General features: G+C 47.3%; 1 protein-coding gene, 2 long non-coding RNA genes and 5 other non-coding genes across 15 annotated transcripts; 7 read left to right on the forward strand and 1 right to left on the reverse strand.

Annotated features, from left to right (window-relative positions):
• Nucleotides 1-16,777: 16,777 nt before the first annotated feature.
• On the forward strand, nt 16,778-53,347 carry LOC140420374 (uncharacterized). Of its 6 annotated transcripts, none has more exons than XR_011946323.1 (4): nt 16,778-17,087; nt 35,810-36,817; nt 39,967-40,139; nt 49,125-53,347. XR_011946323.1 is itself a non-coding variant. In XM_072504383.1 (3 exons), the coding sequence occupies exon 3, from the start codon at nt 29,661-29,663 to the stop codon at nt 30,435-30,437; it is 777 nt and encodes a 258-aa protein (XP_072360484.1). In that variant the 5' UTR covers nt 16,778-17,087; nt 17,307-17,386; nt 29,303-29,660; the 3' UTR covers nt 30,438-30,600. The 6 variants fall into 6 exon arrangements, 2 of the variants coding, with proteins under 2 accessions (XP_072360484.1, XP_072360483.1); XR_011946325.1 differs by lacking the exon at nt 16,778-17,087 and adding an exon at nt 33,495-33,716; XR_011946326.1 differs by lacking the exon at nt 16,778-17,087 and adding an exon at nt 35,215-35,258.
• Nucleotides 53,348-54,999: 1,652 nt separating this feature from the next.
• On the forward strand, nt 55,000-91,755 carry LOC140420375 (uncharacterized). 3 transcript variants are annotated; one of them, XR_011946329.1, is made up of 3 exons: nt 55,000-55,545; nt 81,512-81,644; nt 90,366-91,755. It is a non-coding gene; the product is annotated as an uncharacterized lncRNA (long non-coding RNA). The 3 variants fall into 3 exon arrangements; XR_011946327.1 differs by lacking the exon at nt 55,000-55,545 and adding an exon at nt 77,131-77,248; XR_011946328.1 differs by lacking the exon at nt 55,000-55,545 and adding an exon at nt 77,276-77,519.
• Nucleotides 91,756-93,083: 1,328 nt separating this feature from the next.
• trnae-uuc (transfer RNA glutamic acid (anticodon UUC)) lies at nt 93,084-93,155 on the forward strand. Its single transcript has one exon. It is a non-coding gene; the product is annotated as a tRNA-Glu (tRNA).
• A 1,215-nt stretch (nt 93,156-94,370) lies between these two features.
• Nucleotides 94,371-94,442, forward strand: trnae-cuc (transfer RNA glutamic acid (anticodon CUC)). Its single transcript has one exon. It is a non-coding gene; the product is annotated as a tRNA-Glu (tRNA).
• A 2,496-nt stretch (nt 94,443-96,938) lies between these two features.
• On the forward strand, nt 96,939-97,010 carry trnae-cuc (transfer RNA glutamic acid (anticodon CUC)). Its single transcript has one exon. It is a non-coding gene; the product is annotated as a tRNA-Glu (tRNA).
• A 1,616-nt stretch (nt 97,011-98,626) lies between these two features.
• Nucleotides 98,627-98,698, forward strand: trnae-uuc (transfer RNA glutamic acid (anticodon UUC)). Its single transcript has one exon. It is a non-coding gene; the product is annotated as a tRNA-Glu (tRNA).
• Nucleotides 98,699-99,898: 1,200 nt separating this feature from the next.
• trnae-cuc (transfer RNA glutamic acid (anticodon CUC)) lies at nt 99,899-99,970 on the forward strand. The gene has a single exon. It is a non-coding gene; the product is annotated as a tRNA-Glu (tRNA).
• Nucleotides 99,971-104,739: 4,769 nt separating this feature from the next.
• LOC140420376 (uncharacterized) lies at nt 104,740-111,847 on the reverse strand. The gene is made up of 2 exons (XR_011946330.1): nt 111,695-111,847; nt 104,740-110,241 (listed from the first exon to the last, which is right to left on the reverse strand). It is a non-coding gene; the product is annotated as an uncharacterized lncRNA (long non-coding RNA).
• Between the last annotated feature and the right edge of the window lie 15,166 nt (nt 111,848-127,013).

The following is a 127,013-nucleotide window of genomic DNA, read 5'->3' on the forward strand; positions in this document are numbered from 1 at the left end:
TCAGTCATCCAACCTGCAGGCACACCAGCGGGTTCACACCGGGGAAAGGCCATTCATCTGCTCTGTGTGTGGGAATGGATTCACTCACTTAGCTACCCTCCAGACACACCAGCGAATTCACACCGGAGAGAGGCCATTCACGTGCTCTGTCTGTGGGAGGGGATTCGCACACTTACCCGCCCTGCATAGACACTGCCGAATTCACACGGGAGAGAGGCCTTTCATCTGCTCTGTGTGTGGGAAGGGATTCATTCAATCATCCAGCCTGGTCAGACACAATGTCACTCACACCAATGAGAGACCTTTTAAATGCTCTGACTGTGGGATGGATTTCAAAAGCTCTAAGGTACTAATGATCCACCAGCACATTCACACTGAGGAGAGACCGTTCAGCTGCTCTCACTGCACAAAGAGGTTTAGAAGGTCATCCACATTGCGGAGACACCAGCAGGTTCACACCGGGGATAGGCCATTCACCTGCAGCGACTGTGGGAAGGGATTTGGTTATTCATCGACCCTGCTGAGACACAAAGTCACTCACACCAATGAGAGACCCTTTAAATGCTCTGACTGTGGGAGTGCCTTCAAAGGTTCTGAGGATCTGTTGTCCCATCAGCGCATTCACACTGAGGAGAAACCATTCAGCTGCTCTCACTGCACAAAGAGGTTTAAAATGTCATCCACATTGCGGACACACCAGCGGGTTCACACTGGGGAGAGACCATTCACCTGTACCGTCTGTGGGAAGAGTTTTGGTGACTTATCGACCCTGCTGAGCCACAATGTCACTCACACCCATGAGAGACCCTTTAAATGCTCTGACTGTGGGATGGATTTCAAAAGCTCTAAGGTACTGATGATCCACCAGCGCATTCACACTGAGGAGAGACCGTTCGGCTGCTCTCACTGCACAAAGAGGTTTAAAACGTCATCCACACTGAGGAGACACCAGAGAGTTCATACCGGGGAGAGCCATTCACCTGTTTCGTGTGTGGGAAGGGATTCACTTGGTCATTCCATCTGCTGAGGCACCAGCAAGTTCACAAGTGATGACAGGGATTGTGATGTCTGCTGATATTGCTGCTGTTAATCACATCCAGAACTGAACCCTGTTCATTCTGAGAGTGGGTAAAGTGGGAGGGTCGGAGGGTTTCTTTCTGCTGGACTGGCCGGGCCCACATTTTTGTGCCCAGTGGGCTGATGCTCTTTGACACTGGGAGTGTTTGGAAACAAAAAGACCTTTATTGTTTGGGTGAACATTAGTATAGTTTTAGGTAGGCTTAATTTAATCTTTCTATGCCTGGAAGACAGCTGCAGTTAGATTTTAAAGGTTGTCTTTGTGGGGGGTTAGCTTCAATCCCAGCTGAGATATTATTGTGTTTCGAGAGCTTTCTCATCTGTCACGCGAGGGGGATATTAGGAAACTCGGTTCAGAAATGAGACCCCAATGTAGCAGGCAATTTAGGGGTTGAACAGACGGAGGGGAAAAAAACCTGCCTGCACAGTCAGAGGGATACACCCACACCTGGCCAAGCTACATTGTTGCAGTCAGACTTTTAAAAAAATTAAATACTTTTATTCTCCTCCTTTTTCACATTTTCTCCCGGATTTACACCCACCAACAACAAACAATAATCAACAACAAATATGTCAAACCCCATAACAATAACAACGATCCCATCCTCCCACCAACCCCCAAACATCACCCCGCATGTTTACATAAACAAATGACAAAAAGGAATCAGGGATTACCCATAGTCATCTTTAATATATACATCCCCCCCTCCCCCCAACCCATCCCCCCCCCCCCCCCCCCCAACTAATGTTCGATGTTATCCAGTTCTTGAAAGTGCATAATAAATAGTGCCCATGACTTGTAGAACCCCTCCGAGCTTCCCCTCAATTCGAACTTAACCTTCTCTAGGGTCACATATTCCAACAGGTCCCCCTGCCACGCCAGGGAACAGGGTGGAGAGGCTGCTCTCCATCCCAGCAGGATCCGCCTTCGGGTGATCAACGAGGCGAAGGCTATGATATCTGCCTCCGCACCCGTTTCCAACCCTGGCTGGCACCCCGAATATGGCCTCCCGGAGACCTGGGTCCAGTTTCACACGTATCACCTTGGAAGTTACCCTAAACACCTCCTTCCAGTACTCCTCTAGCTTTGGACAGGACCAAAACATATGAACGTGATTAGCGGGGCCCCCCCGCAACGTTCACACACATCTTCTACTCCTTCAAAAAATCGTCTCATCCTCGCCCTCGTGAGGTGTACTCTATATACCACCTTCAGCTGTATCAGCCCCAACCTCGCACATGAGGTGGAGGCATTCACTCTCCGGAGCACCTCACACCAGACCCCCTCCTCTATAACTTCTCCCAGCTCTTCCTCCCACTTTGCTTTGATTATTGCAGTCAGACTTAAACCCATTTGTGGGATGCCCCAGATCCATTGTTCTTTGGGACATTCCAGTCTGACTAGCAATTAGCCCATTGCAGAGTCTGATGGCCTCTTTGTCCATCAATGGGAGGTTTGTTGCATACCAACAGCACAACTCTGTTCTTTTGTATAAATGGGAGTGGGCCATCAAATCAGCCAAAATAACAGTTATAAGTTGAAGTGTGGAAACACCAGAAAACCTGTGTTTGAGGGGTTGGGTGGAGTTAGAGAGAGAGAGAGAAGGAATGGTGTTTTAAACAGCTACAGCCGGAGGTTTAGGAAATAGACTGAGAAAGCTTTTTCACAGTAACTTCATTGGAGTGTTGATGTAAGCCTACTTGTGACACTAATAAAGATGATTATTATTATGAAAGTTGCCACCGAGGCAGTCTTTGGTAAAGGGTCATGAACGAATGTCCATAACAGAATAAAAATTGTTTTGTTAAATGCAAGTATCGCCTTTGCCTGTTTGTGCAAGTGGAACGAGAGCTGCATGTTCATGTAAAGTTATGTTTAATGGGAACTAGTGCATTAAGTTTATGAAACTACATGTAATCTTTTAATATTAGGATTGAAGTTTAAAAGTTTAAATATAATTTTTGTTTTAATAAGGTTTGTTTACAAAATAACCAAGCCCTATTTATTTTATTATCACTCCTGGAACAAATCGATCTTTCCGCACTACCTTAAAACTTTAAAAGGTTCTGGTCCAATATTTTAGCCACTGGTGAGAACTGACCAGGCGTCCATAACAAATTGGGGCTCGTGGTTGGGATATTCTTATGCATAATTCCTTGTTTGGCTTGGGGTTATCGAACTTAAAGACCGTGGGTGTGTGTGGATCGATTGCCTCCTTTCCCGGTTTGAAATATTGAATAGGGAGTGACTGGAGATGGTCCTTGCAGTTGTTATAAGGTCTCCTGGGGGTGGAGGAAATCACTCGGGAAGATTTAAAAGGGAAATCGAAAGCAAAGCTTTTGAGTTTGGCAGAGGAACTGTAGTTAACTCTGCCAAAAGGGCCAAAGAAGGCAGAGATAATACAAACCATGGTTCAATATCTAAACTTACAGTATCATAGTCTAACCCATTAGAATTAGCTCAAATCAAATTAAAAATTAAAGAATTGGAAATGCTGTAAAAACTGAGAGAAATAGAGATGGCAAATGAAGCCAAAGAAAAAGAGTTTTTCAAAGGGAAATGGAAATGAATTGGAAATGGAAAGGAATAAGATTGAAATAGAAAGGGAAAGATTAGCAAAGGAAGAGAGAGAGAGATTGACCATGGGAGAAGGGCACGAACGGGAGAGAGAATGAGAACTGTAGAAACTGGCACTGGAAGGAGAGTGATAGAAATCAACCTTTTGAGTTAGCTAGAGATGATAGATAAAAGGTTTAAATAAGAGATCATTAAGAGTAATTGCCGAAATCATATTAACCATGAGAGTGAGAAAAGCTGACTAGCTGGGAATTGATCAGATAAGACCTAATTTTCAGAATTTGCAATCGAACAAACTGCTAGAGTCCACAAGCTCAAATAGCAGACAGACCCTTTGTGTTAAAGAACTGGGCTAAGATCCCAGTTCCATTTCCATGGTAATGCCAAGTCAGCCCATAGTGATACGTTCTGATGCGAATTGTGTTTCACTCGGACAATGTTATGGAAAATTACCCCAAATCATTTATCTCTTAAATTGACAGACAGACAGTGTGGTCGAATTGAGCGAATTATCAATTAGTTAAAGCCAATCACAGCTGTAAAGAGGGCAACACTTTAAGATAGTAATCTCCTTAAAAATCAATTGTTGGAATGAGAAAATTCATTCCGGAATCACTTTTACCTATTTTCTAAAACCTATTCTCTCTGCTTGTTTTGCAAAATCACCATTTTATTTTGTTTTAAATCACGCAGTCATTTTGTATTGTGCATCTTGATTTGGAGCTGAATTACCAAAAACTATTATTGTATTTTGAATTCAACGATCTGTATTTGCTAAAGACAATCTATCAGACTAGCTTGCTGCAGGGCGAGTTGGAACTTTCTGAATTTTGTACTGAAAATCGAGCTTAGCAGTAGACACTATAAGCTGACAAATAAAGTTTCAAATATCTTTAGCGAGAAACACAGTCTGGAATCTCTGTTATTGGGGACCTGAGAAGGGGTGACACATATCCAGGGTTCCGAATAGACGCAGGGATCCATCAATTGGCGAGCCAGCCAGGGGCCGACCTGGATTCTCTCAGAGAGCAATGATGAAAAATGTTGGAGACAAGGCAGGAGCTGAGAAAGAAATCCCCCCTAGTCAAAGGTTTAGGAGGGGCATGTTTAAATATATCCAAGGCTTTCTAAGAGTCGATGAGAACGACTTTGAAGCTTATTTTATATCCTTTGAGAAAGTAGCTAAACAATTGAATTGGCCAAAGATGACGTGGGTGGTGCTTGTTCAAATAAAGGTTGCAGGTAGAGCTAGTGATGTGTTTGTCTCACTGTCAGAGGAGGTATCTGGGCATTATGATGTGGTGAAGAAACCAATATTAAGTACCTATGAACTGGTGCCAGAAGCCTACAGACAGAAGTTTGGAAAACTAAGAAAAGAACCAGGTCAGACCCATATAGATTTGGAAAGAATTGAACAAGCTAATTTTGATAGGTGGACAAGAGCACTAAAAATAAACCAAACGGATGTGGCACTTTGGGAAATAATTATTTTGGAGGAATTTAAAGATTCACTTCCCGGAGTAGTGAGAACTCATATCGAAGAGCAGAGCTCAAACGGCTAGACAGGCCGCGGATATGGATGACGATTTTGAATTGGTTTGTAAAGCAAAGTTTAGTGTCGATATCAATTTCAATCTGCGAAGGATAGAAACTGGGTATATGAGAAGTTCACAGGGGTCCATGCAGAGGAGGTGTAGTTGGTGATTGAGGAGAAGGACCCTTGCACTCAACAAGAGGAGCAGCATCAAACAGGGTGGTACTGAAGCATTCTGGGAGAAATCAGTGCAATCACTGAAACTTGGAAGGGGATTGAGGAGGACCCACTGTCAAAGAACGGAATAGGCCCAAACATTACATTGCTGTAGTGTTTCCATCCCTCACTCCTCAAACCCAAAACAATAGGGAGAGAGACTGCACCAAACCTGCGAGAAACACTCTTCTGAGTGTGGATTTAAGAAGGCAGCTGATTGGTGAGGACGTTCTCGTGAATATTTTCCAATCTATTAAAGTAATTTAATATTTAACAGAGGGTTAGTCATGACAGTTGGTGGAGCTTGGCGTTCCACCTGCGAGACGTGGTCAATCATGGATGCTGACAACATCCCTGACAATTACATCTGGGGGAAGTGTATCCAGCTGCACTTGCTGACTGAACAAATGGATCGGTTTGAGCAGCAGCTGCAGGTAAGAAAGAGCAGCCAAATGGCGGGAAGCGTCATAGATAGAAGTAAAAGAGATGTGGTCACACCCAAGGTACAGGAAGATAGATGGGTGACCGTTAGACAGGGCAGACAGTCAATGCAGGAGTCCCCTGGCTGCCCCCTCTCCAACAAGTATGCCCTTTTGGATACTGATGAGGAGATGGCCCATCAGATGACAGCAGCAGCAATAGCCAGAGTGGTGGCACTACTGCTGGAGCGGGTTTGCTTCAACACAAGAAGTATAACAGGTAAGATGGATGAATTTACAGCCTGGATTAATGTGGGGAATTATGATATTGTTGCTATTATGAAGACATGATTAAAAGGACAGGACTGGCAGCTTAACGTTGTGGGATATCTATTTTTTAGACGAGACAGAGGGGGTAGTTGAAGGAGTGGGGGAGTTTCACTACTGGTCAGGGAACATCACAGCTGTGATGAAGGAGGACATCTTGGAGGGATTCTGCAGTGAGGCATTATGGGTTGAACTCACAAAGAGGAAGGATGGAATCACAATGTTGGGGTTGTACTATCGGCCTCCCAACAAACAGCGGGGTACAGAGGAACAGATATATAGTCAGATTCTGGAAGATGTGAAAGTAGCAGGGTTGTTGTGGTGGGTGATTTTATTTCCCCCATAATGACTTGGACTCCCAGGGGTTTGGATGCAGAGCAATTTGTAAGGTCTGTCCAGGAGGGTTTTTTGAAATGTTGATAGTCCAACCAGGCAGGGGACCTTACTGGATCTGGTATTGGGGAATGAGCCCGGCCAGGTGATAAAAGTTTCAGTAGCGGAACATATTGGGAATAGTGATCATAATTCCATAAGTTTTTGAACACGCATGGATAAGAACAAGAGTGGTCCTCGAGTGAGGGCGCAAAATTGGGGGAAAGCTAACTATACCAGAACTCAGCCAGAGCTGGAGAATGTGGATTGGGAGCAGCTGTTTGAGGGTAAATCCGCAATTGATATATGGGAATCTTTTAAAGACCAGTTGATTAGAGTGCAGGACAGGCATGACCCTGCAAAAATGAAGGACAGAAATGGCAGGATTAGGGAATCATGGATGACAGGGGAAATTGTGAGACTAGTCAAAAAGAAAAAGGAAGCATACATAAGGTCTAGGCCAGGTTTTTCAAACTCAGGGGCACGACCCACGGGTGGGAGTCGGGAGGGTCGCAAAGTGATTGGTTGCAGCGTTCCCGAAGGGGGAAGAAGTCCCGAATAACCGGGCCTGGCTTTTAAGAATGCCGCTGCTGGCAGTCCTCGTCTGGTTGCGGTGTTTGAGGGGCGGCGCAAGGCTGAGTTGTGTGCTGGTCACCGCACCTGGGTGGGGGGGGTGGGAACTGGGACCGGCGGATGTCCACGTAGGTGCATGATGCTGACAGTGGTGGCCCCAGCTTGGAGCTCCGCTTTGATGCTTGTCCTCTGCGTGCTGCTCGGCTTGTCCCCCGCCACCGATCGGCAGTATGTGACCTGCGGCTCTGTGGTCAACTATTCAACAGCCGACACAATGTCTGCTTGCACTCCCACAATGTGAAGTCCTGATTGGGCAGTGGTCAGCAGTCTGTGACTGGGGTGGATGCAGCTACTGGACAGTGGCAGCGAAGCTAGGCCAGGTTTGTCGGCAAGGAATACCAATCAAACCAGGCAAGTCAATACGGCTGACACATTGGGAATCGAACCTGGGATCCTGGAGCTGTGATGCAACAGTGCTAACCAGATATCTGATATAACGACTTCCTCTAATTGCCCCAATCTGTATAATTAGTGTTGACATTGTTACGACACCCTGGGTGAGAGCACGGTCAATTCCAGCCCCACAGACCCCGGAGTCCCAACATAAGTGAATTAACCAATAGTTTGTGTATTTTCCTGAGATCTTTGACCCTTGACTGCTCCAATCAATGACTTACAGGCACAAGATTGGAAGTAAAATATGAAAAACTTTATTTATAAGAAGAGATAAACATGTAATTGTAACAATGGAACAACGGTCTGCTAATCTAATTATTCCCCTCACACTATCCCACCCTCCACCCCCACACACATGGCAGGCACACAGTGGGGTAGGGAAGGGTTAGAAAAACAGGCATTAAACTGGGAATGAGAGATCGGTATCTTTGCTGAGGTTGTGATCTTTGCAGGTGGTGATCTCGGAACACGAGGTGTCGAAAACCACCGATTGGTTTGGATCTTTTAGTATCAGCCTTCAATGAGACCTCGGGCTGCAGGAATTCCTCTGGCGAGTCGCCTTTGCCAGATTGATTCTCAATATCACTGAGATAACATTAGAATTCTCTACCTGAGGGTTTACAGCTGGTTCTCCATCCACTCTGCCTTCCAACTGCTTGTCTGGTCTTTGTGCAGGGTTTCTAGCTGTGGTATGAAGAGAGAGAGAAGGGTCTGGTCTTCAGGACCTTTTAGGATTCTCAGGAGAGAAATATCAGACTGGGCTTTTCCCAGCCTTTCAAACAGAGGATTAAGCTTTCACAGGCTTGGCTGGAGAGACTGCTTGCAGCATTTCAATCAGAGGTTACTTTCACAGGCCTGGCTGGAGAATGTTTTAATCACCAGCCTTAGCTGATAGTGAGAGAGTCCAGACCTGGTCACTCCAGGGTTTTAGCAGAACTGAATTAAAATGGAGTCTGCGCTTCTTCATCGCAGAAACCTCAGAAGCACTCTACCAATCAAAATTGAGAACTGAATTAGTCCCGGAATCTCAGAAGCATTGGTTAGCTGCTAGCCAAGTCCATCAAAATGACATCACCGGACTATGCCACATAGTACACTGCACTAAGGGGGGAGTTCTCTTGGGCCAGTTCAAATAGCACCTTAGGCCAAGGCGGCGGCGGGGGGGGGGGGGGGGGTCAGTTTAAAACCAAAGTTTGCAGTTTCATAGCAGCCAGCAAGGCAGAAATTAAAAAGGAAAACAAGGGCAAGTAAGGATTCAAAAGAGGTTCCTCACAACATGGCTATAATGGGTATCGCTAAAACAGTACCTGTTAACATTTTGTTATTCATAATACATTCAACATATATGTGTTAATCCCCTGAGCTGGCATCCAGTCAACCTATGGTTGGCATTTTGTGATGGGTTAAATAGATGTTCATTTGTAACCCACAGTGGGACTATTCCCTTGATAATTTGTCTTAGATTTTCTCACACCTGTTCAAGCGCCCACGATCTAGAGATGCTACGGACATCATTCTTATTTGCATCATCCAAAATATCTTTTCCCTATCCCAATTAATTTATTAATGGCGACTGCATGATTTCCTAATAGAGGGGCCAAGTTTTAAATTACCCGGGTCATGCCTTGGTCGGTACCCAGTTGAGTTCAAGGAATCCCCTCTGTCAGTCCGATGGAGTGTTTTTATAATATCTTTAAAACAGAACACAAACATCTTCCAGGCATTAACACATTTACTTTTTCCTTGTTTTCCTTAAACATGTTTTATTTTCCATAGGTAGCTCGCTAAATTATGTGTCTGACTTCCTTTTCAATTTTAAAATGATCTCAGCAATGGTTTTGAGCTGTCTTCTTTAATTCTGCCAAATCTACTTCCTAAACAAACCACAGGGGTCCAGTGTGTTTGAGGTGGAATGGATTCATGTCTCAGTCTAAATGAAAGAGTTAACTCCCTCTCGTTCAAAGTGCTTCTTATTCCTCTAGTAAGTGTCCCTTTTAATGAGCTGGCAGCCCTACCTCTGATTTCCCCGATCAGGGCAACATTTACACAAATCAAGGTTAAGTTTGCCAAAACCAATAATAAAACAAACCCATAAACATTCAAATGAAGCAAAAACAACAACCATTTTCACAGCTGTAAATTTCAAACAGTTCATTCTCTTGTCGCTCGAGGACCTCAAAGACAGAACACTGCAAACTCACAATCCCTCACTGCAAATTTAGACACACACAGTTATCACTTTTCATAATTCCCTAGAAATATGGGACACATATTAAACAGGCAAGGAGTAAAACTGAGACGACACACGAGCCGACGATAGGGAGTTAACAAGTCATTAGATCGCTCACACAAACAGCACTTACACACACACAAGGAATCATTCACACAGGAAAGGATTTGTGTTCATTTTCTCTCTATTCTTTGTTGTCCTTTCCTAATTATCTTAACCTCACTAGTGACTGGGTGGGATTTAGGTTGTGGGAAACAGATTGTTACATTTTGTCAAAAATAAATACATTACCACCTGCAAAAATGCTTGTTCCTTGTCTGGGGGGATGTGACAAACAGGGGGCGGGATTCTCCCCTACCCGGCGGGGCGGGCAGTCCAGGTGGGATGGAGTGGCGGGAGCCAGTCCGGCGTCGGGCCGCCCCAAAGGTGTGGATTTCTCCGCACCTTTAGGGGCCACGCCCTCACCTTGAGGGGCTAGGCCCACGCCGGAGTGGTTGGCGCGCCGCCGGCCGGCGGGAAAGGCCTTTGGCGCCACGCCAGCCAGGGCCGGAGGGACTTCGCCGGCCGGCGGGAGTCCGCGCATGCGCGGGAGCGTCAGCGGCTGCTGATGTCATTCCAGCGCATGCGCAAGGGGGGGTCACCTAGGCGTCTACCATCGCGGAGACCTACATGGCCGACGCGTAGTAAAAAGGTTCCCCCACGACACAGGCTCACCCACCGATCAGTGGGCCCCGATCACGGGCCAGGCCACCATGGGGGCACCCCCCGGGGCCAGATCGCCCTGCGCCCCCCCCCCCCCCCCCAGGATCCTGGAGCCCGCCGGTCCCGCCGGTCAGAGAGGTGGTTTAATTCCCACCGGCGGGACTGGCATGACAGCAGCGGGATTTCGGCCCATCGCGGGCCGGAGAATCGGTGGCGGGGGGAGACCGTCGCGGCGCGATTCCTGCCCCCCGCCGAATTTCTGGCGCCGGAGAATTCAGCGGCCGGCGGGGGTCGAATTCATGCCGCCCCACAGCGATTCTCCGACCTGGCGGGGGGTTGGAGAATCCCGCCCAGGATATATTTCTCACACTGATTCCAAATTGCCCTGAATTATGCTTAAAATTTCCACATTTAACTGGTCTTGTTGAATTCCCACAAATCCACAATTAAACTTTATTTAAATTAAAATAGACATCTACAGAATCACAGACACAATTTTCTGGGTGATCTAAAACAAATCTGCTGAAATGGTTAATTTTCCTACAGAACCTAAAGGGACAGGGCGACTTGGCACGCAATGTGTGTCCCCTTTCACAATTTACGACTTCTTTTGTCCTATGTGCTTCAATTTAATTTCTGTTGTCTATTCTTTTCCCCTTCAATTTCCAATATTTGCTACTTAAGCAAAGTTGCAAGCGATATTTTGTGAAATGAGTTGTTAACGGACTCTCAACATGTTTTATCACCCAAATGTACTGGGGAGTTAAAATTGGATTGCTGCCAAACTCGTCTTATCTTTGTTTTGGAACAGACTGACCTAAACATGGGTTACTTACTTTCAAACCTATCTCTTGAATCCTAACGGTTTTAATTTTTTTTAAATCAGAGTTTCACATTAGATGAAGTTTAGTTTCCTATCCAAACAAATTGTAAACATTTTTTTTTAGAACTAAACACAATTAAAACCTCTTATTAGCATCTCAAATGGAACAGTAAATTCAAATGTTACATTTTTAACCATAACTGTTGCTAACTCGCCAGAACAAGGGAGGGGAGAATATATGACTGAATGTTTAGGGGAGCTTCTCCCTTGGTAATCGCAGGAGGAGCTGTACTTGTCCTTATCTACTTGCTCTGAATGGCCTTGGTTTAAAGTTTGTAAAAATGCTTTTTCACAGACAGAGTTTTCCTTTGAGACACAAGCCTGTATTTCATTTCCAGCTGTCCAGCTGAATTGTTTCATTTTATCGTTCAGTTTCCTGTGTCTTCAGGCAGGTAAAGTGACACCATTGCCATTCCTCAGCAAATTTGTGTTCCTTCAGGATTAGTCTTACCCTGTGGGTTTACTAAATGTCTCTCCTTTTCCTTCAATTCCCAATATCTATTGGTTCTGGCCACAGGGAGATGAGGCTCAGTATCCTCGGCCCAAGGGCGGTTGGTGATTGTGTTTTATCCACTGGGGCGGCCCCACCCTATCTGCCCAACTGTGTTGCTGCAAACTGCAGCCACCGGCTGGACTGGATTGTCTCATTCCTTTGTCTAATTATTCACTAAATATAGGCTGCTCAGAATTATTACCCCTTTTGTTCTCTATCCTTTTTTTTAGAAAATATTTTATTGAGGCATTTATAGTTTTAACATTTTAAACAGAGAGATCCAACACGCGCAAAAGCCCCACAATAACACACCCGACTTCCCCAGCCCAAACTCCTAACTACCCATACATTAGATTCCCTTCCCTTAGTCGGCACTTCCATGCCTCCACCACCCCCCCCTCCCCCTGCTGACAGTCAGTTTTCCTTAAAGAAGTCGATGAACGGCTGCCACCTCCGAGCGAACCCCTGTAGTGAACCCCTTAAGGCGAACTTGATCTTTTTTAGCCTGAGAAACCTTGCCATGTCACTGACCCAAACCCCGACTTTGGAGGCTCCGAGTCCCTCCATCCCAGCAAATTCCATCTCCGGGCCACCAGGGAGGCAAGGGCCAAAACGCCGGCTTCTCTCCCCCCCGCCCCCCCCCCCCGGATCTTCTGACACTCCAAATATTGCCATTTCTGGACTAGGAGTCACCCTCCCTTCCAGGACCTCTGACATGACATCTGAAAATCCCTGCCAGAATCCCCTCAGCCTCTTACACACCCAAAAGATATGTACATGGTTCGCAGGACTTCCCCCGCATTGCCCACATCTGTCCTCCACTTCCTCAAACAATCTACTCATCCGGACCACAGTGATATGAGCCCTGTGGACCACCTTGAACTGGATCAGGCTGAGCCTGGCACACGACGAGGATGCATTGACTCTCCTCAGGGCCTTCTCGCATAACCCGACTTCCAACTCCCCTCCCAGCACTTCCTCCCACTTCCTCTTCACCTCCCCAATTGGAACCCCTTCCCACGACATCAGTTCCTTGTATATTTCCGAGACCCTCCCCTTCCCAACTCCTGTTTTAGACACCACCTTATCCTGTAGTCCCCTTGGTGGGAGGTGAGGGAAACTCGGGACCTGCCTCCGAACAAAATCCCGTACCTGCAGGTACCGGAACCCGTTCCCACCCGGCAACTCAAACTCCTCCTCTAGTTTCTCCAGGCTCGGGAAACCCTCCTCAATGAAGAGATCCCCAAATCTCTCAATCTCTGCCCGCTGCCACCTTCTGAAGCCCCGTCCAACCCACCCCCCCCCCCCGGAGGAAACCGGTGATTATCACAGATCGGTGACCACACCGACACCCCCTCCAGTCTCATATGCTGCCTCCATTGCCCCCATACTCTCAGGGCTGCCACTAACACTGGGCTTGTGGAGTACAGAGCCGGCGAGAATGGCAGAGACGCCATTAACAAAGCCTTCAAGCTCGTGCCCTTACAATGTGCCACTTCCACCTGCTCCCTCAGCGACCCCTCCCACTACCCATCTCCTAAACATTGATATATTAGCTGCCCAGTAATAATTAATAAAGTTCAGGAGGGCCAAACCCCCCCTCCCCGCGCCCCCGCTCAAGAAGGACCTTCTTCACCCTCGGGGCTTTCCCGGCCCATATAAAACCCGAGATCGCCGCGTTCATCTTCCGAAAAAATGCCTTGGGGATGAAGATTGAGAGGCACTGAAAAACTAACAGCAATCTCGGGGGGACTGTCACCTTCACAGTCTGTATCCTCCCCGCCAATGACAGCGGGGGCACGTCCCACCTACGGAAGTCCCATTTCATTAGCTCAATCACCCTGCCCAAATTTAATTTATGAAGCTGACCCCAGTTCCTAGCCACCTGAATCCCCAGGTACCTAAAACTCCCTCAGTCTCCACTGCTGCCCCCTTGCCTGGATCACAAAAACCTCACTCTTGCCCATATTCAGTTTGTAACCTGAGAACTGGCCAAATTCCTCTAATATCCCCATAATTCTGACATTCCCCCCCCTTTTGCGCTGTGTTTCTGGGGTTGGGTTGGGTCACTGTTATACTGTGTTTGGGACCATTGGTTTGCTTTAGGTTTGTTTCTGTTCTTTGGTGGGGGGGTTGTTCTCTTCGATTGGGTCTGGCTGGGGTTGTTTTGTTTGCACCAGGATGGCTGGGGGGTGCTAGGATGCTAGGTGCCTTGGGCGAGGGCTTCCAGGCTAGCTGAGCGGGATAGTTCACAGAAGCGCAGTGGGGGGTGAGCAGGTGGTTAGTGAGGGGATGGGGGTTGGACTGTTGTTTAGGGGGTTTGCGAGGGGGGGGTGGAGGGGGGGGAATGAACTGGGGACGGGCTTCTAAAAAGTGATAGGAGGAGGATCGATGACGGTGGGTGCCCGAGAGCGGGCCTGAGGAGGTGCGGGACGCAGGCTGCTGTCTGGCCCAAGAGGGAATGCCGGTGGTATTAGTGAACATCTATGCCCCGAACTGGGATGACGTCGAATTTATGAGGCAGGTGCTGGGGAGGATCCCCGACCTGGACTCGAATCGGCTCATTTTCTGGATCCGAGACTGGATCGGTCGAGGTCCGGGAGGGTGTCTGCAGCAACGAAGGAGCTAAGGGGGTTCATTGAGAACATGGGGGGGGGGGGGGGGGGGGGATCCGTGGAGATTTGGGAGACTGAGGGCGAAGGAATTTTTATTCTTCTCCCATGTGCACAAGGTGTATTCCCGAATGGAGTTTTTTGTTTTGATAAGACGCTGCTGACAGGGATGGTGGTGGATGTTGAGTGCTCGGCAATAGTGGTGACAGACCATGCCCCGCACTGGGTGGACCTGCGGGTGAGCAAAGGTGGGGCCAGCGCCCGCAATGGAGGCTGGAAGTGAGGTCGTTGGCGGAGGAGGAGGAGGCGTGTGAGCGGGTGAGGAAGGCCATCCAGGGATATGTAGAGATAAAGGACACGGGTAAGGTCTCGGCAGGTAAGGTATGGGAGGCACTAAAGGCAGTGGTCAGGGGGGAGTTTATTTTGAATTGGGCACAGAGGGAGAAGGCGTAGCAGGCGAAGATAGAAAGGCTAGTGGAAGAAATGCTGCAGGTGGATAAGAGATATGTAGAGATATGTAAACTGGGGCTGTTTATCACAGGGCTAAATTGCTGGCTTTGAAAGCAGACCAAGGCAGGCCAACAGCACGGTTCAATTCCCGTAACAGCCTCCCCGAACAGGCGCCGGAATGTGGCGACTAGGGGCTTTTCACAGTAACTTCATTGAAGCCTACTTGTGACAATAAGTGATTTTCATTCATTTTCATTTCATGCCCCGGAGGCAGGGCTGCTAAAGGAGCGGCAGAGGCTGCAGATGGAGTTTGGGCTTCTATCTACGGGAAAGGTGGTGGGGCAGTTGAGAAGGGTGAGAGGGGCGGTGTATGAGCATGGGGAGAAGGCGAGCAGGATGCTAGCGCACCAGTTGAGGAAGCAGGAGGCTGCGAGCGAGATCGGGAAAATGAAGGACGTGGGAGGGAATATTGTCTTGGACCCGGCGGGGGTGAATGGGGTGTTTATGGACTTCTATAGCTGTTTGAGTCGGAACTCATAGAGGTGGTTTTTAGAGGGGTTGGAGTTCCCGAAGGTGGATGAGGAGCTGTTGGAGGCCCTGGGGGCCCCAATTGGACTGGTAGAAGCGGTGGAGGGGCTTGAAGCGATGCAATCGGGCAAGGCCCCGGGTCCGGACGGGTTATTAGAAATTCTCGGGAGTATGAAATGAATGAATGAAAATCACTTATTGTCACAAGTAGGCTTCAATGAAGTTACTGTGAAAAGCCCCTAGTCGCCACATTCCGGCGCCTGTTCGGGGAGGCTGTTATGGGAATTGAACTGTGCTGCTGGCCTGCCTTGGTCTGCTTTCAAAGCCAGCGATTTAGCCCTGTGCTAAACAGCCCCTGGTGTATTTGGACTGCTGCTAGTAAGGGACTTGAACAAGGCAAGGGAACTAGAAGTGCCCCCCCCCCCCCCCCCCCCCCGTCCCCCGACGTTGTCACAGACTTCGATCTCTCTCATTTGAAGCATAAAAATGACCCGGAACAATGTGAGTCATACAGACCGATCTCACTGCTAACTGTAGATGCCAAACTATTGGCTAAGATCTTGGCCTTGAGAATAGAGCATTGTGTCCCGGGGTGACAGGGGAGGACCAGACGGGGTTTGTGAAGGGGAGGCATCTGGCGGCCAAGATCAGGATGTTACTCAGTGTGATCATGGTACCTCCAGAAGGACGAAAGGTAGAGGTGGTGGTTGCCGTGGATGCCGAGAAGGCTTTTATCGAGCAGGACTGTTTGTGGGAGGTCCTGGGGCGGTTTGGATTTGGGCAGGGTTTTGTGGACTGGGTCTGGTTGTTATACCAGGCACCAGTGGCATTTATACAAACAAACCAGGTGAGTTCAGATTATTTCAGGCTGCACGGAGGGACTGCCCTGGCTATAGGACCATTGGCGATGGCACTGAGAGCGTCAGGGGTCTTGCAGGGGATAGTGGACATTATATAAGAGACCATCCTTTTAGCCAGACAAATAAATGTGCCAAGCTGAGGGAGCAAAGGATGTCAATGTCTTTAAGAGAGAGAGACCTGGGCCAAGCTTTCCAGAGTCTGCACCCTCCCTGGATTCACTTCCTTTCCCTTCAGTTGCTGCAAGTGACCAATTGAAGGTGAGAATGAGATAAGAAAGTGTTTTACTCCCAGATGTTGGAGACAGGAGGAAAGCTCTTTCTCGCTCGCGCTGATTGGCTGGAGGACCAGAGTCCTTCCGGTCGTAACTCTTTCCATTGGTCAATACCTCAGCAGGAAGGTCAGGGGGTGGGCTTTCCCTCACACATGCGCAACCGCTCTTCTCTCTTGGACATGCGCAGTCAAAGGCCGGGGGCAGATCGCCGACAGGCTTCTCGCTCTGGCCGGAGTTGTCAGCCGGTTGCCTGGAAACCTTGTCTCGGGGAGTGGGGCGGAGCTGCTGTATCCGCCCGCCGGGCCTCCGCACTGGGACCGTGAGACGTCACCGCGGATTCCTATGGGTGCACCGGAAGGTTGCTGACCGATGGGAAGAGTTGGTGAGCCGGAAGGACTCTCTTCCACCATCCAATCAGCTCCCCCGTTGTCTGAATGCGGAAGCTGGACAATGAGCAAAACTGGGGCCTCGCACAGACGGAAACCCCCTCCTCTCTCCAACATCTGTGAGTAAAACACTTTCTTTTCTCCCCCTTTCCATTTCGTTTCTCATTCTGACCTTCAATTGGTAACTTGCAGCAACTGAAGGGAAAGGAAGTGAATCCAGGGAGGGTGCAGACTCTGGAAAGCTTGGCCCAGGTCTCTCTCTCTCTCTCTCTCTCTCATAAAGACATTGACATCCTTTGCTCCCTCAGCTTGACACATATATTTGTTCACAATTACAGGGCTGGTTTCTCCAGGCGATTGCTGACATTTAAGAAGACAGTAGATTATTGTCGGACAGAGACATGTCTCATGTTATATGGTACAGATTAGATATATTATTTATAGTTCTCTAACAAAGTACATTTATTATTATTTCGAGCCTTGTAATATTGTACTGTCGCTACATTACATATTACCAGTCATCTCTTCCCTCAGAGGGTTATTAGTCTCTGGATTTCTCTTCCACAGGGACCAGTGGGGTGTGGGGGTCATTGAATATATTCATGTATGAGTTAGACAGATTTTTAATAAATTGTTATTTTTTAAAATCATGTTTTAAACAATGAACGCAACAGAGTAACAGAAAAAATGGTGGAAAATGGGCCCAAAGCGGAACAAGAGACATTGCCAATATAAATACAAGCAACACATTGCAGAATTAATTTGGAACAGGATATTTGAGGGACCAGAGCCTCGAGATGAAATGATGGATTAATTGAACAACCGATTAACAGGTTAAAATAGTGAATGGGGGAAGAAGGTAAGATTATATAAAAACGGAGGATAACAATTCAGTTTGTAAACCCAAAAATATTACAGACTAACAGCATAATCAAATTAAAATGAATGACACAACATAGATGACATAGAACTCCTGTAGTGCAAAAGGCCATTCACCCCTCAAGTCTGCACTGAGCCTCAGAAAGAGCATTTAACTGAAGCCCACTCCCCATCCTATCCTCGTAACCCGGTGCATTGATCATGGTCAACCCACCTAACCTACACATCTTGGACACTAAGGGGCAATTTAGCGTGACCAGTCCACTTTAGCTGCACATCTTTGGACAGTGGGAGGAAACTGGAGCACCCGGAGGAAACACACCCAGACACAAGAAGAATATGCAAACTCCACACAGACAGCCACCCAAGGCTGGAATTGAACCTGGGTCCCTGGAGCTGAGGTAGCAGTACTAACCACTGTGCCCTACTCCCAGCCTAAGTTAAATTGAATTCACTCATGGAAGCCCAGGAGGAGCAAGTCAGTCAAATTAGAGCCTATGTATTTGAGATGGGAGTCCCATACTTTACCCAATGCATCAGACTCAGAATGAATTACAGACATTAAAAATTGAATGGAAATGCATTCCATAATCAGCCTCTGCCAGTTTTGGATAGAGGGAGAACTGACTGGTCTGCTTCTGTATTGAGCCTGATGAATGTTGGCTCCATCCTAACCCAATCCCTAAGACGAGAGCCCAATTGATGAAGCCTAATTTTCAGGAGACCATACCCTCCCTTAGCTCCTGGTGATTGGAGCTTAACAAACTTGAGGCGATATTTCTTTTTGTTCCAGGTAGAGTCATAGATGTTTACAGCATGGAAACAGGCCCTTCGGCCCAGCTTGTCCATGCCGCCCAGTTTCTGTCACTAAGCTAGTCCCACTTGTCAGCATTTCCCTCTATACCCACCCTGCCCTTGTTACTGTCTAACTGCTTTTTAAATGACAAAATTGTACCTGCCTCTGGCAGCCATTCCAGATACTCACCACCCTCTGTGTGAAGAAATTTCCCCTCTGGTCTCTTTTGTATCTCTCTCCTCTCACCTTAAACCTATGCCCTCTAGTTCCAGACTCCTACCTTAGGGAAAAGATGTTGACTATATACCTATCTGTGCTCCTCATTATTTTATAGACTTCTATAAGGTCACACCTAAGCCTCCTACGCTCCAGGGAAAAATGTTCCAGCCTCTCCTTATAACTCAGACCATCAAGTCATGGCAGCATCCTGGTAAATCTCTTCTGCACTCTTTCTAGTTTAACAATATTCTTTCTATAATAGGGTGACCAGAACTGAACACAGTAGTCCCTGTGTGGTCTTACCAATGTCTTGTACAACTTCAACAAGACATCCCAACTACTGTATTCAATATTCTAACCAATAAAACCTAGCATACTGAATGCCTTCTTCACCACCCTGTCCACCTGCAACTCCACCTTCAAGGAGCTATAAACCTGTACACATAGATCTCTTTGTTCTGTAAGTCTCCCCAACTCCCTACCATTAACTGAGTAGGTCCTGCCCTGATTTGATAAATTTCCCTAACGACTCTGGTCGACAGCAGTATAGGCAGCATCTGCAGAGGGTAGGACAGTCTGGGCAACACATTCATTTTAATGAAGGCGATTCTCCCTCGCCATGAAATCGGAAGAGCCGACCACCGGGCAAGGTCCCACCTAATAGCCACCATCAGCTGTGGAAAGTTGGCCCCATATAGCTGTCTGAAAGAGGGGGACATTGACATTCCCAGGTTTTTAAATGGCATGGTGTGGGGGGGGACATCTGAAGGGGAAGTTAGCACGAGGAGGGGGCTTACCCCTCAACCCCTCCCCACCGACATGGGCTCGAACTCAGTAAAATTGATCTCGATACGAGAGAAGCCACTAAACCTATCCACTACTCCAATAAAGGCCGGGACTGAAACACTGGAGTTCGATACAAACAGCAGCCTGTCATGTGCACACTCAGAGTGATCTTGTGCTGCCTCACCACACCCTCAAGTCCCGATATCTGAGGATCCGATCTAATATCCTCCGGCAAGGGCTCAATGGCCAACGCAAACAGCAAGGGGGACAGAGGGCAGTCCTGTCTAGTCCCTCTCTGAAGCTCAAAATGTGACATCCTTATACCATTGGTAAGCACTGCCGCTGCCGGTATGTGATATAACAATTGAATCCACTCATTATAATCCTCACCCAACCCGAAGCCTCGCAGCGGATACACCAGATAATTCCACTCAACTCGAGCAAAAGCTTTCTCTGCATCGAAGAAGATCAGCAGCCCATCCAATGCACATTTCTGCAAAGCCTGAATCACATTCAGCAACCTTCCAACATTGTTACTGGAAAATCTTCCCCGTATAAACCCAGTCTGGTCCTCCCACACGATTGTCGGAAGGATGTCCTCCAGCCTTATCGGCAAAATATAAGATCGCAGTTTCAAGTCAACATTCAAAAGAGAGATTGGGCGATAAGAGGTCCACTCCTCTGGGTCCTTGTCCACCTTCAGAATCAAAGAGATATTAGCCTCACGAAGAGACGGTGGCAGCATCCCAGAGTCAAAAGAGTGACAATACATATCTACCAACAGGTCCAACAACAAATCCTCAAACCCCCGATAAAACTCACACCCACAGACATCTGGTCCCGGGACTTTACCTGACTGCAGCTCCTTCATGGCCTTTGACACTCTGCCCTAGAAAGGGGAGCATTAAGAGCCTCACGCTGGCTTTCTGAGGCCTCCTGAAGCTTCAGGGAAGAGAAAAAATGTTCCACACCCACCAACACATCACCAGACTGCTCACACTTGTATAATCCTGCAAAGAATTCCTGAAATCCAAGTTTGTCTTCATGACCCATTTCCCTCTCCCAAGCCGAACAGAGGTAACTTTTCTTTGTCAAACAGGCTAAGTATTTGCTCAGCTTATTCCCCAAACTCGTACAACTTCTGCCTCGCAAACGTCCAACTTTTTTGCTGAGACAATCGGGAGCCCAAAGCCGCTCCTGCCGTGTTAACCCAAAGCCGCCCTTGCCGTGTTAACCTCCTTCAACAATAGCTGACTCGGGCCCTCCATATGATTTATTTGCTTTCGCCAAACAAAACTCCAGATGCCGCTAGTTCTCCAGCATCCTGCACCTTTTACTAGCAGGGTAAGAAATGATCAGCCCCCCGAGTATAAACTTTACACGTCTCCCACAAAATGGAGGGGGAAATACCAGGGGTCAAGTTAACCGAAAGGAAGAACTCAAACTATTCCGTAAAGTGTGTAGTAAATGAAATGTCTCTTATCAGGGAGGCTCCAAACCTCCACATTCTCGACCTGGGGGTGAGCCCTCGAGCAGAAACTCCAGACAAACGGGGGAAGGTCTGCGATTACGATGCTCCCTGTGGTGCAAGTGGACACCAGGTGTGGGATCGTCCTCGGCACAAACAAATTGTTGATTCTAGCATGACATTGATGTGGGGCTGGAAAGAAGGTAAAATCTCCGCCCCTCGGGTGCAAAGTTCTCCAAACATCCACATAACCCACCTCCTCACAAGCCGAGGCCAACACCCTAGCTTGCAGCGTGGGGGGGGGGGGGGGTCTTGGTAACCGGGAGCTTATCTACCAGCGGATTTAAGGGACAGTTGAAGTCACCAACCACAAAAGAGTTAGTTGAAGCTAACTCTGCAAAATCCACAAAATCCTTTATAATGAACTCCGGGGAGTAATTCGGGGATCCCTAAACGTTCATTATTAAAACAACATCTCCATGCACCGAACCTCGAATGATCACATATCTACCTCCTTTGTCCTTGGTGCAGGTTTCAACCTTAAATGTGATATTTTTATTAATAAGGATCGCCACACCCCTGCTACTTGATGAAGGAGGTGAAAAGTCCTGCCCCACCCAATCCCGCCTCAATTTGAAGTGTTTGTCGTCCCCCCCCCCCAAGTCCAAGGAATCCACCGAAGACCCTGGCGAAGGAGGGCGCCGGACTCGTTTTGCCACTGGCCGGACACCATTTGCACAAGGCGCTGGATCGGGCGGTGTGTAACGAGACGGAGACCGGTGCTTCCGTGATGAACGCTGTAACGGTTGTACATCCAAGGCCCGTGGACCCGATGATTCCCCCTCTGATGAGTCCTGTGTCTCCATCTCGGAGTCAGAGTCTGCTGCCTCCATCATCTCGGCGTCTCTATCTCCACGCAGTTCTGTAACGACCTGCGCAGGCTTTGAGTGAGGCACCAGAGGAAGATTGTGAGGGCTACTTTCCATTGTCTCTGGTCTCTGTGGCTGTGGAAATGAGCTCTGGTGGTGGGAAATCTTTGGAAGGGATAGTCTTCTGGACCGAACGTGGTCTACATGTTTGCGCTGGAGACGACCCTGGGCTTGCACCTGTTAAGATATTGGGCCCATTTGGCGAAAGATTACGCCAGGGACCCACTGGGCACCATCAGCAAAATTCCGAATGAACACTGGGTCACCGGGTGCAAACTGCCGAATCGGCCGATGCCGAGAAAATCCCTGTCCCTGTCATTCTTGTGTGCGGCGTACTTTTGCGCCAATGTCCAGGAAAACCATACTAAGGTGGGTGCAAAGTCTCCGGTCCATTAGGATTTCTGCGGGAGCTACCCCAGTCACCGCATGGGGGGTGGTCCTATACGAAAACAAAAAGCGAGCCAGTCTCGTGTCCATTGACTCGGAAGACTGCTTCTTTAGGCCTCGTTTGAATGTCTGCACTGCTTGCTCCACCAACCCATTTGAAGCTGGGTGGTAAGGGGCAGTGCGGGTATGGAGTATGCCGTTCATCTTCATGAACCTCGCAAACTCCTCACTTGTGAATGGAGTGCCGTTATCCGTGACCACCTTGGGGAGGCCATGCATACTGAAATACCATCGCATCTTCTCAATTGTTGCGCAGGACGTTGTGCCCAGCATCTTGTGCACCTCTAGCCATTTAGACTGGGCGTCGATTAATAGAAGGAACATGGATCCTTGAAAAGGGCCGGCGAAATCCGCATGCAAGCGCGCCCAAGGCTGCCCTGGCCATTCCCAGTGATGTAGAGGCGCGGCCGGCGGAAGCTTCTGATGCTCCTGGCAAATGGAGCAGTTTTGGGCCACCTTCTCAATGTCGGTGTCGAGGCCTGGTCACCAGACATAACTCCGGGCCAACATTTTCATTTTGGTCACACCTGGATGCCCATTGTGCAAGTAAGTCTCTTAGTATCAGCTCCTGTCTTTTTCCGGGACAATCACACGCGTCCCCCACAAGAGGATGCCGTCTTCCACGCTGAATTCTGACAGCTTGGACGAAAATGCCTGCAACTCGCCTGGGAGCTGTCTATGCTGCCGACAATACAGGACTCAGGACTATGTGCCAAACCTTTGACAGGACTGGCTCTGTCTGGGCCCACTCGCAGATCTGTGATGCCGTGACAGGCAAGGTGTCCATAAAATTTAGGGTTGCAACCACCTCACCGGTAGTGGGGGTCGACATGGGGCTGGTCGATAAAGGCAATCGGCTCAGTGCGGCGGCATTCTTTATCTGCGTTCCTGGTTTGTGCTCCAGAGAATACTCGTATGCAGTGAGCAACAAAGCCCAGCGCTGGATCCGTGCGGAAGCAATGGGCGGTATTGGCTTATCCTCTCTGAAAAGTCCCAGCAGAGGCTTATGATCAGTCACGATAGTGAAGTGGCGGCCATGCACATACTGGTGGAAACATTTCACCATAAAGACCACTGCCAGGCCCTCCTTCTTGATCTGCGCGTACTTTTTTTCCGCTGCAGTCAATGTGCGGGAGGCAAAAGCTATCGGCCGCTCGGCCCCGTTCTCCATCTTGTGGGGTAGGACGGCCCCAATACCATACGGGGATGCATCACATGTGACGAGCAAAGGCTTTCCAGGATCATAGTGGGTTAGTAACCCAGACGACGACAATTGTTGCTTTACCCGCCGGAAAGCGGTTTCTTGCGGCTGACCCCAAACCCAGGTGTGATTTTCCTTTAGCAGAAGGTGCAACGGGGCCAGCGTAGTTGCCAGATTGGGGAGCAACTTCCCGTAATAGTTTACGAGGCCGAGAAAACAATGAAGATGCAAAGTGTCAGTCGGGGCGGGGGCCTGTTGAATAGTGCGCACCTCTGCAACGGGGTGCAAACCTTCGCGGTCCACCCGATAACCCAGGTCGACTACTTCCTTCGCCTGAAAGACGCACTTTGTGCGACGTAAACGGACTCCAGCCTCCGAAAAACATCTTGAGGACAGCCTCCAGAATTTTCAAATGTTTCTGCTCCCACGTCTCTGTAATCAAAACGTCGTTTAAGTAGACAGCGACACGCGGTAAACCTCTCAAAATGCACTCCATAACGCGTTGAAAAATAGCGCAGGCAGAGGATACTCCAAAGGGCAAACGTGTATATTCATACAGGCCCCGGTGTATATTAATTGTTACATATGGTCGGGAGGCAGGGTCCAGCTCCAACTGTAGATAGGCGTGACTCATGTCTAATTTTGTGAATGAGAGTCCGCCTGCAAGCTTCGCGTCGAGATCCTCTATGCGAGGCATTGGATATTGGTCGAGTCGGGAAGCCGTATTCACTAAGATTATAGTCGCCGCACAAGCGAACTGTGGCACCTGGCTTCATTACAGGTACAATTGGTGCTGCCCAATCAGCGAAACGGATGGGCCTGATAATACCCAAAGTCTCCAAACAAGTGAGCTCCCCTTCTACCTTCTCGAGCAAGGCGTAAAGCACCGGGCGGGCCCGGAAATAGTGCAGCGTGGCTCCTGGTTCAACTTGGATATGGGCTATGGCCCTTTTTATTTTCCCCAACCCGGGCTGGAATACATCTGGGTATCGTCTTAGCACCTCAGTCAACCCTCCAGAAACTGTTTGGAGGATGTGCTGCCACTGCAAGAGCAAATGGCGCAACCAGTCCTGACCAACAGGCTGGGCCCATGGCCGCGCACCACGATAAGTGGGAGACGCCCCTCCTGGCGTCCATAAACAACAGGGGTCATCGTAGTTCCTGCGCTGTCCAATGGTTCCCCCGTGTAGGTGGCCAACCTGGCCTGTGTGTCAGTTAATGTAAGGGTCTGTATACCCTGCTTCATGCGGTCGAATGTCCTCTGGGCGATCACGGAGACCGCTGTGCCAGTGTCCAACTCCATCTCAAGCGGGTGACCATTGACCCTTACTGTCACCTTAAAGGGGCCACATGGGGAGCTGCCACACAATGCAGCTGCAGGCAGTCGTCCTCCGTCTCCACATCCTCAGGAGTAGTCGCCGCAGGTTCATCCACATAGAAGGTACGGCCCCTGGGCTGGTCCCAGTTTCGGTCAGAGAGACGGCGCCTCTGGCGCCCCCAGACCGGCGTCCGATGTCTGACATGGACATGGCTCCTCATCCATTGGTTCTGGAGAAGGCTCCCTTCGGGGAGGAATGTCCAACAGCCACTGGCGTCGATCCGGACGTCGCCTCGCCCAAGGTACCGCAGGAGTTCTGGGGGACGTTTTTGGACGGAAGGGGTGGTTGCGCCCCAAGACATGCACCTCCATTCCCTGTAGCTCTTGCACTCCTCATTCTGCGCTCTCTCGTGACAATACTATTTGAATGGCATGTTGAAAAGTCAATGTTGGCTCAGCTATCAACTTTCTCTGGGTGGCCGCATTGTTAATACCGCAAGCCAAACGGTCTCGTAACATTTCTGACAAGGTCTCACCATAGTCACAGTACTCCGCAATCTTGCGTAGCCTTGGATAGAATGTCGGCAAGGGATTTTCCTGGGGTCCTCTCAGCGGTATTAAACCGATAACGTTGGACTATCGTGGACGGGGTTGGGTTAAAATGTTGCCCCACGGCAACCGTTCCTAGACTATCTCGCGGAGAGTTAGAGGAAGGTTGGTCAGCAGCAGCAGCAACCTTTTTTTTGGGGGGGGACGTCCTGGGAGGGGGGGACTGCCTGGGAGGGTGGATGAGCAAGAGATAACATGAAGGGTTGGGGAAACTGGCATGTACGGGTGAGGGCCAGTGTACAAAGCTGTGTAAATATATCATTTTGCCATGTATACATCTTGCTCTGTGCGATTTCTCGTTTTTTTTTGTTACGGGGGGGGGGGGGGGGGGGGGGGGGGGAGGAAGGGAGAAAAGTTGTGTTAAAAAACTTTAATAAATATATTAAAAAAAAAAAAAAAATGTTGCCCACTAAGTTCACAAGTTCATCAAACGTTTTGGTGTCTGCCGCAGGTGGGTACGTAAGTCTCCTAATCACCCCAAACATATGCGGGCCGCAGGCGGTGAGCAATATGACCACCTGGCGCTCGTTTTCGGTGATATTGGAAGCCCGGAAATAGTAATGCATCCGTTGTGCATACTGGTTCCAGCTTTCCAGCGCAGCATCAAAAACATCCAAACGTCCATACATGGTGTAATAGAAAATAACTTCCAACCTGTATCCAACAAAAATCCAGGGAGGTGGCTTCAGCAGTGTAGACAGCTATTCACTTTAACCCTCATTGCCAGTTTTGCGAGGGCCACGAAGAATCCAGCACAAGTTTTAAGGATACAAAGAAATAACATTTATTTACAATAATATATATATACACAATAGCAGCAACTTTGCTTGCTGCTCACTCCTTCCTGGCTGGTTCCAAACTAGCCAGCTTTATTTATACAGGGAATCTGCTAATGATTTCTCCGGCCCCCTCATTGGGGAAGCTCATACTCCCACAGGATTATGGGATTGTCATTAGTCTCCAGCCAATGGTAAACAGGCAGGTTATAACAAAAGCTATGTCAATTTTCTCCTTAAGAAAGGAGAGGATCTTTTTCCTTCTGATAGGGTGATGGATGCCCCATACATTCCCTGAGAAAATTTGCAGATTAACTGCTACCATTAGCTAGACGACAGAGAGAACAGGAACAGATTTTCACACCACAATCGGGCGTGCCCTATTACCCCCTCCTCCAACTCACTTTCCACCACAGGCACCAAAGTTTCCCCAAACTACTCCTTTCACAGATAAAAGCCCCGTCTGTACCAGAGTAGGATAAAGTTAGCAACACATAAACCCTCCCAAAATAACAAAAATACAAAAGAATCACCACCACAATAGATCCAAGGGGACATTCCTCAATAAGACTGAGGACCCGAAGGATTAACCCCACGGCCAGACTGTCGTTACCCTCAGGATACCTTCTCCAAAATGAGAAGAAAAGAAGGGCCAACAAGGGATTGGGGATCGAATGTCCCTCCCGCATTTTAGACCCAGCCGTGAAGACCTCAACACCCACCCTTCGGCAATGGCGCCACTCGGTTCTGCCATGATTAATGCTCGGATCTTCACAGAGTGCATATGACAGGGGCGAGGCTGAGCAGGTTCTTTGGGGTGGAGGACAGTTGTGGGAGGTGCTCGGGGGGGCCCAGCAAATCACGTCCATATGTTCTGGGCGTGCCCGGTGCTGGATGGGTTCTGGAGGGGCATTGCGAGGACTGTTCTAAGGTGGTGAACACCCGGGTTAAGCCGAACTGGGGGTTAGCACTATTTGGGGTATCGGATGAGCCGGGAGTGCAGGAGGCGAAAGAGGCCGGTATTCTAGCCTTTGCGTCCCTGGTAGCCCAGCGGAGGATTCTGCTGCAGTGGAAGGATGCGAGCCCCCCAAGCGTGGAAGCCTGGGTCAGCAACATGGCAGGATTCATTAAATTGGAGAGGGTAACATTTGCCTTGAGAGGGTCGGTGCAGGGGTTCTTCAGGAGGTGGCAACCGTTCCTAGACTTTCTCGGAGGTGGTCAGCAGCAGCAGCAACCCGGGAGGGTGTACTTTGTGTTTACTACTGTGTTTATTATTGCTTAATGGGGGGTTTGTATCTTGGGGGAATTCGCGATGTAGTTGTAAGATGTTTACTTATGTGTTCTTTGTTTTTCTTTTCTCTGTAAGGGGAAGGAAGTGACCCGTGTTGAAAATATGTTAAAAATTTGAATAAAAATATATTTTTATAAAAAATGATTACCGCTCGGATAATAGAAGAAAGATGATGGATAATCAGCACACGGCACATCTACCATAACTGAGATAAGATAATCCGAGTCCCTGCAACACTCGAGGAGAAGAAGACATTCAATCGGCTCTCACAGAATAACAACTCCCTTCAACAGGATAAAAGATAACAATTTCAGACAACAACACCATGATAGGGAAAGAGTTCAGATTAGAGCCTGAGTTAGTCTGAGCTGCAAATCATCGCTCCTATCCTTGCCCTTCAAGGATTTAGCGAAGACCAAGACAGTAGTCGGATTATCGAAAGACTTGATCTCGTAATGTGCCACGGTCAACACCCTTCTTGATGTGGAGATGCCGGCGTTGGACCTATAAAGCGACATAATTCACTCCCGCGGCCTTGAGTTCCCTTCAGATTTCATTGAAGCCTCGATGCTTCGTTTGTGTGGCTGCCGAAAAATCCTCACTTCCTCATGGAGCCAGGTCCCACCTCACCTTGCCCGTCTCCAGGACCCTCTGGTGATCTTTCAAGTTGTGGAAGTGAATGATTACAGGCCTGGGATGAAAACTATCCCTCAGACTCAAAGACAGGATCCGAGGCCCTTTCTAATTTGAAACACCCAGGCTTCACATCCAGCTTGAGAAAATGTGGCAGCCGGTCCTCGAAGAACCCAATGGGAGCCTTACCCTCCACACCTTCTGGCAGGCCGACGACTCGGATATTCTTTCTCTGACCCTCGGTTCTCCAAGTTTTCCAGGAGTCCACCACATCACTCAGCCGGTTTTCCAAGGATTTAATTCTTGCCTCCCCGAGGAGGCATCTTGCTCAACATTCAGGATTCCCTCCTCAGGATCGTCGATCCTTTCCTTGGTGTTTTACAGCTCGGCCTCCTGAGCTCACAGATATTAAGCCAGCACACTCAGCCTCTGGTCAATAACACTGAGAATGTTGCTGACATAGACCAGCCAATGATCCTACAGAATAAATGAGCATGCTTGATGGGCCGAATGGCTGACTGCAGCTCCTATTTGTTATGATCTCTGTGACCAGGACAGGAAGCAGTGAGCATGGATCTGTCAATCAGCCTGAATCAGCACCTTCAGGAGAATTGGGAGGGTGAATATTAGAAGAAGAAGAAAAGAAGAAAATTGTTTTATTGTCCCAAGTAGGCTTCAATGAAGTTACTGTGAAAAACCCCTAGTCACCACATTCCAGCGCCTGTTCGGGGAGGCTGTTACGGGAATTGAACCGTTCTGCTGGCCTGCCTTGGTCTGCTTTCAAAGCCAGTGATTTAGCCCTGTGGTAAATAGCCCCTGCAACAGATACAGCAGAGTGAGAATGGAGGGAGAGTGTGTGGGATGGAGATTTACAGCTTTTGGGGAATGAGAGAGGAAAGAATGTTCTCTAGGAACTAGAATTGTCTGTTCTGAATTTCTATCCTGTACTGACAGTGATGTCTTTTGTAAATTGTTTTTACAGGATATTAGAAGAGGAGGAATTACAGACAGAAATCTCAAAAGTCACGTCTCGATCTGACTGAGTCTCTCAATTCCTTGGAGCTGAATATCACCGGACTTTGAATCTGGAAGGAGAAATGTTTGTCTGTTCTGTCGGCTTCAAAAGATTTTAACCATCAGTGTGACTGGAAAAGCACTGAGACACACACACCCGAGTGAGTGTGTTCCAGAGCACTGAATGTGGAAAGAGCTTTAACCAGTTACGCAGCCTGAAAAAACATCACACCATTCACAGCGGGGAGAGTCCGTACACGTGTTCTTTGTGTGGACGAGGCTTCAACTTATTGTCAAACCTGGAGAGACTAAAGGAGACCCAAAACATGGCGAAACGGTGGAAATGTGGGGACTGTGGGAAGGGATTCAGATTCCCATCTCAGCTAGAAGCTCATCGACGCATTCACACTGGGGAGAGGCCGTTCACTTGCTCTCAGTGTGAGAAGGGATTCACTGATTCATCGAACCTGCGGACGCATCAGCAGGTTCACACTGGGGAGAGGCCGCTCACCTCTCAGTGTGAGAAGGGATTCACTATTTCTTCGAGCCTGCGGACACACCAGCTAGTTCACACTGGGGAGAGGCTGCTCACTTGCTCTCAGTGTGTGAAAGGATTCATTACTTTAAAGAGCCTGCAGAAACATCAGCGACTTCACACTGGGGAGAGGCCATTCACCTGCTCTCAGTGTGAGAAGGGATTCACTACTTCATCGAACCTGCAGATACATCAGCGAGTTCACACTGGGGAAAAGCCGTTCACATGCTCTCAGTGTGAGAAGGGATTCGCTACTTCATCGAACCTGCGGAAACACCAGCGAATTCACACTGGGGAGAGGCCGTTCACCTGCTCTCAGTGTGAGAAGGGATTCACTACTTCATCGAACCTGCAGATACACCAGCGCGTTCACACTGGGGAGAGGCCGTTCACCTGCTCTCAGTGTGGGAAGGGATTCACTCAGTTATCCAACCTGCGGAGACACCAGCGAGTTCACAGGGGAGACGGCGTTAACCTGTTCTTAGTGAGAGAAGGGATTCAGATATCCATACGCCCTGCAGGAACACCAGCGAGTTCACACCTAGAAGAAGCCATTCACCTGCTCTGAGCAGGGGAGACATTCAATGATCCGTCCCAACTACGGAGACACTAGTGAGTTAATTCTGGGGAGAGACCATTCATCTGCTCTCAATGTGGGGTGGGGGTTGTGATTCATCACACTTGTTGTGACTCCAACAAGTTCACAATAAATTACAGATGTTGGCTCCGTTGTGATTGTTTCTGCTCTCACTGACATCCAGGGCTGCATTTTGTTCATTCTGACATCTGGTGAATGGTGATGATTGGAGGGTTTCTTTCTGCTGGACTGGCCGGTCTAACACCTCTGCCTCCGGTGGGCTGACCATTTTTGAGCCTCGTTGCGATTACCTGGTTCCATGTGTGACGAGGAGCACAGAATGAAAAGGTGTCTGCATGTTGGAAGATATTTAGTTCCCAAAGCAGCCACATTGCCATGAAGATGGGCTACGGTGGTTACATGGTTCTTTTGCCTAATTTATCTGGGTGTTTCTCGCAGAGGGAAACTGTCATGGTCTGAGGGGCAAGTTGTGGTAGATTGGGAAATTACAATAAACATCACTGAAAGTGGCAACGCAGGTGGATAAGGAGCTAAGAAGGCAGACGGCATGCTTGTCTTCATTGGTCGGGCATTGAGTATAAAAATTGGCAAGTCATGCTGCAGCTGTACAGAACCTTAGTTAGGCCACACGTGGAATATTGCTGACAATTCTGGTCACCATATTACCAAAAGGATATGTCACCCAAGTCACATCCAAGGCTGGAATCGAACCTGTGTCTCTGGCATTGTGAGCAGCTGTACCACTGTGCAGCCGAACTGTATTGCTTGATTAGAGATGGGTGTGCGGGAGAAACTTTATTTCGGAGCGAGTTGTCAGGACTTCTAACTTCCTGCCTATGAGGTTGGTGGAAGCTGCGATGATTATTGATTTCAAAATGAAATAGCTTGGGAGCATGAAGGAACTAAACTTACAAGGGAACATGGATATAGAGGTACAATTGTACTGACTGGTTTGCTCAGCAGATTCGGTATGGTTTCAAATTAATGAATAGACTCCTTCTGTGCTATAATCACTCTATGACTGGAAAAATAAAACATAGATACACAACTACATCACAAAACTAGAAATAATAACAAATATATTTTATTACAGAACCATCAATGATAGATCTAATCTGTACCATATAACAACAGTAGAAATTTCTCTCTCTGATATTAATTTACTGCCCCCTCAAATGTCAGCCATCTCCTGGGGAAACCAGCCCTTTAATTGTGAACATTAGGAAAGAGTCAGCACCTTCAGGGGAGGAGAACTGGGCGTGGGAGGGTGGGGATAGGGTAGATGGGATAAGGGTGAGGGTGGGGAACTGGGAGAGTATCTGCGTTTCTGTTGTTTTAGAAATAAACCTGTTCAAAGTACGACTCAGCTTTCGATCGATTCTTCCTCTGCAGACATTATTTTGAATGATGTGGAGATGCCGGCGTTGGACTGGGGTGAGCACAGTAGGAAGTCTTACAACACCAGGTTAAAGTCCAACAGGTTTGTTTCGAATCACTAGCTTTCGGAGCACACCTCCTTCATCAGGCAAGTCACCTGATGAAACGATTGGAAACAAACGTGTTGGACTTTAACCTGCTATTGTAAGGTACTATTTTGAATAACATGGTAGCAGAGGATCAACACTAAACTTTGGTGCTGGATAGGGCTTTGGCTTCATCATTAACAGCAAAATACAAGGTTATGAGGAAAGTATTTTCGGAATTCGTTGAGAATGATTTGGATACTGAAAACTGATTGGATATTCCATTACCGTTTTGGATAAGTCGTATAAAAAAGATGAGTTGTTGGAAGCATATGAAGCATTGTTAACCTTTGATAGATTTCAGGAAATAGGTGGTCATCCATGGATAAATATATTACGGACTTTGATAAGTCATGTAAGAGATGAAGGGGTTTCATCTTGAAATCCCAGGGTCTGTATTCTCAATTAAGTTGCTCGGTTGTGGAGGCATTTTTCATGCCGATTGCATTTTGTTGCTGATGTGAATTTCAATTCCATGGGAGAGACTCTCTCCTCGTCATGCTGCTCTGTAAAAGCACGTGTTGTGGAAATTACTCATTTCCAAGTACTTTCGTGTTAAATACAGAAAACTCACAACAAAGCAAAGGATCAGGGGAGACTGGATGAACAGATGAAGGAGAAGAGAAGGACAAGAGTGGTGAGAATGTGGAGCTCGCTGCCACACAGAGTGGTTGGTGCTGTTCCCATGAGTTTGCTGCCCTTGTCCTTCATGACAGTCAAGGTTATGGGTTTAGAAGGTGATGTCGAAGGAGCCCTGGTGAGCTCATAAATCATTGAATTTACAGTGCAGAAGGAAGCCATTCAGCCCATCGAGTCTGCACTGGCTTTGGAAAGAACATCTCACTTAAGCCCACGCTTCCACCCTGTCCCCGTAAACCCACCTAACCTTTTTGGACACTAAGGGCAATTTACTTTGGCCAATCCACCTAACCTGCACATCTTTGGACTCTGGGAGGAAACCAGAGCACGCAGAGGAAATCCACGCACACACGGGGAGGATGTGCAGACTCCGCACAAACAATACCCAAGCCTGGAATCGAACCTGGGACCCTGGAGCTGTGGAACAACTGTGCTAACCACTGTGCTACCGTGCTGCCCCTATTACTGTGCTAACGTCCTGCCCCTATTATTGTGCTAATGCCCTGCCCTATCACTGTGGTACCGTGAAATATCTTGTAGATGGTACACACAATGCTACCATTGTGCTCTGGAGGTCAAGGGAGTCACTGTTTCGGGTGGTGGACGGGGTACTCAACAAGCTGGTGCTTTGTCCTGTATAAAACATGTGGAGATGCCGGCGTTGGACTGGGGTGGGCATAGTAAGAAGTCTCACAGCACCAAGATAAAGTCCAACAGCTTTATTTAAAATCACAAGATTTCTGAGCACTGCTCACTTCACCTGATGAAGGAGCAGTGCGCCGAAAACTTTTGATTTCCAATAAACCTGTTGGACTTTAACCTGGTGTTGTGAGACTTCTTACTGTATAAAACAAACTCCATAATTTAAATAAGACTGATAAAAAATAATTGTTGCCGGAAAGGACTGTGACCGAGAAAATATAACCAATTCAGTCCACTTGAAAAAGATCTGCTCTTCAAAGATATATCAGAAGACATCACATTTGATGTTTGTAGTTGAATTTATTACCTCAGCAACTCACTGAGACACCAGACTGACAAAGGCATTGATTGGACAATAGCTGGAAACAATGATCTGAAACGTTCTGTGAGTGAAACTTCTCTCTTTAGCCTGGAATGGACTATGTCAGAGTTAAAGGCAATACCAGGTTAAATTACATTGAATATACAGCACAGAAACAGGCCATTCAGCCCAACCAATCTCTGCTAGTATTTCTACTTCACTTCATCCTCCTCCCATGCTTTCCCATCTGACTCTATCAGTGTGTCCGTCTGTTTATTTCTCCTTCATGTGTTCATCCAGCTTCCTCTTCAATGTATCAATGTTATTCACCTCCACTCACTGGTAGTGGGTTCCACATTCTCATTACTGTCTGGAAAGACGTTTCTCCTGAATTAAGTTTTGCTCTTACCCCTACAAGTGGGAAACATCCACTGTATTTATCATAAGCTTTGATAATTTTAATGACCTCAATTAGCCCATCAGTCTTGTATTTTGAGGAGAGAAAAGTGACCAAGCCTACTCATTGTGAACATTGAGAAATGAAGACTCACTGAGAATGGGTGGGCTGGGTTGTATGAATTAGATAGTTAATCAGACTGTTCATGAACAGGTACTTGGTGTTTGGGAGTAGTCGGGGAGTTCAAGTGGCCGTCCTCAATAAAACATTAATTTTCATTTGGACAGCACATTTAAAAAAAACATAGAGTACCCAATTATATTTTTTCCAATTAAGGGGCAATTGAATGTGGCCAATCCACCTAACCCTCACATCTTTGGATTATGGGGGTGAAACCCATGCAAACACGGGGAGAATGTGCAAACTCCACATCGACAGTGACCCAGGGCCGGGATCAAACCCAGGTCCTCAGCACCGTTGGCAGCAGTGCTAACCACTGCACCACCGTGCTGCCCTCTTTGATAGCACATTTGACTTAATAAAATACGTCAAGGATATTCCAGGAAAATTGTAAAAGAAAGTTTCATGAAGGTTGTCCAAGACCGTGATGTGACACAAATTCTACATCTCATTCCCCAGATATTCTCTCCTTCCTATTGATTTCAACACTAATTCATCCCATTATCTCCTCCTGCTTTCCCCCAAAATCTCCTCCCCTGAAGGCGCTGACTCTCTAGTTCAGTGTCACACTAATCTATTGTGCCCTCCCCTCCCCTCCCCCTCCTCCCCCCCAAAAAATATTTCACCCAGGCGTCGAAATCTTTACACCTTAAATTAACAAGCTGTTTTGCTAAGGGGGCGCCACAATCAACTCCACTGACTACCCATATGTACTGTGTGTCAGGGTGGGGTCATTCGTGCGCCCCCCCCCCCCCCCCCCCCCCCCATTTCAACCTATTCCAAGGAGTTTGGAGACTGGACTCAGGATGAGTAATGGCGGTCATAGCCCCCATAATCCCCTGCGGTGGTGAAACCGCTCCATTCGCCGGGCGGGCGGCCCGGACTGCGCATGAATTTGGGAGCGATGGGAAGCTGCACATGTGCAGGAAGATCCCACCTCCTGACCTTTCTGCTGAGGTGTTGACCAATGGGAGCAGTTGGAAGACCGGAAGGACTCTGGTTCTGAAGGAAAAGGAAGTGAATCCAGGGAGGGTGCAGACTCTGCAAAGGTTGGCCCAGGTCTCTAAGTATATTCCCGGATTGTGTGAAAATTGGTGGTGGTAAATAGTGAGGAGGATAGTCTTTGGTTACAGGAGGATAATAATCTTTATTATTGACAAAAGTAACCCTGCAGCGTCCATCTAATTCAGTTAGAAATTATTGATCATCTCTGCTTGAGGACGTTCATAGGCAGAAAATTCCAGCTCATGATCAATCACTACCTCCTATATCTTAACCAACTGGAACAATCCTATACATTAAACACAATTTTAGTCCTGTTACATATTTCCGTTAGGCTGGCAGTCCGCTTGAAGATTTCCAGGTCTCTTTGTCCTGGACAGGAAGCAGTGAGCATGGATCTGTCAATCAGCCTGAATCAGCACCTTCAGGAGAATTGGGAGGGTGAATATTAGATACAGCAGAGTGAGAATGGAGGGTGTGTGTGGGATGGCGATTTACAGGTTTGGGGAAATGAGAGAGGACCATAGAAACCAGAAATGTCTGTTCTGAATCTCTATCCTATACTGACAATGATGTATTTTGTAAACTCCTCTTACAGGATATCAGAAGAGGAAGAATTACAGACAGAAATCTCAAACCAAACCTCGCGTCTCGATTTGACAGATTCACTCAATTCACTGGGACTTGAATATCATCGGCCTTTGAATCGAGAAGGAAAAAGTTTAGTCTATTCTTTCTGCTTCAGATGGTTTTAACCATCAGTGTGACTGGAAACTCACTGAGACATACATACCTGAATGAGAGTGTTCCAGAGCACTGACTGAAAAGAGCTTTAACCAGTTACACAGCCTGAAAAAAACAGCGGGGAGATCTGTGTGAGCCTTCAACTGATTGTCCAACCTGGAGAGACACAAGGACACCCCCACCCTGGAGAAACCATGGAAATGTGGGGACTGTGGGAAGGGATTCAGATTCCCATCAGCACTGGAAACTCATCGACGCATTCACACTGGGGAGAGGCCGTTCACCTGCTCTCAGTGTGAGAAGGGATTCGCTAAGTTATCTAATCTGAAGAAGCACCAGCCAGTCCATGTCGGGGAGAGGCCAGTCACCTGCTCCACGTGTGGGAGGGGTTCAGTACTTCTTCCAGACTGCTGACACACCAACAAGTTCACACTAGGGAGAGACCGTTCAGCTGCTCCCACTGCACAAAGATGTTTTGAATCTCATCCCATCTGCTGACACACCAGCTCCTGCATACCGGAGAGAGGCCGTTCACCTGCTCTCAGTGTGGAAAGGGATTCACTCAAATAAGCAACCTACAGGCACACCGAGTTCACACTGGGGAGAGGCCGTTCACCTGCTCTGACTGTGGGAAGGGATTCACTCGGTTATCCCACCTGCAGAGACACCAGCGAATTCACACTGGAGAGGGGCCGTTCATTTGCTCTGACTGTGAAAAGAGATTCACTCAGCTACCCAATCTGCAGGCACACCAGCGAGTTCACACTGGGGAGAGGCCATTCACCTGCACCGTGTGTGAGAAGGGATTCACTCGGTCAACACTTCTGCTGAGACACCAGCAAGTGTGAGGTTATCCACTTTGGTAGGAATAACAGCAAAAGAGATTACTATTTAAATGATAAAATATTAAAACATGCTGCTGTGCAGAGAGACCTGGGTGTGCTAGTACATGAGTCGCAAAAAGTTGGCTTACAGGTGCAACAGGTGATTAAGAAGGCAAATGGAATTTTGTCCTTCATTGCTAGAGGGATGGAGTTTAAGACTAGGGAGGTTCTGCTGCAATTGTGTAAGGTGTTCGTGAGGCCACACCTGGAGTATTGTGTTCAGTTTTGGTCTCCTTACTTGAGAAAGGACGTACTGGCACTGGAGTGCGTGCAGAGGAGATTCACTAGGTTAATCCCAGAGCAGAAGGGGTTGGATTACGAGGAGAGGTTGAGTAGACAGGGACAGTACTCGTTGGAATTTAGAAGGATGAGGGGGGGATCTTATAGAAACATATAAGATTATGAAGGGAATGGATAGGATAGATGCGGGCAGGTTGTTTCCACTGGCGGGTGAAAGCAGAACTAGGGGGAATAGCCTCAAAATAAGGGGAAGTAGATTTAGGACTGAGTTTAGGAGGAACTTCTTCACCCAAAGGGTTGTGAACCTATGGAATTCCTTGCCCAGTGAAGTAGTAGAGGCTCCTTCATTAAATGTTTTTAAGATAAAGATAGATAGTTTTTTTAAGAATAAAGGGATTAAGGGTTATGGTGTTTGGGCCGGAAAGTGGAGCTGAGTCCACAAAAGATCAGCCATGATCTCATTGAATGGTGGAGCAGGCTCGAGGGGCCAGATGGCCTACTCCTGCTCCTAGTTCTTATGTTATTGTACAGATTTTAGTGAGTTTAGATTTGTTGATCAGCACCTTCAGGAAAATTGGGAGAGAAAGTAAGTGAATACAGTCTGTATATTACACACATTTTCCATCCAGTAATATCGACATCTATCTGTCTGGCAGCCTGCATGAATATTTTCAGGTCTCTGTGTCCAGGACAGGAAGCAGTGAGCGTGAATCTGTCAATCAGCCTGAATCCCTCCCCTCCCCCCTTCCCGTGGTTCGCCTTACTTTCCTCTTAGGTTTAGCTGTGTCGTGTGTGTGTGTGTCTTCCCCCCCCCCCCAGTCTATCTCTCCCTTTCATGCTTTGGCCACTTTCCCCTGATTCTTGGCTACCTGGCTATTCTTCCTCTTGTTCGTTGGCCTCAAACAGGTCCCGGAACAATTGGGTGAATGGCTCCCACGTTCTGTGGAAGCTGTCGTCTGACCCTCGGATGGCGAATTTGATTTTCTCCATTTGGAGAGATTCCGAGAGGTCGGACAGCCAGTCTGCAGCTTTGGGTGGTGCTGCTGACCACCAGCCGAACAGGATTCTCCGGCGGGCGATCAGGGAGGCAAAGGCAAGGGCGTCCGCCCTCCTCCCCAGGAATAGACCTGGCTGGTCTGATACCCCAAAAACCACCACTTTCGGGCATGGCTCCACCCTCACCCCCATCACTTTGGACAATGCGTCGAAGAAGGCTGTCCAGTACCCTGCAAGCCTGGGTAAAGACCAGAACATGTGGGCTTGGTTGGCCGGGCCTCCTTGACACCGTTCACATCTATCCTCCACCTCCGGGAAGGACCTACTCATACGGGCTCTTGTTAAGTGGGCTCTATGTACCACTTTTAGCTGTGTCAGGCTGAGCCGTGCGCACGTGGAGGTGGAGTTGACTCTATGCAGTGCTTCGCTCCAGAGACCCCGCCCTATCTCAGTCCCGTCCTCCTCCCATTTCTTTCTTGTTGCGTCCAGTACGGTGTCGGCCCTTTCTATCAGTCGGTCATACATGTCACTACAGTTTCCTTTACCTAGTATGCTTGCGTCTAGTAGTTCTTCCAGTAATGTCTGTCGTGGCGGTTGTGGTACATCCTTGTCTTCTTTCGTTGGAAGGTTTTGAGCTGTAGATACCTTAGTTAGTTCCCCCTGGCTAGCTGGAATTTCTCTGTCAGTTCGTCCAGTGTTGCGATCCTGCCGTCCATGCATAGGTCCCTGACTGTCAGTCTCCCTCCGTCCTGCCCCCACCTTTTGAAGGTGGCGTCAGTCAGCACTGGTGTGAACCTATAGTTGTTGCAGATGGGAGCTTTGTCCGACATTCTGGACAGGCCAAATTGCTGCCGTTGTTGGTTCCAGGATTGGAGGGTGGCTATCACCACCAGACTGCTGGAGTGTTTTTTGGGTGGGGTTGGGGGTGCTGCCGTGGCGAAGGCCCGGAGGGAGGTCCCCCTGCAGGAGGCCTCTTCCGCGCGCACCAACTCGGCTTCTGGCTTCTTGATCCATCTCTTTATTCGCTCGGTCGTCGCCGCCGCCCAGTGGGAGAATTGTAGGTTTGGGAGGGCTAGCCCCCCCTGGATTTTGTTTTTTGTAGGACCTTCCTTGGGATCCGAGCATTTTTCCCCCCCCATACGAACGCCATGATTAATTTGTCCAGCGCTTTGAAAAAGGCCTTGGGGATGTAGATCGGAATGGATCTAAGTAGGAAGAGGTACCTGGGCAGGACATTCATTTTGATCGTCTGGACCCTCCCCGCGAGGGAGAGTGGGAGTGTGTTCCATCTTTGCAGGTCCTTTTTTACTTCCTCTGTCAGACTGGTGAGGTTCCATTTGTGGATCCCTTTCCAGTCATGGGCTATTTGGATCCCCAGGTAGCGGAATTTGTGTTAGACTTGTTTAAACGGCAGTCCCGTTAGTGCTGCCCCACTTACTTGTGGGTGTACGGGGAAGATCTCGCTTTTGCTTATGTTGAGTTTGTAGCCCGAGAAGGCGCGAAACTCTTTCAGGAGCGCGATGATTCCGTCCATGCTGCTCTGTGGGTCCAAAATGTAGAGGAGCAGGTCATCTGCATAGAGTGAGACTCTGTGCTCTCTGCCTCCCCTTCGGATCCCCTCCAGCTTTTTGCTGCTCTGAGCGCGATTGCTAGTGTTCGATCGCTAGAGAGAACAGCAGCGGGGACAGTGGGCATCCTTGTCTGGTGCCCCTGTGCAGCTGGAAGTATCGGGAGTTGGTATTGTTGGTCCGTACGCTCGCCATAGGAGCGTTGTCGTCCCAGCCTCCCCGAACAGGCGCCGGAATGTGGCGACTAGGGGCTTTTCACAGTAACTTCATTTGAAGCCTACTTGTGACAATAAGCGATTTTCACTTTTTTCATTATTTTATAGGAGCTTTACCTAGGAGGTGAACCCTGTTCCATGCCCGAACCGCTCCAGTACCTCTGAGGTATTTCCATTCGACTCTGTCGAAGGCCTTTTCTGCGTCTAGGGAGACGATTACCTCTGGTGTTCTCTCCCCGGAGAGGGTCATTATCACGTTCAACAGGCGTCTGATGTTCGAGGTAAGCTGTCTACCTTTGACAAAGCCCGTCTGGTCCTCTGCGACCACCTCAGGTACACAGTCTTCTAGCCTTTTGGCTAGGATTTTGGCCAGTATTTTGGCATCCGCGTTCAGCATTGAGATGGGTCTGTATGACCCACATTCCGTTGGGGCTTTGTCTTTCTTAGGTATCAGCGAGATTGAGGCCTGTGCTAGCGCGGGTGGCAGTGTGCCTTAGCCAGCGAGTCTGTAAATATCGCCCGCAGGTGCGGGGCCAGTGCTGTCGCAGATTTTTGTAGAAGTCCGCCGGGAACCCGTCTGGTCCCGGTGCCTTCCCCGCCGCATGGAGCTAATGCTGTCCATGATCTCTCCCAGTACTAGTGGTGCTTCCAGGCCCCGTTTTTCCCACGTGCTTGGCGGATTTGGTGCACTGCTTTCCTGGTGGAGAGCAGGTCAAAGTTCCTTTGTAGCTCTTTCCTCTCCGCTAGGAGCTCTACGGTCGGGGCCTCGGAGTATTTACGGTCTACCTCCAGTATGGAGTCGACCAGCTGCTGCCTAGCCGCCCTTTCCTCCCTAACTCTCTCAAACACCTTATTAATCTGTTCCGGAGCCGCCACCAACTCCTCCATCCTGTCCCGCACCTGAACCTTCTCAGCTGATGCACCACTTTCCCTGTGCACAATAGGTCAAACCTCGCCTGTAACTCCTTTCTCTTTGCCAGGAGCCCTGGGTCCAGGTCCCCCACCTACCTCCCATCCACCTCCAAAATCTCTTCCATCAGTTGTTGGCATTCCTCCCTCTCCTTCCTATCCACCTTGGCCTGAAACAGGATCACCTCCCCCCTTACGACCACTTTCAGAGCCTCCCAAACCACCAATGAAATGCCGAGCAGAACCTGAGTTGACACCTTGAACCACAATGTCTGAAGAATGGATCTGTGGTTAGAAGAAAGATGTCATTCGACAGTTCGAAGTAGAGTAAATTTGACCTGTCTGGGACACGGGTCAGAAGGAGAATAAGAACCAAGCATCAAAGATTCCGTTTCAGCGACGACCGAGGATCAACCGGGACAAATGGGTGAGGCTCAGAGAATAGAACAGACCTCCGAGAGGAATGTGGCCAATTCAGTTCAAAGGGGTAATATCTACTTATGTCTGAAGCTCTGACATCACCTCGGTCAGAGTTTCCCCGGTGAGGGGAGCGGCCCCACCCGACGACCCAGCCCCCGCCACCTTCCTTCCTGCAGGACTCACAGCAGCACTCGCCGGCGGACCTTCGCTCACCCCCTTCTTTCCAGCACCTTTCCTCTGGGACTTCGTCAGCCTCCTTATGACTTCCCACAACAACTCATCTAAAAGCTGTCCCAAAACCAGACATAAACGTCCAAAAGTCCGAGACTCTCGCAGGAGCCACCTAACGAGTGACATCCACCGACATGTTGTCACCGGAAGTCCCCGGAATGAACAATATCAATATGACACCAGCATCTCCATATTAACGACAGGCCATTCATCTGCTCTGTCTGTGGACAGAGCTTCACTCAGTCAGGCAGCCTGCTGGCACTGGGGAGAGGACATTGAAAAATGTTCCAGGAGTGGGAAGGAATTCAGCCAATCCTCCAGCCTGTTGACACACCAGCGAGTTCAAGCTGGGGAGCTGCTGTTTCCGTGTTCTCTGTGCGGATAGAGAGTCATTCACCCATCCCACTTCCTGACACACCAGCGACTTCATGTTTGACTGCAGGGGTTGGACTCTGCTGAGGGGAATATTCACTCTATCTGAGCCCCTCAGAATTACACACAACTCAATTCAATCTCCCTTCAGCCTCCTCTGTTCCAATGAGAACAACCCCAGCCTCTCCAATCTTTCCTCATCGTTAAAATTCTCCATCCCGTAAAACATCATCATAAATCCCCTCTGCAGCCTCTCTCGAGTGATCACATCCTTCCTGTAATGTGGTGACCAGAAATGTCCACAGTGCTCCGGCTGTGGTCTAACTGGTGTTTGATCCAGTTCCAGCACAATCTCCCTGCTCTTATATTCTTGGCCCTCGGCTACCAAAGGAAACTATCCCACCAGCCTTCCTTTTTTAAAATATAAACGTAGAGTAACCAATTAATAAATTCCAAGTAAAGGGCAATTTATTGTGGCCAATCCATCTACCCTGCGCATCTTTGGGTTGTGGGGGCAAAACCCATGCAAACAAGGGTGAATTTCATTTTTCATTTTCATTTCATTTCATGTGCAAACTCCACACGGACAGTGACCCAGAGCCGGGATCAAACCTGGAACATCGGTGCCGTGAGGCAACAATGCTAACCACTGTGCCATTGGGCTGCCCCCACCTGCCTTCCTCAGCATTGAGGAGAGAGAGAGAGGCAGCAGAGGGAAAGGCACCAAAGAGAAGAGAGGAGCACCAGAGACTGAGACAGGAGAGGGAGAACAGTGAGACAGAAGGCAAGAGAGGCACCAGAGAGAGGAGCACCAGGGACTGAGGGAGGCAGGAGAGAGAGGGGAGAGGAGAGAGCGAGAGTGGGAGAGACCCTAGTCAGTAACAAAAATAAGTAATGAAATTGAGTTCAGACACATCTTCATGAACTGACACCACTTTGTTCACAGATTAACAGAGTAATCACTGTACTTGAATCAATGTTATTCACTTTTGGAATTGAATGAATTAAGGGTCAGATTAACTATCACAATAACCCAGTATCAGATAGGTCTGTTTAATACAGAACAGGGTTAAACCCAGTGTCCAATATTACAGGTCTCTGTGGCTGTTGGAAGCCTGGTTTCACTGTACAGCTGACAAACCCACACCTTCAGTTAACTCGTCTACCCAGGGTCTGTTTATAAACCCTCATCACAACCTATTACCTGGTTAGCTATTTATATATGGTCATCATGGTCGGGCAGCTAACACACAGCTCAACCTGAAACTATGGTTCTTTCTACTGATTCCAGCTCTGACAAGGGATCAGAGCATCTCCAGCCCTCAGCTCTGTTACTGGGCTGTCATTGACATGAGGAACAGAGAGACAGCAAGTTGCCTGAGGCTTAAATGGGAAGTTGAAACTTGTGACTCAAGACCAACTGCGTAAGATCTCTGAAAAGATCAATAACTTCAAAAGATAAATTCTAAACCCAGTGAACAAACTAAAGAATCATAAGACAAAAACTTCAAGTTTATGACTTTTACTGCAACAAACAAACGAAAAATAACAATGCCTGAACACTATTTTTATAGGGAACGTATCCCATAAACTATAAATAGAACGTTGCCCTTTTACTTTTAACACAATCAAAAATCACACTCCATGGTTTTGTCGCTGAAGTTGTCACTCAATTCTCCTGGAACCAGCCCAATGTGATTCTTCTTTCCTGTGTTTACTTCCATTCGATTCCTTTGCCTGACTGGCAATCCTTAACTCCAGAAGTATCTTTTGCAGCGATGGTTCTACTAATGATATTCAGGTCCTGATTAATAATAATAATCTATATTGTCACAAGTCGGCTTACATTAACGCTACAATGAAATTACCGTGAAAAGCCCCTAGTCGCTACATTCTGGCACCTGTTCGGGTACACTGAGGGAGAATTCAGAATGTCCAAATTACCTAACAGCGTGCCTTTCGGGACTTGTGGGAGGAAACCGGAGCACCCGGAAGAAACACATGTAGACACGAGGAGAACATGTAGACTCTGCAGTGACCCAAGCCGGGAATCGAACTTGGCACCCTGGAACTGTGAATCAACAGTGCTAACCACCGTGCCACCATGCTGCCCATAACCAAGTGACTCTTCCAAATCCTGAAGTCTTTTTTTCGGTAAATAATCATCTAATCATAGAATCATAGAATTTACAGTGCAGAAGGAGGCCATTCGGCCCATCGAGTCTGCACCGGCTCTTGGAAAGAGCACCCCACCCAAGGTCCACACCTCCACCCTATCCCCACAGCCCAGCAACCCCACCCAACACTAAGGGCAACCTTGGACACTATGGGCAATTTAGCATGGCCAATCCACCTAACCCGCACATCTTTGGACTGTGGGAGGAAACCGGAGCACCCGGAGGAAACCCATGCACACACGGGGAGGATGTGCAGACTCCGCACAGACAGTGACCCAAGCCGGAATCGAACCTGGGACCCTGGAGCTGTGAAGCATTTGTGCTATCCACAATGCTACCGTGCTGCCCACCTGTAAACCTGTAAACCTAATGGAAATTAAGAACAGACAATTCTAGTTCCTATGAAACATTCGTTCCTCTCTCATTCCTCAAAAGCTGTAAATCGCCATCCAACACACTCTCTCCATTCTCACTCTGCTGTATGTAATATTCATCCTCCCAATTCTCTAAAGGTGCTGATTCAGTCTGACTGGCAGATCCATTCTCACTGCTTCCCGTCCTGGACAGGCCTGAAAATCTCCATGCAGACTGCCAGACAGAAATATGTCGATATTACTGAACTCAAAATGTGTGCAACATAGACTGGATTCACTTCCTTTCTCTTCAGTTGCTGCAAGTCACCAACGTCCCCCCCAGAATGAGACAAGAAATGGAAAGATAAAGCGGACTTGGAGCAGCTGCTCCCTATTGTGGGGCATTCGAGAACGAGAAGAGGTAGCAAATTCAAAACAGAGTTGAAGAGAAGCTGCTTCTCCCAAGGGCTGTGGATCTGTGGAATTCACGACCCCAGAATGCGGTGGAGCTGGGACAGGAGTAAATGTAGGGAGGAGTTAGACAGATTTTAAATCGGGTTTAGGGTTATGGAGAAATCTCAGGATGGTAGAGATAAGGCCAGGATGAAATCAGCCATCATCGAATGGCAGAGCAGACTCGATGGGCCAAATGGCCTAATTCTGCTCCTATATCTTATGATCTTATGAAAGGGGGATACATTGATTTGCTCCCAGATGTTGCCCAGAGGAGGAAGTTTAGTCTGAAACTCATTGTCCAACCTCCACAGTGTGACATCACAAAGGAGCTCGTCCTCCAAATCAGCCAATAGGAATAAATCCGCTCCGCACTGACGTCATTGCGTTAGAGCACACACGCCCAGCGCGCGGACACGGGAGCCCCGCCCCCACCTTTTGTTCCCCTCCCCCAACACTTCCTCGATACAGTTTCCAGGCAACCGACTGACAGCTCCGGCTATCGATGATTTCCTCTCCCCTGGCCCGGGACTGCGCATGTCTGAGCGACAGGGGCAGCTGTGCATATACATGTGAGCTCACATCCGCAGACCTTACTGCTGAGTTGTGACCAATGGGATGATTGGAGGACCGGAAGGACTCTGCTCCTCCGCCAATCAGAACTCCCCCATTGTCTCATTGCGGAAGCTGTAAACCTGTAAACCTAATGGAAATTAAGAACAGACAATTCTAGTTCCTATGAAACATTCGTTCCTCTCTCATTCCTCAAAAGCTGTAAATCGCCATCCAACACACTCTCTCCATTCTCACTCTGCTGTATGTAATATTCATCCTCCCAATTCTCTAAAGGTGCTGATTCAGTCTGACTGGCAGATCCATTCTCACTGCTTCCCGTCCTGGACAGGCCTGAAAATCTCCATGCAGACTGCCAGACAGAAATATGTCGATATTACTGAACTCAAAATGTGTGCAACATAGACTGGATTCACTTCCTTTCTCTTCAGTTGCTGCAAGTCACCAACATCCCCCCCAGAATGAGACAAGAAATGGAAAGATAAAGTAGACTTGGAGCGGCTGCTGCCTCTTGTGGGGCATTCAAGAACGAGAGGTAATAGTCTTTGGATAAGAGGTAGCAAATTCAAAACAGAGTTGAGGAGAAACTGCTTCTCCCACGTGCTGTGAATCTGTGGAATTCACTACCCCAGAGTGCGGTGGAGCTGGGACAGTGAGTACATTTAGGGAGGAGTTAGACTTTTAATCGGTTGAAGGGTTCTGAAGAACTCTCAGGACAGTGGAGATAAGGCCAGGATGAGATAAGCGATGATCAAATGGCGGAGCGGACTCGATGGGCCAAATGGCATAATTCTGCTCCTATATCTTATGATCTTCTGAAAGGGGAGACATTGATTTGCTCCCAGATGTTGCCCAGAGGAGGAAGTTTTAGTCTGAAACTCATTGTCCAACCTCCACATTGTGACATCACAAAGATGCTCGTCCTTTAAATCAACCAATAGGAATAAATCCATTCCGCAGTGACGTCACTGCATTTGAGTGCACTCGCCCCGCGCGCGGATACAGGAGCCCCGCCCCCGTCCATTTTTCTCCCCTCCCCGACCCATCCTGGAGACAAGGTTTCCAAGCAACTGGCTGACAGTTCCGGCTATCGATGACTGCCTCTCTCCCCACCCGGGACTGCGCATGGTCTCAGGGAGAGGGGACTCTGCGCATGTGCAGAGGGAGCTCACCTCCGGTGACACTGCTGAGTTGTGACCAATAGGAAGATTGGAGGACCGGAAGGACTCTGCTCCTCCGCCAATCAGAGCTCCCCCATTGTCTCAATGCGGAAGCTGGACATGGAGGTTTCTGCCGAGCAAAGCTGTTGTTCCTCCAACCCTGAATGAACTTGAGCTGCTCACAGACTCCTGTCCAACATCTGTGAGTAAAACACTTAATTTTCTCAGTCTGACCTTCAATTGGTGACTTGCAATAACTAGAGAAAGGAAGTGAATCCAGGGAGGGTGCAGGCTCTGCAAATGTTCGCCCAGGTTTCGCTATCTCTTAAAAACATTGACATCCTTTGCTCCCTCAGCTTGACATATTTATTTGTCTGGCTAAAAGGATCGTCTCTTTCCTAATGTTCACAATTAAAGGGCTGCTTTCCCCAGGAGATGGCTGACATTTAAGGGGACAGTAAACAGGACATAATTCCTTCCCTATCAGTTTATTTCCATCATCAGCAAACTGACGGAAGGAGTCATCAACAGTGCAATCAAGTCGCACTTTACTGAGCAATAACCTGTTCGTAGACGTTCAGTTTGGGTTCCGCCAGGGTCACTCAGCTCCTGACCTCATTACAGCTTTCAAACATGGACGAAAGAGCTGAATGCCAGAGGTGAGGTGAGAGTGACTGCCCTTGGCATCAAGGCAGCATTTGACCGAGTATGACATCAAGGAGACCCAGCTAAAATGGAGTCAATGGGAATTGGGGAAAACTCTCCGTCGGTTAGAGTCATACCTGGCACAAAGGAAGATGGTTGTGGTGGTTGGAGGTCAATCATCTCAGTTCCAGGAGTTCCTCAGGGCAGTATCCCAAACCCAACCATCTTTAGCTGCTTCATCAATGACCTCCCTTCCATCATAAGGTGAGAAGTGGGGATGTTTGCGAATGACTGCACAATGTTCAGCACCATTCGCGACGACTCAGATAATGAAGCAGTTCATGTCCAAATGCAGTAAGACCGGGACAGTATCCAGATGTGGGCTGATAAGTGGCAAGTTACATTTGTGCTATACAAATGCCAGGCAATGACCATCTCCCACAAAGGAGGATCTAACCAACACCCCTTGACATTCAGTGGCAATACCATCGCTGAATCCCCTACAACCAAGATCCTGAGGGTTACCATTGATCAGAAACTGAACTGGACCAGTCATATTAATACGGTAGCCACCAGGGCAGGTCAAAGACTACAGCGAGTAACGCACCTCCTGACCCCCAAAGCCTGTCCACCATATACAAGGCACAAGTCAGGTGTGTAATAGGATAATTACCACTTGCCTCGTTGAGTGTAGCTCCAACAACACTCAAGATGCTGCTCTACACCATCCAGAACAAAGCAGCCTGCTTGACTGCTCTCCCTTCCACAAATATTCAAACCCTCCAACACCGACGAACAGTGACAGCCGTGTGTACCATTTACAATGTGCACTGCAGTAACTCACCAAGGTTCCTCCGACAGCACCTTCCAAACCCATGACCACTACTATCTCGAAGGACAAGAGCAGCAGATACCTGGGAACCCCACCACCTGGAGGTTCACCTCCAAGTCACTCACCAGCTGGACTTGGAAATATATCGCCCTTCCTTCATTGTTGCTGGGGCGACATCCTGGAACTCCTTCCCTGACAGCACAGGGGATGTACCTACAACTCAGGGACTGCAGCGGTTCAAGAAGGCAACTCATCACCACCTTCTGAAGGGCAACTAGGGATGGGCAATAAATGCTGGCTGAACTGCGACGCTCACATCCCGTAAATGTATTTTTAAAATTGTTATATTGCGCAGAGATATATGGAATGTATTATATATATTATTGATGGTTCTGTAATAAAATACATGTATGATTATTTCTAGTTTTGTAAATAGTTTTGTAAAATACCTACATTATATATTTCCAGTCATACAGTCATTGCAGCACTGACAGAATCCATTTGGGAACTCAAGTCAATGCTGACTCTCTGTACAGCAATCCAGTCAGTCCCGTTGCCCCTCGATATCCCTGTTCCCCTGAAAGCTTATTTTCTTCATATTTTATTTTGAATTATTGATCATCTCGACTTCCACAACCCTTGTGGGCAGTGGCCTTCAGTAGGGACCACTCCGTGACTCAATAAAATTCTTCCTCAGAATCACCCCATCTCTAATCAGTAAATATACTTAGATGGAGAGTCTCTACTTTTGTACAGGTTGTAGTGAGTTTAGATTTGTTGATCAGCATCAATCAGCACCTTGATGAGAATTGGGAGGGAAAGGAAGTGAATCCAGTCCGTATATTACACATTTTTTTGTCCAGTAACATAGACACATATCTGTCTGGCAGCCTCTGTGTCCAGGACAGGAAGCAATGAGCATGGATCTGTCAATCAGCCTGATTCAGTGCCTTCAGGAGAATTGGGAGGGTGGATATTAGATACAGCAGAGTGAGAATAGAGGGAGATTGTGTGGAATGGAGATTTGGAGCATTTGAGGGAAAGAGAGAGAGCAAACAATGTTCGATAGAAACTAGAATTGTCTGTTCTAAATTTCTATCTTGTACTGACAGTGATGGTTTTTGTAAAATCTTTTTTGCAGAAAGTTCGAACGAGAGGAATTTGAGGTGGATATCTCAAACTAAATATCACGTCAAGAACTGACTGAGTCATTCAATTATTGGGAACCGAAAATCATCGACCTTTGAATCTAGAAGGAGAAATGTTTGCCTATTCTGTCTGCTTCAAGAGATTTTAAACATCGGTGTGTTTGGAAAAACACTGAGACACACACACACACACACACACCCTGTGAGACTGTTACAGAGCACTGACTGTGGAAAGAGCTTCAACCACCAGTTACATGGTCTGAAAAAATACTACACCATTCATATCAGGGAGAGACTGTACACATGTTCTGTGTGTGGACGAGGCTTCAACTGATCGTCCAACGTGGTAAGACGCAAGATCATCCGGGCTATGGAGAAACCATGGAAATGTGAGGACTGTGGGAAGGGATTCACTAAATTATCCAGCCTGCAGACACACCAGCGAATTCACACCGGGGAGAGGCCATTCATCTGCACTGTGTGTGAAAAGGGATTCACCCAGTCATCCAACCTACAGACACACCAGCGCGTTCACACCGGGAAGAGACCATTCACCTGCACCGTGTGTGGGAAGGGATTCACTCAGTCATCCAGCCTGCTGAGCCACAATGTCATTCACACCAATAAGAGACCCTTTAAATGCTCTGACTGTGGGAGCAGCTTCAAACGTGCTGTAGGTTTGATGATCCACCAGCGCATTCACACTGAGGAGAGACCATTCATCTGCACTGTGTGTGAGAAGGGATTCACCCAGTTATCCAACCTGCAGACACACCAGCGAGTTCACACTGGGGAGAGGCCATTTACCTGCACCGTGTGTGGGAAAGGATTCACTCAGTCAAATAGCCTGCTGAATCACAATGTCACTCACACCAATGAGAGACCCTATAAATGCTCTGACTGTGGGAGCAGCTTCAAACGTACTGTAGGTTTGATGATCCACCAACGCACTCACACTGAGGAGAGACCATTCAACTGCTCTCACTGCACAAAGAGGTTTCGAAAGTCATCCACACTGCGGGAACACCAGCGAGTTCACACTTGATTCACCTGCTCTGATTGTGGGAAGAGATTTAGTGATTCATCTGCCCTGTTGACACACCAGTGAGTCCACACTGGAAAGAAGCCATTCACCTGCTCTCACTGTGGGGAGGGATTCACTCAGTCGTCCAACATGCTGAGACACCAAAGGGTTCACAAGTAATGTCGGGTTGGATTCTGCTGTTATTCCTGCTGTTCATCACATCCAGGACTGAACCTGGAGTGGGTGGAGTGGTTTGTCTCCTCGTCAACTCCTGGTGCTCGGATGTGGCGACCCTGGTGAACTACTGCTCCCGGACCTGGAATGCCCGACTGTGAAGTACTGTCCATACTACCTCCCACGGAGTTCACCTCTGCCATCATCACGGCGGTCTACATCCCACCCCAGGCGGAAGTGAAGAAGGCGCTTGATGAATTCTAACCGCTATAAATAACAATGTAACCGAATACCCGGAGGCATTGTTCATCGTGGCCGGGGACATCAACCAGGCCAACCTCAAGAGTGTACTGCCAAAATTCCACCAACACATCTCCTATCCCGACAGCGGCCCCAACATCCTTGACCACTGCAACACAAACATCAAGGGCGCCTGATGATCCATCTCCTGACCGCACTTCGGAAAATCGGACCACAAGATGGCGCTCCCTCTCCCGGCACACAAGCAGAAACTTAAGCAGAGAATCCGGTTAAGAAGGTCGTGCAATGCTGGTCTGAGGCAACAGAAGAGCTCCTGTGCGACTGCTTGGAGTCAGTGGACTGGTCCATATTCAAGAACTCAGCAGTCAACCTAAACGAGTATGCCAGCACCATCACAGACTTCATCAGCAAGTGGTAGAAGATTGTGTGTCAAAGAAGGTAGTACGTACGTTACCCAACCAGAAACCATGGTTTAATTGGGAGATTCACTCCCTACTGAAGGCCACGTCTGAGGCATTCAAGACAGGTGGCTCAACCTGTAAATCTAGGTACGACCTCTGCAAAGCCAACAGGGACGCCAAGAGACAATATCACGTGAAGCTAGAGTCACAGACTAACGACATGGACTCACATTGGTTATGGCAAGGCTCAAACAACATAATGGGCTACAAAGTAAAGCCGAGTAGAATCTTAAGCAATAGCGCACCCCTCCCCGACAAACACAATGCATTCGATGCTTGTTTCGAGCAGGAAACCAACAAACCGATGTCAACTGCCTCAGCAGTCTTGGACACACCAATACCCACCGTCACAGCCTCCCAAGTCAGATTGGCGTTCTTGAAAGTGAACCCTCAGAAAGCGATGGGTCCTGACGAGATCCCAGATCGCGCACCCAGATCCTGCACTGACCCACTGGCAGGCGTGTTTGCGGACATCCTCAGCCTCTCCCTACTCCGTTCCGAGGTTCCCACCTGCTTCAAGTAGACCACCATCATACCAGGGCCAAAGAAGAACCAGGTAACGTGCCTCAATGACTGCAATCCAGTGGCCTTGACAGCGATCATTATGGTGTGCTTCGAGAGGTCGGCCATGACTCACATCCAACTCCAGACTCCCAGAGTGCCTTGATCCACTGCAATTTGCATACCACCGCAACGGTCCACAGCAGACGCCTTCTCCCTGGCCCTACACTCATCCCTGCAGCATCTCGACAACAAGGACTCCTACGTCAGACTCCTATTCATTAACTACAGCTGTGCCTTCAACACTATAATCCCAGCCAAGATCACATCAGAACTCCAAGACCTAGGACGTGGCTCCTCCCTCTGTAACTGGATCCTCGAATTCCTGATACATAGACCACAATCAGTAAGGATAAACAACAACAACTCCACGATAGTCCTCAATACCAGGGTTCCACAAAGTTACGCACTTAGCTCCTATACTCCCTGTACACACACGACTGTGGCAAAATTTGGCTCCCGCTCCCATCTATGAGTTTGCTGATGACACGACCGTAGTGGGTCGGATCTCAAACAACAATGGGTCAGCGTACAGGAGGGAGATAGAGAATCTAGTGGCATGGTGTAATGGACAAAGACCGGGTCCCAAACACACACACCGACTGGAGACACAGCAGGAGATGAAATGGTTAATGTGGCCAGGGGATTGAGACACCATTGTGACATCATCAAGACATTGACACACACTCCAGAGAGAAACTGACTTTAAAACAATCCGGATAGAATTAAACACACTGGACATGGGCAAAGTGGGAGTGAAATTAAAGCGATAATGGGACAATGAAGGGCTTCGGAGAAATAATACTGAGTAAGAACTGTCCACAAAGAGAGAGCTGGAGAATCTTGTACATCCATGCTTGATCTGTTGCTTGAAGCATCTGTCCTAATGTACCAGTAACTGAGAACTCACGGTGCTCCTTCAGGAGAAGAAAAGATGGAGTAGATGTTACCCCAGGCGGAGCCAGAAAAGAAATGGGAAATAATGAAGAGACATTGAGTGATGGGTCAGAAAGACTCCTCCCCCCCCCCCCCCCCCCCCCTCTAGGTGTGCACTGTAAGATTCCTGGGCGACTCTCTACTTCAGGTTTTTTTGCTAATTAGTGAACATTAAATTAAATTCTATGATTGGCTGTGGATTTATTTTGAATTTGATTGTTACACTTCTCCAGTTTTTATTCCTGTTGTGATTACGCTCTGGGTAAGGATGGTTGACAGGTGACAGGATGGGAAATTGTGGTTTGGGTCTTCACTGACCAAATGTTTTATTGATCTGAAATGTGTAAAAGGGACTAAACTCCAGCAGAAATCGAGCAGAGCTGAGAACAGACAACTTGCTGTGGGAGAGGCCAATGTTCTGGCCTTTGCTTCTCTGGTGGCCCAGAGACGAATCCTACTAGGATGGAGGGACGCGGAACCCCCAAAGTTGGGGTTATGGGTTAGTGACATGACGGGGATTCTCAGACTCGAGAAAATCAAGTTCGCCTTGAGGGGATAGCGACAGTGGTTTACCGTTCATTGACTTCAAGAAAAATTAAGCTGTCAGTGGGGGGGGGGCTTTGAGTAAGGTTAGGAACACCAGTGGAAAGGGGGGCTGGGGAAGGAGGTCCTGTTTTTGTAAGCCATGTTGGCTGGGGTTTGTTACTGGATGGGTGTGTTGTTTATCTTGTTTTGTTCCTTTTGATACCTGATGGTTAAAATTGTTACAATTATAAATGCCTTAATAAAATATTTTCAAACAAAACCTACGGTTTTGCTTCCTACTGATGCCAGCTCCTTTCCAGGGGTCACAGCATCTCCAGCCCTTAGCTCTGTTGCTGGGCTGTCAGTGACATGAGCAATAGAGAGACAGCACGTTGTCTAAGGCTTAAATGGGAAGTTGAAACTTGTGGCACTAACCAACTGTGCAAGATCTCTGTAAAGATCAGTAATTCAAAAAAATAAATTGCAAACCCAGACTAGGAGCTTTTCACAGTAAATTCATTTGAAGCCTACTTGTGACAATAAGTGATTTTCATTTCATTTCATTTCAAATTAAAGAGTCATAAGACAAAAACTTCAAGTTTTATGACTTTTCCTGCAACATACAAACTAGAAACAACAATGCCTAAGCACTATTTTTATAGGGAATGTATCCCATAAACTACAAATAGAACGTTGCCTTTTTACTTTTAATACTATCAAAAATCACACTCCATGGTGACGTTGCTGAAGTTGTCACTCAATTCTCCTGGAACCCGTCCAATGTGACTCTTCGTTCCTGTGTTTACTTCCATTCTATTCCTTTGCATGACTGGCAATCCTTAACCCCAGAAGTGTCTTTTGCAGTGATGGTTCTCCTGATGATATTCAGATGCTGATATAATAATAATCTTTATTGTCACAAGTAGGCTTACATTAATACAGCAATGAAATTACTGTGAAAAGCCCCTAGTCGCCACATTCCGGCACCTGTTCGGGTACAGAGGGAGAATTCAGAATGTCCAAATTACCTAACAGCACACCTTTCGGGACTTTTGGGAGGAAACCGGAGCAGCTGGAGAAAACCCACACAGACAGGAGGAGAACGTGCAGACTCCGCACAGACAGTGACCCAAGCCAGGAATCGAACCTGGCACCCTGGTGCTGTAAAGCAACAGTGCTCAGTAATGTGCTACCATGCCGCCCATAACCAAGTGACTCTTCCAAATCCTGAAGTCTTTTTTTCTGCAAATCGACTAATATCCTGGAAAAGGTATTCACAATGGAAATTAAGAAGACAATTCTAGTTCCTATGAAACATTCTTTTCTCAAAAGCTGTAAATTTCCATCCAACACACTCTCCATTCTCACTCTGCTGTATGTAATATTCATCCTCTCAATTCTCTAAAAGTGCTGATTCAGGCTGACTGACAGCTCACTGCTTCCAGTCTTGGAGAGGCCTGAAAATCTCCATGCAGACTGCCAGACAGAAATATGTCTATATTACTGAACTCAAAATGTGTGCAACATACAGACTGGATTCACTTCCTTTCTCTTCAGTTGCTGCAAGTCACCAACGTCCCCCCCAGAATGAGACAAGAAATGGAAAGATAAAGTGGACTTGGAGCAGCTGCTCCCTATTGTGGGGCATTCTCGAACGAGAAGAGGTAGCAAATTCAAAACAGAGTTGAAGAGAAGCTTCTCCCAAGGGCTGTGGATCTGTGGAATTCACGACCCCAGAATGCGGTGGAGCTGGGACAGGAGTAAATGTAGGGAGGAGTTAGACAGATTTTAAATCGGGTTTAGGGTTATGGAGAAATCTCAGGATGGCAGAGATAAGGCCAGGGTGAGATCAGCCATCATCGAATGGCAGAGCAGACTCGATGGGCCAAATGGCCTAATTCTGCTCCTATATCTTATGAAAGGGGGATACATTGATTTGCTCCCAGATGTTGCCCAGAGGAGGAAGTTTAGTCTGAAACTCATTGTCCAACCTCCACAGTGTGACATCACAAAGGAGCTCGTCCTCCAAATCAGCCAATAGGAATAAATCCGCTCCGCACTGACGTCATTGCGTTAGAGCACACACGCCCAGCGCGCGGACACGGGAGCCCCGCCCCCACCTTTTGTTCCCCTCCCCCAACACTTCCTCGATACAGTTTCCAGGCAACCGACTGACAGCTCCGGCTATCGATGATTTCCTCTCCCCTGGCCCGGGACTGCGCATGTCTGAGCGACAGGGGCAGCTGTGCACATACACGTGAGCTCACATCCGCAGACCTTACTGCTGAGTTGTGACCAATGGGATGATTGGAGGACCGGAAGGACTCTGCTCCTCCGCCAATCAGAACTCCCCCATTGTCTCATTGCGGAAGCTGGACATGGAGGTTTCTGCCGAGCAAAGCTGTTGTTCCTCCAACCCTGAATGAGCTTGAGCTTCACACAGACTCAATCATCTTCCTATCTCCAACATCTGTGAGTAAAACACTTTCTTTTCTCCCCCTTTCCATTTATTTACTTATTCTGACCTTCAATTGGTGACTTGCAGCAACTGAAGGGAAAGGAAGTAAATCCAGGGAGGGTGCATACTCTGCAAAGCTTGGCCCAGGTCTCTCTCTTTTAAGGACATTGACATCCTTTGCTCCCTCAGCTTGACACATTTATTTGTCTGGCTAAAAGGATGGTCTCGTTCCTAATGTTCACAATTAAAGGGCTGCTTTCCCCAGGAGATGGCTGACATTTCATAGAATTTACAGATTATCATAGAATTTACAGTGCAGAAGGAGGCCATTCGGCCCATCTTGTCTGCACCGGCTCTTGGAAAGAGCACCTTACCCAAGGTCAACATCTCCACCCTATCCCTATAACCCAGTAAACCCACCCAACACTAAGGGCAATTTTGGACACTAAGGGCAATTTAGCATGGCCAATCCACCTAACCTGCATATCTTTGGACTGTGGGAGGAAACCGGAGCACACGGAGGAAACCCACGCACACACGGGGAGGATGTGCAGACTCCGCACAGACAGTGACCCAAGCCGGAATCGAACCTGGGACCCTGGAGCTGTGAAGCAATTGTGCTATCCACAATGCTACCGTGCTGCCTTTAAGGGGACAGTAAACAGGACATATTCAACCCAGCCAATTACTTCCCTATCAGTTTATTTCCATCATCAGCAAACTGATGGAAGAAGTCATCAACAGTGTAATCAAACAGCACTTCACTGAGCAATAACCTGTTCGCAGACGCTCAGTTTGGGTTCCGCCTGGGTCACTCAGGCCCTGACCTAATTACGGCCTTGGTTCAAACATGGACGAAAGAGCTGCATGCCAGAGGTGAGGTGAGAGTGACTGTCCTTGACATCAATCCAGCATTTGACCGACTATGGCATCAAGGCGCTTTAGCTAAACTGGAGTTAATGGGAATCAGGGGGAAACCTCCGCTGGTTGGAGTCATACCTGGCATAAAGGAAGATGGTTGTGGTGATTGGAAGTCAATCATCTCAGCTCCAGGGCATCACTGCAGGAATTCCTCAGGGCAGTTTCCTCAGCCCAACCAACTTCACCTGCTTCATTACTGACCACCCTTCTATCAAAAGGTGAGAAGTGGAGATGTTTATGGATGACTGCACAATGTTCAACACCATTTGCGATTCCTCAGATATTGAAGCAGCCCATGTCGAAATGCAGCATGACCTGGACAGTATCCAGGTGTAGGCTGATAAGTGGCAAGTTACATTTGTGGTACACAAGTGCCAGGCAATGACCATCTCCTACAAAGGAGGATCTAACCACCGCCCCTTGACATTTAGTGTCATTCACATCACTGAATCCCCCACAACCAACATCCTGAGGGTTACCATTGATCAGAAATTGAACTGCACTAGCCATATTAATACGGTGGCCACCAGGGCAGGTCAAAGACTACAGCAAGTAACGCACCTCCTCACCCCCAAATCCTGTCCACCATATACAAGGAACAAGTCAGGCGTGTAATAGAATAATCACCACTTGCCTGGTTGAGTGCAGCTCCAACAACACTCAAGATGCTGCTCTACACCATCCAGAACAAAGCAGCCTGCTCTCCCTTCCACAAATATTCAAACCCTCCAACACCGACAAACAGTGGCAGCCGTGTATACCATTTACAATGTGCACTGCAGTAACTCACCAAGGTTCCTCAGACAGCACCTTCCAAACCCACGACCACTACTATCTAGAAGGACAAGAGCAGCAGATACCTGGGAACCCCACCACCTGGAGGTTCACCTCCAAGTCACCCACCAGCCGGACTTGGAAATATATCGCCCTTCCTTCATTGTTGCTGGGGACGATATCCTGGAACTTCTTCCCTGACAGCACAGGGGATGTACCTACAACTCAAGGACTGCAGCGGTTCAAGAAGGCAACTCATCACCACCTTCGGAAGGGCAACTAGGGATGGGCAATAAATGCTGGCCTCATCATCGACGTCCACACCCTGTAAATGATTTTTTAAAAATGTTATATCGGACAGAGATGTATCTAGTGTTATATGGAATGTATTAAATATATTATTGATGGTTCTCATAAAATACATATATTATTATTTCTAGTTTTATAGTAATATAATACTGTACCTACATTATATATTTCCAGTCATTGCAGCACTGACAGAATCCATTTGGGAACTCAAGTCAATGCTGACTCTCTGTACAGCAATCCAGTCAGTCCCATTCCCCCTCGATATCCCTGTTCACCTGAAAGCTTATTTTCTTCATATTATATTTTGAATTATTGATCATCTCGACTTCCACAACCCTTGTGGGCAGTGGGTTCCTGCTCATGCCCACTCCATGACTAAATAAAATTCTTCCTCAGGATCACCCCATTTCTAATCAGTAAATATACTTAGATGGAGAGTCTCTACTCTTGTGCAGGTTGTCGTGTGTTTAGATTTGTTCATCAGCATCAATCAGCACCTTCAGGAGAATTGGGAGTGGAAGGAAGTGAATCCAATCCGTATATTACACACATTTATTGTCCAGTAACATAGACACATATCTGTCTGGCAGCCTCTGTGTCCAGGACAGGAAGCAGTGAGCATGGATCTGTCAATCAGCCTGATTCAGTGCCTTCATGAGAATTGGGAGGGTGAATATTAGATACAGCAGAGTGAGAATGGAGGGAGAGTGTGTGGAATGGAGATTTGGAGCATTTGAGGGAAAGAGAGAGAGCAAACAATGTTCGATAGAAACTAGAATTGTCTGTTCTGAATTTCTATCCTGTACTGACAGTGATGACTTTTGTCAAATCTTCTTGCAGGAAGTTAGAATAAGAGGGGCTTGAGGCCGATATCTCAAACTAAATATCACGTCAAGAACTGTCTAAGTCACACAATACTTGGGAACCGAATATCATCGGTCTTGAATCTGGAATGAGAAATGTTTGTCTATTCTGTCTGCTTCAAAAGATTTTAAACATCAGTGTGTCTGGAAAAGCCACCGAGACACACACACCCGAGTGAGAGTGTTCCAGAGCACTGACTGTGCAAAGAGCTTTAACCAGTTACACAGCCTGATAAAACATCACACCATTCACATCAGGGAGTGACTGTACACGTGTTCTGTGTGTGGACGAAGCTTCAACTGATCGTCCAACGTGGTGAGACGCAAGATCACCCGGACCATGGAGAAACCATGGAAATGTGAGGACTGTGGGAAGGGATTCAAAGGCCCATTCGGGCTGGAAAGGCATCAACGCAGTCACACTGGAGAGAAGGCGTTCACCTGCTCTGTATGTGGGAAGGGATTCACAGCCCCACATGAGCTGGAAAGGCATCAACGGAGTCACACTGGAGAGAAGCCATTCACCTGTTCCCAGTGTGGAAAAGGATTCACTGACATTGGCAACCTGCGGAGACACGAACGAGTTCACACTGGAGAGAGGCCATTCACCTGCTCTGACTGTGGGAAGGAATTCACTCGGTTATCCCACCTGCAGAGACACCATCGAGTTCACACTGGGGAGAGTCCATTCACCTGCTCTGTGTGTGGGAAGGGATTCACTCAGTTACCCAACCTGCTGGTCCATCGTCGAGTTCACACTGGGGAAAGGCCATTCACCTGCACTGTGTGTGATAAGGGATTCACTCGGTTCGCCCATCTGCAGACACACCAGCGAGTTCACACTGGGGAGAGGCCATTCACCTGCACTGTGTGTGGGAAGGGATTCAGTCAATTATCCAGCCTGCTGAGCCACAATGTCACTCACACCAATGAGAGACCCTTTAAATGCTCTGACTGTGGGAGTGGGTTTAAAAGCTCTCAGGTACTGATGATCCACCAGCGCATTCACACTGAGGAGAGACCGTTCAGCTGCTCTCACTGTACAAAGAGGTTTAGAACCACATCAAACCTGATGAAACACAAGCGAGGTCACACCTAACCATGAAGCAGAATACCTGGAGGCCTTGTTCATTGTGGCCATGGACTTTAACCAGGCCAGCTTCAAGAGTGTACTGCCAAAATTCCACCAACACATCTCCTGTCCCAACAGGGACCCCAACATCCTTGACCACTGCCACACAAACATCAAGGGCGCCTCTCGATCCATCCCCCAACCGCACTTCGGAAAATCGGACCACAAGACGGTGCTCCTTCTTCCGGCATACAAGCAGAAACATAACGGGAGAATCCAATTAAGAAGGTCGTGCAATGCTGGTCTGCGGCAACGGAAGAGCTCCTGCGTGTCTGCTTGGAGTCAGTGGACTGGTCCATATTCAAGAACTCAGCAGCCAACCTAAACAGGTATGCCAGCACCATCACAGACTTCATCAGCAAGTGGGTAGAAGATTGCGTGAAGAAGGTAGTACGTTTGTTACCCAACCAGAAACTATGGTTATTCGGGAGATTCGGAAGGCCACATCTGAGGAGTTCAAGACAGGTGACGCTGACCTATACAAGAAATCTAGGTGCGACCTCTGCAAAGCGAACAGGGACATCAAAAGACAATACCAGACTAATTCAATGCATTCTATGTTCCCTTCAGCAGGAAACCAACAAACATTTGTCAACTGACCCAGCAGCCTTGGACACACCCATACCCAGCGTCACAGCCTCCCAAGTCAGATTGGCCTTCTTGAAAGTGAACCCTCGGTAAGCGGTGGGTCCTGACAGGAGCCCTGGGCGTGCACCCAGGTCCTGCACGGACCAATTGGCGGATGTGTTTCCGGACATCCTCAATCTCTCCCTACTCCGTTCCGAGGTTCCCACTTGCTTCAAAAAGACCACCATCCATACCGGTGCCAAAGGAGAACCAGGCAATGTGCCTCAACGCCTACCATCCGGTGTCCTTGACATCGATCATTATGATGTGCGTCGAGAGTTTGGCCATGAGACACATCAACTTCATACTCCCAGAGTGCCTTGATCCACTGTAATTCGCATACCACCGCAACCGGTCCACCGCAGACGCCATGGCCCTACCTGTCCACCGCAGATGCCACCGCCATCTCCCTGGCCCTACACTCATTCCTGGAGCATCTCGACAACAAGGACTCCTATGTCACACTCCTATTCATTAACTACAGCTCCGCCTTCAACACCATAATCCCAGGCAAGCTCATATCAAAACTCCAAAACCTAGGACTTAGCTCCTCCCCCTGCAATGGGATCATCAACTTCTTGACCCACAGACGACAATCAATAAGGATAAACGACAATGCCTCCTCCACGGTAGTCCTCAATACCGGGGCTCCACAAGGCTGCTTACTTAGCTCCCTATATGCAAAATTTGGCTCAACCTCCACCTCGTGTTTGCTGATGACACGACCGTAGTGGGTCGGATCTCAACCAACAATGGGTCAGTGTACAGGAGGGAGATAGAGAACCTAGTGGCATGGTGTAATGACAATAATGTCAGCAAAACTAAGGAGCTGGTCATTTACTTCAGGAAGCAAAGTATCGTACACACCCCTGTCTGCATTAATGGGGCCGAGGTGGAGATGGTTGACAGCTTCAAATTCCTCGGTGTGCACATCACCAACAATCTGTCCTGGTCCACCCACGTCGATACTACGACCAAGAAAGCACAAGAGCGCCTATACTTCCTCAGGAAACTAAGGAAATTCAACATGTCCACATTGAATCTTACCTTTTATTACAGAGATACCATAGAAAGCATCCTATCTGGCTGCAGCACAGCTTGGTATGGCAACTGCTCGGCCCAAGACCATAAGAAACTGCAGAGTCGTGAACGCAGCCCAGTCCATCACACAAACCTGCCTCCCATCCATTGACCTGTCATGGCTGATATGTTCCCAGTGCCCCATTCTATCCCTGCAGCACTGCAGTTTAGTTCCCTCAAATGCCGATCCAATTTCTGTTTGAAATCTTCCATTGACTTCATTTCCACACAACACCTCCCCCTCACAGGCAGCGAGTTCCAGGTCATTACCATTCACCGCATCAAAATATTCCCCGCCCCTCCAACTCGATTTTCAAATTTACTGATGACACCACCATAGTGGGTCGGATCTCAAACAATGACGAGACAGAGTACAGGAATGAGATAGAGAATCTGGTGAACTGGTGTGACGACCATAATCTCTCCCTCAATGTCAACAAAACGAAGGAGATTGTCATCGACTTCAGGAAGCGTAGTGGAGAACATGCCCCTGTCTACATCAATGGGAACGAAGTAGAAAGGGTCAAGAGCTTCAAGTTTTTAGGTGTGCAGATCACCAACAACCTGTCCTGGTCCCCCCCATGCCGACACTATAGTTAAGAAAGTCCACCAACGACTCTATTTTCTCAGAAGACTAAGGAAATTTGGCATGTCAGCTATGACTCTCAACAACTTTTACAGATGCATCATAGAAAGCATTCTTTCTGATTGTATCACAGCTTGGTATTGAACCTGCTCTGCCCAAGACCGCAGGAAACTACAAAAGGTCGTGAATGTAGCCCAATCCATCACACAAAATAGCCTCCCATCCGTTGACTCTGCCTATAATTCCCGCTGTCTCGAAAGGCAGCCAGCATAATTAAGGACCCCACACACCCCGGACATATTCTCTTCCACCTTCTTCCGTCAGGAAAAAGATACAAAAGTTTGAGGTCACGTACCAACCGACTCAAGAACAGCTTCTTCCATACTGCCATCAGACTTTTGAATGGACCTAGCTCGTATTAAGTTGATCTTTTCTCTACACCCGAGCTATGACTGTAACATTATATTCTGCAATCTCTCCTTCCTTTCCCATGTACGGTATGCATTGTCTGTATAGCATGCAAGAAACAATACTTTTTACTGTATACCAATACATGTGACAATAATAAATCAAATCAAATAAACCTGTCATATTCTTGTCCACCTCTCTAAAATCTCCCCTCGACCTCCTTTGCTCCAAGGTGAACAATCCCAGCCTGACATAAACAAACAAACAGGATATGTTAATACCTGAGATCGAACGGGAATGTTTAATTTCTGTTTGAAAGATACTGGGAATATTGTCCTGGACAATAAATGATTGGAATGTTTACCTTGGGTGTGGGTGAATGGAATATATCAATCTGGTATCCTCCGACGTTCTAGTGAAAGTCTGGAATGTGCAGACGGGATGAAAAAGTTGATCACTATCTCTTGGAAATATTGACATGCTTTTAAAAAAAATTTAGAGGACCCAATTATTTTTTTCCACTAAAGGGGCAATTTAGCGTGGCCAATCCACCTGCCCAGCACTTCTTTTGGGTTGTGGGGGTGAGACCGACGCAGACACAGGGAGAACGTGCAAACTCCTCACAGACAGTGACCTGGGGCCGGGACCGAACCCGGGTCCTCGGCGTCGTGAGGTAGCAATGCTGACCACCGTGCCACCCAGATATATTTACACCCTGGCCCATGAACTTTATTTTAAAGAAATCCACATTTGAAAGCCCAGATACTACACGAAATATCACCACCATAACAGGGCAGGTAAGACCAACAGACACTCACTTTGATCTTTTCATCAGAGCATCTGAGAGTTAAGAATATGTGACATGATTTTGGGGATACCGGTGTGGATGTGCAGATGTGATTTCTTACATGTGAAAAATAACAAGCCTAAATTCATGACGAAATGGACTGAAGACCGGGTCCCAAACACACACAGCTACTGGAGACACAGCAGGAGATGAAATGGTTAATGTGGCCAGGATATTGAGACACCATTGTGACATCATCAAGACATTGACACACTCCAGAGAGAAACTGACTTTAAAACAATCAGGATCGAATTAAACACACTGGACATGGGCAAAGTGGGAGTGAAATTAAAGTGATAATGGGACAATGAAGGGCTTGGGAGAAATAATACTGAGTAAGAACTATCCACAAGTTGGATAAGAGTAATTAGAGAGCTAGAGAATCTTTTACATCCATGCTTGATCTGTTCCTTGAAGCATCTGTCCTAATGTGCCAGTGACCTAGAACTCACGGTGCTCCTTCAGGAGAAGAAAAGATCGAGTAGATGTTACTCCAGGTGGAGCCAGAACAGAACGGGAAAATAACTGAATGAAATTGAGTGAGGGGTCGGAGAGAGTTTTCCTCCCCCTCTAGGTGTGGACTGTAAAAATCCTGGAGGACCCCCTACTTCAGGTTTTCTTGCTAATTAATGAACGTTAAATTAAATTCTATGACTGGCTGTGGATTTATTTTTATTTGATTGTTACACTTCTCCTGTTTTTATTCCTGTTGCGATTACGCTCTGGGTAAGGATGGTTGACAGGTGACAGGATGGGAAATTGTGGTTTGGGTCTTCACTGACCAAATGTTTTATTGATCCGAAAGGTGTAAAAGGGACCAAACTCCAGCAGAAATCGAGCAGAGCTGAGAACAGACGACATGCTGTGTGGGAACAGGGAGATAAACAGCTCCCAGAGGACAGAGAAAACAAGAGTGCCTGGAATCCTGGACAACACCTGGGTGTCAAGGCCACCATGTTTTCACTGCTTGGCATGGGAATGCTGACTCCCTGTACTGGGGACGGAGCGTGGGGAAGACAATTGTTTGAGAGTTTGACGTGGCTTGGGCGGGTACAGATGGTTCAATGACAGGTTTGTAATTGGTCCATGTGCAAGGAATCTTTTTAAAATCCTTGTCTGTTCTATGTGTCCCTTTATTTTACTGTCTTGCTCACTGCTGCACTATTGCAGTTTCTGGGTTTGAACTACAGACTTTGGAAACACCCCGCTGCAAGCTGTTAGTTGAACTGGCCAAAGGGATTCCCCTCTGTGCTGTGTGGTAGGGTCCCGTGATGTCATTTTGATGGACTTGACTAGCAGTCAATCAGCTCAGATTTACCCCATTCTTCATTGTGATTGGTGGAACCCTTCAGAAACCTCTGAAGGGAAGGCTAGGAGAAGAAGCAATCTCCATTTTAATTCACTTCTATTTACACCTGGAAGGCAGCACACTGCAAGTCTGGACTCTCTCTATTACCCCTCTGCCTGGAGATTTAAAATGCTTCCAGCCAGCCTGTGAAAGCGAAAGTAGATCTCTCTCAGCTGAGGGCTTGTGGCCAAATATCTTCCTCTTTCTGTACAACCTGGGAGCTGTTGGCAAGTTGTCATTTCCGTTCTGATTAAGCAACTGTGAGGCCAGAGCTCTGAGTTTTCTCTCACCTGTTGGACTCCTCCTGAGGGTTCAGGATAAAGAGAGGAGCCATTGAACATCCATTTAAAACTCTCATGTTGAGAACTTCAGTGAGGCTGGTTGTCCGTCTGGTGGTCCATCAATGACCCTGACTCCACCACTCCCTGGAGAAGAGAGATTCACAGACTCATAGACCTCAGGGGAAAGAAATATCCTCATCTGCGTCTTCAATGGGAAATCCTTTTTAAATGTAGTTCTAGTCTCTGCCACAAGGGGAAACATCCTCTCCACATTCTCTCTGTCAGTTCCACTCAAGATTTCACATGTTTCAATAAGATCATCTCTCATTTTTCTAAACTGCAATGGATACAGTCCCAACCTGTCCAACCCTTCCTCAGAGGGTTACCTCCCCATTCCAGGAACCGATGGAGTCAACTTTCTCTGAACTGCTTCTAATGCATTTCATTTTGAAATAAGGAGACCCAAACTATACACAGTGCTCTAAATATGGTCTCACCAAGGCCCTGTACAACTGCAGCAAAACATCCCAACTTTTATATTCCAGTCCCTTTGCAACAAATGACAATATTCAATTTGCCTTCCTAATCACTTGCTGTACCTGCAAACTAATTTACTATGGTTCCTGTACCAGGACACTGTCATGTGAGGGTACCTTTAAGACATGGATGTTTAAGCAATGTACCTTTAAGAAAACAGTGATGTCAGAATGGGTGGGGCTGAGCTTAGGTCAAACACTTTGCAGGTTTTTAGTTTCAGTTTAAAAAGCAGCGTGTGTGTGTCGGTGTGTTTCCAGTGAGCTGCAAGTTTTGAAAAGAGCTGGGTGTGTGTCTGTGTTTTGCAGTGAGCTGGATCTCTACCATGAAAGACTATCTCTGGATCATTTGGGTGATTTAAAGTAAAGCCTTTAACCTGATGTGATACTGTTTCAAGGTGTTAAGTCTCTTGGAAGTTTGAAGGAACATTTTAAGGAGTTATTTACTGTTGCAATATTTTCTGAGTTATCTTTGAAGTAAGGGGTGTTAAGAGATCCAAAGTTTATTTAAGATGTTAAGTTGAGTTCATGGAATAAACAGTGTTTTGTGTTTAAAAACCCACGTGTCCATAATTGTAATCCCACATCTAAGGAAAAAGCCATGTGCTCGGAAAAGCAAGAAATCCATTAAAGGGAGAGGTTGGTTGAACTCCATGATACATTTTGGGGTTCTGAAAACGCCCAGATCTCGCTGTACCTCATGCTTCAGCAATCTCTCACCATTTAAATAATGTTCTGTATTATTTAACCCTTTCTGCCAAAGTGGACACATTCACATTTTCCCAAGTTATGGTCCGTCTGTCAATTTGTTCCCACTCACTTAACCTATTTCTTGTCTATTATTATTTGTCATTTGCAGACTCCTTAAGTTCACTTCACAAATTACTTTCCTACCAAGCTTTGTGCCATCATCAAATTTAGCCCCCATACATTCAATCCCATCACCCAACTCATTCATATAGTTTGTAAAATAGTTGAGGGCCCAGCACTGATCCTTGTGACATTCCACTTGTTGCATCTTACCAACCCAAACGTAACCCATTTATACCTACTCTCTGCTTCCTGTTAGCTAACCAACCTTCTAACCATGCTGATATGTTGCTCCTCCCGCCCACCCCACCATCCTGAGCTCTTATTATGTGCAATAACCTTTGATGTGGCACCCTGGGGAATACCTTCTGGAAACCTAGAGAAACAGGTTCCCCTATATTGACATTCCTTGTTATTTCCTGAAAAAGACTCCATAAATTAGTCAATCCCAATTGACTCTCTGAACCATATTTTCAAACATTGTGTCAAAAACTAAAATCTCCTCTCCCCCTCTGGCTCCTTTACAATTAGCTTAAGAGAGACTCACTTTCAGTTAAAGAGCCTGTCAACCTCTTTCACCCACTTTCCCCAAAGTGAATGAATTTAAGCAGAAAAATACCACCAAAAATCAAACATTTTCAATGAAACAAGTTTATTCATGAAATAGAACATGGTTGTAAATAATATCGGAACATTACTTGCGGATCAAAGACAACCAGAGTAAAAGAGTAACCATGAAAGGATTTTCACAATATTCGGGACCCAAATGTTTCTCTTCGGTTCCTCTGTAGCTTGTTCCTCTGACTCCCCACTTTGAACACAGGAGCACAAAACCCTGGGTTCGAGACACCATCAGCCCTGATCATCCCCATCACCTGATTTCCCAGTCAGTCCTCCAGCAGCTTCCTGTCTATTAGTGTGACACCCATGGCAGATTCCCAACTGGGGCACAGGCCCCGTTCTTCTCAGCTAAATTCAGCCCTCAGCTCAGTTGCCTCGCTGTCATTGACACGATCAATAACGAGACAGAAAGGTGCCAGAGGCTTAAATAGGTAGACAGAACTTGTAGATTAAAATCTCTGTAAAGATCAGTAACTTCAAAACAAAAATCAAATCCCCAGTCAACAAATTAAAGGATCACATGACATGACTTGAGGTTTTATAACTTTTACTGGAACAAACAAACTCGAAGCAACATTAACTAAATATTATTTTTGTAGGAAACCTACACCATAAAAGTATCAGTCCAAAGTGATTCCTGAGGGTTCCGTTCTTTTCTTTTCCCAATCTGGCAGCCTTTAACTCCAGAACTGTCTTTCACAGTGAAAGATTGGCGAGCTACCAGAAAACCGAGACTAGCATAAATAGGTCATTATTTGGTTGGCAAGATGTAACGAGTGGTGTGTCACAGGGATCAGTGCTGGGGAGTCAATCTTTTACAATTTATATCAATGACTTGGATGATGGGTCTGAAGTTAATGATTGTTGAGTTTGCTGTTGATGCAGGCAAAAAGGAAAAGGAGGTGGTGTTGCACTGATAATAAGGGACGGCATCAGTACATTAATAAGGGAGGATCTCAGATCAGGAATACAAAATGTGAAATCTGTTTGGGTGGAGCTAAGGAACAGCATGGGACGGGTTTGGTGCCAGAGGCACAGTGCTGCCTACACACCCCAAGGAGGTTGTACAGTTTTTTACAGCACTGTTGGCCTGTCCGGACGGTGTTTCTCACGGAGGTTACTGCCTCTGCCACCTGTGCCTAGGTATGATGAATGGTGGCAGCTGGCAGCTTCCTTCCCGGGCCGCGGTACTGGGTTGCCCGCCTCTCCTCCACGACATCCAGCAGGGTCTCAAGCTCGGTGTCCATAAAGCGGGGTGCCACTCTCCTCACTGCCATCTTGTTGGCTGGGATGGTGTGTGGGGAGTGAAGTGTGTTTATGCAGCTTGTCAGCCTCCTGAGTGTCAATCGTGAATCCGGCAAATCCGGCACCGTTTCTCATTGGAATGGATTGAGTTCCATGTGGTGCCGGTCCTGGCCCCTCAACAGTCGTTGAATTGGACCAGGTGCAGCATCAGTTTTGCTATCGTAGAACTCGCGAATCCTGTCCTAGCATCAACACTTAGTCTCAGGAATGGAAAATTTAGCCAAAGAAGTCTCCCAAAATTAGAGATCCAAGGAACGAGGGAGAATGAGGAACAAAGGATTACTAAGAGGCTGCATTGGAGAAATTAATGGGATTGAATATTGATAAGTCCGGGAGACCTGATATTCTACATCTCAGAGTGTTGAAAGAGGTTGCTATCAAGATCACAGATACATTGATGATCATCTTCCACAATTCTATAGATTCTGGAATGGTTCCTGCAGATTTAAGGTAGCAAATGTCACCCTATTGTTCAGGAAGGGAGGGAGAGAAAAAATGGTGAACTACAGACCTGTTAGCCTGACATCAGTATTGGGAAAATACCAGAATCTATTATAAAGCATGTGATAAATGGACACCTGGATAATAATAATTAACCTGGATTTATGATATGGAGATGCCAGTGTTGAACTGGGGTGGGCACAGTAAGAAGTCTTACAACACCAGATGAAGGAGCTGCGCTCCGAAAGCTAGTGACTCAAAACAAACCTGTTGGACTTTAACCTGGTGTTGTAAGACTTCTTAACATGGATTTAGGAATAGGTAATCATGTTTGACAAACCTTTTGGAGTTTTTGAGGATGTTATTAACAGAATTGATAAAGGGGAGTCCGTGGATGTGGCACACTTGGATTTTCAGAAGGTTTATGATAAACACCCCACAGGAGGTTAGTCAGCAAAATGAAAACACATGGGATGGGAGGTAATATACTGGCATGGATTGAGGATTGGCCAACAGGCAGAAAACAGAGAGGAGGAATAAATGGGTCATTCTCACCTTAGCAGTTGGGACGAGTGGGTTACTGCAAAGATCAGTACTTGGGCCCCAGCTGTTCATAGTTTAGACAATGATTTGGATGTGAGGACTAAATGTAATATTTCCAAGTTCGTAGATGACACAAAACTGGGTGGGAATGTGTGTTGTGAGGAAGATGTAAAGTCTGGTATTGTCTCTTGGCATCCCTGTTGGCTTTGCAGAGGTCGTACCTAGATTTTTTTGCATAGGTCAGGATCGCTTCTCTTGAACTCCTCACACCCTGTCTTCAGTCGGGAGTGAATCTCCCGATTAAACCACTCTTTCTGGTTGGGTAACGTACGTACTACCTTCTTTGACACACAATCTTCTACACACTTACTGATGAAGTCTGTGGTGGCGCTGGCATACTTGTTTAGGTTGGCTGCTGTGTTCTTGAATATGGACCAGTCACTGACTCCAAGCGGTCGAGTAGGAGCTCTTCTGTTACCTCAGACCAGCACTGCACGACCTTCTTAAATGGATTTGCCCGCTCAAGTTTCTGCTTGTATGCCGGGAGAAGGAGCACCGTCTTGTGGTCCGATTTTCCGAAGTGCGGTCAAGGGATGGATCATCAGGCGCCCTTGATGTTTGTGTAGCAGTGGTCAAGGATGTTGGGGCCCCTGTCAGGACAGGAGATGTGTTGGTGGAATTTTGGCAATACACTCTTGAGGTTAGCCTGGTTGTCCCCGGCCACGATGAACAAGGCCTCTGGGTATTCTGTTTCATTTTTATTTATAGTGGTTACAATTCATCAAGCGCATTCTTCACTTCCGCCTGGGGTGGGATGTAGACCGCCGTGATGATGGCAGAAGTGAACTCCATGGAAGGCAGTATGGACGGCAGTTCACAGTCGGGTATTCCAGGCCGGGGAGCAGTAGTTCGTCAGGGTCGCCACGTCCTAGCACCAGGAGTTGATGAGAAGACAAATCCCTCCACCCACTCCAGGTTCAGTCCTGGATGTGATTTTTTTTTTTTTTTTTTTTATTAAATATTTTATTGAAAATTTTTGGTCAACCAACACAGTACATTGTGCATCCTTTACACAATATTATAACAACACAAATAACAATGACCTATTTTATAAACAAAAAATGAATAAATAATAAATAACAAAAATGAAAACTAACCCTAATTGGCAACTGCCTTATCACAAGTAACACTCTCCAAAAATATAATTTAACAGTCCAATATATAATTATCTGTAGCAACGACCTATACATATTATACAGTATATATTAACAACCCTGAGAGTCCTTCTGGTTCCTCCTCCCCCCCCCCCCCCCCCCCGATCCTGGGCTGCTGCTGCTGCCTTCTTTTTCCCATTCCGTCTATCTTTCTGCGAGGTATTCGACGAACAGTTGCCACCGCCTGGTGAACCCTTGAGCCGACCCCCTTAGGACGAACTTAATCCGCTCTAGCTTTATAAACTCCGCCATGTCATTTATCCAGGTCTCCACCCCCGGGGGCTTGGCTTCTTTCCACATTAGCAATATCCTGCGCCGGGCTACTAGGGACGCAAAGGCCAAAACATCGGCCTCTCTCGCCTCCTGCACTCCCGGCTCTTGTGCAACCTCAAATATAGCCAACCCCCAGCTTGTTTCGACCCGGACTCCTACTACTTTTGAAAGCACCTTTGTCACCCCCATCCAAAACCCCTGTAGTGCCGGGCATGACCAAAACATATGGGTATGATTCGCTGGGCTTCTCGAGCACCTTGCACACCTATCCTCCACCCCAAAAAATTTACTGAGCCGTGCTCCAGTCATATGTGCCCTGTGTAATACCTTAAACTGAATCAGGCTTAGCCTGGCACACGAGGACGACGAGTTTACCCTGCTTAGGGCATCTGCCCACAGCCCCTCCTCGATCTCCTCCCCCAGCTCTTCTTCCCATTTCCCTTTTAGTTCATCTACCATAGTCTCCCCTTCGTCCCTCATTTCCCTATATATATCTGACACCTTACCATCCCCCACCCATGTCTTTGAGATCACTCTGTCCTGCACCTCTTGTGTCGGGAGCTGCGGGAATTCCCTCACCTGTTGCCTCGCAAAAGCCCTCAGTTGCATATACCTGAATGCATTCCCTTGGGGCAACCCATATTTCTCGGTCAGCGCTCCCAGACTCGCGAACTTCCCATCCACAAACAGATCTTTCAGTTGCGTTATTCCTGCTCTTTGCCACATTCCATATCCCCCATCGATTCCCCCGGGGCAAACCTATGGTTGTTTCTTATCGGGGACCCCCCCAAGGCTCCAGTCTTTCCCCTATGCCGTCTCCACTGTCCCCAAATCTTTAGTGTAGCCACCACCACCGGGCTTGTGGTGTAGTTCCTCGGTGAGAACGGCAATGGGGCTGTCACCATAGCCTGTAGGCTAGTCCCCCTACAGGACGCCCTCTCTAATCTCTTCCACGCCGCTCCCTCCTCCTCTCCCATCCACTTACTCACCATTGAAATATTAGCGGCCCAATAATACTCACTTAGGCTCGGTAGTGCCAGCCCCCCACTATCCCTGCTACGCTGTAAGAATCCCTTCCTCACTCTCGGGGTCTTCCCGGCCCACACAAAACCCATGATGCTCTTTTCAATCCTTTTAAAAAAAGCCTTTGTGATCACCACCGGGAGGCACTGAAACACAAAGAGGAATCTCGGGAGGACCACCATCTTAACCGCCTGCACCCTCCCTGCCATTGACAGGGATACCATATCCCATCTCTTGAAATCCTCCTCCATCTGTTCCACCAACCGCGTTAAATTTAACCTATGCAATGTGCCCCAATTCTTAGCTATCTGGATCCCCAGGTAACGAAAGTCCCTTGTTACCTTCCTCAACGGTAGGTCCTCTATTTCTCTACTCTGCTCCCCTGGATGCACCACAAACAACTCACTTTTCCCCATGTTCAATTTATACCCTGAAAAATCCCCAAACTCCCCAAGTATCCGCATTATTTCTGGCATCCCCTCCGCCGGGTCCGCCACGTATAGTAGCAAATCGTCCGCATACAAAGATACCCGGTGCTCTTCTCCTCCCCTAAGTACTCCCCTCCACTTCTTGGAACCCCTCAACGCTATCGCCAGGGGCTCAATCGCCAGTGCAAACAATAATGGGGACAGAGGGCATCCCTGCCTTGTCCCTCTATGGAGCCGAAAATATGCAGATCCCCGTCCATTCGTGACCACGCTCGCCACTGGGGCCCTATAAAACAGCTGCACCCATCTAACATACCCCTCTCCAAAACCAAATCTCCTCAACACCTCCCACAAATAATCCCACTCCACTCTATCAAATGCTTTCTCGGCATCCATCGCCACTACTATCTCCGTTTCTCCCTCTGGTGGGGCCATCATCATTACCCCGAACAACCTCCGTATATTTGTGTTCAGCTGTCTCCCCTTCACAAACCCAGTTTGGTCCTCGTGGACCACCCCCGGGACACATTCCTCTATTCTCATTGCCATTACCTTGGCCAGGACCTTGGCATCTACATTTAGGAGGGAAATAGGTCTATAGGACCCGCATTGTAGCGGGTCCTTTTCCTTCTTTAAGAGAAGCGATATCGTTGCTTCAGACATAGTCGGGGGCAGTTGTCCCCTTTCCTTTGCCTCATTAAAGGTCCTCGTCAGTACCGGGGCGAGCAAGTCCACATATTTTCTATAGAATTCGACTGGGAATCCATCCGGTCCCGGGGCCTTTCCCGCCTGCATGCTCCTAATTAGTCCTGGATGTGATTAACAGCAGGAATAACAGCAGAATCTAACCGTCATCACTTGTGAACCCTTTGATGTCTGAGCATGTTGGATGACTCCCTGCCCACAGTTACAGCAGGTGAATGGCCTCTTTCCAGTGTGGACTCGCTGGTGTGTCAACAGGGCAGATGAATCACACAATCTCCTACCACAATCAGAGCAGGTGAATCAAGTGTGAACTCGCTGGTATCTCCGCAATGTGGATGATGTTTGAAATCTCTTTGTGCAGTGAGAGCAGCTGAACAGTCTCTCCTCAGTGTGAATGCACTGCTGTTCCATCAGTACCTGAGAGCTTTTAAACCCACTCCTACAGTCAGAGCATTTAAAGGGTCTCTCATTGGTGTGAGTGACAATGTGGCTCAGCCAGTGATGACCGAGTGAATCTTTTCCCAGTCGGAGAGGTGAACGCGCTTTCCCCGGTGTGAGCTCGCTCGTGTTTCATCAGGTTGGATGAGGTTCTAAAGCTCTTTGTGCAGTGTGGATGCGCTGGTGGGACATCAGTAGCTGGGAGCTTTTGAAATCCCTCCTGCAGTCAGAGCATTTAAAGGGCCTGCTCTTGGTGTGAGTGACATAGTGGCTCAGCAGGTTGGATAATTGAGTGAATCCCTTATCACACACAGAGCAGATGAACGGCTTCTCCCCGGTGTGAACTCGCTGGTGTGCCTGCAGGTTTGATAACTGAGTGAATCCCTTATCACACATAGTGCAGGTGAATGGCCTCTCCCCGGTGTGAACTCGCTGATGTCTCTGCAGGTGGGCTAACCGAGTGAATCCCTTTTCACACTGAGAGCAGGTGAAAGGCCTCTCTCCAGTGTGAACTTGCTGGTGTCTCTGCAGGCTGGATAACTGAGTGAATTCCTTCCCACAGTCAGAGCAGGTGAAAGGCCTCTCCCCAGTGTGAACTCGTTCGTGTCTCCGCAAGTTGCCAATGTCAGTGAATCCCTTTTCACACTGAGAGCAGGGGAAAGGCCTCTCTCCAGTGTGACTGCGTTGATGCCTTTCCAGCTCGTGCGGGGCTATGAATCCCTTCCCACACATAGAGCAGGTGAACGGCCTCTCTCCAGTGTGACTGCGTTGATGCCTTTCCAGCCCGTACACGCCTTTGAACCCCTTCCCACAATCCTCACATTTCCATGGTTTCTCCATGGTCCGGGTGCTCTTGCGTCTCACCGCGTTGGACGATCTGTTGAAGCCTCGTCCACACACAGAACACCTATACAGTCTCTCCCTGCTGTGAATGGTGTAGTATTTTTTCAGGCTGTGTCAGTGGTTAAAGCTCTTTCCACAGTCAGTGCTATGTAACAGTCTCACACTGGTGTGTGTGTGTGTCTCAGTGCTTTTCCAGACACACGGATGTTTAAAATCTCTTGAAGCAGACAGAATAGATAAACATTTCGCCTTCTAGATTCAAAGGTCGATGATATTCGGTTCCCAAGAATTGAGTGACTCAGTCAGTTCTTGATGTGATATTTAGTTTGAGATATCGGCCTCAAATTCCTCTCGTTCGAACTTCCTGCAAACAGATTTTATAATAGTAATCATTGTTAGTACAGGATAGAAACTCAGAACAGACAATTCTAATTTCCAGCGAACATTCTTTCCTCTCTCTTTCCCTGAAATGCTCTAAATCTCAATCCCACACTCTCCCTCCATTCTCACTCTGCTGTATCTAATATTCACCCTCCCAATTCTCCTGAGGGCACTGAATCAGGCTGATTGACAGGTCCATGCTCATTGCTTCCTGTCCTGGACACAGAGGCTGCCAGACAGATATATGTCTATGTTACTGGACGATAAATGTGTGTAATGTACGGACTGGATTCACTTCCTTCCCCTCCCAATTCTTCTGAAGGTGCTGATTGATGCTGATCAACAAATCTAAACTCATTACAACCCGTACAAGAGTAGAGACTCTCCATCTAAGTATATTTACTGATTAGAGATGGGATGATTCGGAGGAAGAATTTTATTTAGTCATGGAGTGGTCATGGAGCAGGAACCCACTGCCCACAAGGGTTGTGGAAGTCGAGATGATCAATAATTCAAAATAAAATATGAAGAAAATAAACTTGCAGGGGAACAGCAGGGGCTGTTTAGCACAGGGCTAAATCGCTGGCTTTGAAAGCAGTCCAGCAGCACGGTTCAATTCCCGTAACAGCCTCCCCGAACAGGCGCCGGAATGTGGTGACTAGGGACTTTTCACAGTAACTTCATTTGAAGCCTACTTGTGACAATAAGCGATTTTCATTTCATTTAGGGGCTGTTTAGCACAGGGCTAAATCGTTGGCTTTGAAAGCAGACCAAGGCAGGCCAGCAGCACGGTTCAATTCCTGTAACAGCCTCCCCGAACAGGCGCCGGAATGTGGCGACTAGGGGCTTTTCACAGTAACTTCATTTGAAGCCTACTTGTGACAATAAGCGATTTTCATTTCATTTCATTTTTCAACAGGGATATTGAGGGGGAATGGCACTGACTGGATTACTGTACAGAGAGTCAGCATTGACTTGAGTTCCCAAATGGATTCTGTCAGTGCTGCAATGACTGTATGACTGGAAATATATAATGTAGGTACAGTACTATTTACAAAACTAGAAATAATAATACATGTATTTTATCACAGAACCATCAATAATAGATCTAATATATTCCATATAACACTAGATAGATCTCTGTCTGATATAAAATGTTAAAAATTCATTTATGAGACGTGAGAGTCGCGGTTCAGCCAGCATTTATTGCCCATCCCTAGTTGCCCTTCAGAAGCTGGTGATGAGTTGCCTTCTTGAACTGCTGCAGTCCTTGAGTTGTAGGTACATCCCCTGTGCTTCAGGGAAGGAGTTCCAGGATGTCGTCGCAGCAACAATGAAGGAAGGGCAATATATTTCCACGTCCGTCTGGTGAGTGACTTGGAGGTGAACCTCCAGGTGGTGGGGTACCCAGGTATCTGCTGCTCTTGTCCTTCTAGATAGTAGTGGTCGTGGGTTTGGAAGGTGTTGTCTGAGGAACCTTGGTGAGTTACTGCATTGCACATTGTAGATGGTATACACGGGTGCCACTGTTCTTCGGTGGTGGAGGGTTTGAATATTCGTGGAATGGGGAGCAGTCAAGCAGGCTGCTTTGTTCTGGATGGTGTAGAGCAGCATCTTGAGTGTTGTTGGAGCTACACTCAACCAGGCAAGTGGTAATTATCCTAATACACGCCAGACTTGTGCCTTGTATATGGTGGACAGGCTTTGGGGGTCAGGAGGTGCGTTACTCACTGTAATCTTTGGCCTGCCCTGGTGGCCACCATATTAATATGGCTAGTCCAGTTCAGTTTCTGATCAATAGTATCCCTCAGGATGTTGGTTGTGGAGGATTCAGCGATACTAATGCCACTAAATGTCAAGGGGCGGTGGTTAGATCCTCCTTTGTGGGAGATGGTCATTGCCTGACACTTGTGTAGCACAAATGTAACTTCCACTTATCAGCCCACATCTGGATACTGTCCACGTCATGATGCATTTGGACATGGACTGCTTCATTATCTGAGGAGTCACGAATGGTGCTGAACATTGTGCAGTCATCCACAAACATCCCCACTTCTCACCTTATCATGAAAGGGAGGTCATTGATGAAGCAGCAAAAGATGGTTGGGCCAAGGACTGCACCCTGAGGAACTCCTGGAGCTGAGATGATTGACCTCCAACCACCACAACCATCTTCCCTTGTGCCAGGTATGACTCCAACCAGCGGAAAGTTTTCCCCGATTCCCATTGACTGCAGTTTAGCGGGGGCTCCTTGATGCCATACTCGGTCAAACGCTGCCTTGATACCAAGGGCAGTCACTCTCACCTCAACTCTGGCGTTCAGCTCTTTTTGTCCATGTTTGAACCAAGGCTGTAATGAGGTCAGGTGCTGAGTGGACCCAAACTGAGCGTCCACGAGCAAGTTTTGCTGAGTAAGTCACACTTGATAGCGCTGTTAATGAGTCCTTTCATCACTTTGCTGATGGTGGAGAGTATTCCAACAGGGAAGTAATTGGTTGGGTTTGATTTGTTCTGTTTACTGTTCCCTTTCATGTCAGCCATCTCCTGGGGAAACTAGCCCTTTAAATGTGAACATTAGGAAAGAGACCATCATTTTAGACAGACAAATAAATGTGTCAAGCTGAGGGTGCAAAGGCTGTCAATGTCTTTCAGACAGAGAGAGACCTGGGCCAACCTTTCCAGAGTCTGTACCCTCCCTGGGTTAATTTTCTTTCCCTTTTGTTGCTGCAAGTCACCAGTTGAAGGTCAGAATGAGACAATAAATGGAAAGAGGGAGAAAAGAAAGTGTTTTACTCACAGATGTTGGAGACAGGAGTCTGTGTGCAGCTCAAGCTCATTCAGGGTTGGGGGAACAACAGTTTTGCTCGGCAGAAACCTCCATGTCCAGCTTCCGCATTGAGACAATGGGGGAGCTCTGATTGGTGGAAGAGCAGAGTCCTTCCGGTCCTCCAATCTTCCTATTGGTCAACACCTCAGCAGGAAGGTCAGCGGAAGTGATCTCGCCTGCACATGCGCAGATTCCCCTTCCCTCAGACATGCGCAGTCCCGGGTCAGGGGATGGGGAGACCACCGACGGCCGGAACTGTCAGCCGGTTGCCTGGGAACCTTGTCTCGAGGATAAGTGGGGGATGGGGAACAATGGATGGGGCGGGGCTCCCGCGTCTGCGCGCTGGCAAGTGACGTCACCGCAGAGCGGACTCATTCCTATTGGTTGATTTAGAGGACGAGTTCGTTTGGGATGTCACAATGTGGAGGTTGGACAATGAGTTTCAGACTAAAACTTCCTCCTCTGGGCAACATCTGGGAGCAAATCAATGCCTTTCATAAGATATAGGAGCAGAATGAGGCCATTTGGCCCATCGAGTATAACCCTTCAACCCGATTAAAAATCTGTCTAACTCCTCCCTAAATTTACTCACTGTCCCAGCTCCACCGCACTCTGGGGTAGTGAATTGCACAGATTCACAGCCCTTTGGGAGAAGCAGTTTCTCCTCAACTCTTTAGAATTTGCTACCTCTTTTTAAAAATAATCTTCTTTGTCACAAGTAGGCTTACATTAACACTGCAATGAAGTTACTCTGAAAAGCCCCAACGCTCCACATTTTGGCTCCTGTTCGGGCACACGGAGAATTCAGAATGTCCAAATTATCTGTCAGCCCGTCTTTCGGGGCTTGTGGGAGGAAACCGAAGCACCCGGTGGAATCATAGAATTTACAGTGCAGAAGGAGGGCATTCAGCCCATCGAGTCTGCACCAACCCCTGGAAAGAGCACCCCACCCCAGCCCATGCCTCCACCCCATCCCCGTAACCCAGTAAACCCACCTAATCTTTTTGGATACTAAGGGCAATTTATCATGGCCAATCTACCTTTTATCATGGCCAATCCATATAACCTGCACATCTTTGGACTGTGGGAGGAAACCAGGGCACCCGTACAAAACCTATAAAGACACGGGGAGAACATACAGACTCAACACAGCCAGTGACCCAAGCCGGAACCGAACCTGGGACCCTGGAGATGTGAAGCTACTGTGCTCACCACTGTGCTACCATGCTGCCCATTTTATCCTAAGACTATTACCTCTCGTTCTAGAATGCCTGAAAGACATGCTGTTAGGTGAATTGAACATTCTGAATTCTCCTTCTGTGTACCCTAACGGGCGCCAGAATGTGGTGACACAGGGAGTTTCACAGTAACTTCATTGCCGTGTGTTTTTTTAAATTTAAAGTACGCAATTCATTTTTTCCAATTCAGGGGCAATTTAGCATGACCAATCCACCTAGGCTGCACATCTTTGGGTTGTGGGGGCGAAACCCACGCAAAAACAGGGAGAATGTGCAAACTCCGCATGGACAGTGACCCAGATCCGGGATCGAACCTGGTACCTCGGCGCCATGAGGCGACAGTGCTAACCACTGCGCCATCGTGCTGCCCCATTGCGGTGTTAATGTAAGCCTACTTGTGACAAAAATAAAGATTATTATTATTATTAAGTAGGAGTAGCCTCTCCAAGGCAGCCTTCAGGACGCGCGACAATGCAGAATCGCCAAGCAGAAACTTATAGCCAAGTTCCACACATGGGTACGGCCTTGACCGGGACCTTGGATTCATGTCACATTACATTCAGCCCCCCCCCCCCCAACCATCTGGCCTGGGCTTGCAAAATTCTGGCTTGAGACAATTTGCACCTCTTTAACCTGTGATTATCCCTCTCTCCAGTCACTCCGTCTGGACCTGTAAATACTTAATTACCTGCAAAGACTCGCATTCAAAAGTATTGTCTTGTATCATTGACTTTCTCTATGTATATGTTTCTGGAACCCACCTCTTCATTCACCTGAGGAAGGAGCTGTGCTCCGAAAGCTAGTGATTTGAAACAAACCTGTTGGACTTTAACCTGTAAGACTGTGGGCTTGTCAGCTGTACAGTGAAACCAGGCATCCAACAGCCACAGAGTCCTCTAATATTGGACACTGGGTTATCCCTGTTCTGTAAAAAACAGACCTATCTGATACTGGGGGTGATATAGTTAACCTGACCCTTAATTCATTCAATTCCAAAAGTGAATAACATTGATTCAAGTATAGTGATTACTCTGTTAATCTGTCAACAAAGTGGTGTCAGTTCATGCAGATCGCAGTCTGAACTCAATTTAATTACTTATTTTTGTTACTGACTAGTATAGTGTCCAATCTAAAAGGACGGTAGCACAGTGGTTAGCACAGTTGCTTCTCAGCTCCAGGGTCGCAAGTTCAATTCCCGGCTTGGGTCACTCTCTGTGAGGAGTCTGCACTTTCTCCCCGTGTCTGTGTGGGTTTCCACCGGGTACTCCGGTTTCCTCCCACAGTGCAAAGATGTGCAGGTTAGGTGGATTGGTCATGATAAATTGCCCTTAGTGTCCAAAAAAGATTAGCTGGGGTTACGGGGGTAGGGTGGAGGGCTTAAGTAGGGTGCTCTATCCAAGAGCCGGTGTAGACTCGATGGGCCAAATGGCCTCCTTCTGCACTGTAAATTCCATGATTCCTCTATGACACAGCTCAGAATAGGGATGTTTGGTTTGTGTTTCCTGTCTGCAAAACCTCTCTGCTCATCGCCTGGGAAAGGTGATTACAAAGGACATAGCTGTAAGTAAAGGGTAGAAATCCAGAACTGACAATTCTAGTCATCAGAGAACATACTTTTCCCTCTCAAACTATAAATCACTGTTCCCCACACACTCCCTATTGATTATAGATCGAATACATCCTCCTATCACATTACCATGGGCACCTCACCAGTAGAGAGACAGGAAGGTGCTGGAGGATGGACTGGAAATAGGGCTCCACCAATCAGGGCACAAGGTATGGGACAATGTGTGTGTGTGTGTGTGTGGCGGGGGGGGGGGGGGGGGCTTTGGTATCGTGACCCACAGGGTTCAGTTCTCATGTCCAAAGCAGGGAGTCATGGTACAGAGGAACCAAAGAGAAACAATTTGGATCCTGAACATTGTGAACATCCTTTACTCTGGTTGTCTTTGATCCTCAAGTCATTTTGTCTTTCTCACCTTGTTTGTTTCATTAATTAACATTTGTTATAAAAATGTTGATTTTTGAGACTTTTCATGATTAGATTGATGCACTTTCGGGAAAGTGAGTGAGAGGGGTTGACAGGCTCTTTTTAAAAATAAATTTAGAGTACCGAATTATGTTTTATCCAATTAAGGGGCAATTTAGCAGAGCCAATCCACCTACCCTGCACATCTTTGGGTTGTGGGGGTGAGACCCATGCAGACACGGGGAGAATGTGCAAACTCCACACAGACAGTGACCTGGGGCTGAGATCGAATCCGGGTCCTCAGCGCCATGAGGCAGCAGTGCTAACCACTGCATTACCATGCCGTCCCTGACAGACTCTTTTAACAGAAAGTGAGTCCCTCCAAGGTAATTGGTAAAGGAGCCTGAGGGACAGATGAGATTATATTTTTGACACAGCGATGTTAGACAATGGGCTTCCGGGAGTCAATACAGCCTTTATCCACCTTTCCCAAATTCGGGAATGATTCACAGTGATAACCCTTATTGGTGACAGCGGTTAGATTTTATTCAGTGGAAACAAGAGCTCACACATGCTAATGTCTGAGCAGTAGTGTGAAAGTGTACAAACTCAGCAATAGCATGATGGGAAAAATAGCCAACTTATGTAACCATGTATAAGAAAGCTGTGTCAGCTATTACCAAGATCAGACCCTGACAAACTAGACAAAGCTAAGAATCCACATAATCATATCATACAAGGCCAGAAGAGGGAAAATAGTGCCTGACCTTAGTAAAACCTGATAACAAAGTCACGATCTAGGAATGTCCTAATAACACAACCTCCTCATGACCGAGGACCATCTGCGTCAAGGCATCATGAGTGCAGAGGTGAAAGCAAAATAGGACCACGTCTTAAACCCTCTAAAGACAAAATACTGCAAATAAGCCAAGTCAGGGTCTTTCCATGACAACATGTTTGTTCAGAAGTTATGACTGTATTGATTCCTTACTACTGATTACATTTTTGAACAAGGTCTGTTTTTGTAAAATGATACTGCTTTTGTATAAATTGAACGTTTTCTCCATGTCTTTGCGAGCTTGAGGAAGAATCAGCAGTTTTGCCTTAACTGCTCTCTCACTTCAAACTGTAGCCATACTGCATGCAGACTTTGGTCAATAAAGACTAAGTTATTTTTAAGAAAACAGAGTTGTAAAGTTGTTTTCTCCACAGTCTCGAAGTAGGAAAGATTTCCAATTCAACATTGGCGCTGCGAGCCCTCACCAATACCCTGCGTGACTTCCGTGGGGGACCTAACAAGTGATCGAGCAGCGACCCGGAGAGCGGAGACGGACGGCGCAACAAGGTAAGCTTTAACCTTGGTCTCTCTCTCTCTCTCGGATCGGTGCTGTGACCCCTCGTCCCTGACGGAGAACGCTGACAGGTGACGGTGTTCGAATCTAAATTTGACTGTGAGTAAAGTTCTTAGGGTCTGGGACCCGGTTGTCGTTCGTAGCCTAAGGTCAGGGACCCCCTGCTCTTGTTTCCCCCCCCCCCCCCAGGACAGGGATACAGAGGCTTGGCTAGGGTCAGGGACCAGATTTTGATTTTTGACTTTTAAATTTGCAAGGCAGTTTTTCCCCATTTTTTTTCTCTTTTAATTTTTTTTCCACTCCTTAAAAGTCATGGGCCAGAGCCTGGACAAAACGGAGGACAATTCTCCCTTGCTTTTTATGTGCACTACGTTCCCTGATCAGGAGCGCAATTTACGTCTCTTGTCTTCAGCTTTAAATAAGAAATTCGGAACTGAAGTTTGGCCACTAGGTGGTACCTGGAATTTAGAAAACTGCACCGCTGCAGAGACAGCCATTTGGTCTCGGAATGCCGGAGCCAAATGGAAGAAATTAATCACCAGATGGCAAAAAGAATCAGACAGATGAAACAAACTGTCCTTATTAATGAGTTAGAGGGACAATGCCCGTAGGAGAGGGATTGCTGATTATATAGACGGAGAAACCAAAGACTGGGAAACGTTGAAATTCGAATGTGGACTATGGTACAGGAAAGATCCTAAGAAACAAGGGGTGGATAATACTGCATCGGGTGATAAGCAGGAGGATCCTCCCACTACCTCTGGCATGCGTTGTTTCCCTATTCGGTTGATACAGAGGAGGAGGAGGAGGAGGAATTAAACCCCACGATGCCCCTATATCCGCCTCTTCCCACCTCCACGGTGCGGCAGCCCCGTTCTCACCCTCCCCCTTGTAACAACCTTGCTGCCGATAATCTCCCTGCTGCTATTTCTCCCGTAGCAACACGCACTCGCTCAAAAGCACCAACCCCCTTCCTCGATCAGCCCGTCACCTCTGTTAGTCAGGCTTTCCAAGAATTAACTATCCGCACAGCACCGGTAGAGGAGCCTTTTCCACCACCGCCTCCCCCTGCAAATTTTCCAATCCGACATCTCGTTAACCCTCGAGCGACTGATGATGACGACCAATTTATTGAGACATGGTAGACTTTTAAACCTCAGGAACTCTGTTTGATCATGGCTCACTGTCCGTCACATAAGACGGACCCAGAGGGCTTTACTGAATATCTGAGGAGAACTGCGACCGTGTATGGTGCTACCCCTAGGGATCAGTATTCCCTTATATTTTCGTCCCTTCCCCCAGATTTAGGTGAGAAATGGAAACGGGAATTAGGGGATCATGGGACCACATGGGATGCGTTTAAGACCAACAATCCATCAGATGAGGCGCAACTCACTTTAATGTTCCCAGCACTTAAGCGTGCTCTCCGTAAACCTGTAGATATCTCCAAAATTCTTGATTGTACACCCACTCCTAAGGAGGAGGGTCCTGAATTTTTTGACCGCTTTTGTGGAATTTACACTCTTTATTCTGGTGATGAGACTTTTAATGCGGGCTTGAAATCTCCCCAGTTCAATGCGCTGCTTATGCAGGTCGTGCTTGACCGCATAGCGACCAGTATTAAAACTAATAATATGGATTGGTCCGATAGCTCCAAATCCCACATGCGACGTGCTATCTCTTATTACTGGAGCAATGGCCGTGACAGAGAAGTTTTCAGAAGGGACCCTCCTACACCCAAAATAAAGTCGGAGTTTGTCCAGCGACCCCCTCGCAAGAACCCCCCACCATATGAACGTCACCATGGCCCTCCACGGCCTTGTCCTCCAACCCGAGACAGTGTCAATTGCTTTAATTGCAGACGGACGGGTCACTACGCTAGGGATTGCCCTGCTCCACGCAGAGACAGGGCACCCCCTCCACGGCGGTATGCTCCCTTCACTGACTCCCACCCCTATTGATTGGCCCGCTCCAATTTCACGGTTCTCTCTGGCGACCACTCTGAGGAACCCACAGCTACAATTCACATTGAGGGTATTCCCGTCCCCTTCCTCATTGATACAGGGGCAACTGCTTCTACGTTGAATTTGACGTTAGTTAAACAATATTGTTTTCCTCTCTCAGACGATTATGTGGAACTTTCTGGTTTTATGGGTGAGGGGTCTATATACCAACTCACGAAACCCCTTCTGGTTCAATTTAATGACCGTCAATGTTGTATTCCCTTCACTGTCACGCGTACCCTCGGTGTTAATCTTGCTGGCCGTGATCTGTTATGTCCCTTACAAGTTGAGTTTGTTTGCCTTGATGACGGCGTCACGATCTCCACGGCTCCACAAGTCCAGCCTCGAAATTTACCCCTTTTTTTCACTCCCGAATGGTGGTCCGTTGATTTTGATCCCTCCAATTTTTCGCCTCCCTTGCATGTTCCTCATCCACACGTGACCCTTTGCTATGACCACACGGGGTGCTCGCCCGATTTGGAGACCGTATACCAGGACTCCCTTGGGTCCACGGTGGCGGTTACTTTCATTGCTCATGCTGAGGGAAAAGAGGGCTCTGCATTTCTTGTTGAAGTGCCCCTCGTATTCTGGAAACAGTCTGGACTAGTGGCACCTCACGTTACCCTCACTGTCAATGCAGGCTACAGTGCCAGGTCACTGGGCTTTCTGGTTGCTACCCTCCAAGGAAAATGTGATCCTTTTTATACTGGACGACAGACCTTCCCTGAAGGCACGTTACAGTATTTTTCACAGCCCTTTTGTGTTGATGGTACATTGAACCACCATCGGACCAACCGTTCCCCATCCCCAGAGATTCCTGCAGACTTATGGGCTGCGTCCAATCATGAAGTGGGTCTTACTAATGTGCCTCCAGTTCTCATTAAGGTTAAGTCCGGTGTGCCCCTGCCCTCCATTTCTCAGTACCCTATTCGCCCTGACGCTGAGGAAGGAATCTCCAGCATGATACAGTCCTTCCTTCAACAGGGAATTTTGGTTCCGTGCCAATCGCCCTGTAACACTCCTATTCTTCCAGTTCATAAGGTTGGGCGGCCGTCTGAATGGCGTTTGGTCCAGGACCTCCGCTGTATCAATCAAATCGTTGAACCCTTGCATCCCCTGGTCACTAACCCGGCTACAACCCTCAGTAATATCCCGCCTGAGGCAGCTGTCTTTACCCTTGTGGACTTACAACACGCCTTTTTTGCGATACCCCTTGCCGCTGAATCCCAGTATTTGTTTGCCTTCACATTCAAAGGGCACCAGTACACTTGGACTAGGCTACCGCAAGGTTTCATTCATTCACCGACACTCTTCTCACAGGCACTGCACTCCCAATTAGCTACTTTGACACCCCCGGGGGGATCTACTATTATACAGTATGTCGATGACTTACTCCTTGCTAGCCCTGACTTTGCTTCTAACGAACGTGACTCCATTTATCTGCTCACCCGTCTGCATTCCTGGGGATATGTAATACCACCTAATAAAGTACACAAAGGACAGAGGCAGGTTAAATTTCTGGGCGTTCTGATAAGCGCTACTGAACGTTCCCTTACGCAGGATCGTATTACTCCCATTTTGCAAACCACACTTCCTACCTCGCCAAAGCAGATGAGAGCCTTTTTAGGTTTAGTGAACTTTTGCAGACAATGGATTCCGAATGTTACTGCTCATACCAAGGAGCTTACTCCTTATTCCTCCCAGAATTCACCCCTTAAGTTTGAACTACCCGATTTAGCACAGCAATCTTTTGTTACTCTCAAGAATGCGCTGGCTTCCGCCCCGGCTCCAGGAAGACCTCTTTATGACAGGCCCTTCCAGTTGTATGTTAATGTCCTGGACCTATGTGCCACGGGTGTCTTGACACAGGAACATGGTGACCAACACCGTCCGGTTTCCTATTATTCTACTAAATTGGATCCAGTAGCTTGTGGTTTGCCCCCCTGCACTCAAATTCTCACTGCTGTACATGTGTTAGCTCAGGCAGCCTCTAATTTAACCCTTCATCAGCCCGTGCATGTGTATACCTCACACTCTGTTGTGGCTCTCCTTACATCTCAGCAGACCCAGCATCTGACACAGGCCCACTTGAGCCGATATGAGGTCTCACTATTACAGAACCCATATCTGTCTTTCCATTACTGTTCCACTTTAAATCCCGCAGCATTCCTCGACCATCCCCCTGATGTACTTGTTGATCCACCACATGATTGTTTGCTTAGGAATCACTTCCTTACCGCACCTCGTCCCGATTTAACTGACCACCCTCTTGATAATCCTGATCTCACTTTTTATGTTGATGGCAGTTCTTCTATTTCCCAAATGGGTGTCCCGCAATCGGGGTATGCCATTGTTACAGACACTGACATTCTGGAAGCAGCTGCTTTCCAGATTCCAGTCTCGGCACAGAAAGCCGAGCTATTCTCCCTTACTAGAGCTTGTGTTCTGGCCAAAGACCAAAGTGCGAATGTGTACACAGACTCTAGGTACGCTTTTGGTGTCACCCACGATTTTGGCCGCCTCTGGCAGCAACGTGGATTCCTTACCTCTGCAGGTTCTCCCATTCTAAATGCTCTTTGGGTTAAAAATCTCCTCGTTGCTATTCAACTTCCTCGTCAACTGACTATCATTAAATGTGCTGCGCACACTTCCGGGGACACTCCTGTGCAATTAGGAAACGCCCGTGCTGATTCAGCCGCTAAGGCAGCGTCTGCATCAGCCCCTATGATTGTTCCCGCAGTGGGTACACAGGCTTTAAATCAGCTACCTATTCTAGCAGAAAAGGGCATGCCAGAGTTAGCTGAAATTCAAAGGTTACAGAGGGACGCCTCTGATTCTGAGCGCACACTATGGAAGTCAATGGGGTGTTCGCACTCGTTGACACAAAACCTCTGGCTTACCCCAGTAGGTCAAGTTTGTGTTCCAGATTCGTTATTGCCGATACTTATTGATTATTTGCATTCTTGTACCCATCTTGGCAAGGAGGGAATGGTACAGCTACTTTTGAAAACTTGGTGGCACCCAGATCTGAATACAGCAGCACAAATGCGGCTGGATCGATGTCTTATTTGCATGAAAAATAATAAGGGTAAAGGCATTAAATGCCCTCCCGGAACAACCCCCTTGCCAGATGCCCCTTTTGCCTGCATACAGCTGGATTTTATTGAATTACCTAAAGTACAATGCTATAAATATTGTTTAGTGATCATTGATGTATTTAGTAAATGGATTGAAGCCTTCCCCACCACCAACTGTACTGCACATACGGTGGTAAAATTACTATTTTTTTTTTTTTTTTTATAAATGTTTTATTGAAAATTTTTTCCCAAACAACAATTTTTCCCCTCTTACAAAGCAAACGCAACAATAACAATACAGAAATTTTAAACAATACACAAGTAACAAAACCCCTTTATCTTTAACCTAAACTAAACCCCCCCTCCCCCCCCCCCCCTCCCCCTGGGTTGCTGCTGCTGGTCATCTGTCTTCCCTCTAACGTTCCCCTAGGTAGTCGAGAAATGGCTGCCACCGCCTGGTGAACCCTTGAGCCGATCCTCTCAGGGCAAACTTTATCTGCTCCAGTTTAATGAACCCCGCCATATCATTTACCCAGGCCTCCAGTCCGGGGGGTTTCGCCTCCTTCCACATGAGTAGGATCCTGCGCCGGGCTACTAGGGACGCAAAGGCCACAACGTCGGCCTCTTTCGCCTCCTGCACTCCCGACTCTTCCGCAACTCCAAATAGAGCTAACCCCCAGCCTGGTTTGACCCGGGCCCTCACCACCCGCGAAATCACTCCCGTCACTCCCTTCCAATACCCTTCCAGTGCCGGGCATGCCCAAAACATATGTGCGTGGTTTGCCGGGCTCCCGCCACACCTCCCACATTTGTCCTCCACTCCAAAGAACCTGCTCAATCTTGCTCCCGTTATGTGTGCTCTATGTAGCACCTTAAATTGAATCAGGCTAAGCCTGGCGCATGAGGAAGAGGAATTTACCCTGCTTAGGGCATCAGCCCACATACCCTCCTCTATCTCCTCCCCTAGTTCTTCTTCCCACTTTCCTTTTAGTTCGCCCACCGACTCCTCCCCCTCTTCCCTCATCTCTCGGTAAATCTCTGCCACCTTGCCCTCTCCGACCCACACCCCTGAAAGCACCCTGTCCTGTATCCCCTGTGTCGGGAGCAATGGAAATTCCCTCACCTGTTGTCTAGTAAATGCCCTCACCTGCATATATCTCAAGAAATTTCCCCGGGGCAACTTATACTTTTCCTCCAATGCTCCCAAGCTCGCAAAAGTCCCATCTATAAATAAATCTCCCACCCTCCTAATTCCCAACTGGAACCAGCTCTGAAATCCTCCATCCATTCTTCCTGGGGCGAACCTATGGTTGTTCCTGATTGGGGACCCCACCAGGGCTCCCCGCACCCCTCTCTGTCGCCTCCACTGTCCCCAGATATTCAATGTTGCCGCCACCACCGGGTTCGTGGTAAACTTTTTAGGTGAGATCGGTAGCGGCGCCGTCACCAGCGCCTCTAAACTCGTCCCTTTACAGGACTTTCTCTCCAGTCTTTCCCACGCCGCTCCCTCACCCTCCATCATCCATTTACGTATCATTGCCACATTGGCGGCCCAATAGTAATCGCCCAAGTTCGGTAGTGCCAATCCTCCTCTGTCCCTACTACGCTGAAGGAACCCCCTCCTTACTCTCGGAACTTTCCCTGCCCACACGAAGCTCGTGATGCTCCTGTCTATTTTATTAAAAAAGGTCTTAGTGATTAGTATAGGGAGACATTGAAATACAAATAAGAACCTCGGGAGGATCATCATCTTAATTGCTTGCACCCTGCCCGCCAGCGATAGAGGCTGCATGTCCCACCTCTTGAAGTCCTCCTCCATTTGTTCTACCAACCGTGTCAGATTAAGTCTGTGCAAGGTTCCCCAGCTCCTAGCGATCTGAATCCCCAGGTATCGGAAGTTTCTTTCCACTTTCCTTAGAGGCAAGCCTTCTATCTCTCTACTCTGGTCCCCTGGATGTATCACAAATAATTCACTCTTCCCCATGTTTAGCCTATACCCCGAGAAATCCCCGAACCCCCTCAAAATTCGCATAACCTCTATCATTCCCCCCGCTGGGTCCGACACGTATAACAATAGGTCATCCGCATATAACGAGACTCGGTGTTCTTCTCCCCCTCTAATCACCCCTCTCCATTTCCTGGAGTCTCTCAACGCCATGGCCAGAGGTTCAATTGCCAACGCGAACAACAATGGAGACAGCGGGCATCCCTGTCTTGTTCCCCTATATAGTCGGAAATACTCCGATCTATGTCGACCTGTAACTACGCTTGCCGTTGGAGCCCCATAAAGAAGTCTAACCCAGCTAATAAACCCGTTCCCAAACCCAAACCTCCTTAACACTTCCCATAAATACTCCCACTCCACCCTATCAAATGCCTTCTCTGCGTCCATTGCCGCCACTATCTCTGCCTCCCCCTCCACTGGGGGCATCATTATCACCCCTAATAGTCGTCGCACGTTAACATTCAGTTGTCTCCCTTTTACGAACCCTGTCTGGTCTTCGTGCACCACCCCCGGGACACAGTCCTCTATCCTCGATGCCAGTACCTTTGCCAACAATTTGGCGTCCACGTTCAACAATGAAATGGGTCTATAGGACCCGCACTGCAACGGATCTTTATCCCTCTTCAAAATTAACGATATCGTCGCCTCCGACATCGTCGGGGGTAGAGTCCCCCCTTTCCTGGCCTCATTGAACGTCCTCACCATCAACGGGGCCAACAAGTCCACATATTTTCTGTAATACTCCACCGGGAACCCGTCTGGTCCTGGGGCCTTCCCTGCTTGCATGCTTCCCAGTCCCTTAATAACCTCGTCCACCCCAATCGGTGCCCCCAGGCCTACCACCCCCCGCTCCTCCACTTCCGGGAACCTCAATTGGTCCAGGAACTGCCGCATCCCCTCCTCTCCCTCTGGGGGTTGAGACCTATACAGTTCCTCATAGAAGGTCTTGAACACCTCATTTATCTTTCCTGCCCTTCGCACCGTGTCTCCCCTTTCGTCTCTAATTCCTCCTATTTCCCTCGCTGCTGCCCTCTTTCGCAATTGATGAGCCAACAGGCGACTCGCCTTTTCCCCATATTCATACCTCCTCCCCTGTGCCTTCCTCCACAGTACCTCCGCCTTTCTGGTGGTCAGAAGGTCAAATTCCGTCTGGAGTCGTCTCCTCTCCCTGTACAATTCCTCCTCCGGGGTCTCGTAAAATTACTATTGACAGAAATTATTCCCCGATTTGGGATTCCCAGAATGCTGAGCTCAGACAATGGAACACATTTTGTGGCTCGAATCAATTCTGAATTATGCGAAGCACTCAAAATTAAACAACAACTGCACTGCGCGTATCATCCACAGGCAGCAGGAATTGTAGAGAGAGCAAATGGGACCTTAAAAGAAAAATTATCTAAATTGACCGAAGAAACTGGATTAAATTGGTTAAAGATATTGCCTTTGGCACTGTTTCACATGAGGGTTACTCCACATTCGCGGTCCGGACTGTCAGCTGCAGAGATAGTCTACGGTTGGCCAATGAGGACTCCCTGGTATGCCCATGAAGAACCCCTAGAGGGAGTAGACCTCCACGTTATGGGAGATAAAATGCTGAGTTATTTGAAGCAATTAACATTTTCTTTAAAGTTTCTCCACTCGCAGGTAAAACAGGCCCATCTCCCAGCAGCAGCCGGAACAAAGATCCCTCGATATCCAGTAGTCAAACCAGGAGACTACGTGCTGATAAAGAATTGGGACAGAGAGAAGTTAGGGCAACGCTGGAGCAGCCCTTTTCAAGTATTGCTGACTACACCGACTGCCGTTAAACTCGAAGGACGTTCGAGTTGGGTACACCTATCGGATTGTAAGAAGATTGGTTTCAGCCCCAACGAGGATGCAGAATGAGGATCTTCATTATCACATTTGGACTATTTGGACTAATTGGTCTTAATGGCCATTCGACAGTAGGCGAACAAACTGACCAAGAGCTGCGTGCTAATAGCTTTCTATGTATGTCATATATTTATGCTGACAGATTGAATGTAAGTAACTGTTGGGTTAGTACCCGTATCCCCATCCATTCCAAGGAGGGGCTACCTCTCCAATCACTCCCATTCCGCTTAGCAGAAACAGTTGAGTGGGTACTGCGTCAAAACCGAACACAGGGGTTCGGTGGAGATATGAAAATTTGGAGATTGGCTGGCTATGGGATGACTAGATTTTTAGCCTGGTATCAACCTGGATATCCCCATGTTTCGAATCCCCCTGCCCTTACCATCCCATCGAGCACTGCGCAAGGATCCCGATGTTTTAGTAAATCAGGAGAAGGACCATCAATGGGGCAGAGTAGGTGTAATCTTACAACCGAATGGCAGGGACCGATACCAAACCCTCCAACAAGGGTATGTTTGTTCTTGATTGGTCCAGGGTGTGGAATAAAACATCAAATAGCTCATGGACGCATAATTCCCAGGTACCCTGGATGACAATGGCTGAGAATTTTACGGCCTATAACGAAGTGTAAGACAGCTGTGTCAGCTAAGTGCCAAGTTCAGACCCTGACAAACTAGACAAAGCTAAGAATCCACATAATCGTATCATACAAGGCCAGAAGAGGGAAAATAGTGCCTGACCTTAGTAAAACCTGATGACAAAGCCACGATCCAGGAATGTCCCAATAACACAACCTCCTCATGACCTAGGTCCATCTGCGTCAAGGCATCATGAGGGCAGAGGTGAAAAACAAAATAGGACCACGTCTTAAATCCTCTAAAGACAAAATACTGCAAATAAGCCGAGTCAGGGTCTTTCTATGACAACATGGTTGATCAGAAGTTATGACTGTATTGACATTTTTGAACAAGTTCTGTTTTTGTAAAATGATACAGCTTTTGTATAAATATTGAACGTTTTCTCCATGTCTTTGCGAGCTTGAGAAAGAATGAGCAGGTTTACCTTAACAGCTCTCTCTCTCTCTAACCTGTAGCCATCTGCATGCAGACTTTGGTCAATAAAGACGAAGTTAGTTTTATCGAAACCAAGGTGTAAAGTTGTTTTTTTCACAGTCTTGAAGGAGGAAAAATTTTAAAAGACAACAGTCAGCATGGATTTATGAAAGGGAAAATCATGCTTGACAAATCGACTGGAATTCAGCAAAATGAGGGAGATGTTGACGCGGAGCTGGGTTCGATTCCCGGGCAGAGCATGATGCTTTATTGTTGTCCAGCAAACCGTTCAACGAAGCTGAATCGCAGTTTCACAGAAAAGAGCTCTGCCAGAATCAGTTAAGTGAGATTTGTTGTTTCACATCAGAGCTTAAAAAGTCCAAGTGCAGCAGGTCGAGAACAAGTACAGATGCTGGAAGAGACGGAGAGATGTTGACGTCAGCCAAAATGTGGGTGGTAATGGGCCAGATGTTATTGCTCACCAGACACAAGTATCTCCCAGATTTGGGTGCAAATCTCGGGTGTGGCATCAGGAAAATTTCTCACTCAAATTATTCAGTGCATTGAGGTCTCAGGAGCTGAATACAACGAAAGAAGCATAAGTCATTTAGGGATTATGTAAATGCTGCGCGGAGGTTAAGTGAGCGGGGTATAATCTACCTGCATGTTTCTGAGCCTGTGCTCGGTGTATTGGGAGGTTTGCTCCTGGTTGGAGTGTCCACGGGATGGGCAGTAACCCGCTAATTGAAGCTGCAGTCCCCGCGTTCTGCTGGCAGCGGGTGACTGGAGAGTTTGGGTAAAATCCTGCTGCTTGTCCCTCTCACCCACTGTGGAGCCGGGGAAGAAAGAATCTCATTCAAAACTTGTGGAAGTATAAATGTCACAAGGCTGTGAGATGACGTGTGTTAATGTTTAACAACAAATCGGAACGTGGAAGCTTTGCCTCATAGTTACAGATGAGTAAGTTTCTTGCTTATGCCCAGTATGAAACAGGGGAGTTTGTGGATGTTAAGCAAACATGAGTTTCACGTCAGAAAAAGATCAACAAAAATTCTAATATTGATCAAAACTTAATTGCGGAAAGGATTAACTGTCAATGTTTTGAAAAATTGAAATGAGTTATTTGGAATTACTAATGAATGTCCGCCGGATGACGAGTTGTCAGTTTCACAGCAGCCACAGTGATAAGGTTGGTGGGTTTAGGAAATTGGAAGTTACACATGAGCAGCTTTTGGGACTATTTCACCTCACTGTCGATTTCATGTTCCAGCGAACAACAATCGGTGTTGTGATTGGCTGAAGATGTCACTTGTGTTCATTTTAAACATGTAATTTTGTATACTTCGAATGAAAACTCGGAAATCAAAATAAAAGGTGAGTGATATACTGTCAACCCAGGTTACGTTTTTTGTCGTTAGTTTCCCTGGTGGTCTAGTGGTTAGGGTTCGGCGCTTTCACCGCAGCGACCCGGGTTCGATTCCCGGTCAGGGAATGATCAATTATTGTTGTCCAGCAGAATGTTCAATGAAACTGAATCGCAGTTTCACAGAAAAGAGCTCTGCCAGAATCAGTTAAGTGATATTTGTCGTTTCACATCAGAGCTTAAAAAGTCACAAGTGCATCAGGTCGAGAACAAAGACAGAGGCAGGAAGAAACGGTCAGTGATTGGCTGCAAAGTGAGAGATTATGAAGCAAGCGAAATTTTGAGTGGTATTGGGCCAGATTTTGATGCTCACACAGACACAGTAATCCCCCCCCCCCCCCCCCCCCCCCCTCCTCCTATCAGGGTCAGAATCTCGGGCGTGATAACAAGAAAACTTCGAACTCAAATTATTCAGTCCATTGAGGTCACAGGAGCTGAATACAACAGAAGAAGCTCAAAGGAAATGATACTCACTGAGGGATTGTGTAAATGCTGCTCGGAGGTTAAGTGAGCGGGGTATAATCTACCTGCATGTTTCTGAGCCTGTGCTCGGTGTATTGGGAGCTTTGCTCCTGGTTACAGTGTCCCCGGGATGGGCAGTTAGCCGCTGGTTGAAGCTGCAGTCCCCGCGTTCTGCTGGCAGCGGGTGAATGGAGAATTAGGGTAAAATCCTGCTGCTTGTCCCTCTCTCACCCACTGTGGAGCCGGGGAAGAGAGAAACACATTCCAAAAGTGTAAATGTCACAAGGCTGTGAGATGACGTGTTGTGTTAATGTTTAACAACAAATCGGAACGAGGAAGCTTTACCTCATAATTACAGATGAGTCAGTTTTAATGTTCCTGCCCTGTCTGAAACAGTGGAGTTTGTGTATGTTCAGCAAACGTGATAGTTTCACTTCAGAAAAAGATCAACATAAACTGGAAACTTCAAATTTTGATCAAAACTTAATTGCGACAAAAAATGTTTTTAACAATTGAAATGAGTTATTTCTATTTACTGATGAATGTCTGCCGGATGTTGTGTTGTAAGTTTCACAGGAGCCACAGTGATCAAGTTGGTGGGTTTTGGAAATTGGAAGTTACACATGAGCAGCTTGTTGGGCTATTTCACCTCACTGTCGATTTCATGTTCCAGCGAACAACAATTGCTGTTGTGATTAGCTAAAGATGTCACTTCTGTTCATTCTAAATATGTAATTTTGTATATTTCTAATTAAAACTGGGAAATAAGAATGAAAGGCGAATGATATACTGTCAGACGGGTTAAAACTCTGTTTGTCAGTTTCCCTGGTTGTCTAGTGGTTAGGATTCGGCGCTCTCACCGCCGCGGCCCGGTTTCAATTCCCGGTCAGGGAATGATGAATTATTGTTGTCCAGCAGAATGTTCAATGAAGCTGAATCGCAGTTTCACAGAAAAGAGCTCTGCCAGAATCAGTTCAGTGACATTTGTCGTTTCACATCAGAGCTGAAAAAGTCACAAGTGCAGCAGGTGGAGAACAAAGACAGGGGCAGGAAGAAACGGTCAGTGATTGGCTGCAAAGTGAGAGGGATTATGAAGCAAGCGAAAATTTGAGTGGTATTGGGCCAGATTTTGATGCTCACACGGGCACAATAATCCACCCCCCCCCCCGCCCCCCCCCCAACGCCCGATCAGGGTCCGAATCTCGGGCGTGATGACAAGAAAACTTCGAACTCAAATTATTCAGTCCATTGAGGTCACAGGAGCTGAATACAACAGAAGAAGCTCAAAGGAAATGATACTCACTGAGGGATTGTGTAAATGCTGCTCGGAGGTTAAGTGAGCGGGGTATAATCTACCTGCATGTTTCTGAGCCTGTGCTCGGTGTATTGGGAGCTTTGGTCCTGGTTACAGTGTCCCCGGGATGGGCAGTTAGCCGCTGGTTGAAGCTGCAGTCCCCGCGTTCTGCTGGCAGCGGGTGAATGGAGAATAGGGTAAAATCCTGCTGCTTGTCCCTCTCTCACCCACTGTGGAGCCGGGGAAGAAAGAAACACATTCCAAACTTGTAAAAGTGTAAATGTCACAAGGCTGTGAGATGACGTGTTGTGTTAATGTTTAACAACAGATCGGAACGAGGAAGCTTTGCCTCATAATTACAGATGAGTAAGTTTTAATGTTCCTGCCCTGTCTGAAACAGGGGAGTTTGTTTATGTTCAGCAAACGTGATAGTTTCACTTCAGAAAAAGATCAACATAAACTGGAAACTTCAAATTTTGATCAAAACTTAATTGCGACAAAAAATGTTTTTAACAATTGAAATGAATTATTTCTATTTACTGATGAATGCCTGCCGGATGTTGCGTTGTAAGTTTCACAGGAGCCACGGTGATCAAGTTGGTGGGTTTTGGAAATTGGAAGTTACACATGAGCAGCTTGCTGGGCAATTTCACCTCACTGTCGATTTCGTGGTCCAGCGAACAACAATTGCTGTTGTGATTAGCTTAAGATGTCACTTCTGTTCATTCTAAACATGTAATTTTGTATATTTCTAATTAAAACTGGGAAATAAGAATGAAAGACAAATGATATACTGTCAGACGGGTTAAAACCCTGTTTGTCAGTATTCCTGGTGGTCTCGTGGTTAGGATTTGGCGCTCTCGCGGCCCCGGTTCAATTCCCGGTCAGGGAATGATGCTTTATTGTTGTCCAGCAAACCGTTCAACGAAGCTGAATCGCAGTTTCACAGGAAAGAGCTCTGCCAGAATCAGAAAAGTGATATTTGTCGTTTCACATCAGAGCTTAAAAAGTCACAAGTGCATCAGGTCGAGAACAAATACAGAGGCAGGAAGAAACGGTCAGTGATTGGCTGCAATGCAAGTGAGAGAGATGTTGACGCATCGCAAATCTGCGTGATATTGGGCCAGATGTTATTGCTCTCACAGACAGAAATATCTCCCCGATCTCGGTGCAAATCTCCAACGTGACGACAAGAAAACTTCTCACTGAAATTATTCAGTCCATTGAGGTCACAGGATCTGAATACACCTAAAGAAGCTCAAAGGATGTTCCACTGACTGAGGGATTGTGTAAATGCTGCTCGGAGGTTAAGTGAGCGGGGTGTAATCTACCTGCATGTTTCTGAGCCTGTGCTCGATGTATTGGGAGCTTTGCTCCTGGTTACAGTGTCCCCGGGATGGGCAGTTAGCCGCTGGTTGAAGCTGCAGTCCCCGCGTTCTGCTGGCAGCGGGTGAATGGAGAATTAGGGTAAAATCCTGCTGCTTGTCCCTCTCTCACCCACTGTGGAGCCGGGGAAGAGAGAAACACATTCCAAACTTGTGGAAGTATAAATGTCACAAGGCTGTGAGATGACGTGTTGTGTTAATGTTTAACAACAAATCGGAACGAGGAAGCTTTACCTCATAATTACAGATGAGTAAGTTTTAATGTTCCTGCCCTGTCTGAAACAGTGGAGTTTGTGTATGTTCAGCAAACGTGATAGTTTCACTTCAGAAAAAGATCAACATAAACTGGAAACTTCAAATTTTGATCAAAACTTAATTGCGACAAAAAATGTTTTTAACAATTGAAATGAGTTATTTCTATTTACTGATGAATGTCTGCCGGATGTTGTGTTGTAAGTTTCACAGGAGCCACAGTGATCAAGTTGGTGGGTTTTGGAAATTGGAAGTTACACATGAGCAGCTTGTTGGGCTATTTCACCTCACTGTCGATTTCATGTTCCAGCGAACAACAATTGCTGTTGTGATTAGCTAAAGATGTCACTTCTGTTCATTCTAAATATGTAATTTTGTATATTTCTAATTAAAACTGGGAAATAAGAATGAAAGGTGAATGATATACTGTCAGACGGGTTAAAACCCTGTTTGTCAGTTTCCCTGGTTGTCTAGTGGTTAGGATTCGGCGCTCTCACCGCCGCGGCCCGGTTTCAATTCCCGGTCAGGGAATGGTGAATTATTGTTGTCCAGCAGAATGTTCAATGAAGCTGAATCGCAGTTTCACAGAAAAGAGCTCTGCCAGAATCAGTTCAGTGACATTTGTCGTTTCACATCAGAGCTGAAAAAGTCACAAGTGCAGCAGGTGGAGAACAAAGACAGGGGCAGGAAGAGACGGACAGTGATTGGCTGCAAAGTGAGAGGGATTATGAAGCAAGCGAAAATTTGAGTGGTATTGGGCCAGATTTTGATGCTCACACGGGCACAATAATCCACCCCCCCCCGCCCCCCCCCCAACGCCCGATCAGGGTCCGAATCTCGGGCGTGATGACAAGAAAACTTCGAACTCAAATTATTCAGTCCATTGAGGTCACAGGAGCTGAATACAACAGAAGAAGCTCAAAGGAAATGATACTCACTGAGGGATTGTGTAAATGCTGCTCGGAGGTTAAGTGAACGGGGTATAATCTACCTGCATGTTTCTGAGCCTGTGCTCGGTGTATTGGGAGCTTTGCTCCTGGTTACAGTGTCCCCGGGATGGGCAGTTAGCCGCTGATTGAAGCTGCAGTCCCCGCGTTCTGCTGGCAGCGGGTGAATGGAGAATAGGGTAAAATCCTGCTGCTTGTCCCTCTCTCACCCACTGTGGAGCCGGGGAAGAAAGAAACACATTCCAAACTTGTAAAAGTGTAAATGTCACAAGGCTGTGAGATGACGTGTTGTGTTAATGTTTAACAACAGATCGGAACGAGGAAGCTTTGCCTCATAATTACAGATGAGTAAGTTTTAATGTTCCTGCCCTGTCTGAAACAGGGGAGTTTGTTTATGTTCAGCAAACGTGATAGTTTCACTTCAGAAAAAGATCAACATAAACTGGAAACTTCAAATTTTGATCAAAACTTAATTGCGACAAAAAATGTTTTTAACAATTGAAATGAATTATTTCTATTTACTGATGAATGCCTGCCGGATGTTGCGTTGTAAGTTTCACAGGAGCCACGGTGATCAAGTTGGTGGGTTTTGGAAATTGGAAGTTACACATGAGCAGCTTGCTGGGCAATTTCACCTCACTGTCGATTTCGTGGTCCAGCGAACAACAATTGCTGTTGTGATTAGCTTAAGATGTCACTTCTGTTCATTCTAAACATGTAATTTTGTATATTTCTAATTAAAACTGGGAAATAAGAATGAAAGACAAATGATATACTGTCAGACGGGTTAAAACCCTGTTTGTCAGTTTCCCTGGTTGTCTAGTGGTTAGGATTTGGCGCTCTCGCGGCCCCGGTTCGATTCCCGGTCAGGGCATGATGCTTTATTGTTGTCCAGCAAACCGTTCAACGAAGCTGAATCGCAGTTTCACAGGAAAGAGCTCTGCCAGAATCAGAAAAGTGATATTTGTCGTTTCACATCAGAGCTTAAAAAGTCACAAGTGCATCAGGTCGAGAACAAATACAGAGGCAGGAAGAAACGGTCAGTGATTGGCTGCAACAATCGGTGTTGTGATTGGCTGAAGATGTCACTTGTGTTCATTTTAAACATGTAATTTTGTATACTTCGAATGAAAACTCGGAAATCAAAATAAAAGGTGAGTGATATACTGTCAACCCAGGTTACATTTTTTGTCGTTAGTTTCCCTGGTTGTCTAGTGGTTAGGATTCGGCGCTTTCACCGCAGCGACCCGGGTTCGATTCCCGGTCAGGGAATGATCAATTATTGTTGTCCAGCAGAATGTTCAATGAAACTGAATCGCAGTTTCACAGAAAAGAGCTGTGCCAGAATCAGTTAAGTGATATTTGTCGTTTCACATCAGAGCTTAAAAAGCCACAAGTGCATCAGGTCGAGAACAAATACAGAGGCAGGAAGAAACGGTCAGTGATTGGCTGCAATGCAAGTGAGAGAGATGTTGACGCATCGCAAATTTGCGTGGTATTGGGCCAGATGTTATTGCTCTCACAGACAGAAATATCTCCCCGATCTCGGTGCAAATCTCCAACGTGACGACAAGGAAACTTCTAACTGAAATTATTCAGTCCATTGAGGTCACAGGATCTGAATACACCTAAAGAAGCTCAAAGGATGTTCCACTGACTGAGGGATTGTGTAAATGCTGCTCGGAGGTTAAGTGAGCGGGGTATAATCTACCTGCATGTTTCTGAGCCTGTGCTCGGTGTATTGGGAGCTTTGCTCCTGGTTACAGTGTCCCCGGGATGGGCAGTTAGCCGCTGATTGAAGCTGCAGTCCCCGCGTTCTGCTGGCTGCGGGTGAATGGAGAATTCGGGTAAAATCCTGCTGCTTGTCCCTCTCTCACCCACTGTGGAGCCGGGGAAGAAAGAAACACATTCCAAACTTGTGAAAGTGTAAATGTCACAAGGCTGTGAGATGACGTGTTGTGTTAATGTTTAACAACAGATCGGAACGAGGAAGCTTTGCCTCATAATTACAGATGAGTAAGTTGTATTGTTTATGCCCAGTCTGAAACACGGGAGTTTGTGTATGTTCAGCAAACGTGATAGTTTCACTTCAGAAAAAGATCAACATAAACTGGAAACTTCAAATTTTGATCAAAACCTAATTGCGACAAAAAATGTTTTTAACAATTGAAATTAGTTATTTCTATTTACTGATGAATGTCTGCCGGATGTTGTGTTGTAAGTTTCACAGGAGCCACAGTGATCAAGTTGGTGGGTTTTGGAAATTGGAAGTTACACATGAGCAACTTGTTGGGCTATTTCACCTCACTGTCGATTTCATGTTCCAGCGAACAACAATTGCTGTTGTGATTAGCTAAAGATGTCACTTCTGTTCATTCTAAATATGTAATTTTGTATATTTCTAATTAAAACTGGGAAATAAGAATGAAAGGCGAATGATATACTGTCAGACGGGTTAAAACTCTGTCAGTTTCCCTGGTGGTCTAGTGGTTTGGATTCGGCGCTCTCACCGCCGCGGCCTGGGTTCAATTCCCGGTCAGGGAATGATGAATTATTGTTGTCCACCAAACCGTTCAACGAAGCTGAATCGCAGTTTCACAGAAAAGAGCTGTGCCAGAATCAGTTCAGTGACATTTGTCGTTTGACATCAGAGCTGAAAAAGTCACAAGTGCATCAGGTCGAGAACAAATACAGAGGCAGGAAGAAACGGTCAGTGATTGGCTGCAATGCAAGTGAGAGAGATGTTGACGCAAGCACAAATCTGCGTGGTATTGGGCCAGATGTTATTGCTCTCACAGACAGAAATATCTCCCCGATCTCGGTGCAAATCTCCAACGTGATGACAAGAAAACATCTAACTGAAATTATTCAGTCCATTGAGGTCACAGGATCTGAATACACCTAAAGAAGCTCAAAGGAAATGGGGGGAGCAGATACGTGGAGATTTAGCCGGCCGGCAGCGAGGGAGTTCTCGTCCTCCTCCCACGTCCACAAGGTGTACTCACGAATTGACTACTTTGTTGTGAGTCTGGAGCTGCTGGCCGGAATGGTGGGGGCAGAATATTCGGCAATTGCCAGATCGGACCATGCTCCGCACTGGGTAGACCAGCAGTTTTGTAAGGACAGCTTTCAGCACCCACCATGGAGGCTGGAAGTTGGACTTTTTGCAGACGAGGCGGTGTATGAGAAGCTGGAGAAATGCATGCAGAATTACCTGCAGGTGAACAATACTGGAGAAGTCTCAGCAGCGGGAGGCACTGAAGGTAGTGGTGAGAGGGGAGCTGATTTCAACCCGGGTGTACAGGGACAGGACAGGTAGGGCTGAGACGGACCGACTCATTAAGGAAATTCTACGGACGGACAGGAGTTACGCGGAATCCCCGAAGCCAGAGTTACTCAGGAAACGACAGAGGCTGCAGGCCGAATTTGGGGTGCTGACTACAGGCAAGGCTGTAGAGCAGCTTAGAAAGGTAACGGTGATTTATGAGCATGGGGAGAAGGCCAGTAGAATGCTTGCACAGCAACTGAGGAAGAGGGAAGCGGCTAGGGAAATAGGGAGGGTAGTGGATGGGGTAGGTAATCTAGTGGGTGTTCCAGCAGGGCTGAACAAGGTCTTTAGGGACTTTTGTAGGAACCTGTACACTTCGGAACCACCCGGGGGAATGAGGCGATTCCTGGACGGACTGACCTTCCCAAGAGTGGGGAGACGTTGGTGAACGGACTGGGGGCCCTGGTCAGGATCGAAGAGGTATTGGGGGCCAGAAGGTCATGCAATTGGGTAAAGCCCGGGGGCCGGGCGGGTATCCGGTGGAGTTTTACAAAAAATTTGCTGGGATAGTGGGGCCAGTGCTGGTCAGGGTCTTTAACAAGGCAACAGACAGAGGGAGTTTACCCCTGACGATGTCGCAGGCCACCATCTCGCTCATTCTGAAACGGGATAAGGACACGGAGGCCTGTGGGTCATACAGGCCGATCTCTTTGATTAACGTAGACGCCAAGCTACTGGCCAACATTTTGGTGACCAGAGTTGAGGACTGTGTACCGGATGTAACTGTGGAGGACCAAACCGGGTTTGTAAAGGGGAGGCAGCTGGTGGCCAACATAAGAAGGCTGCTCAACGTGATTATGATGCCCCTGGAGAGTAGGGAGGTAGAGATAGTGGTAGCCATGGATGCTGAAAAGGCTTTTGACCGGGTCGAGTGGGATTTTCTGTGGGAGGTACTAGGATGGTTCGGGTTCAGGGCGGGGTGTTCATCGACTGGGTTAGGCTATTGTATCAGGCCCCGGAGGCGAACAGGACAACATCGGACTACTTTAGGCTGCACCGTGGGACAAGACAGGGCTACCCTCTCTCCCCACTACTGTTTGTGCTGGCCATAGAGATTGCACTGAGATTGCACCGTAGAATTGCACTGAGATCTTCTAGGGGCTGGAAAGGGCTAGTCCGGCGGGGGGGGGGGGGAGTGGAACATAGAGTCTTGTTATATGCAGATGATCTGCTGTTATATGTATGTATCCGACCCAATGGTGGGGATAGACGGTATTATGGCAACTCTGAGAGAATTTAGCCGGTTCTTCGAATACAAATTGAACATGGCTAAGAGCGAGTTGTTTGTAATTCAGGCGAGGGGGCAGGAGAGTAGGCTGAAGGGGTTGCCGTTCAGGCTGGTGGGGGAGAGTTTCCAATATTTGGGGATTCAGATGGCACGGGACTGGGGCAAGTTGCACAAGCTCAACCTGTCCCAACTGATGGAACGAGTGAGGGAGGAGGTCCGGAGGTGGGATGCGCTCCCACTGTCATTGGCGGGGAGGGTGCAGACTGTTAAGATGACGATTCTCCCGCGGTTCTTGGCTGATCTTTTGTGGACTCAGCTCCACTTTCCGGCCCGAACACCATAACCCTTAATCCCTTTATTCTTCAAAAAACTATCTATCTTTATCTTAAAAACATTTACTGAAGGAGCCTCTACTGCTTCACTGGGCAAGGAATTCCATAGATTTACAACCCTTTGGGTGAAGAAGTTCCTCCTAAACCCAGTCCTAAATCTACTTCCCCTTATTTTGAGGCTATGCCCCCTAGTTCTGCTTTCACCCGCCAATGGAAACAACCTGCCTGCATCTATCCTATCTATTCCCTTCATAATTTTATATGTTTCTATAAGAATCCCCCCTCATCCTTCTAAATTCCAACGAGTACAGTCCCAATCTACTCAACCTCTCCTCGTAATCCAACCCCTTCAGCTCTGGGATTAATCGAGTGAATCTCCTCTGCACACCCTCCAGTGCCAGTACGTCCTTTCTCAAGTAAGGAGACCAAAACTGAACACAGGATACTACCGACCATGCGTAGAGGTAGGTACTAGAAAGGGTTAATGAGCTACAATTCTCTGGAGCTTGGTGCACAACACAACATGAAGAAAGAGGATAGACTTCAGTCAACAGAACAAGAGACAGCTCCACAGTCACCTGGAAGCTGAGAGCTGGTGATCCAGAGTGAACGGACTGATCCACTGCCTGTTAATTATTGTGATTTTGTACTTATTACAATTAACTTAATAAATTCTGTGACAATATTCTTGTACCCGGAATGGTCTGTAACTAGTCAGGAGCTGCAGGTAACTTTCACAACACAGTCTGACGTGTGATTGATTTGAATATTACAATTGAGATTGAAGCCAAACCCGGATCTTACAATAGGGTCAAATTTCACATTCTGTTTGGGTATCCTGCACCAACAGTGATGGCTTTTGTAAACTCCTTTTACAGGTTATTAGAAGGGGAGGAGTTACAGAATGAAATTTCACTCCAAACACCACATCAAGATGTGACAGAGTCACTCGATTCATGGGAGCTGAATATCATCGACCTTTGAATTTAGAATGAGAAATGTTTGTCTGTTCTTCTGCTGAAAGAGATTCTTACACATCACTCAGTGTACAGACACTGAGCCAGGCTCATCCGAGTGAGGCATCACTAAAAAAATCCATTTTATATCTTGCAGCTCACCCAAAGATGGAAATTTCAGCACACATTTCTCCATCTTGTATTTTTTAATGTTTTGTTTGCCCGTTAAATATCCTCGACCTCTGGATGTTTCATTACAGAACTCAGCTCGAAGACATCAAGACTTGTATCCGGCCTTGTCTGTGTGCCCCATTCGTCAATTCAACTTTGCAGCAGCTCAGTCCCAGCTTTGGAAACATCTTCATCTTTCTGTGAGGCCCCGGCCCCATTGACTGTGACAGGGTTCATACTGTCTCCGTGAGATTGTTGATGTAAAGTCACGTCAGACCCACACTGCCCGATTTCCAATCCAATTTATTTAAAGGTCCCAGAAGTCTGACTCCAACCTTAAATGTTGTTCTGATCCTGTCAGTAACATTGTTTTGGAACTCACTAGTACCACCACATAGGCAGTCATCAACATGCATCATAAAGATGCCCGAGAGTTTCCTGCCATGGTACCAATAAAGCACGGCAGCTTCTGCCTTCAGGTAGAGACAACCAGACTTGAACAAAACTGATCTAACTGAGAAGTGCCATACATTGAACAAAACATTGTTCAAAACATAAGACAAACTTATTGAACTTCCAAAGTCTTCCATCTACATCTGGCACCGTAGGTGGTTGTAGAAACACTGCCCTCTGGAGGTGATCCCCCAGCGCAAATGCAGCTTTTATGTTTCTTGACTGAAAGTTCCGGGAAAATGTCACGAAAAGGGCCAAAGAAATTTCAGAATGACCTTTCCCACTGTGGGTGAGTCCACTCTGACCTCTTTATCTCCCAAAGCTTCTTCAAATCCCTGAGCCATTTACCGCACCTTGGGCCTTATAAACGCCATCCGGTTGGACCTTTTCTGTGCAGATCCATCGATGTGATGATGCTGGCTGACCCCTATCTGGGACCTCTGAACACACGCCAAACTCTGTCCAACTGCCAAATCTTTCTGTTTAGCCTCCTGTACACCTTTATCCCCTCATTTTTCGGCAGCTACAAAACCCTCTCGGTCACGGGGACCTCTGCATCGCCCCCTAACATATCCTTGGTGTAAAACCGACAATTCCCTGCCTGAAATGTTCCAGTTATTGAAATTACATTGAATGGCTGTCAAAGAAACAGACCAGAAACAGCTCCCTGAGGTTCTGAGGAATCCCCAGTGGTCAGTCAAACTGAACTAAACACGGGTGGTATAAAACAAACAATACTCATCCGGTATCTGCTGTCCACGGGGACTTTCCTTTAATCAGAGCCGTCAGTGGATCCTGTTCCTGACACCAGGTTGTTGTGGGACAAATGTCACTCAAAGTCCAGAGTTGGTTAAAGTTTGGGAATCTTTATTACAAACATGCAGGGAATGCTTCAGCGAACCGAAGCATCTCAAGGAGTAGTTACAATAACACACGTTTATACACAGTACAGTTGCAGCTGTTCTGTCTGCAGGTTAGTGGGAAAGTACAGGACGTCAAGGAAACAACTCGAAAACAGCTCACTTATTGGCTATAGTGACTTCATCTCTCACAAAACACATCTCGGAAAACAATAGCCAGACCAGTAATCCAGAGACCCAGGGTAATGCAATAGGGATCCAGGTTCGGCAGGTGGTGAAATTTAAATTAATTATAAATCTGGAATTAAAAGTCATTGATGATCATGAAAGCATTGTCGATAGTTGTAAAAACCCATCTGGTTTCTTTTAGATCCACCTGTAGTGGGGGAATAACACTATTTACTATCCAGGATAAAATAAATGTACTTCAGCCTTTGTGGATCATTTCAGTGGAAATGTGCTCTCCCCCAGGCTCAAAGAGCATCAGCCCACTGGAAGCAAAGTTGTGAGACCGGCCAAGCCAGCAGAAAGAAACTCTCCGACCCTCCCACTTCACCAAGTGTCAGAATGAAGAAAGTTTGATTTGATTAAATTTATTCACATGCACCGAGGTACAGTAAAACGTATTGTTCTGCGTACAATACAGACAGATCATTTTATACAAGAAAAAACATAGGACATATGATAAATACACAATTTAAATACGTAGACATCAGGTGAAGCATACGGGTCATTCAGGAGTCTGGTAACAGCGGAAAGAAGCTGTTTTGAATCTGTTATTGCGAGTTCTCAGACTTTTGTATCTCCTGCCCAACGGAAGAGATTGGAAAAGAGAATAACCTCGGTGGGAGGGTCTTTGATTTTGCTGCCGACTTTCCCAAAGCAGCTGGAGGTGTGGACAGAGTCAATGGATGGGAGGCGGGTTCGTGTGAGGGACTGGGCGGTGTTCACAACTCTCTGTAGTTTCTTACAGTCTTGGGCTGAGCAGTTGCCATACCGAGTGTCATGGGAGTGTCCCTTTAAGAAATGTTTTTGTCTTATCACATGGCTTCAGTGATGTCATTGTGTGGGTGGAGCTGGGCTGTGGCTCTGGGAGTTGGTTTTACTTCCGCTTTGGTTTGGGGCTGTTTTGTGGCTCTGAGTTTTTGCTTTCATTTTCACATTTTTGGCTGCTGTACTCAGAAAGAGGAGTATTTTGGCCTGTCTCTCTATCTTCATTTTAAAAGCTGTTTCCAGACTGCTTGATAACTTGAAAAGAAATAATTGCTTTCTGGAAGGAATTTAAACCTACTGTTTTGGAAAGGAAACAAGAGCATCCATACCAGGTCTTGAGTGCTGTGCGCTGGACCACACCTTGAACAGGAAGTACTGGTTTATGGGATCTTGTTATTAAATTGGAACAGTTAAAGGGGGGGAATTCATTCAGGGTTATACATAGATTACTGTAGCTGTGTGGGGTATTTATGTTTGTAATTGAGAAAAATGCTTACTGTGTGTGTTTATAAAAATGTTAACTAAATTCGTAGAATAAAGCTTGTTTTGATTAAAAGTGGTTAAGGCCTCTGTTGAATAACCCCTGAAAGGCAGGCCCTTGTGCTCATCGGAACCAAAATCAAGAAACAATTGTAGGTCAGGTGAACTCCATGATATACTTTGGAGTTTTCTCAACCCTGGCCCATAACACAAGCTGTGATGCAGCCAGATAAGATGTTTTCTATGGTGTTCCTGTAAAAATTGGTAAAAGTCAATGGTAATAATCTTCATAATTGTCACAAGTAGACTTACATTAACGCTGTAATGAAGTTACTGTGAAAATCCCCTAGTCGCCACACTCTGGCGCCTGTTCGGGTTCACTGAGGGAGAATTCATAATGTCCAATTCACCTAACAAGCATGTCTTTCGGGACTTGTGGGAGGAAACCGGAGCACTCGGAGGAAACCCATGCAGACACGGGGAGAACATGCAGACTCCACACAGACAATGACCCAAGCGGGAATCAAACCTGGGACGCTGGCGCTGTGAAGCAACAATGCTAACCACTGTGTTACCGTGCCTCCCATGTGGCAATCGGTGTGGACATGCTGAATTTCCTTAGTTTCCTGAGGAAGTATATGTTTCTTGGTTGTAACGCTGATGTGGGTGGACCAGGACAGAATGCTGGTGATGTGCACACCTCGGAATTTGAAGCTGCGAACCATCTCCACCTCAGCCCCATTAATGCAGACAGGGGTGTGTACGATACTTCGCTTCCTGAAGTCAATGACCAGCTCCTTAGTTTTGCTGATATTGAGGGAGAGATTGTTGTTATTACACCATGCCACTAGGTTCTCTATCTCCTTTGTGGACTCTGACTCATCGTTGTTTGATATCCAACTCATTACAGTCGTGTCATCAGCAAACTTGTAGATGGAGCGGGAGCAGATTTTGCCACACAGTCGTGTGTGTATAACGAGTGTAGTAGGGGGCCAAGTACGCAGCCTTGTGGGGCCCCGGTTTTGAGGACTATCATGGAGGAAGTATTCGAGATCCGAACCACAACGGTCGTGTCATCAGCAAACATGTGGATGGATTTGGAGCCAAATTTTGCCATGCAGTCTTGTGTGTGTACAGGCAGTGCAGCCTTGCGGGGCTCCTGAATTGAGAACTATCATGGAGGAGGTGTTGTTGTTTATCTTTGCTGATTGTGATCTATGGGTCAGAAAGTTGAGGATCCAGTTGCAGACGGAGGAGCCGAGTCCTAGGTTTTGGAGTTTTGATATGAGCTTGGCTGGGATTATGGTGTTGAAGGCGGAGCTGTAGTCAATGAATGGAGTCTGACGTAGGAGTCCTTGGTGTCGAGATGCTTCAGGGGCGAGTATAGGGCCAGGGAGATGGCATCTGCTGTGGACCGGTTGTGGCAGTATGCGAATTGCAGTGGATCAAGGAATGCTGCGAGTATGGAGTTGGTGTTCAACATCTCGAAGCAATTCATAATGATCGATGTCAAGGCCACCGGATGATAGTCATTGAGGCACGTTGCCCGATTCTTCTTTGGCACTATGATGGTGGTCTTCTTGAAGCAGATGGGAACCTTGGAACGGAGTAGGGAGAGGTTGAGGATTTCCGCAAACACACCTGCCAGTGGGTCAGCGGAGGATCTGGGTGCACAACCTGGGATCTCGTCAGGACCCATCGCTTTCCGAGGGTTCACTTTCAAGAAGGCCAATCTGATTTCAGAGGCTGTGATGGTGGGCATGGGTGTGTCCAAGGCTGCTGGGGCAGTTGACAACGGTTTGTTGGTTTACTGCTCGAAACAAGCATCGAATGCATTGAGTTTGTTGGGAAGGGGTGCGCTGTTGCTGAAGATTCTACTCGGCTTTGCTTTGTAGCCCATTATGTTGTTTGAGCCTTGCCATAACCGACGAGAGTCCCTGTCGTTAGTCTGCGACTTTAGATTAGTTTGCTATTGTCACTTGGAGTACCTGTTGGCTTTGCGGAGGTCATACATAGATTTCTTGAATAGGTCAGGGTTGCCTGCCTTGAATACCTTCAGTCGGGAGTGAATCTCCCAATGAAACCATGGATTCTGGTTGGGTAATGTACAGATTACCTTCTTTTGCACGCAATCTTCTACACATTTACTGATGAAGTCTGTGATGGTGCTGGCATACTCGTCTAGGTTGGCTGCTTGAGTTCTTGAATATGGACCAGTCCACTGACTCCAAGCAATCACGTAGGAGCTCTTCTGTAGCCTCGGACCAGCACTGCACGACCTTCTTAACCTGATTCTCCGCTTAAGTTTCTGCTTGTATGCCGGGAGAAGGAGCACCATCTTGTGGTCCAATTTTCTGAAGTGCGGTCCGGGGATGGATCATCAGGCACCCGTGATGTTTGTGTAGCAATGGTGAGGAATGTTGGGGCCCTTGTCGGGACAGGAGATGTGTTGATGGAATTTTGGTAGTACACTTTTGAGGTTGGCCTGGTTAAAGTCTCCGGCCACGATGAACAAGGCCTCCGGGTATTCTGTTTCATTGTTATTTATAGCGGTGTACAATTCATCAAGCACCTTCTTCACTTCCGCCTGGGGTGGGATGTAGACCACCGTGATGATGGCAGAAGTGAACTCCATAGAAGGTAGTATGGACGGTACTTCACAGTCGGGTATTCCAGGTCCGGGGAGCAGTAATTTGCCAGGGTCACCACGTCCGAGCACCAGGAGGGGTTGACGAGGAGGCAAACCCCTCCACCCACTCCAGGTTCAGTCCTGGATGTGATTAACAGCAGAATCTAACCCGTCATCGCTTGTGAACCCTTTGGTGTCTGAGCATGTTGGACGACTGAGTGAATCCCTCCCCACAGTGAGAGCAGGTGAATGGCCTCTCCCTGGTGTGAACTCGCTGGTGTCTCAGCAATATGGATGATGTTTGAAACCTCTTTGCGCAGTGAGAGCAGCTGAACCGTCTCTCCTCAGAGTGAATGCACTGGTGGGACATCAGTAGCTGTAAGCTTTTGAAACCCATCCTGCAGTCAGAGCATTTAAAGGGCCTGCTCTTGGTGTGAGTGACATTGTGGCTACGCAGGCCGGATAATTGAGCAAATCTCTTATCACACACAGAGCAGATGAACGGCTTCTCCCCGGTGTGAAGTCGCTGGTGTGTCTGCAGGTTGGATAACTGAGTGAATCCCTTCCCACACACAGTGCAGGTGAATGGCTTCTCCCTGGTGTGAAATCGCTGGTGTCTCTGCAGGTTGCATTACAGAGCGAATCCCTTAGCACACACAGTGCAGATGAATGGCCCCTCCCTGGTGTGGACTCTCTGGTGGCTCTGCAGGCTGGATAACCGAGTGAATTCCTTCCCACAGTCAGAGCAGGTGAATGGCCTCTCCCCAGTGTGAACTCGTTCGTGTCTCCGCAGGTGGCCAATGTCAGTGAATCCCTTTTCACACTGGGGGCAGGTGAAAGGCCTCTCCCCAGTGTGACTGCGTTGATGCCTTGCCAGCTCGTGTGGGGCTCTAAATCCCTTCCCACACACAGAGCAGGTGAATGGCCTCTCTCCAGTGTGACTGTGTTGATGCCATTCCAGCCCGGAGGGGCCTTTGAATCCCTTCCCACAGTCCTCACATTTCCATGGCTTCTCCATGGTCCGGGTGATCTTGTGTCTCATCACGTTGGATGATCAGTTGAAGCCTTGTCCACACACAGAACACCTATACAGTCTCTCCCTGCTGTGAATGGTGTAGTATTTTGTCAGGCTGTGTCACTGGTTAAAGCTCTTTCCACAGTCAGTGCTCTGTAACAGTCTCACACGGGGGTGTGTGTGTGCGTCTCAGTGCTTTTCCAGACACTGATGTTTAAAATCTCTTGAAGCAGACAGAATAGGCAAACATTTCTCCTTCTGGATTCAAAGGCCGATAATATTCGGTTCCCAAGAATTGAGTGACTCAGTCAGTTCTTGACGTGATATTTAGTTTGAGATATCCACCTCAAACTCCTCTCGTTCTAACTTCCTGCAAAAAGATTTTACAAAAATCATCATTGTCAGTACAGGATAGAAATTCAGAACAGACAATTCTAGATTATATTGAACATTATTTGCTCTCTCTCTTTCCCTCAAATGCTCTAAATTTCCATTCCACACACTCGCCCTCCATTCTCATTCTGCTGTATCTAATATTCACCCTCCCAATTCTCCTGAAGGTGCTGATTCAGGCTGATTGACAGATCCAAGCTCCCTGCTTCCTGTCCTGGACACAGAGACCTGAAAATCTTCATGCAGGCTGCCAGACAGATATATGTCTATGTTACTGGACGGAAAATGTGTGTAATATACAGATTGAATTCACTTCCTTTCCCTCCCAATACTCATGAAGGTGCTGATTGATGCTGATCAACAAATCTAAACTCATTACAACCTGTACAAGAGTAGAAAATCTACATCTAAGTATATTTACTGATTAGAGATGGGGTGATTCTGAGGAAGAATTTTATTTAGTCATGGAGTGGTCATGACTAAAACTCACTGCCCACAAGGATTGTGGAAGTCCAGATGATCAATAATTCAAAATAAAATAGGATGGTCACTTGAAGAAAATAAACTTGCAGGGGAACAGGGATATCGAGGGGGAATGGTACTGACTGGATTGCTGGACAGAGTCAGTATTGACTTGAATTACCAAATGGATTCGGTCGGTGCTGCAATGACTATGACTGGAAACATACCTCTTCATTCACCTGAGGAAGGAGCAGCGCTCCGAAAGTTAGTGACATCGAAACAAACCTGTTGGACTTTAACCTGTTGTAAAACTTCTTACTACGATCATCCTTTGTGCCAGGTATGACTCCAACCAACAGAGAGTTTTCCCCGATTCCCACTGACTCGTTTACCTGAGGCTCCTTGATGCCATACTCGGTCAAATGCTGCCTTGATGTCAAGGGTAGTGACTCTCACATCACCTCTGGCATTCAGGTCTTTTGTCCATGATTGAACCAAAGCTGTAATAAGGTCAGGAGCTGAGTGACCCTGGTGGGACCTAAACTGAGCATCCGTGAGCAGGTTTTGCTGAGTAAGTACCACTTGATAGCGCTGTTCATGATTCCTTCCATCACTTTGCTGATGATGAAGAGTATTCTGAAAGGGAAGTCATTGGCTGGGTTTGATTTACCTGTTTACTGTTCCCTTTAATGTCAGCCATCTCCTGGGGAAATCAGCCCTTTAATTGTGAACATTGGGAAAGAGACCATCATTTTAGCCAGACAAATAAATGTGTCAAGCTGAGGGAGCAAAGGACATCAATGTCTTTAAGGCAGACAGAGAGAGAGAGAGAGACCTGGGCCAAGCTTTCCAGAGTCTGTACCCTCCCTGGATTCACTTCCTTTCCCGTCAGTTGCTGCAAGTGACCACTTGAAGGTCAGAATGTGACAATAGATGGAAAGAGGGAGAAAATAAAGTGTTTTACTCACAGATGTTGGAGACTGGAGTCTGTGTGCAGCTCAAGCTCATTCAGGGTTGGAGGTACAACAGCTTTGCTCGGCATTAACCTCCATGTCCAACTTCCGCATTGAGACAATGGGGGAGCTATGATTGGCCGAGGAGCAGAGTCCTTCCGGTTCTTCAATCTTACTATTGGTCAACACCTCAGCAGGAAGGTGAGCGGAAGTGAGCTCCCCTTCACATGCGCAGCTTCCCTTTTCCCTTGGACATGCGCAGTCCCGGGTCAGGGCAGATCACAGACGGCTGGAACTGTCAGCCGGTTGCTTGGAAACCTTGTCTCGAGGATGTGTGGGGGAAGGGGATCAATGGGTGGGGGCAATCCCGTGTCCGCGCGCTGGGCAGTGACGTCACCGCGGAGCGGATGTATTCTTATTGGCTGATTTAGAGGACGAGTTCCTTTGTGATGTCGCTATGCGGAGGTTCGAGAATTGGTTTCAGACTAAAATTTCCTCCTTCAGTGAGAAGTCTGACAACACCAGGTTAAAGTCCAACAGGTTTGTTTCAAACACGAGCTTTCGGAGCGCTGCTCCTTCCTCAGGTGAATGAAGGAGCAGCGCTCCGAAAACTCGTGTTTGAAACAAACCTGTTGGACTTTAACCTGGTGTTGTAAGACTTCTTACTGTGCTCACCCCAGTCCAACGCCGGCGTCTCCACATCATTTCATATGTTCATAAGATATAGGAGCAGAATTAGGCCATTTGGCCCATCGAGTCTGCTCCGCCATTCGATCATCGCTGATCTCATCCTGGCCTTAACTCCACCGTACTGCCAGTTCTCCATAACCCATCAACCTAATTAAAAATCTGTCTAACTCCTCCCTAAATTTACTCACTGTCCCAGGTCTACCGCACTCTGGGGTAGTGAATTGCACAGATTCACAGCCCTTTGGGAGAAGCAGTTTCTCCTCAACTCTGTTTTGAATTTGCTACCTCTTTTTTTCAATAATCTTTATTGTCACAAGTAGACTTACATTAACACTGCAATGAAGTTACTCTGAAAAGCCCCCCCCCCCCCAGTCGCCACATTTTGGAGCCTGTTCGGGCACACTGAGGAAGAATTCAGAATGTCCAAATTATCTGAAAGCACGTCTTTCGGGGCACGTGGGAGGAAACTGAAGCGTCCGGTGAAATCATAGAACTTACAGTTCAGAAGGAGGGCATTCAGCCCATCGAGTCTACACCAGCCCCTGGAAAGAGCACCCCACCCCAGCCCACGCCCAACCCCAGCCCCGTAACCCAGTAAACCCACCTAACCTTTTTGGACAAGAAGGGCAATTTATCATTGCCAATCTACATTTTATCATGGCCAATCCACCTAACCTGCACATCTTTGGACTGTGGGAGGAAACCGGAGCACCCGTACAAAACCTACGCAGACATGGGGAGAACGTGCAGACTCTACACAGCCAGTAACCCAAGCCGGAATCAAACCTGGGACCCTGGAGATGTGAAGCAACTGTGCTCACCACTGTGCTACCATGCTGCCCATCTTACCCTAAGAATATTACCTCTCGTTCTAGAATGCCTGAAAGACGTGCTGTTAGGTGAATTGAACATTCTGAATTCTTCTTCTGTGTACCCTAACGGGCGCCGGAATGTGGCGACGAAGGGAGAATTACAGTAACTTCATTGCCATGTTTTTAAAAAAATGTAAAGTACCCAATTCATTTTTTCCAATTAAGGGGTAATTTAGCTTGGCCAATCCACCTGGGTTGCACATCTTTGGGTTGTGGGGGCAAAACCCACACAAACAAGGGGAGAATGTGCAAACTCTCCATGGTCAGTGACCCAGATCCTGGATCGAACCTGGGACCTCGGCCCCATGAGGCGGCAGTGCGAATCACTGTGCCACCGTGCTGCCCCATTGCGGTGTTAATGTAAGCCTTCTTGTGACAAAAATGAAGATTATTATTATTAAGAGGTAATAGCCTCTCCAAGGCAGCCTTCAGGACGTGCGACAATGCAGAATCGCCAAGCAGAAACATACAGCCAAGTTCTGCACACATGAGTACAGCCTCAACCGGGACCTTGGATTAATGTCGCATTACATTCACCCTCCCACCATCTGGCCTGGGCTTGCGAAATCCTACCAACTATCCCTGCTTGAGACAATTCACACCTCTTCAACCTGTGATTCTCCCTCTCTCCAGTCACTCTGTCTGGACCTGTAAAGACTTAATTAACTGCAAAGACTCGCATTCAAAAGTATCGTCTTGCATCATTGACTTTATCTACATATATGTTTCTGGAACCCATCTCTTCATTCGCCTGAGGAAGGAGCTGTGCTCCGAATGCTGGTGATTCGAAACAAACCTGTTGGACTTTAACCTGGTGTTGTCAGACTTCTTACTGTGCTCACCCCTGTCCAACGCCGACATTGCCACATTAAAGTAAAAGGGCAAAGAGGGCAACATGGTGGCACAGTGGTTAGCATTGTTGCCTACGGCGCTGAAGACCCGGGTTTGAATCCCGGCCCTGGGTCACTGTCCGTGTGGAGTTTGCACATTCTCCCCGTGTCTGCGTGGGTTTCGCCCCCACAACCCAAAAGATGTGCAGGATAGGTTGATTGGCCACGCTAAATTGCCCCTTAGTTGGAAAAAATAATTGGGTATTCTTAAAATTTTTTTTTAAAGTAAAAGGGCAAAGTGGCTGCACGGTGGCGCAGTGGTCCCAGGTTTGATCCCGGCTCTGGGTCACTGTCCGCGTGGAGTTTGCACATTCTCCCCGTGTTTGCGTGGGTTTCACCCCCACAACCCAAAGATGTGCAGAGTAGGTGAATTGGCAATGCTAAATTGCCCCTTAATTGGAAAAAATAAATTGGGTACTCTAAAAAAAATTTTTTAAGTAAAAGGGCAAAGATGTTTATAGTTTAAGAGATACATTCCTAATAAAAATAATGTGTAGGCATTGTTGCTTCTAGTTTTTTTGCAGTAAAAGTCATAAAACATGAAGTTTTTGCCTTATGAGTCTTCAATTTGTTCACTGGGTTTAGAAATTTATCTTTTAAAGTTACTGATCTTTTCAGAAATCTTACACAGTTGATTTAGAGCTACAAGTTTCAACTTCCCATAATGCCTCAGGCAACTTCTGTCTCTCTATTGCTCATGTCATGACAGCCCAGCAACAGAGCTGAGGGCTGGAGATGCCGTCACTCCTCGTAGGAGCTGGAATCAGTAGAAAGAAGAACCATAGTTTCTGGTTGAGCTTTGCGTTAGCTGTCTGACCATGATGACCATATATAAATAGCTAACCAGGTAATCTATTGTGATGAGGATTTAGAAACAGACCCTGGGTAGACGAGTTCACTGAAGCTGTGGGCGTATCAGCTGTACAGTGACACCAGGCATCCAACAGCCAGTGAGACCTGTAATATTGGACACTGGGTTTAACCCTGTTCTGTATTAAACAGACCTATCTGATACTGGGGGTGATATAGATAATCTGACCCTTAATTAATTCAATTCCAAAAGTGAATAACATTGATTCAAGTACAGTGATTACTCTGTTAATCTGTGAACAAAGTGGTGTCAGTTCATGCAAATCTGTCTTATTTCATTACTTATTTTTGTTACTGACTAGGGTCTCTCCCACTCTCCTCTCACCTCTCTGTCTCTGGTGCCTCGCTCTCCCTCTGTCTCTCTCAGCTGCCTCTCACTCTGTTATCAGTGCCTCGGAAGACAGGTGGGATAGTTTCCTTTGGTAGCCAAGGGCCAAGAATATAAGAACAGGGAGATTGTGCTGGAACTGTATAAAACACCAGTTAGACCACAGCCGGAGCACTGTGGACAGTTCTGGTCACCACATTACAGGAAGGATGTGATCACTCGAGAGAGGCTGCAGAGGGGATTTATGATGATGTTACCCAGGATGGAGAATTTTAACTATGAGGAAAGATTGGAGAGGCTGGGGTTGTTCTCATTGGAACAGAGGAGGCTGAGGGGAGATTGAATTGAGTTGTGTGTAATTCTGAGGGGCTCACATAGAGTGAATATTTCCATCAGCAGAGCCAAACCCCTGCAGTCAAACATGAAGTCGCTGGTGTGTCAGAAAGTGGGATGAGTGAGTGACTCTCTATCCGCACAGAGAACATGGAAACAGCAGCTCCCCAGTTTGAACTCGCTGGTGTGTCAACAGGCTGGAGGATTGGCTGAATTCCATCCCACTCCTGGAACATTTTTCAATGTCCACTCCTCAGTGCCAGCAGGCTGCCTGACTGAGAGAAGCTCTGTCCACAGACAGAGCAGATGAATGGCCTGTCGTTAATATGTTGATGGTGGTGTCATATTGATATTGTTCATTCCGGGGACTTCCGGTGACAACATAGGTGGATGGCACGCGTTAGGTGGCTCCTGCGAGAATCTCGGATTTTTGGACATTTATGTCCAGTTTAGGGACAGTTTTTAGATGAGTTGTTGAGGGATGTCATAAGGAGGCTGACGAATGTCGAAGTCCGAGAGGAAAGGTGCTGGAAAAAAGGGGGTGAGCGAAAGTGCGCCGGCGAGTGCTGCTGTGAGTCCTGCAGGAAGGAAGGTGGCCGGGGCTGGGTCATCGGGTGGGGCCGCTCCCCTCACCGGGGAAACTCTGACCGAGGTGATGTCAGAGCTTCAGACATAAGTAGATATTACCCCTTTGAACTGAATTGGCCACATTCCTCTTGGAGGTCTGTTCTATTCTCTGAGCCATCACCCATTTGTCCCGACCAATCCTCGGTCGTCGCTGAAACGGAATCTTCGATGCTTGGTTCTTATACTCCTTCTGACCAGTGTCCCAGACAGGTCAAATTTACTCTACTTCGAACTGTTGAATGACATCTTTCTTCTAACCATAGATCCATTCTTCAGACATTGTAGTTAAAGGTGTCAACTCAGGTTCTGCTCGGCATTTCACCATCTTTTCCATCAGTGCATTGCAAACTCTAAATAGGTCACCAGTCAAAAGGTACCAGGCCTCATTTCAAATTGACCAATACCTTCCCATCATGGCTGCAATCAGTCATTTTAGCACAAACAGGGTCTTATCGCTACAGTGGAGTTGGAAAGGCTGTTTGCCAAGCATTTAAAGGTGCTTCGGAGGGGGATGACAGCTTCACTTTAGAGTGGGTGAAGGAGGCGATTGCCCTGGTAAAGACAGCAGAGATGAAGACGTCTGTTGAAGTGCGGGAGCAAGGACAGAAGTTGAAGAGGGTGGAGGAGACACTGTCGCAACACAGTGACCAGTTCACCTCGATGGGTGAGGAGCTGTGGAGGGTGACGGAGGTCAACAAAAGGCTCAGAGCTAAGGTAGGGGACCTGCAGAACTGGTCAAGGAGGCAATTTTTGGGAATGGTGGGCCTGCTTGAGGGGCGGAGGGCTTGAGGCCAACCGAGTACTTTGCAAAGATTTTTGCTGTGTTGATGGGGGAGGGGGGAGAACCCTCCGCTCTGAGTGGGACAGGTCACATTGGTCACTCAGGCTAAAGTCTGGAGTCAATGAGTCACCAAGGGCGGTTATAGTCTGCTTCCACAGCTACCACGTGAAGGAGACGGTTTTGAGCTAGGCACCCGAGCAATGCCATGTAGGCACCCTGGCAGTGCCACCCAGGTGCCAGCCTGGCACCCTGGAGTTCCCAGGTAGCACTGTCAGGTTGGCAGGGGTATTGCCAGGGTACCACACGGGCAGTGCCAAGGTGTCAGGCTGGCATTTTGCTCGCACCGGGGATCAAGCCTGGGGGTGCACTGCCCATGTGCGGTGGTATGGGGAGGCCCGAGGAACCCTTATAGGTGAGTTGGGACATTGGGGGTTCCAGGAGTCAAGTCAGGTGGTCAAGAGCTCGGGACACCATTTAAAAATGGCATCCCAATATCATCCAGCACTGAGGAGATCCTTAGTGCAGGAATAATGCTAAGTGCAGCCTCGGGTGGAATTCCCCACCAGAGCAGTAAAAGAGCAGAATGCCATTAGTTAGCGGATATTAAGTGGGAAGGTGTTGGTAGATGCAGATACCAAGATCTGACGGAGTAGTTGACGAGAAGGGGGTGGCCTTTGGACGGGTGAAGGGGACATTGGACGGCAGCAGAGTGAGATTTTGAGTGGTCTACCCAGCAAAGCTGAGAGTCACTCATAACTCGAAGGACTTTTATTTTGAGATGGCGGAGGCGTTCGTTAAGGCTGAAGGACTGAGACTGAGATGAGAGTTGGGATTTGTGCTTGGTTGGTGGGACGGGGATTGTGTTCTCTTAGTGAGGGTTTTCTGTTTGATTGGGGTTTTGTTTCTGACTCTTGAATGGGGCGGGGGAGGGGGGGGATGGGGGTTGTGGTTTTTTTCCTTATGGGTGCGGTTCTGTATTGTTTCTTGGCTTCAAGGAGGTGGGTTTTGAGCACGTGGGGCTGGGTTACTGAGGAAGGGGTGGCGAGGAGGGGGCTCTGGCAGGGATTACCACACGAGGAAATGTAGGGTGATTAGTGAACGGGAGTGTGATGGGAGCCTGGTCAAACAGGTTTCAATGGACCTGGGAGTTATGAATGGTGGGGGGAGGGGATCGATACTGGGTGAGGTGTTTGCAAGAGGAAATGGATGGGGGGATTCTGGGAAGGGGTGAGGGGACTACCCACATGTTACTCCGCTCGCCCCCGTTCCATCCCAGTACCAGGCGTTTGGAGACTGGGCTCTGGATGAGTAATGGCGCCCGGCGCTCCCACAATCCGCCGCGCCCTGGAAACCGCATCCATCGGCTGCGCGGGCCTGTGGCCCGGTACTGCGCATGTTCAAAGGAGAGGGAAACTGCGCATGTGCAGAAAGAACCCGCCTTCTGACTGAAATCTTGACCTTCACACAAACTGAAATCTCCTCCTGTATCAAACATCTGTGAGTAAAACACTTTCTTTTCTCCCTCTTTCCTTTTCTCATTCTCACCTCCAATTGGTCACTTGCAGCAACTGAAGGGAAAGGAAGTGAATCCAGGGAGGGTGCAGACTCTGGAAAGCTTGGCCCAGGTCTCTCTCTCTCTCTCTCTTAAAGACATTGACATTCTTTGCTCTCTCAGCTTGACACATTTATTTGTCTGGCTAAATGGATGGTTTCTTTCCCAATGTTCACAATTAAAGGGCTGCTTTCCCCAAGAGATAGTTGACATTTAAGGGGCAGTAAATTAATGTCAGACAGAGATATGCCTCGTGTTGTTATGGTACAGATTCTTTTTGGATTCTGGAATAAAGTATATTTATTAATATTTCTAGGATTGTAATATAGTACTGTAGCTATGTTATATATTTCCAGACATAGAATCTGAATTCCCTGTTCCGCTACACCCGTTTTCTGCTGAGGTGCACCCACGCTGGCAGCGGGATGCTCTGTCCGGGCAGACGGCCAATGGGGTTTCCCATTGTGAGCACCCCCATGCCACTGGGTAACCCGCGGGCGTGAGTGTGCTGCCGGCGAAACGGAGGATCCCGCCCAGAGTCATTACGGCACAGAACAGGTCCATTCAGTAACTTGTCTATTCCGACTCAGTAGACTGATACAATCAGTACCATTTCCCCTTGATATTCCTGTTCCCCTGAAAGTTTATTTACTTCATGTGCATATCTAATTTCCTTTTGAAATTGTTAATCATCTCTGCTATCGTCAGGGCGGCATAGTGGTTAGCACTGCTGCTTCACGGCGCCAAGGACCCGGGTCATTGACCGCATGAAGTTTGCACATTCCCCCCATGTTGTGTGTGTCTCACCCCCACACCCAAACAGATCATAGAACATAGAACGATACAGCGCAGTACAGGCCCTTCGGCCCACGATGTTGCACCGAAACAAAAGCCATCTAACCTACACTATGCCATTATCATCCATATGCTTATCCAATAAACTTTTAAATGCCCTCAATGTTGGCGAGTTCACTACTGTTGCAGGTAGGGCATTCCACGGCCTCACCACTCTTTGCGTAAAGAACCTACCTCTGACCTCTGTCCTATATCTATTACCCCTCAGTTTAAAGCTATGTCCCCTCGTGCCAGCCATTCCCATCCGCGGGAGAAGGCTCTCACTGTCCACCCTATCTAACCCCCTGATCATTTTGTATGCCTCTATTATGTCTCCTCTTAACCTTCTTCTCTCTAACGAAAACAACCTCAAGTCCATCAGCCTTTCCTCATAAGATTTTCCCTCCATACCAGGCAACATCCTGGTAAATCTCCTCTGCACCCGCTCCAAAGCCTCCACGTCCTTCCTATAATGCGGTGACCAGAACTGTACGCAATACTCCAAATGCGGCCGTACCAGAGTTTTGTACAGCTGCAACATGACCTCCTGACTCCGGAACTCAATCCCTCTACCAATAAAGGCCAACACTCCATAGGCCTTCTTCACAACCCTATCAACCTGGGTGGCAACTTTCAGGGATCTATGTACATGGACACCTAGATCCCTCTGCTCATCCACACTTCCAAGAACTTTACCATTAGCCAAATATTCCGCATTCCTGTTATTCCTTCCAAAGTGAATCACCTCACACTTCTCTACATTAAACTCCATTTGCCACCTCTCAGCCCAGCTCTGCAGCTTATCTATGTCCCTCTGTAACCTGCTACATCCTTCCACACTGTCGACAACACCATCCGACTTTAGTGTCGTCTGCAAATTTACTCACCCACCCTTCTGCGCCTTCCTCTAGGTCATTGATAAAAATGACAAACAGCAACGGCCCCAGAACAGATCCTTGTGGTACTCCACTTGTAACTGAACTCCATTCTGAACATTTCCCATCAACCACCACCCTTTGTCTTCTTTCAGCTAGCCAATTTCTGATCCACATCTCTAACTCACCCTCAATCCCCAGCCTCCGTATTTTCTGCAATAGCCTACCGTGGGGAACCTTATCAAACGCTTTACTGAAATCCATATACACCACATCAACTGCTCTACCCTCGTCTGCCTGTTCAGTCACCTTCTCAAAGAACTCGATAAGGTTTGTGAGGCATGACCTACCCTTCACAAAGCCATGCTGACTATCCCTGATCATATTATTCCTATCTAGATGATTATAAATCTTGTCTCTTATAATCCCCTCCAAGACTTTACCCACTACAGACGTGAGGCTCACCGGTCTATAGTTGCCGGGGTTGTCTCTGCTCCCCTTTTTGAACAAAGGGACCACATTTGCTATCCTCCAGTCCTCTGGCACTATTCCTGTAGCCAATGATGACATAAAAATCAAAGCCAAAAGTCCAGCAATCTCTTCCCTGGCCTCCCAGGGAATCCTAGGATAAATCCCATCAGGCCCCGGGGACTTATCTATTTTCAGCCTGTCCAGAATTGCCAACACCTCTTCCCTACGTACCTCCATGCCATCTATTCTAATAGCCTGGGTCTCAGCATTCTCCTCCACAACATTATCTTTTTCCTGAGTGAATACTGACGAAAAATATTCATTTAGTATCTCGCCTATCTCTTCAGACTCCACACACAACTTCCCATCCCCGTCCTTGACTGGTCCTACTCTTACCCTAGTCATTCGCTTATTCCTGACATACCTATAGAAAGCTTTTGGGTTTTCCTTGATCCTACCTGCCAAATACTTCTCATGTCCCCTCCTTGCTCGTCTTATCTCTCTCTTTAGATCCTTCCTCGCTACCTTGTAACTATCCATCGCCCCAGCTGAAACTTCACACCTCATCTTCACATAGGTCTCCTTCTTCCTCTTAACAAGAAATTCCACTTCTTTGGTAAACCACGGTTCCCTCGCTCTACGCCTTCCTCCCTGCCTGACCGGTACATACTTATCAAGAACACGCAGTAGCTGATCCTTGAACAAGCTCCACTTATCCAGTGTGCCCAACACTTGCAGCCTACTTCTCCAACCTATCCCCCCCAAGTCACGTCTAATGGCATCATAATTGCGCTTCCCCTAGCTATAACTCTTGCCCTGCGGTGTATACTTATCCCTTTCCATCATTAACGTAAACGTCACCGAATTGTGGTCACTGTTCACAAAGTGCTCTCCTACCTCCAAATTCAACACCTGGCCTGGTTCATTACCCAAAACCAAATCCAACGTGGCCTCGCCTCTTGTTGGCCTGTCAACATATTGTGTCAGGAAACCCTCCTGCACACACTGTACAAAAAACGACCCATCTAATGTACTCGAACTATATCTTTTCCAGTCAATATTTGGAAAGTTAAAGTCTCCCATAATAACTACTCTGTTACTTTCGCTCTTATCCAGGATCATCCTCGCCATCCTTTCCTCTACATCCCTACAACTATTTGGAGGCCTATAGAAAACTCCCAACAGGGTGACCTCTCCTTTCCTGTTTCTAACCTCAGCCCATACTACCTCGGAAGATGAGTCCCCATCTAGCATCCTCTCCGCCACCGTAATACTGCTCTTGACTAGCAGCGCCACACCTCCCCCTCTTTTGCCTCCTTCTCTGAGCTTACTAAAACACCTAAACCCCGGAACCTGCAACATCCATTCCTGTCCCTGCTCTATCCATGTCTCCGAAATGGCCACAACATCGAAGTCCCAGGTACCAACCCATGCTGCCAGTTCCCCTACCTTATTTCGTATACTCCTGGCATTGAAGTAGACACACTTCAAACCACCTACCTGAACACTGGCCCCCTCCTGCGACGTCAAATCTGTGCTCCTGACCTCTATACTCTCATTCTCCTGTACCCTAACACTACAATCCAGGTTCCCATGCCCCTGCTGCATTAATTTAAACCCCCCCAAAGAGCACTAACAAATCTCCCCCCCAGGATATTTGTGCCCCTCAGGTTCAGATGTAGACCATCCTGTCTGTAGAGGTCCCACCTTCCCCAGAAAGAGCCCCAGTTATCCAGAAATCTGAATCCCTCCCGCCTGCACCATCACTGTAGCCACGTGTTTAATTGCTCTCTCTCCCTATTCCTCATCTATCACATGGCACGAGCAACAACCCAGAGATAACAACTCTTTTTGTTCTCGTTCTGAGCTTCCATCCTAGCTCCCTGAAAGCCTGCCTGACATCCTTGTCCCCTTTCCTACCTATGTCGTTAGTGCCAGTGTGGACCACGACTTGGGGCTGCTCCCACTCCCCCTTAAGGACCCGGAAAACACGATCCGAGACATCACGTACCCTTGCACCTGGGAGGCAACATATCAAACGTGAGTCTCTCACGCTCCCACAAATCTCCTATCTGTGCCCCTGACTATCGAGTCCCCAATTACTAATGCTCTGCTCCTCTCCCCCCTTCCCTTCTGAGCAACAGGGACAAACTCCGTGCCAGAGGCCCGTACCCCATGGCTTACCCCTGGTAAGTCCCCCCCCACAAGTATCCAAAGCAGTATACTTGTTTCTCAGGGGAACAACCGCAGGGGATCCCTGCACTGACTGCTTCTTCCCAGTCCCTCTTACAGTTACCCATCTATCTCCAATCTTTGGTGTAACTAATTCCCTAAAACTGCTATCTATGACCCCCTCTGCCTCCCGAATGATCCAAAGTTCTTCCAACTCCAGCTCCAGTTCCCTAACTCGGTCTTGGAGGAGCTGGAGATGGCAGCACTTCCTGCAGGTAAAATCAGCAGGGACACTAATGGCATCCCTCACCTCAAACATCCTGCAGGAGGAACATTGCACTCCCTTCCCTGCCATCCCTCTAACTTTCTACCAAGATCTGGCTAACAACTAAATTTAAAAAAAAATAAAAAATAATAATAATACAATATGGTACTTACCTCTCACCAATGGGTTTTATTATTTGGGTTAGAGGAGGAGGGCGGGTGGGAGACACTACACGTGTAGTGCAGGTAAATTGCAGATAGATGTGCAGTGCAGGTAAATTGGCCACGCTAATTTGCCCCTTAATTGGAAAAAACTGGATACTCTGAATGTTTTTCATTTTTAAGATGTGGAGATGCTGGCGTTGGACTGGGGTGAGCACAGTAAGAAGTCTTACAACACCAGGTTAAAGTCCAACAGGTTTGTTTCGATGTCACCAGCTTTCGGAGCGCTGCTCCTTCCTCAGGTGAATGAAGAGGTATGTTCCAGAAACATTTTAAAATCACTGCTACCACCAACTTCAGAGGCAGGCAGTTCTATGTTTCATGCAGAAGTTCCCCCAAGTCACTTTGTGTTGCAGCTTTCTGCAGTTTTTCATCATTTAAGTAATACTGTTCTTTTGTTCTCCCTTCCAAAATGAACTTCACATTTTCCCACATTATGCTCCATGTGGCAACTTTTTGTCCACTTGCTCAACCTCTCAATATCTCTTTGCAAACTGTTTATATCCCCCTTGCAACTTGCCTTTCCACCTATTTTTGTCTTCAAATTTGGGCACAGTACATTCGCTTCCTTCCTCCAAGTCATTAATATAAATTGTACACAGTTGCGATCCCAGGATTGATCCCTGTGGAACCCCACTGGTTACAGGTCACCAATCTGAAAAAGAAACCCTTATCCCCACTCGCTGTTTCCTGCTCATTAGCCAATTCTCTATCCAGGCCAACTCCATGGGTTCTTATCTCATGACTTAATGTTTTGTGAGATACCTTGTCAAAGGCCTTCTGGGAGTTTAAATACAACACATCTACTGGTCCCCCTCTATCCACTCTGGTTGAGACTTCCTCGAAACACTCTGATAAATTAGTCAGACACGGTTTCCCTTTCACAAAGCTATGCTGACTCTGCTTGATTAGATTATGATTTTCTGAATGTGCTGCTATTACTTCCTAATAATTGATTCCAACATTTTTTCAATAATAAATGTTAGGCCATTCGTCCTAGAGTGTCTCGTTGTTTTCCTCCCTCCCATTTTGAATTGGGGGGCTGTCACATTGGCAGTTTTCCAATCCTCTGGTACTTCTACAGAATCCAAGGATTTGGGAAAATTACAATCAATGCACCCACTATCTCTGTAGCCATTTCTTTTAGGATCCTAGGATGCAGCCATCCAGGGGACTTATCTTATCCCCATTAGTTTGTCCAATACAACTTCTCCAACGATGGTATTTAATTGCTTCCTCCATATTCTTTAGTATTAATGGGATATTCGAAGTATCTTCCACCGTAAAAACTGATGCAAAATATCTGTTTAACTCCTCTGCCATTTCCTTGTTCCCCATAACTGACACAGTGGCATGGAGGCACAGTGGTTAGTACTGTTGCTTCACAGCTCCAGGGACCCGGGTTCAATTCCCGGCTTGGGTCACTGTCTGTGCGGAGTCTGCACGTTCTCCCCAAAACTGCGTGGGTTTCCTCCGGGTGCTCCGGTTTCCTCCCACATGTCCCAAAAGACATGCTTGTCAGTTGAATTGGACATTCTGAATTCTCCCTCCAGTACCTGAACAGGTGCCGGAGTGTGGCGACTAGCGGATTTTCACAGTAACTTCATTGCCGTGTTAATGTAAGCCTACTTGTGACAATAATAAAGATGATTATAATAAAGAATATTATTAAAATCTCCCAAGATTTATTTTCTAAGGAGCCTCTGTGGAGTTGAGGTTTCAATCAGATCAGCCGGGAATTTATTGAATGGTGGAGCAGGTTTGAGGGGCCGAGTTGCCTACTCCTGCTCCTAATTCATATGTTATCACATCCTTTATAATAGATTGTAGCATTTTCCCTCCTACTGATGTCAGGCTAATGGGTCTGTGGTTCCCCGTTTTCTCTCTCTCCTTAAATAGTGGGGTTACATTTACCACCTTCCAATCTGCAGGAACCATTCCAGAATCTATAGAATGTTGAAAGGTGACAACCAATGTATCCACTACAGCCGCCTCTGTCAACACTCTGGGATGGAGAGAAGCTTTTGGGGATTTATTAACTTTCAATCCCATTATGGGCAGCAGGGTAGCATTGTGGATAGCACAATTGCTTCACAGCTCCAGGGTCCCAGGTTCGATTCCGGCTTGGGTACACTGTCTGTGCGGAGTCTGCACATCCTCCCCGTGTGTGCGTGGGTTTCCTCCGAGTGCTCCGGTTTCCTCCCACAGTCCAAACATGTGCGGGTTAGGTGGATTGGCCATGATAAATTGCCCTTCGTGTCCAAAATTGCCCTTAGTGTTGAGTGGGGTTACTGGGTTATGGCGATAGGATGGAGGTGTTGACCTTGGGTAGTGTGCTCTTTCCAAGAGCCGGTGCAGACTCGATGGGCCGAATGGCCTCCTTCTGCACTGTAAATTCTAAGATAATCTATGATTTTCTCCAGTCCTGCTTTTTCACTAATACTAATCTCTTTCAGTTCCTCGTGTTCACTAGTCCCTTGGTTCTCTCGTGTTTTTGGGACAATTTCTGTATCTTCCCCTGTGAAGACAGACACACATTGTTCAGTTTCTCTGCCATTTCCTTTTTCCCCATTATAAACTCTCCTGTCTCTGCCTGGAATGGACCCACATTGGTCTTTGCTAATCTTTTCCTTTTCCGATAGGAACTTTTCCAGTTCTCCCCAGTTTGCTCTCATATTCTATTTTCTCTTTATCAGATTCTTGGTCCTCCTTTGCTGAATTCTAAACAAGTTCCCAATCCTCAGGCTCCCTACTATATTGTCCCCTCCATTGATCTAATGGAACCTTTAACGTTTCCTGTTAGCCACGATAGCTTCACTTTTGCTTCTGAAAGGAATCTATATTTTATGTAAATAAAATGCGAGTGGTTGCATGTCTATTGTCTATCGTCATACAAAGGACAGTACAGCACAGGAACAGGCCCTTCGGCCCACCAAGCCTGCTCGGATCATGATGTCTGTTCAAACTAAAACCTTCTGTGCTTCCAGGGTCTGTATCCATCTATTCCCATCCGATTCATGTATTCGTCAAGATGCCTCTTAAATGTCACTGTCGTACCTGCTTCCACCACCACCTCCGGCAGCGAGTTCCAGGCACTCACCACCCTCAGTGTCAAAAATATCCCTTGCACATCTCCTCTAAACTTTGCCCCTCGCACCTTAAACCTATGTCACCTGGTAATTGACTTTTCCAACCTGGGGAAAAGCTTCTGACTATCCACTCTGTTCGTGCCACTCATAATTTTGTAAACTTTTATCAGGTCGTCCCTCAACTCCGTCGCTCTAGTGAAAACAATCCGAGTTTATCCAACCTCTCCTCATAGCTAATACCCTCCAGGCCAGACAACATCCTGGTAAACCTCCTCTGTACTCTCTCCAAAGCCTCCACATCCTTTAGGTAATGTGGTGACCAGAATTGGAGGCAATATTCCACGTGTGGCCTAACTAAGGTTCTGTACAGCTGCAGCAAGACTTGCCAATTTTTATACTCAATGCCCCGACCAATGAAGACAAGCATGCCGTCTGCCTTCTTAGCTCCTTATCCACCTGCGTTG

Source organism: Scyliorhinus torazame, chromosome 5, assembly GCF_047496885.1.
Source record: "Scyliorhinus torazame isolate Kashiwa2021f chromosome 5, sScyTor2.1, whole genome shotgun sequence".
NCBI classification, from domain to species: domain Eukaryota; kingdom Metazoa; phylum Chordata; class Chondrichthyes; order Carcharhiniformes; family Scyliorhinidae; genus Scyliorhinus; species Scyliorhinus torazame.

Coding starts and splice junctions, on each gene's coding strand:
- LOC140420374 (XM_072504383.1), top strand. CDS start 29,661: ATGGCGAAACGGTGGAAATGTGGGGACTGTGGGAAGGGATTCAGATTC.